At 42.8% G+C, this 144179-nt stretch overlaps 1 protein-coding gene across 6 annotated transcripts; it reads right to left on the reverse strand.

Annotated features, from left to right (window-relative positions):
- Positions 1–909: 909 nt before the first annotated feature.
- On the reverse strand, positions 910–85604 carry CNKSR3 (CNKSR family member 3). 6 transcript variants are annotated; one of them, XM_078447486.2, is made up of 13 exons: positions 84900–85601; positions 32058–32221; positions 25370–25572; positions 24788–24875; positions 19707–19748; positions 16933–17052; positions 14645–14704; positions 9734–9802; positions 9252–9485; positions 8408–8532; positions 5618–5826; positions 5034–5123; positions 910–2255 (listed from the first exon to the last, which is right to left on the reverse strand). In XM_078447486.2, exons 1-13 carry the CDS (start codon positions 84949–84951, stop codon positions 1957–1959), a joined length of 1755 nt encoding a protein of 584 aa, XP_078303612.1. In that variant the 5' UTR covers positions 84952–85601; the 3' UTR covers positions 910–1956. The 6 variants fall into 6 exon arrangements, with proteins under 6 accessions (XP_078303612.1, XP_078303615.1, XP_078303616.1 ...); XM_078447489.2 differs by having other exon boundaries at positions 9339–9485; positions 84900–85594; XM_078447490.2 differs by lacking the exon at positions 84900–85601 and adding an exon at positions 33684–33983.
- Between the last annotated feature and the right edge of the window lie 58575 nt (positions 85605–144179).

Consider the following 144179-nt stretch of genomic DNA (forward strand, 5'->3'; position numbering starts at 1 on the left):
GGCTTGAGGGAACAACAACAACAACAACAACAACAAAAAACCTGTGCAGTCATTGAAGTTGGGCACCGCCTATAGTTAAGACTGACTTCTGAAAAACGCATTTTGAGCATGGTCATTTGATCACAAGTGGCATTTTCTCCAAAGGGGGTCAACCTCCAGCTAAGACCTCCAAAATTTACTTAACTCATTCCCCAGCTGCACTTCAGCACTAAGAACCCTCCTAACTCCAGGGAGGGAGAGGAAGTGTTGCCATCCCCTGCTCTGGGCATAAAGCCAGCCCAAGCTAACGGTAAAATGGGCCAGGGCTGGCGCTTCTCCTTTTCCATAGCTGCTCTGCTAGTCTCCAGAGCCCTGTTACCAGACCTCCTGCACCCCCGAGCTCGGCCCTTACATTGTATTTAAAGCACCCAATGAATCACACATTCCAAGCCTCAGAATCACACATTTCAGCCTCCTTCTGCTGAAACTCCCTCAGAGGCCGACAGGAAAAGAGCCGGACTGAATGCAATCCCCTTAGCCCCACCAGAGGCATTCTAAAAGGAAGATGTTTAGTAACTCCGGGAAATCTCTAATTTGTTGAATTTCAGGCAGTTCAGCAAAGTAAACAATTCGAGGGGTGTGTGTGGGGAGGGGCGTGTTTTTGAGGAAGGGATACCAGCTCTGCCCAGGAACATACCTCGGAGAAGTTCCCAAATGTAATGTTACTGTACCGCGTGTCCTCAACGCCCCCCCAGTTCTAATTCATAAAAATCCCAAAATGCTTGGGAAGGTTTATTTTGTTTTTTAACGACAGCGTCCACACTGGCATCGGCCACAGTGGTCACTTATAAATCTGAAAACACCTTGAACACTCTTTTTCATTAACTTCATGTAAGACGCAAAACAAAGATATTTCAAATTACATGTGACTAAGAGTAAGAAAAATATACAACTATATTTAAAACACTTAAATTAACAAGATAGTACTTTTCTGTTCTAACAAAATATCATACATTCAGTTTAAACAAGAGTTAATATCCAGACACACTTTTCCAAAATACCTGATGCTAGTTGAAAATGAGTGACCGTGAGACTTTCCAAGAGATTTCTATTTAGCAAATATGTACAATTTTGAAGAACTGCCTTTTTTTTTCTGGAAGACAGGCATTAAACAGTCAAAATGCAAACTGATGTATCTCTCATAAACCTAAATATTGTTGCTTCATTTTTCTGCATGATACTTTGGCTGTCAGCAAATCTTATAGCTTCTTTCCCTTAAAGACAATAACGTATAACACCCCCCTCACAAATAACCATGAACTTCCTTGTGTGTAATAAGCCCTATCTAAATGTGTTCACGTGTTTCTGCATTAATTGACTTATCTACGGAGATGGTTATGACAAGGGTATGACCAAGTGTAACAGGCCTACACTTAACCCACTGCTTTGAAACAGCATGAAATACATGCTACATGTTATTTCAAAGTCAAAGCTGCTACACTTACGAATACAGTACATAGCTTGAAAAATCAACACAAAAAGGTTTTCTCCCTTGGCTTTCTTTCAGGTGAAGAAGCTGGACCACAAACCAACACATCTGTGTGACAACGGCCACCAATTTTGGCCCCGCCTCCCAAGCTGACAATGGCCTCATAATGGCCATACCATCCCTGGCCAAGGCCCCAGTTTATATAGCGTCTCTGTGTTCCAACTCTAAGGAAGCAAGAAAAGCCGACTCTACTCATTTCTCTCCTTCTGCCTCCACAAGCCAACACCTAAGATCCTCTGGATTTGTTCCCATCCAATGACTTCGAGATTCCAAGAAGGGCAGTATACAACTTCCAAAAGAAAAAAACAACAACGAAATTGCATAAGGTCACTATGTAATACTGTGGATGAAAACCAGAAGAGGTTGTCAACTGAGGAAGCAAGGCACTTGGGAACAGGAGACAGGGAAGAGTCCAGGGAGGGCAGGGCTCAGTGAGTCAACAGTTTCAGGCGGGTAAACCAGCTGACCAGCAGGGACGGTTCTGTAGAGGAGGACTTGGCCGCCGCGGCCACCGGCTTCTTTCTGGTCCCTTCCTCCTGGAATGGAATCGTGGCACTGCTGTGGAGATCTGAACTGATGTAGCACCTGCTCCCTCGGACATAGTCCGCACCTCGGACCAGCTGCCTCTCTGCTGTGGGCCTTGAGAAACGATATGCGGGCGAGGAGCTTTCTTCGATGATGGGAGGGATCCGCTCATTGCTGAAATACCGGCAGAGGGCGTCCTCACCTGTTTTCAGACAAGGCCCACAAGTCCATTAAAATAACCATCCACTCGAGGCCTGCTCAGACCTCTGATGCCCTCCTCCCAGGGATGGGCTATGGCGCCTCACAGACAGCCAGGCCCACCCCCACTGGATGCTCAGAGAGCAGAAATGGAAGAAGTCCATCATAGGCTTCTTTCACTCCTGAGAGGCAACACAAAGGCAGAGCAGAGGGCCCTCACTTCCTTACCAGTGTTAAGAACTTTCATAACCAGAGTGAAAGGGCTGTATCATTCTATCACCCCTTCTCCATCTGTCCTTGTTCAAGGCCTGCAGCATGTCCAGAACGGTGGTTCTTACTCTGAAGCGTAGAGAACTTAGAAAGGTAGGGGTGCCTTTGACTGTCACCCTCCAGGAAGAGGCCAGCACTCTTCACCTTTAGTAGATAGCATTCAAAGATTCTCATGCTCTGCAATCCTTAAGACATTTCCGAACCAGGAAGAATGGTCCCGGCCTAAATGCCAACAGGCAGCCCCTGGGATGGGGGTAGGGGGTAGTTAAGAAACTGAATAGACACCTAAAATGCAGGGCACCTTGGCAACATGTAGCATTCTTTTGACCCCGAAATTCTGCTCCTAAAAATGTACAAAGATCTGTGTACAAGATGCTTATTGAATTATCATTCACAATTGTGGGATGGGGGGGGGGGGGCACAAAAATAAGCTACATGTCCAACAACAGCAGACCGAATAAATACGTGCTACGGCCACAAGATGGACTGCCAAATGCAGGCATTATAGAAAATACCCATGTTTTAAATAACAGTCACATTTCACAGTATTGTCAAACATCTGTTTCTTCCACTTTGCACCTTTTTTCTAAGTGTATAACATTAGAAAACGGAGTGATTATTTCTAGGTTGGGGAAGCAGATTACAGTTGAGTTTTATGTTCTCGTACCTTCTAGATGTTTTTCAATGTACTTGTTTTGCTTTTGTATTTGAAGCGGAAGTTACTTTCAGGAAGTGCCTGCTGTCGGGGAGCCTGGGTGGCTCTGAGCCTCTGGCTCAAGTCATGATCTTGCAATTTGTGGGTTCAAGCCCCGCATTGGGCTCTGTGCTGACAGTGCTCAGCCTGCTTGGGACTCTCTCTCTCTCTCCCTTTCTCTCTGCCCTTCCCGGACTCGTGCTTTTTCTCTCTCTCAAAATAAATTAACTAACTTGAAAAAAAAAAAAGTGCCCATATTCAAAGAACCACGTATCATAGGAGTCTATTTATCTGAAATGTTGAGAGTAGGAAAATCCGTAGAGACAGAAAGTAGATTAGCAGCTGCCAGGAGCTAAGGAAGGAGGGAATGGGGAACGACAACTTGCAGGTGATAAAATATTCTGGAATTAGTGCTGATGGACACACAGCTCTGTGAATGTATGAAAAACCTCTGAATTGTACACTCAACAGAGCGAGCAGATGTATGGTATGTGACTTCTCTCTCAATAAAGTGGCTTTTTCTTTTAAGTGCCCCTTGTGCAGATAGACACCTTTTCATTCTAAAATGATCATACAACAAAAATACAGAAGGTGAGATGGGAGGTCAAATGCGTCTCCATTTCCGGGCTTAACTCTCCCATCACCTCTATCTCTCAATACTAACAGGAAACAAAGGGCTAAACTGGGGATTAAAAACCTAAGAGAATGGCAACGAATATGTTGAAGTTTCTAAATCTAAACAAAGGACAGGCCTGCCACCTGCTGACTGCTCCACAGATTTTCACATGCCAATTAAGGGTATCTAGGACCTGACACAGACATCTCCCTTTTCCAAGTGATTCAGACACCTAAGTGACAAACTCTACCAGGCCTCAGGGAGGGGCTGACCCTCCCTCCCCCTCCAACCCAGTGAGGGGTTGACCACTTTGGAAGTTGAGCCTCCAGAACTTTTTTCTTCTTCCTTTGACTATCTAAGGTCTACTCCACTTGAACTTGTCACCTATTCTTTGTTTCAGCAACACACGAACAATGCTAGAATGTCTTGCCAGTGCTGATAATCAAATCATTTGGCAAAAAAAATAAGAATTTATTCAAAAACGTTTCCCTCAAGACTAGTGTAATAACCAGTAACGTTGATTACAAGAGGAATTCACACAATTTATTTTCCAATGGTAATTACTCTTTAACACAAGAAGGATTTAGAGAGGGAAAAAAAATCCATGTCTATTCATTAAAAATCAAAGAGATTCCAAAAATAATAGTCATAAAATTCAGAATGAGATTGCTTAGTGAATAATGTAGATTTCTACTTATTAAGAAACTTACAGATGATCAATGTCCACGGCCCTTTAAAACAGCTTTTTTAACTGTTTTATTTATTTTTGAGAGAGAGAGAAATAGAGCATGAGTCAGGGAGGGGCAGAGAGAGAGGGAGACACAGAATCCAAAACAGGCTCCAGGCTCTGAGCTGTCGGCACAGAGCCCGATGCGGAGCTCAAACTCACGAACTGTGAGCTCATGACCTGAGCCCAAGTCAGACGCTTAACCGACTGAGCCACCCAGGTGCCCCTCCACAGCCTTTTAAAGCACACAATGCTAATTAGGAGATTCATAGTCACTAACTAGGAGTATATAATTCTGCCATTCCAGAAACAGGCAGGGCCTTAGAGATTCAGCACCCCGACCTCAGAGATGAGAAGACGGGACTCAGGCCAGGTCCGCTACGCGGTTATTACAGGACAGCGAGGAAGAGGGTTGCAACAAAGGCCCTGGCTCTTTTGACTCCTGTCTGGTGTTTTTTGGTTTGCTTAAACTTACCCTTCCTCCCATGACCTCGAGGTCTGGCAAAAGGGTCCACGATCCCCATCCAGCTCCCGTCTGCAGGCATGGACAAAGGCCGGGGCTTGCCTTTGGAGGAAGGGGAAGGAACGTGGTAAGTTGTCAGACTTTGGGGGACTTCGGAGAATCTTTCCTTTTATTTATAACTTAAGACTCCCCCATATCACACTCACATACCCATAAGCAAGAACATTATTTTAAAATAAGTATTTTAAAGCATCATATTTCCACAGCAAGGGATTAGGACAGAGGCGGGCTGCACTTAAGTGTTGTGTGTCTACAGAGCAAAGCAGCTCCAAGTTAAAACGCAGGCACTGAAAGTTAAAACTGTAACATGATCTCACTCCGCTGGGCTTTGATGCCAGGCAGAGAGTAATGATTCAACAAGGCTTCACTTGAGAGAGATGAATAAAGGTCTCATACTTAGAATTTCATTGAGGTTTATGTTTTCCTCAGATTACCCTTCAAGTCTGCCAAATTCATCCAACAGTTCCAAATAAGGAAGGGGGCGGGGAGGGAAGTGAAAACAAATGGCAGAACAAAACAAACACCCAGAAATGTACCATGAGACGGTGTTTTCTCTCTCATTTTTGTGGGCAGAATATTGGTTTCCACCGAATACCCGGGCAACTGATCAGAATCAGCGATGGTAAATCTCCGTCTTCGGCTCTCCTGGTCCAAGAAGGAATTTGGGGACTCTGAGCCCTTAGGACCAGGCAAGGGCTGTTTACACTTACTGAATCCTCCATAAAGAAAACTCCCGTTCTCATCCCTGGAAGACAGTGGGCAATAATTAAGTTGCTTACAAAGATCCTCTCATACAGATGAATTACAGGAGATACTTCCTCCACTACATACACATAAGACAATTTAAATCTTCCTTTCCACTGGAAGAAAAAAAAAACCATTACTTTTTCAATCTCAGTAACCCCCTCAGTAAACCCCCTTTAACAGATATCCTATTAAATAAGAGTAAATAGCATGATCCTACTAAACAAAGGAAAATGAATTTTTTTTTCATAGATGTTTAAGCAGCAGAAATACACCTTTGAAAAGACAGCTCTGGTTTCCCTGTACTTCTATCCTATAACTGAAATCTCCTATTTCTTACAGAAATCACTAGTTAGGGTATATAGAGCCATTTTTCTGATTCCTAAAGTAGTATCTTTGCCAAGATCCAGCAAAGAAGACACTTGATGTGTAATGGAATTGTTAGATTTGAAAATTATGTCAAAAAACACAAAGGCGCCTTTATAATTCCCAGTGGAGGGTGTCTATTTTCTGAACTCAGCACAGAAACTAGCAAGTGTTGGATTGATTAACCAGTCCAACTTAATTCTTTTTAAATGTCAGCTTTTATAAAACTTGAAATTAATTTTAGTTGAATCCAAGTTACTAGTTAAATTTTTTGCATTTAGAAAATTCTATTAGGTGATCTTGTAAAAACTACTAGACAAAATACAACAGCAACTGAGTCCAAAACCGATCTCAAGATCAGCTTTGCCTGCTTGCTATTTCCAATGAACCTCCCACCTGTGTGTACCCCTTTTCCTCCTATGAGCCCATCTCCTTCTATACTTTCAAACCTGGAATCTAACTTCCCCATCCACAAAGCTTTCAAGACTCAACCACTCACTCTCCATAACCATTTGCAGGGTTCATTCCTCAGAAAGTCTCCTTCATTGATGGTGTGTACGTGTGTGTGTGTACTTGTGCGCTCGTGTGAGTGTGCGTGTGTGTTCCCCCAAGCAGATTAAAAGCTCCAGTTCCCTTTCCCCTTTACTATGTACATGACCTTTTTCCTACCACTGCTTCTGTGACCCTTTGCTGAGACCCAGATGGGAACATTCAGAGTTGGGGGTTTGGGGGGGGACCTCCTAGTTTCTGCTGAAACAACCTATGCCCTGGTCATGAGTGAAACTGTGTTCTCCGTGTGCAAAGGCAAGTACTTGTCACTTTAAATACACTTAACATCCTGCGACCACACGGCTCTGATCTGTGAATGCAGGGAAGAGTTCCGTCTACTAACCAGAATGCCTCTGATCGCCTAAGAGAAGTTCTGTATGCTGTACTAAGTTCCGGGCAACCCAAAACCAGGGAGAGGAAAATGATGTTAATTCTTCTCTGCGCCCACGGGAGAGACACAATAGAATCAAATACTAGCTTAAAACAAAAACAAACCAACAAAAAGCTCCAATATAAAGTAATATATCACTGTTAAGTTCAGCCTGAAGTTTGTCTTATGAAATATTATAGCATAATTATACAGTTCTCAATTTATTCTTGAACAGTTGACTAAGACATTGGCAGTTCTCTGTGGGCAAGAGCCACATCTGTTTTGTGTAAGTTGGTGATTCTGGCCCTACACTCAGTAAATATACGTTGAATAAATGAGCCAAAATCTCTGTAAATACGTCAACTGATATAAATAAACTTATATTTCACACCTAAATGATCCCTTATATAGCAGCTAATTTGACCATGTAACAATTAAGAGGGCACCGACTTTTAGAATTTATAATAGGCACACACAAGTACACATGCATGCACAAATACAGAGCATCATACCTACATTCACATTTTTTAAGTCCCATGAAGAACACCTCTCTCTCAGCAAAACAAAGCTGTAACCGTAACTCATGTCCCAAAAATATTTATTATCTTCCCCCCCAGAGATGATTTACCCAATACTTAATGAAACTTCAGCTTCAGGGATCCCCAAACAGCCCCTTCTCATATCCCAGGAGGAGCCAAAACAACGTATTCCCGGAGCACACGCTTTCATAAAGAGCCCGCTCCCACCTAACCGCACAGCGTCAAGACCCGTGAACCCCGGATCCATGCCTACACTTCCACCTAAAGGATCACACATGTCCCCCGGTTTTATTAAGATATAGTTGACATGTAACATTGTATTAGTTGTAGGTGTACAACATAAGGACTTGATATGCGTGCATAGTACGAAATGATCACCATAAATAGTTCCATTAACATCCATCACCTCACATAGTTACAAATTCTTTTTTTCTTGCTATGAGAACTTTACAGATGTCCTCTCTCAGCAACTTTCAAATACAAAATAGAATACTGTTAACTACAGTCACCATGCTGTACATTACACCCCACAGCTTATTTATCTTATAACTAGAAGTTGGGACCTTTTGACCCCCTTCACTCAGCCCTCCCACGCCCACGCCCAGGATCACACTTGTGAAAACTGCGATCTCAAGCCTCCCTGCTGTCACACGGGAGTTCAGCAACTTCTCCCCTCGAGACCCTCACAGCCTGCACACCACCACTGAGATCTCCAGGCACAGGAGACGCGCACACCGCCAACAGGAACAGTGACCTACCGGGGCGAGTAGGGAACGGCTGGTGGAGGAGGGATATAAAGATCCAAGATGGCGGGCTTCTCCTTCTTCAGCGAGGTATCCATTGTGCTTTCAGGGGACTGGGTTGTCGTGGGTGGAGGTGAGGTCTGAAACGGAAGCCAGTGCAAAGGGTGGAAGTGAACTTAAGTTGGTTAACTTAAGTTAACCTTGGTTAACTCTCCTTCCCCAAAAGCAACACCGGGGACTGAGGTCATTCGTGTGTTCACAGCCATTAGCGACACTCCATTTGCATTCTTTGAGACAGTCAGAATTAACTGGGAGTTTTGAAAGACTGGAAGCACAGTAAAAAGTAGAGGCTTGGGAGCCAGGTCAGAATTCTAGCTCTGAGCAAATCACTTAAATACCATGCCTCAGTTTCCTCCTCAAAAACCAGCCATGCTGGCAGGAGGTCCTGCACAGGGCTGCCGCGCAGATTAAATGTGTTAGTTCATACAAACCGCTAACGATGCTATCACTGACTAGGAGCATGGGCTTGGGACTCGGTCTGGGTACTATTCTGGCTATGGCTCTTATTAGCTGTGTATCTCTGGGCAAACCACTCAACTTCTCTGTGCCTCATCTATAAAGATGGGAATCAATGGGGCCAAGAATAGTACCAACATAGGGTGACTTAAGTGACACAATACGCATAACAGGCTTAGCACACTGCTTGCCACGCAGAAGGACACAACTCTATGCTACTTAGTATTATATATACATATACACATACATATAAGTTAATTTTAAAAACTTTAAATCCTGGCGGCTTAATTTTAATCATGTTATTGGTCTCGAAGGACCTATTTTTTAAAATCTTGGGTGAGACCTTCAATTTTGTCACTTCTGTAGGCCAACAACGATGACGCCGTTCACATGCTGACACCAGGTGAAGTTCACAACCAGTAACGGATACCTGCACCAGCGGTGGTTTCCACCGTAGGTTTTTCAGGGGGGCAGGGGTAAAGTTGAAAGAGCCCGTGGGGCGCTTCTTAAGCAGTAACACGACGCCAGTAGGATTCTCCCTCAACTTCCTCACCAGATTTTTCAGCTGCCATCCCACCTTCAAAGAAGGAAAATGAGGAAAAGGGACTCAGTCAGGAATAATGAAAAATCAAAGTTATGAATTTATTTCAAGGAAATCAGGAGCGAGCAAATAGACACCAAGATGTTCACCTTAGCACTACTTCAAATTACGGAAAATTGGATATAAATTGCAAATTAAAAAAAATTCAAGCAAAATGGCTTTGGATTTAGTTGAAAGTTCTAGAGGGGAATATTAAAAGTCCTCGTCTCGATGAACAAACTCACCACAGTTTGCTGATTAACCTGAATGACTTCATCACCAGCATGAATCTTCTGAGATCTGTCTGCAGGAGACTATTAAGAACAAACACAGAGACCTGTCTTAGTTTTTCAACCCTCTATTTCTTTCTGCTTCTACTTCTTCTTCCTTCTTTCTTCTGCAGACAAAGAGCAAAGGGAACACGATTTTCTCAAGAACTATCACACGGCGCACTTACGAGATGACCCTGAAACTACACGGTCTGTAGAGTCTGGCCCACAGGCGGACACCTGACTTCCCTACTTGATGCGTGGGCAGCTGGTACAGATCACCCGTCAACTGCAACGGCTGGGTTCATCCAGCCCCTCAGGAAGAGCGGGACACACTGTCGACACAACAAACTGATAAGAGCTGCTGGTTCACCTAAAAAATATCGTACAGAGGCGCCTGGGTGGCTCAGTCGGTTAAGCGTCTGACTCTTGATTTCGGCTCAGGTCCTGATCTCACAGTTCGTGAAATCGAGCCCCGCGTAGGGCTCTGTGCTGGCAGCATGGAGCCTGCTTGGGCTTCTCTCTCTCCCTCTCACTCTGCCTCTTTCTCTCTCTCTCAAAAGAAATAAATAAACTTTAAAAAATATCTTACATATATCCCTATCAAAATTAATTTCACAAAAGCTGACCAACTGCTTACCACGTAAAGATCATCACTGTAACTCTGTCATCCCATCTCCTTTTAAGCAATTATTAAAATTAAACCTTGTTTACTCAACCTTATTTTACACATTATCACAATGCTATTAAAATAGAAAGACGATAACAATAGAAAATATATTTCTTCAGAGAAAATGACTTTAAATTTTTTTCATTTTCACGTTGATTTCTTTTTTTTTTTTTTTTAATGTTTATTTATTTTTGAGACAGAGAGAGACAGAGCGTGAATGGGGGAGGGTCAGAGAGAGGGAGACACAGAATCTGAAACAGGCTCCAGGCTCTGAGCTCTCAGCACAGAGCCTGACGCGGGGCTCAAACTCACGGACCGCGAGATCATGACCTGAGCCGAAGTCAGCCACTTAACCGACTGAGCCACCCAGGCGCCCCTCATGTTGATTTCTAAATGAGTGTGTTTTCAGTATTAGAAGTCCAGATTTTTATTCCCCCAAATAATATGTGTGTATATAAATACCTAGATGTAATTTATTTGTCAAATATTTTGCTCATAATATTCTTGTTCAATCAATGAAACTAGCACTCTTCATGTTTAAGATAACTCCTGTGAGCAAAAGCAAAGGATAAACCCTTCATTTCAAATTATAGTCATACCTTATCTAGGCGAGAGTATTTTATTTGGTAACTTATGTAACTGATTGAATCTTCAAACACATTTATAATTATTTTTTTAAAAATAGCACTTTTGGGGCGCCTGGGTGGCTCAGTCGGTTAAGTGTCCGACTTTAGCTCAGGTCATGATCTCACAGTTTGTGAGTTCGAGCCCCACATCAGGCTCTGGGCCTGCTCAGAGCCTGGAGCCTGCTTTGGATTCTGCGTCTCCCTCTCACTGCCCCTCCCCTGCTCACGCTCTGTCTCTCTCTCTCTCTGTCAAAAATAAATAAACATTAAAAAATATTATATAGATAGATAGATAGATAGCACTTTTGAATGAAGTCAGGAGGGCAGCAACTAAACCCAAGACATCCTTGCTGGATCTTCTCACTCAACTGTTCTGATGGGCTCAGCAAGAAATGAGCAAGCAGCATTAAACTATAGAAACAATCTCTTTGATTTATCTAGATCCAACATGTAACTGTGACAGTTATTTTTCAAAACATGTAACCTGCAACCATAACAACCAGCGGTGCCTCACCTGAGAGACCAGCACAGGGGGTACCTCTGGGAGATGGTCTATTTCAAGTCTCTTTCTCTTGAGACACTTAAAGAAAGAAGTGAGTGAGTGTAGGCTCCTTTTTGCTCCTGCGTGTCAGATGCTTAACCCTCAGTTACAGACCAACTTCGCTAAGTCTGATCAGAATCAGTCTAGCCATGGGGCACCTAGGTGGCTGAGTTGGTTAGGCATCCAACTCTTGATTTCGGCTCAGGTCATGATCTCCCGGTTCATGGGAGCGAGCCCGCATCGGACTCTGTGCTGGCAGAGTGGAGCCTGCTTGGGACTCTTCTCCCTCTCTCTCTCTGCCCCTCCCCTGCTTGCGCTGTCTTTCAAAATAAATAAATAAATATTAAAAAAAAAGAAAAAAAAAAAATCAGTCCAGCCCAGATAATCTTCCTGGCCAGGGATTCATTTAAGGTAATCTTCACTTTATAAAAGATGACCCAGAGGTCAGGAAGTTCCTGTTTATAGATATGCAATCTTAAAAAACAAGCCTAAATGACCTGAAGTGACTTTCCTTCCTCGGGATCCTCACGCATTCATTTCTCAAATGTCTTACCAGGTGACTAAGAGATGTGTTTGGCAGAACACTGGTAAAGAGAGAGCTTGATACCAAAATTCTTCCTGGGGCAGTGGCTCTTGCCTATCTTCACCACGAGCCAGACTACTGAAAAATGATGCTTGTTCTGGTTTTCTGCAGAAGGGTGATGACCCGGAGAAGAATGCATCCATTCTTCAGAGGCTAATCTAATTCCCACCTCATCTCAGAGGTGGGGAATAGAAGTATGGATGGGATCCTGTTAAGACTCCTCTCAAGGTGTTGAACAATATCAAAAAAGAAGTCAAAGAGAATCACTAGATACTGTTAGGCTGACCTTGGAATGATCCTGATTTCTCAGGTAACGTCCCCCCCCCCCCCACCCCAAAATGCACCGTAGGCCTAAGATGGTCTGCTGTCATTGCTGCAGCCTGGAGTCCAAGATGGAGAAATAAAGGAAGGCAGTGGGTGATTTCTGTCCACTACCACCCACCATACTAGGCTTCTAAAACATTCTGATTCTGAAGTCACAACAACCTTAAGTGCTAGCTGGAAAGCCGTCCGGGAGCTCTCACTTTCTACTGCCATTTATGTGTAAAATATCCAGCATTTAGGGTGAGATACTCAGAAGCCCTGGAGAAGTGGGCTCTTACCTAACTTCCCACCCTCATCTGCAAGATTTAGCACATTCCAGGTACTCTGTGAACACAAGCTGACTGACTGAAAACAATGAGTGACATTTTCGAATGGACTGCCAGATGGAATAAGTCAAGTTTTCCTTTTTTTCATCTTTAACAAGATGGAAACCACCTGTCTCCAGGATGACTTCCGTTTGATCCTGTATGGGATCGACTACATCCAGGTCAACCCTGAATCTCTCACCCAGTCTTATGAGGCTGGTAGGAATTCTAGGAAATGGATCCTTACATTTGACCTTCCACGTCATTCAAAAGCAGCTTGTTAAGTTGCCAGTCTGTCATTCAACTCTCATCCTTAAAACCAAAGGAAGGGGGGTGGTTTGAAGAGGAGAAATGTGTGCCTTCCGGTAGTAATATGATAGTGAGCTATACGCTGATCCAAGATGAAAACTGCTTTAAGAAGACCGGTAAAGTCTGGAACCACACAGGTCTGGCTGTTAAATAATGCAGTCACTATCAAGTGATAGATGCAAAACTTCAACTCTTTAAAAACTCAAATGACCTTCACCATCCCTCTGAATCCACCCAGCCCCTAAACAATGAAATGAACGGTCCATGAGTATGTTCTTGTTTATGGTTCAGCTGAAATTCGCTAAGTCTCTGACAAGGATGAGGGATGAACTGCGTCACGAGTGATGTGTTTTCTCCTTTGCACCGTCCCTGACCTAAAACTAGAGTTTCCTGTGCTGTTACTGCCGATCGGGTGATGTGCTATAAAAATTCCTACTGCTTGTCAGTGCGTTTTCACCGCCGCTCAACAGAGAATGCTTCAAGATACTACCATCTTCTTACTCACCGTCTGCCAGAACCACACAACTTATTTAAATTTCACTGGCTGCTTTAAGCAATGCCATTTCTTTGCTGCTACAAAAATCAAGCTTGCATCACAAACCCTCATCAAAGACCATGCCATTTTATTTTATCTAAAGATCTAGCAGCTGAAGTTCAAAATGCAACATGTATTTGCACCGGATTAGAAAAGCAGTTACCAAATTTCTTCTATTTTTAGGAATTATTTCCTCTTGTCTTAGTTGATTAAATAGCAGATTAATTTCACAGACACATACTTCTTTCATACAGATCCAGGAAGCTATTCAAACATTTTTAGCTTCATGTCAATGTCACCAAAAACTAGCCATATTGTAAGTTGCAAAAAAGAAAGCATTCAATTAGCTCTACTTTTTACAAATTCAAAATGTTTGAGGGGCTCAAGAAAAACCTTTCATGTAGTAGCATTTCCAAAAGGAAGTTAACAGTGTACAAAGACTCTCACAGTAGAAACAGTCCTGCATTTTCTATTCAAAAGATTAGGGTGCAGGGCAGGGGAACTAAATTTCAATATCATATCAAATACTACAAAACACAACTCTATAAAAAGAATCTACATTGTGCAAACAATCTCGAAATAGTTGCTTTGGTGACGCATATAAATTCCATTAAGCAACAACAAAAAACTGTATTTTACACATATAGCTACCAATTCCAGTTCCTGTAAGAGTGATTTTCAACAACAAAGATATCACTGTTTTTATATTTATGGGTTAACATTTCCAGGGTGCAACAGGAATAATTAACAAGGTTGGGGGGCAAAAACCGGGCAAGGTATGTGAACGACAGCAATAAAAGACAATTTAAATAATAAATTTACAACAGCTGGTGATAAGCAGTGTGCCTAGCAACAGAAATAAACAAAACAGCACCCATACTCTCACTATAGATAATAAAACAGGAGGCACACGTTTAAATGAAAAGTATAGGGACTATGTGTCAAATCTGTTTAAACACACAATGGCTTTTACATTTAACGGATATGCACTTACATTCTCGGTGGTTCCAGTAATCACGTGCAATCCATCATAGGTTGATTTGATGTACATGCCCTAGAGGGAGTCGCAAATATATTCACTCATTACTCCAACATTTAGAAACATGGCCGCCAGGGAGACTTCATCTTATAAAACATTAAAGGCAATCCCTTCAGAACAACACTCATTTTTAAGACTCTGAAACATTGTGAAACAAGATCCACAAGCAGTGAAGGGGAGCTAACAAATGGAAACACTAGTGGAAGAAATCAGAAGCCAGATCTCTTTGGTATGAGAACTTGTGTACTGGGCCCACAGAATTTTGCCATAACTCTGGGGACTCAGAAGGCATCTTCTCAGACGTGCAGGATGAATGAGGCATTTCAAACAGGGACTGTTCTCTCCTGACCACTTCTTTGTCTGGTGACACAATGTATTCGGATAAATTTGCTATCGGCACTCATTGTGGGGTGACTCACTGAAGCCACCAACAACCCAGACCAGGATATATGAACAAAGACTATTAAGAAACACCACATAGGGAGTAAACCAGAAACAGGCACGCCTCCATTTGAAGGGAAGCATAAAGACAGATACACTCCTCCTGACAGGCCTGACAGGCAAACTCAGGGGTGAATGCCATATCATGGAGGAAAGATTTCCGCCGTTGGATAGATCACGTACAAAACATTTTTAGGAAACTTTTGTAAGACGAGGGGAAAGAGCAAAATCTCGCAGTCTGGGCCAAGAGTAGTTGCTCACCCTGGTATCAGATTTGCAATAACGTAGATCTTCCTCAGAAATCATCTTGACCCTGGACTTGCCCGGCTCAGCAACTACACCACACTATAATGGGACTCTCGTCAAATGCTGACACTCAACATGCATAGTTCTACTTGCTAAGAAAGTGAGCTTGTCGGGGCCCCTGGGTGGCTCAGTCGGTTAAGCGGCCGACTTCAGCTCAGGTCATGATCTCGCGGTCCGTGAGTTCGAGCCCTGCGTTGGGCTCTGTGCTGACAGCTCAGAGCCTGGAGCCTGTTTCGGATTCTGTGTCTCCCTCTCTCTGACCCTTCCCCATTCATGCTCTGTCTCTCTCCGTCTCAAAAATAAATAAACGTTAAAAAAAAAAATTAATTAAAAAAAAAAAAAAAAGAAAGTGAGCTTGTCGATATCTGGTTGATTGTTGTTTTCCTGAAGAGAGAGACTGCCTTGATATCTCCCCACAGCTACCTACAGACTACTTCATGCTTCCTCCTCCTCCTCTTCCTCATCCTCATCAGTACCTGCACAGCCACCAACTACTGACAGGAACTGTGCCCCAGAAGCTGGCACCTGACACCCATCATCTCATTGAACACCGTCCACAACTCTGTGAGGCAGTAATTATTACTATTCACTTATGACAGATGAGGAAACTGACCGGTAAAGCCGTTAGGACCCTTGAGGACTTGGATTTAAACCCAGCTCTCTCAGACTCAAAGCCTCTACAAGCTCATCAAGGAGGCTCATGGTTTTTCCACTTAAATTTCAGCAAACTGGGGCACCTGGGTGGCTCAGTTGGCTGGCCATCCGACTTCACCTCAGGTCATGATCTCGCGGTTTCTGAGTTTGAGCCCCACATCGGGCTCTCTGCTGTCAGCACAGAATCAGCTTCGGATCCTCAGTCCTCCCCCCAACTCCTCCCCGGCTCACGCTCACGTGAGCACTCTCTCTCTCTCAAAAATACACAAACATTAAAAAATAAATAAAAATAAATTTTTCGGGAAATTCATCACACGAGATGCATGCTAGGCACTGCAAGATCTGTGATCTAGGAAGCCAGGTATCTACCTATTTGTATGCTGGGGGCCTGTTACTATAATAGGGCTCATACATCATTTATGAAACAGTTCTGAACTTTTTTTAAGAAATCATTTCTTTCAACCACCTCTTCTCACGTTCATCTAAGTGCTAATAGACACTTTCAGAGCAGATGTTGTTTTGTACCCCGAGACCATCTTTCCTTTGTGTAAATGTTTTATACCTCCTCGCACTAAGTCCTAAAAATAAAACTGTTAAAACAATCCCTTCAAGATACGAGAATACAGTTTAAAAACTGTATTTATTTGTATACTTTGAAGACATAAAACCTATCAACAGTTCGAGATGGCAAATTCCTAACTACATAATGGAAGACAATCTAAGTTTAATTCTATTCAGAATTACAGTGAGAGCAATAAAGAATCACTAAAAAAAACCCCAAACTTTAATAAATGACGATGTGTTCTTATTTGGGAAGAAAACAAGTGTTTCTAGAATCTCACCAGGCCTTCCCCAGGCTTAACGTTTGGCAGGTGAACTTCCTCCAGACACGCACACTGGCTCATAACAGGATCTGTAGCAGATCGTATTGTTTTGTCACAGATGCCATTTAAAACCTTGACCTAGAGTTGGAGAGGCACATAGGAAAGGTTCAATCATTAACCAAGTTTATCTCAGGTGCAGTTTAAAGAAATGCACTTCACCTGCAATCTTCAGCTCTGGTCGGTGATCATTTTAATAATGTTACTTAACGAAGGCATGGCATTGGGACTTCGTATCTGCGATCCGTGGAAACGGTGCCACTTCAGCTTTGTTTAAAGAGTGCAGCTCTTATATGAATTAGGAGCACAGACTGTACAGAAACCCCCGTTTGGCAGTTAAGGACAATCATCTATTCCTAGCCTCTGCATGGTTTTTTCCTGATCGCTCACATTCTATACATATCAAATATTCACAAGGTTAATTTTTTTTTTTTTTTTTTTGCCTGTACCTGCTTTTTTTTGAGTAGGTTTTATTTTAAAAGCAGTTTTAGGTTTCCAGAAAAACGGAGCATAAAGTGCAGAGTTTCTATGTGCTTCCTTCCCACCCCAACACAATTTCCAATACAGTTATAACAGGGTTAATAATAAGATATAAAAACATTGGCCTTAGTGTGGTACATTTGTTACAACCGATGAACCAAAATTGGTACCTTATTATTAACAAAAGTCCGTAGTTGACATTAGGGTTCATTCTTTGCGGTATATAGTTCTGTGGGTTTCAACAAATGCACACCGTCATGTCTCCACCTCTACGGTATCACACAGAACACTTTCACTACCTGAAACCCCCATTCTATCTATTCATCTCTCCCGCCCTCCCCCACTATGAACCCTTGGCAATCACTGGTCTTTTTACTGACTTTGTGGTTTTTGCCTCTTCCAGAATATCAAATAATTAGAATCATACAACATGTAGCCTTTTCAGACGGGCTTCTTTCACTTGGTGATATGAATTTAAGGTTCTTCCATATCTTTTCATGGCTTTTAGATCATTTCTTTTTACTGCTCAGTAACAGTCTATTGTCTGGATGTTTATCTGGTCACTCACTGGAGGACATCTTGACTGCTTCCAAGTTGCAGAATTGAGGAATAAAGCTGTTGTAACATTCTGTACAGGTTTTTGCGGATACAAGTTTTTAATTCATTGGGTACAACTGCTAGATCGTGGGGTGAGCATATGCTTGGTTTTGTAAGAAATTGCCACAGTGCCTTCCAAGGTGACCGTACCATGTTGTGTTCCCACCAGCAATGACCAAGGGTGCCAACTGCTCCACATCCTTGCCAGCATTTGGTGTTGTCATGTTTTGGAGTTCAGTTATTCTAACAGGTGTGTATAGTATCTCACTGTTGTTTTAATTGGCAATTCCCCTAATGAAACACGATGCTGAACATCTTTCCTATACTGATTTGTCAGCTGCGTACCTTTTTGGTGAGATGTCTGTTCACATCTTTTGCCCACTTTTTATTTTTTATTTTATTTTTTTTCAATATATGAAATTTATTGTCAAATTGGTTTCCATACAACACCCAGTGCTCATCCCAACAGGTGCCCTCCTCAATACCCATCACCCACCCTCCCCTCCCTCCCACCCCCCCATCAACCCTCAGTTTGTTCTCAGTTTTTAAGAGTTTTTGCCCACTTTTTAACTGGGTTGTTTCCTCACTGTTGAGTTTAACAGTTCTTTGTATATTTTGGATACAAATCCTTTATCCTTTTAAAACTACTTGCTCCCAGTCTGTGGCTTGTCTTTCCATTCTCTTAGCACTGCATTTCATGGAGCAGAGTTTTCCATTTCAATGAGATCTATCCTATCAGTTTTTCTTTCACGGATTGTGCCTTTGGTACTGGATCTAAAAACTCACCAGCAAACACAAGGTCAACCTAGATTTTTCTCCTGTTATCATCCAGGAGATGCATAGATTTGTATTTTACATTTAGGGGTAACCATCTTTTTAGTAATGGTTCACATTCTCTGACCCCAAACACTGACAACGTAAACTTTTTGAGACATGAAGATCCCCATGAAGTGCTGGTTACGTGTTGTTGTTTCCCCCAGGTTCATCTAACCTTTCAAAATCAAACCACCAAGGAAATCAGGAAATTCCAAAGAGTGATTTTTTTTTCCCCCAAGGGGGAGAATCCAAGAAGTGACACTTCTTACCTTCCCTCAATTTGTTTAGCCTCCTATTTATGGAAAATATATTTATAGCAGTTTCACTGCTAAATTCCTCAACATCAGTAGGAGGAAGGCCTTATCAAAAGGGCCCAGGCTGGCTTATGTCAAAGGGAGGAAGCGATGATGAATGGTTACAAAATGCTCTTTAAACAATCACGGCACATCCCCCTGCCATCAGAAGGGTTTTGCCAAGGATTTTTTTTTTTTTTTTTTTTTTTTTAATCATAACGTTCCTAAAGTGAAATTTACAGATCAGGGTAACCCTCATTAACAGGCTGGCTAGTAATTTAAGTATAATTGTACCTAATGAAATGTTCGGAGGAAACAGAGACCCCCATATACCCAAGTGAAGCAGAGGAATTTTCACAGTAATTTTCTTGTTGCTAGATTACTTTTACTCTTCTCTTTCTACCTAAATTAATAGACTCAAATCCCAAAGAGCCAATATTTCAAAGTATATCCTAAAGTCATTAGCCACAGAATATTTACTTGAATTAATGTGAGTCCCATTCGTTTGGGAAAAGGAATTTTACAGTCACTTCTAAAAGGTATACTTACTACGGCTAAAACTTTATCCTCCATTTCTGCTACAAGGCAATCCTAAAGAAGGAAAGAAGAAAAAAGAAAATTGTAAGACAGCTAGAAACTTGGCATGCCCCTCCCCCTGCAGCCCAAACAGCCCTGTATGGGATGAGGAGGGCACGGAGCCGGCACCCAACACCTTCTCAGGCTCTGCTCTCTCCTGACCAAAGAAGCTTATCATCCAAGGAACCCATTTGACCGATTATTTCATCAGAAAACCTATGAAAAACATTGAACTGAAATCCACCCACCATCTATACCGTGCAGAGAGCCAGAAAGCAGAAGTCGAGTCCAAGAAAGAAACCTGACAATGGCTCCCAAATGTGACCCCGTGCTCAGCCAGCACTTGGCCAACAAGTCAGGAATCTTTTAGCTCTGGGCCTGCTTCTATAAGAATAGCTTTCAAATAAAGGCTTGAGTAAATGTAGCCACAGAAGTTTATTTTAAGCAACACTGAGATTAAATCAGATATTTTAGTCCTTAATAAATGAAAAAGGTTCAACAAAACATTCATTAACACACTGCCAAAAAACTGGTCTTGAGGTATGCTATTGATGATGTTAAATAAAGGGCTGGAGTGCAAAGCATTATTTATTCAGCATAAGAACAAAAGACTCGGAACTGTATGAACCCAGCTGGCTGATTATAGGAGTCACCATTGTCCTGTCTAAAAATGGTCACAGTGAAACCACCAGTGTGAAACTCTCACTGCTAACCTTCACAGTTAACTGGCCTACAGCAAAGGTTTCCCTCTACATAGCAGAGGACATGCAGAAAAAAGGGGGACTGGGGAGCCTGGGTGACTCAGTCAGTTAAGCATCTGACTTTAGCTCAGGTCGTGATCTTGCAGCCCATGGGTTCGAGCCCAGCATCGGGCTCTGTGCTGACAGCTCAGAGCCTAGAGCCTGCTTCGGATTCTGTGTCTCCCTCTCTCTCTTCCCCTCCCCCACTCACACTCTGTCTCTTTGTCTCAAAAATAAACAAACATTAAAAACAAAAAAGAAAAAAAAAGAAAAAAGAAAAAAAGGGGACCAACTGGATTCTTCAGAGTTTATTTTGCACCTTTAAGTATAATCCCAAACTGGAACATCCTAATTATTTCATGTACACGAAAGATATTAATCAACTCTGTTGGAATTGTAAAAGATTTTCACTTCAATCAAAAGTCACTTAAGGTCACTTTTCTGCTACCGCTGAGGAGTGGGGCGGGGGGCAGGAGTTAGAAATGTATGATACTCTACCCTATGATTTTGTAATCAGATTTTTGGTATCTTCTTAAATTAAAAATGTGTTAAACATTAATAGTGACTCTACTGCTTGCAAAGTTTACACTTCTCCTCAGGAAAAGAGCATCCAAGTAAGAAAACACTTTAAGAAAGAAACTTAGCGATACATTTTTACATGCGTGAAGCTGATATGAACTCAAACACTACAGGAGCAACAACTTCTGCAAAACAGAATCATTCCAGCTCGAACATGTGCCTTGCACCTTCCATCTTGTCCACAGAGCTAAACCACCAAGTACCATGGATGGGATGTGGATGGCTCATCCCCTGTTAACAGCATCGGAAACACAGAATTTACTAAGTATCCATTTTTAGCGAACAGAACACTTATGCAGTCTTGTGCTAGGAATAAAAGTAATAATGTGTATTTATGGTTTTTCATTACAGATCCCAAAATGATAATCACCCACTGGCAGAGAGCTCCTCTCGGTACTCCACAGCCCACGATTCAAGGTGGATGTGTGACCTCGTGGTTCCTGACACTTGATTCCCTGACAGGTCCAAGAAGCCACCTAGAAAATAGGCTCCCTGTGGCATTGGAACCAATGGGTGAGAGGTGCTCTCCTGCCTCCCCAAAACTGTTCAAGCCAACGTGTGAAAGGGCTCACTTTTTACCTTCCGCAACCGTGAACACGGGTTCCCACAGCCGTTTCTACTGGGAGGAAGCAGCCGCAGGCATGATTTCATGCTTTTTGGCACAAAGGCAATGGAATGGAAAAAAGGCATCCTGAAACCAAATCAACCCTCTGGAGCCAGACGGCGGGGCTGAGCTCCGTCATGTTCCTCGGTCACCTGGCTCGCAGCCTCAGACCAGCCTACCTGGCAGGGACCCAGCCAGGGCAGCTATCGGGTGCTCCTTCCCTCCACTGCTCGTCCTCCTTCTACCTCGTCCCCAGCGGGGTAGCCCTGAGCAACCTGCCCAGCTGCTCCCTGCCTGCACTCCTGTCTCTGCAAGGCGGGCACGATGCAACCTCACTCAGCGGAGAAGCAAACGCGACAACACACGTCGAGCACGCGGCACACACGTGAGACACAACCAGTGCTCTGCAAATGCTCTCATGGCTTTTTCCTCCTCTGCTTCTGTGGCCACCCAGCTTTCTGTCCAGTCCTCCTGGGCTTTCTAGCATACTGCTCCCTTCCCCCCGAGTTTTCCCCCAGCGGGACTCGGCACCTGCCACCGTCATCCCATCTCTCACGGCCGCTGCTGCAGTTTTCATGGCCTCACAGCGCAGAGGACAGACTGATGATGCAGATCCCCACCCCTCCCCCGGAGTCTCCTCGGTCTGACATCGCAGCCCAGAAACTGGAAACTGACGGAAGATCCACCCGTGGACTTGGACAGCACGAGGCGTGCTCACGAGAAGGGCGCAGTCTCCTTCCAGGGGAAAAGGCAGCAACGATTTACGCCTCAACGCAGGAGACCGACACGTTATCCTTCAAGGGAAGGATGCAGACGAAGTGACAAGAAACAGGAGGGGAGATGGCAACCCGTGGAGGAGAGAAAGGAGCGAAAGGACACCCAAAGGTCTCTCCTTGCAGACAGAGACGAAAGGAATAAAGACCCAAGGAGAACACGTTCCTTGTCACCGGAAGAAGGAAGGACACAACTTTCATTCCTGAAACTTCCCAGATAAAAGGAATACACGGAAAAGACAGGTTGCTTCCGGAAAGGTCAACAGACCTCCCGCCGAGAAGTTCTGAAGACGGCACGCCCCCCCCACTCCCCCCACCCGCCCCCCCCCGGCTGGGAGGGAGTGTGAGGGCCCCCCCCTTCAGGATGCAGGCGGCACCCTGCAAAAGGCATGGGGCTCGCTCATCGAGTGCATTGCTTCTCATTTGTGTGCACACAAATACACCCCGTGCCAAAGCACCTGTGTTCGCCAAACGCTAGAGAAAACATATGTTCAAGGAGCTAGCCATCTTTTTCAACCCACGTTCCTAAAACGATATTCCGTGTATAGTGACGCCTTGCCAGTCTTCACCCTTAAGAACTGTTCAAATTTAAATAAGCCACAGAACAAACAAACCAAAAAGGAGCAGCATATTGTGAACTCCCTTTCCTGGAACCATCAAGTCGGTGTCCAGAAAACCAGTACAAGGCATCATTTTTAGATTTCCTACTATATGCTGTCACTTCTTGTGGGCACTGCGCTTTGCATTTAGTCTTCATAGCAAACTTTTGAGGTAGGTGTGATTATTTTTAGATAAAATATTTCACATTATTTGTATTTAATTTTACACAAATGCATAAATGTGGTCACATAATGGTCTTTGTAAATTTTTTAAAAAGTGTTTCTTTTCGTCCTTGGGGTTGGGGGCGGGGGGGGGCTGGCTCCTAGGCTCTGTCCCCACTTCTCTCCCTGCTAAAGTAACACGACTTTTCCTCCGGACTGCCTACTGAACTTACTCCCTTGTACACAGGTTCTTGGATAGCGTGTGTGTTACGAACACGTGTCTTCCTACGTTTTCGTATTTTAGGGGGGGGGGGGGTGGGGGTGGGGGTCACCATTTGTTTTTATATTCCACTTTTTTTCCTTCTTTTCTCGTTCAACAATAACTTGTAGAAATCTTACCAAATCATCTGGTGAAGTAAATATTAGGATTCCCATGTTATAGACAAAAAAAAAAAAAAAAAAATGAGGCTCTTAAGTTTTAAGTGACTTGTCTGAGGCCCCAGGGCTAAGCAGTGGTAGAGGCAGGATTTGAACCTGTGGTGGTCTCTCTGAAGCATATACTCAATGAGCACCAAAGGGAAAACAAAAACAATACCTCAAGTGTCCCTTAAGTTTGGGTTAAATTTCTCCTGATACATGAAAGATTTGCATCGGCTTCTTTGTCAAAAGCATTATCTCATTTGTTTAAAAACGCATTTAAAAAAATTTTAAAAACCACTTATCATGTGCCAGGTGAGCTGAGGCCCACAGAAGCAGGGGCAAGTGTGGTGAGACTGCTCGGTGGACAGGACACCCTGCTCCTGATGTGAACAGATCAGGATCTGTAACTCCCACCAAGAGATGTTTTTTCTATCATCAGTTCCCAACAGTCAACAATGACTACCAAGGGGCTGGGGTGGCTCAGCCGGTTAAGCGTCTGACATGTAGTTTCGGGTCAGGTCGTGATCTCAGGGTTCATGAGTTCGAGCTCGATGCAGGGCTCTGTGCTGACAGTGTGGAGCCTGCATGGGATTCTCTCTCTCCCTCTCTCTCTATGCCTCCCCTGCTCATACTCTCTCTCTCTCAAAATAAATAAGTAAACTTAAAAAAAAAAAAAAAATGACTACCAGGAAAACACCCCAAGATGACATAATAGGCCCATTCCATCAGGACAAGCACAGAGTCATGCTGGTCAGATTCCTCAAATGTCTCCGTTGCAACGGAGGGTCTCTCCAGCCACATATCCATAACTGTATCCACCTCATCCTTCCGGGGCCCTTCCCTCAGCATTTCTTAACTTCACGTGACTTAGCTGCTCTGGAGTTTCTATGAAAAAAATTAAGTGCTCTAACAGTTTAGAGAAAGTATGGGCCTATTAGCTCAACTATTTTAAAACAGAAAAAGGTAATCTTTGACGTAAAAGCCACTGCTCATTGTTCAGAAACCATCGGCACCAATGCATCTAATGGAAAGCCCTTCATCTCTCCCCAGGTCGGATGGGAAAAAATTGCAAGAAACAGAAAGAGCGAAAAAGGCACTTCATGCCTGCATGTGCCTCTGAAGAAGAGGACAAGGGTAAAGGGAGGAAACAATGTTAAAAAAGCAACGACATACTGACCTTCTGGACTGTAGTGGTCAGGTCTAAGCAGAGCTGAATGATCTTGTTCTTCGTTACCGAGAAATCGGTGATCCCTGTAAATGGAGCCCTGGAAAGCAACAAGCATTCTTTTAAAAAGGGGGGTGGGGACACTGGGATCCCACGTTGCAGGCTGACAAGCAGAGCTGGTTTAAAGGACTCGTTATGCAATGGTTTCCTCTCCCGTTAACACACAAAACAGGAATCTGAACAGAAGAGCCGCGGGAGTGCTAGATAAAAACACATTAGAAAATGAGCCAAGAGAATTCACGTCCCTTCAGAAGTCAACTAACGGCCTTCAGACCAACGAAATAATCATGAGCGTTTAACGGCAGCGAAAACACCTTTGGCACGGGGGTTCCACTCTTCCCCAAGTGGACCTTAATTTGGTCCTGCCACTCGTCTGTTCAGTAGCTTCCAAAGGGACCCTAAAATCCCGCCATGATCCAGAAGTCCTGGAGAGGCCCAATGGAAGGGACATGAAGAGGCTCATTTTCCTAAGACAGGCGTGTGTGCAGCTTGGGGCCTCCTCTGATGGGACAGTGGAGTACACGCGTAACCTACCGGTCCAGCCAAGCTAACAAGGCCTTAGCAGCACCGATTAGCTCCACCACAGAGGTCAGGAGTTCGTTGGGGGGCTTGTGGGAAGTGTCCCCATCGTAAGCCGGACTTTTCCGCCGGCTACTTATGTAATTCTGTAAGTTGTGCGAAGATGCTCGCAGTTTCAGAACCAAGTTCTTCATATTATCGGTTTCAAGGCCGTAATTCTGTGGAAAATAAAATCAAAGGGAAGAATTCAAAACAATCGGCAATGTCCAATCTCTATTAGGAACTCAAAAGCCCACTGAGCAACTTGAATAACTCCTACAATAGCCACAAAATCCTCCTTATTTACCCACAGTGCGGACCTCACCCACTCGCAGGCACACTGGCCTCCTCTCTGTTCCTCCTTCAGCTTCCTCCCACCTCAGGGAGTTGACTCTCGCCAGCTTCCCTTGTCAAAATGCTCCTCCCACAAATCTTTGCAAGAATAGCTCTTGCTTATATTTACATACTAGCCCAAATGTTCCCTCCTCTTGGAGGCTTCCTTGACCACGTAGAGCAGTTTCTCAGCCTGAGCCCTACTGACATTTAAAGCCCAGTAGTCTCTGTTCTGGTTGGGGTGAGAGGGCGAGGGAGGATTCTGGTACATGGCAAGAGGCTCGGTGGCACCGCTGGCCTCTCTCGACTCATTAGCCGTCAGCAGCACACTCCCCCTGGCTGTGACGACCGAACACGTCTCCAGACCTTGCCAAACGCCCCCTCAGGTCACTCTCTAGCACATCACCTATCTGCCACCTCCCTGAACCACCATGGTTGGCAGGAACCATCTTCCTCCATGGGGCACAAACTGTGAGACAGGGCGAGTTCTGCATATGGTTCACCCGTATCTGCAGCACAGCAGACAATTTCCATCAGGTGAGATGCACTTGCCCAGAAACAGAGCAGCACTGACTAAATGTCAGTTCACCGGAAATGTAATTTCTGTCCCTTGAGTTCCTAACCTGTGTTCTTTCTGGACGATGTTCATCTTACTCAGGTGCTTTGAAAAAAATGAATTTCACGTGACAGGTAAAGAACAAATCCCAGAGGATGACACATAAATCTGAGATGACTCTGGGGAGGGGACAGATGAACTTCTGTATTGAACTGCACGTCCATGTCCCAAGTTGGTGTTTCGTTATTTTCACAAAAAAAATAAAGATATTTCTGGGGCGTACTACACAGTTTCAATAGCATCCCAAAACAAGACCGTGGTACCATTTAAAAGCCGGGAATGATACGACCAACGTTACTGAACACTTACTCTACACCAGGGATTGAACTAAGGGCTCAACAAGTATTATCTCCGGTAAATAACACGTGAAGGTGGAAATGATAGTATCTCTATTTTACAGGTGAGGGAATAGAAGCACGGAGTCATCGAATGTATTAATCTGTGGAGAGGTGGGATTCCAATCAAGGTAGTCAACAGGGAGGGCACAAGGTTTGGATCGCCAGGGGGCATGTTTCCATTTCACCCTCCCTGCCCAAGGCAGGGCAGAAGGAGAAGACAGAAAATAGGCTGGGTAAAGACGAGCAAAAGAAAAGCAGCCAGCAGCCCTGGATTCTACACAAACTAACAACATGCTTACCTCCCCCCAAATTCTATCCTGACCTGCTCCACCCCTGATGTTCAAAGAAATGTTTGCATGGTAATGAAAGTCCCAAGTAATTTCTGGTGACAATGACTCTAAGACACCGTAGTGGGGTTTTCACTGCAGTTAATTGTTCATGAAGCTTAAATTTACGTTGCTTCCTCTAGTACAATAAAAAGTGCTTTTTAAAAAAATTTAGATAGGAATTTTGAAAAGAGTGGAATACAACAAAAAAGTAGGCTAAGAAAATAAAAATCCTTCCCAGATCCACGAACTGGAAGCTGTCTTTTGTAAACCTTAAAATTTTCATAATAAATTCATAATTTTATGAAATAAAATTTCAAAATAAAAGTGTTTTGTATTAAACGGCAATGTTCTATTTAACTCTTACATTCTTCATTTTTTTCTGTCATTTTCTACAGGCTAAAATATGACATTATCCTTCAACACAGAAGACAAAACTACAAAGATGGATTTTCATCATGCTTTTTCAATTCAGAGAATCAAAGACTCACAAGTGAATGGATAAAGAGCCACATGACAAGCTTGTTTTGAAGCACTTGTGACTGATTAAAGGGAACTATCCCCTCATTCAGTCAATTACTCAGCCTGCCAACTTCTATCAAGAGTTCTGAACTAAAGCAAGAGAGTCAGCTTTCTATAATCGACGTCACCAAAAATTAGTGGAACTCTTATTACCGTACACAACATTTACTTCTTGAATTCAAAGCGGACTAAACGCATTTTAGTGTTGCAAGAAGTTTTAAACCTCAATCTCCTACAAACCTACCCCTTTTAATATTAAAACAAAGGGGAAGTGTCGCTTCTTGTTAACTGGTTCTTTTCATTTCCACTCAAGGTGCTCTGATTCTGTTTTCCCACCCAAAACAAATCATAGGACTAGAAGGATAGATAGATAGATAGATAGATGCAGCTATAATGGAGTACAATTTTAACAAGATAGAGGGAAGAAGCAAAGAAGAAGGAAAATACCTTCCCTTTCCACTCCATTCCACAATAAGAAGAGAACAAGAAACTGATTACATGAACTCAAGAGAGCCTCTAATGTAGAAAAATAATCAGGGAAGTATTATTGACTTAAGTGACCCACAACAAAAGACAGAAAATGAATACTTTCTCAGCCCAGATTTGATTATCTCCACTAATCTTTTCCCTAACACTTATCTCCTTCAGAAACTGCATTAAAAGTATCAACAAGACACACACCGAGTATGAAAGGAGTCTCTGAAATTCTATATACCTAGAGAAACCCTTCCACTGAGATCTCACTTCATTAGAGGTTAGCCATCAGGGATTACTTCCTGGTCTGGTTGGAGAAATCACACAGCAGACAGGAGAACAGGAAACAGGCAGATTCTTACTCTTCTGGTGCCTGAATTATACACACTCTAGCTAAAGATGAATCTTCTACTTCTCTTCTACCTCCTCTTCCCATTCCTCCGGACCCTGTTCATGATCTAACATATGTGTTTGAGGAGGGCCAGAGAACACAGTCTAAACCATCTCACTGACTTGGGTCAATTATTAGGTCACAACTTAAGACATATATTCCGCAGTCTCCCTAAAGGCATTTTAATATAACCTCACGAGCAGGATCAAGTTAAATACAAACTGACAGCAAAGATCACTCTTCCTGCATGATTTCTCCCCAAAAAGAAAGATAACATTTTTTAATGACTTGCCATAGATGGGTAAATTATGGACAATGAATAATCTCAGGGGTATACAAGTACGCAGAAGCACCCTGGACAAGTAAACACATTACAAGTATTTCATTTAATCACACACTTGGGTGGCATCAGTTAATGTGTGTGCTGATCCCAACTTTGTTCACTTTCTTAACCTACACCAACCTTAAAAATCTATCTGCGCCTGCCTTGGTCTTGACAGGTTGATTTGCCCAAGAAAATAGGTTACAATTATAGTTTATAGTTTATTACTCTCAGTCACACTCTCCGGACCAGTGCTAGTCAAACAGAACTTGCTGCGGTGATGAAAATGTTCTTCATCTGCACTGTCTAAATATGGCAGCTGCTAGCCACCACTAGCTATGAGCTCTTGAAATGTAGCTTAGGGCGACCGAGGAGGTAATTTTTTTTTTTCATTTTAATTTATTTTAATGTAAATAGTTGCATGTAGCCAATAGCTATCCTACTAGAAAGAGCAGCTCCAGAGTCTGCCCCTGACAGGTAGAGAAAAATCGGGCTCGGACTCTGAATTCAATCCCGAGAGTGATCTTGGTTCTACCTCACGATACCAGTCACTTGTAAAAGACAGTGGCGTTCCCTCCCTTGCTCTCTATCCATGACCACCTATCTGTGGGCCATCTGCTCACCAGTTCTGGAATCTTTACCAACAGCTGTTCGCTAGTTTTAGGTTTTGATCCATTCTATCTGCCCTGTTCCTTCCAGAATTTTCCAGTGGTTTTGTTTTTTCCTCCCCCTTTCTTCTAAATTCTATTCATTTCCTGTCTATCACAAAACCAACATCCACTAAACTCAGTTTACATGACAACCTCTTTTATACAACCTCAGGGCCAACTGCAAATATACATTAACTGCCCAAGGGAGGAGTTGTTCAAGGCAAAAAATTATGACCAATTTATATATACAAAGATCTATACAGGGGCGCCTGGGTGGCGCAGTCGGTTAAGCGTCCGACTTCAGCCAGGTCACGATCTCGCGGTCTGTGAGTTCGAGCCCCGCGTCAGGCTCTGGGCTGATGGCTCGGAGCCTGGAGCCTGCTTCCGATTCTGTGTCTCCCTCTCTCTCTGCCCCTCCCCCGTTCATGCTCTGTCTCTCTCTGTCCCAAAAAATAAATAAAAAACGTTGAAAAAAAAAAATTAAAAAAAAAAAAAAAGAAAAAAAGAAAAAAAAATCTATACAGTATAAATGGATTAAATAGATAGTATAATTAATATATGCATTACAATAAGAACATTTAAAGGGGAAATTACAGCAAGATGAAAAGCTATTTTAATAAAGCTCTCTAAAACCCTCCCCAAACCGGAAAAGGCACCCTCATTTGAGAACTCTCCTATCACCCTCCTGTCAAATGCATTCACCAGCACTCTGCTGCAGAAGGCATGTCCAGAATGAGTCTGAGGTCAAACTTTGTCTACAAAGGAAATTAGAAGGAAATTGTAGGAGATAAAATGCAGCTTTAGGTTCTGGCATTTGTCCAGCTTTGTTCATTTTATCCAATATTTTAAGAGGTAGGGAAGGGGCAAAAGCAAAGAGAGGCAGCTGTTAGGTTTATTATCCGGCTTGCTGTGCACCGTGTGCCTCTAACAGACCCTTCCTCCTTACCTCTCCTATTGTGGACTGCAAAGTAATTTGCCTGTCCTCAAACCCCTTCCTTCAAGTTGAAAGAGACAAATCCATTTAGCAGAAAAGATGGAAAAGTGATCTTCCCAGAAAGCGTAACAAAAGTAAACTCAAACAAGCTGCCCTGTATTAAAAAAAAAAAAAAAAAAAAAAAAAAATGCAGCTTTAAGAACAAACAAGACTCTAAGACATCTTCTGGGCCGTCCAAAACACACGTTAGTGTGCAGCCACATCTAGGGAGTGTTACTGTACAGATGGGGAAAACAGACACCACCGTTTCCCTGGAGGTCGCAGAGCGAGGAGTGTGTCGCAGGGGCAGGATCAGAATGCAAAACGCCTGCCTTCCAGGCCAACACTCACACCACTTGGCCACAGCGTCTCCCCGGTGGCAGCTCATTTATCAACCACAAATAATTTCCCCGTTAGTTTTGTAAACAAGAGCAGCGCATCTCAGAGCGGGAGACAAAGCTCTGTCCATTTTAAGAAGAAGAACATGCACAGCGCAGTAAGAGTTACATAATCAACGGAACGCAGACCAGCAATGGCAGAATAATCGGGAACATTCTTCCCCACCATTCTCAGTGATGTCATTGTATATACCCCTGGCTCAGGTTCACAGCATTACTTAACCCAGACTGAATGCTGCGGCCTGGGTCCAAATCCTGACGGTTCGGGGCGCTGCATCCTTCACACGGCATCCTAACGGACACACGTGGATCCCCACCGTGTGGCAACCAGTGTGGACACACAATGTCCTCACAGGTGTTGTCATCCCACACCTAAAACAGCTGCTCGGGCGGCCACGGGTGTAGTGCAAGAGTCAGAACCTGGCAGGGTTTAACTCACTCAACGTGCAAATCAAAGCTCAATCATCTGCAAAGGGTACCAAAGTTCACATTTTTTCCCTTCTAGTTACCACTCCGCAGGCTGACTACGACGAGCAAACACATCAGTTATTTAAAGATCACAAATACCTGTGAAACATAAAAAAGCTGTTGATAGTACCAAAAACACACATGAAATCAGAACCTGTCTCTCACTTCAGCTTAGAATATGACATTTTCATTCGGGATTATCTCCAGTGTTTTATTCTCCACAGAAGATAAGAAAACTAACAGATTTTTTTCTGTAAAAGGCAAACTCAGTTTCTGTGACAGGCGGATTTCTTCTTAAAGGGCAAGACAAGAAATATATTGGACTTGCGGGGGCCACACGGCCCCCTGAAAGCATGAAAGCAGCCACAGACCACAAATAAATGAACGGTCATGGCTGTGTGCCAATAAAACTTTATTTACAAACACGGTGGGCTAGATTTAACGTGTAGGCCACAGTTTGCCACCTCTTTATCCAGAAAATTATTTCTTTTCTTCCTTTTTAGGTTATCTTCAGCTCACGTTTCATTTCAATGGATCATTAAGAAAATGGAGGCGCCTGGGTGGCTCAGGAGGTTAAGCATCTGACTCTTGGTTCCGGCTCAGGGCACAATCTCGTGGTTTGTGCGTTTGAGCCCAGCATCAGGATCTGTGCTCGAAGTGCAAAGCCTGCTCAGGATTCTCTCTCTCTCTCTCTCCCTCCTTCTTTCTGCCCCTCCCCCTCTCAAGTGCACTCGTGCTCTCTCTCACTGTCTAAACAAATAAATAAGAAAATGATTCTAAGTCACAAACATTGAAGACTTAAGACAATAAGGTTCTGAAGAACGTCATCATGGCACAGATCTCTTGAACCAACCAGTGCACAGAGAAGGTCGACAGCCTCCAACACGAGTTCCTGGTGTCCAATTCGCGTGACCCCCAGCTCTTCAAGATCCTGATGGGAAATCTGCAGCAGCTGCTCTCCGTTTATCTTCTCCCGTTCGAACTTGTGAACATACTGCTGCAGGCAATCATCTAGCCCTACCAAAAGAAGGCAGAAGTCCATTATTGCCATTTTGTTTCCTTTACTCAAAAAACGGCCCACGTTTAAATGAACTTCAGGAATCGCCAGTTATGCCCCAACTATCTGACTGTCTACACAATGTATACCCCACCCGAGGGACACTTTTCAGGTGTGTCCTCATCTTCTCATCTCAAACAGATTTGCAACGTGCAGCTGAAATTTTCAAATGGATTCGGCACAATTTTACGACGGTTACCTTCCCCTTCCCTCTCAACTAAAAGAATAAACACTAAACCCTTGCTGACTTGGAAATGCGAGTTATGTGGACTAGATATTTGTTAAGCAGTCTTCCTTTGGAGACTGTCCATCTGTCTCCCAGCCCATGTGATCCCACGGACATGCCAGTCAAGATGCTTTGCCACAGCGGTTGGCCACAACATTCTACCCACCAGCCAGTTACAGGTTCAAGGATGACCAAGCAAAACCAATCAAAATCTTCCTTGATACTTGATATATGGACACAGGAAGAGAGAAGTTCTTCCTTTCCAGCTGGAAGTCATAAGGATATAACTTTGGGGATGCTGGCTTTTTTCTGATCAGTTTCCTGAAAATACATCCATTTGAGAAGAAGAAAATGCTCCAATAATATGCTATATGCCCCTGGATGTAACCCTGCTTAAAGGTAATTCTACCCCTACAATTTTTCACTTAAACTGAACTAAATCCCCTTTCTAGCTTAAGCTTGTTTGTGTTGGGTTTCTGCGCCTTGTGACTGAAAAAGTTCTCATGAATACAGAATCCAAAGGAGAAAATACCAGCAGTGGCACCAGAGAAAGGCAATGTTAACTAAAAGGGGTAGCTTACGGGAATTTTTCCAGGTCAAATAGTACTGTCAACAGAATTGTATTTTAATGTTTTGTTTGTTTGTTTGTTTTGTTTTGTTTTGTTTTTTGAGAGAGAGATAGAGACAGATAGGGTGTGTGCTTGGGATGGGGAGAGAGAATCCCAAGCAGGCTCCATGCCGAGCACAGAGCTCAACTCGATCTCACAAGTGTGGGATAAACACCTGAGCTGAAATCAAGAAACCGAATGCTCAAATGACTGAGCCACCCAGGCGCCCCAATGCTCTTACATAATGACTAAAATAGGTAAGCCTCACAAAACTTGGGTTTCTTTATTCTTGTATAGAGAACTTTCTGGTCAACTTGTTTCAGGAGTTTTACTGGAATAAAATCTTATACTGAATCAATTGTTCTATTCAAGCCTAATAATAAAAGCCACCCTTAGTGTTTCCAACAATGAGGCTTATATAAATCAATCCCAACACAAAGGGTGAAAATTCAAGTTAACTAGAATAAAATATGTGGAAGGCACACCGCTGTGCTCGGTCACCCTCAAATACACACACACACACACACACACACACACAGACACGTGCACGCGCGCACACACACACTCTTTGTTTCATTGACCCCTCACCAAAGTTCTGCCACGTGGGTACTCTGGACTAGGAAAAGTAGACACAAGGCGCAGCACTTGCTTTTGGCAACACTAACGTCATCTATGGATCTTAAAAGCCAACGTGCTAGGCTAAATGACCCCTCTGCCCCGTAAACTTTCACCATTTGCCTCCTGGTAAGCTATGAAATGAAGACCGATGTCCTTAGAACCATTTGGGACTATCAAATACAGGAAGAGGAGGTAAGAAAAAAGTATTTTCTGGTAACCAGCTGGAACCCACCCATCTTCCCTCAAGTGCCACCTATCTAGCCAAGGGGCTCCATCCCACAGCAAGCGAGGTTAGGGCCAGTGACATAACAAACCCAGCTCCACTTCGACGGCCTTGAGCCACAAGTGGCCATTGTGACACGTGAGTCAGACAGGCAGTGGAGGCCATGCAAGTCAGCAGGTATGGAGACCGATGTGCCCCCCTGCCCCTGGGCTGCATCCCAGCACCCTGCCACCCAGGGCCACCTGCACATGGGCAGTATCTATCTGCAGTAAACGACAGCGACAAGGGCCAAGAGCTAAGGAGAGCCTCCTAACACCTCTATTCCCGATTTATAGATGACTAACTTTAGGGCACAAGGGAGCTACAAAACCCGTCCACAGCCACACGGCTGGTAAGATGCCAAGAGAAGGATTTCTGTAGTCATTTTCTTCAGCTTTGCTATAGAAGGAAAGGCCTGGAATTCAAATCAAGGCCCATTTGACACAAGCTCTGCTCTTCAACATTCCACCCAGGAAACACGGAGTTATAAAAATTCCTCTCCAAGCATCTTCCTAAATAAGCAGTAGGGTCTACAGTAACACGCTGGATTGCGAGTAACATGTTTTGCAAGTGTTCCGCAAGATGAGCAAACATTTTCTTTTAATTTTTTTTACATTTATTTATTTTTGAGAGACAGAGAAACAGAGCACGTGTGGGGAGGGGCAGAGAGAGAAGGAGACAGAATCCAAAGTAGGCTCCAGGCTCTGAGCTGTCAGCACAGAGCCCGATGCGGGGCTCGAACTCACAAACCATGAGATCGTGACCTGAGCCGAAGTCAGACGCCTAACCAACTGAGCCACCCCAGCGCCCCAATGAGCAAACATTTCTAATAAATTTTAATTTGAAAAGCCAGCGATGTCTTGCAATACAAGTTGTACGTGATTCCAAACATCACATGATCACAACTGAACCAATGGTTCTTGAAATTCGCTTTGATATACAAGTGCTTTGGATTACAATCATGTTTGTGGAACAAATTATGCTCGCCAACCAAAGTTTTACTGTAATTGCAAACAGTTATTAAGAGAGAATCACAACATCTTAGAGGTACTTAGAAGGTACTGTCATTGAATCCAAACAGTTGGAAAGTACGAACAAAAGTCTTAACTACTATGAATTTCACCCTAAATCACTTAGCCAGTTCTAAGCCAGATCACAACCAATATCCTACAATCTCCTCTCCTTCAGGATGTCCTCTCCTTTCGCCTATTTTTAAAATTTAAAGGCAATTTTTGTTTTAATGATCATCAAAGTTTAGGACAACCATGTTATACATTTAAACTTCGTTATGGCTGAATTGTGTTGCACCAAAATTATACGTTGAGGTCCTAACCCTGAGCACTCAGAAAGAGAGTGTATTTGGAGAAAAGCTTTAAAGATGTGATTATGTCAAAATGAGATCATCAGGATGGGCCTTTATCCAGTATGACTGGTGTCCTTATAGAGAAGACACACATGGAGGGAAGGCCTAGTGAAGACACAGGGGGAAGAAGAAAGTCAAGGAGCATGGCTGCAAAAGAAGTCAACCCTGCCAACGCCGTTATCCCAGACTTCAGGCTCTAGAGCTGCGAGTGAATACATTTCTGTCGTTTCATTACCCGGTCTCTGGTACTTTTCTACAGCAGCCCCAACAAAACCCACACAAATTTAACAGCGTTTTATTTCATATTCATCCACAGGTCATAAACTCTTTCTTCACTTAATTTTAGCCAAAAGGCCGAGAAGCGATCATAAACTCTTTCTTAAGCAAAACAAATGACCAAGGACCAGCAGAACTGAAATTCATGTTTACTGTGCCAAGCAAGTCCACTGCTTAAAATATAAGCATAAAACAGAGACTCGTGTCAGTTTCCATGCACAGAATAAATGCATCCATTAAAATTAAAGTGAAGAAGCCATGTATCATAGATGGTTAAACTTTATCCCTGAATAATAAAGTTGATATAAAGGTGAGGCCAGATTTCTCTTTTAATTAACTGAAAAGTTTCACTGAAGAAACAGGATTTCAGAAGTAGCTTTAGAGCCTGAGGAAATATTTTGGACACAGAGAAAGCGGAGATGGAAGGGCCCATGTGGGCTCCTTGTAGGACAAACGCTGCATGTATGATCAGAGACTGAGAACTTGAAGGATGCAGAATACAGAACATTTCCCTGAAAAGGGAGCCAGAGTGTCCTTGAGGATTCTGAGGGAATATACGGGACCTGACCTCAAATAATCCAAAGATCCCCGACATGTAGAAGAATTATCAAGAAGGAATAGCATGTTGCCACCTACCTAAAAACAGTTTCTATAGTGGCATAAAGACTTCTTTTCAAGGAACACATATGTTGAATAGGCTAGATTAAAAAAAAAAAAATTAATGTTAATTTGTTTTTGAGAGAGAGACAGAGTATGAGCAGGGGAGGAGCAGAGAGAGAAAGAGACACAGAATCCGAAACAGGATCCAGGCTCCCAGTTGTCAGCACAGAGCCCGACGCGGGGCTCGACTTCACAAACCACAAGATCATGACCTGAGACAAAGCTGGACACTTAACCGACTGAGCCACCCAGGTGCCCCTGAATATGCTAGATTTTAAATAATATTGTCCCCGGCTTTATTATTCCAACATGTTATGGCCTATTCTTCAGTTATCCCACTGATCAGAATACAAACATTCGCAAACAGCTAAATGAAATATGACACAGCCCCACAGAGGAGGGGAAAATCCCCAACTCAAGTAAACTGGTCTAATCGTTTTACAATTTGCAAGATCCACTTTAATCTATTTGTCGCACGTACCTGTTTGCCAGTTCCTTGCTTCGAGGAACTTACAGAATGTCTAGCAGCACCGAAACAAACACGTAATTAAATAAAATTAGATCAGACACATTCCAGTTACACAAATTAAGCACATAACTCGATGTGGAAGAACCAAGAAGGAGAAGGAAGGAGAGGCCCAGCGTCCCTCTGCTGTCACCAGGTCTGGCAGTAAACACTCAAACGTTCAAAGAAATCCCACACGTGAAAAGGAAAAAAAGAAACCTCTCGCCCTAGATGTAGACCGAGACGGGGCCATGGTTAAGAGCCTGAGCACCAATACGAGTCCCACTTCTTGCCACAGGAGCAAGTTACTCAGTCCCCTGTAAGACAGGGATAAAAGCACTGCCTACTGCACGGATCTGTAACGAAAATGAAACGTTAATATTTATAAATGGGCTTAGAACACCATGAAGCACACAATAAATACTCTATAAATATTGTTAAATACAAAGATGTGATTTATTCAGGTCCTCACTTTCCTAAGTGTTCAGAATAAAAGTTGCCAGAGAGACAGAGAAACCCCAAAGGCGTAAGTAGCACCCCCTCGGGAACACTGTAAATTGGAGATGAGATCTCAACAGCCCACATTATCATCTCCCCTGGAAGGTATTCCCAAAGACGGGAGCCTGCCATAATCATCGATTCCACCTAAAAGTGTTTTCTGATGGACATCAGAACATAAGCCCCATGAAAGCAGAGGTTTCCTTTTGTTCATTGTTTGGCCCCCAGCATCTAGAACATTGCTGGCACTTGACAGTATGTGTGAAATAAGTAAGTGAATGCGTGAAGAAAGACAAAGAACTTCACAAAAATATTAATGTCACACCAACGTACAAGCCGCCTGATTTTATTTTCCCGTGGAGGTGAGTAACTAAAGATAAGGAAACTACGGACTGTGGTATCTACAGGGATTTGCTTCAAGTCTCAATGTTTCAGGATTAAAGAAGGTCATTTCTACCTTAAGGATAAAGAATCATTGTCCCATACTAAGAATTATTTTTTCTTAATTAATCTCTCTAAAAGGTGGCAAGGCCTGTGTATAGGAAGATTAAGAAGGTAGAGGAAATGCTCCATCACAAAAAATGTAGAGCTATTCTCTTCCTATTTTCTGTAGGAGACTAAAATCAGATCATGGGCTACATCACCCTCTTTCTGTACACGCGGCCCACTGGAAGGACTGTTCAGTGGCTATGCTTTTGGCCTATGCTCAAGTCAGCAAAAACTGTAATTCCACAAATACAGAGTGATCTTACAGCATTTTACATGCAGTACTTTTGATCACTGAAGCATGTTTTAGCCAGAGGGTTTTGTTTTGTTTGATTCAGAAATTGGTTCAACTAAAGTTATAAGCTCGTGTCTCAGTCAGGACTTTTAAGGGCCACAAGTGACAGATGATCCAAACAGAATCGGGTACACTAGGTTCCTCAACCAGGAGAATCAATTACAGATCACACAAATTCAATTTCATTCATTGAATTAACATGCAAGGCCTTCCACTATGAAGATGAGGGCTTAGGAAGAGGTCAGTTCTCCACGATCTGAACCAGAGGAAAGGAAACCAGACTTGGGTGATACGTTTATACGTAATTAAAATATTCTTAGAATTCTCAACACTTTTAAAAACATTAAACAGTAAAGACCTGACATCAAAGCTCCTCTGCCTTCCCAACTTGCTGACCCTCCTGATCCAATATGTCATAATGTCTCCCAAACATGGCCCTTTGCTAAGGATTTAAAAAAACTCAATACGGTTGGCTTCTCGATGGGCATAATACAATTAATGAAGCAAACCTAATCAGAGCATGCCAAAATTCAGAAGCATGGTATACTGGTGGGACTTCCAAGTGCCCTTTTAGGAAGTGAGCCATCCAAGTATATCCCTTTGGAATGACTTTCTTTTGTCACCCTTGTTTTGTTGAAGTCTGCAGGCCTTAATTTTAAAAGTAGCTGATAAAACTGGTTTAAATATAGCAATCTGAGTTTAGACAGTAACACCACGTTTGAAACACAGGGGTGTGCTGACTTTCAGCTCTATAATTTTAAAGGATTGAGGAATTCTTTTTGCCTGGTTGGACAGGCCCTTGACTGACTGGCCTTCCCTAAAGAATCAAAACTACAACCAGTGTTGGGGCACCTGGGTGGCTCAGATGGTTAAGCATCCTTCCACTCAGGTCGTGATCTCGTGGTCCATGGGTTCAAGCCCTGCATCAGGCTCTGCGCTGACAGCTCAGAGCCTGGAACCTGCTTCAGATTCTGAGTCTTCCTCTCTCTCTGCCCCTCTCCTGATCGCACTCTGTCTCTTTCTCTCTCCCAAAAATAAACAAACATTAAAAAATAAATAAGCAGGGGTGCCTGGGTGACTCAGTCAGTTGAGTGTCCAACTTTGGGTCAGGTCATGTTCTCATGGTTCATGGATTCGAGCCCCGCATCAGGCTCTGTGCTGACTGCTCAGAGCCTGGAGCCTGCTTCTGTGTCTCCCTCTTGCTCTGCCCCTCTCCTGCTTATTTCCTCCCCACACCCGTCTCTCTCTCTCTCTCAAAAATAAGTAAACTCAATTTTTTTTTTTCAACGTTTTTTTTTTTTTTATTTTTATTTTTGGGACAGAGAGAGACAGAGCATGAACGGGGGAGGGGCAGAGAGAGAGGGAGACACAGAATCGGAAACAGGCTCCAGGCTCCGAGCCATCAGCCCAGAGCCTGACGCGGGGCTCAAACTCACGGACCGCGAGATCATGACCTGGCTGAAGTCGGATGCTTAACCGACCGCGCCACCCAGGCGCCCCAACTCAATTTTTTTTTTACATGAAAATAATTAATTAAATAAAAAAACGGTAGACTTGACGTCTCTAAGCAATGATGATCAGATCTAATGAGAATCACTTGAAACGGTATCACATTCCCTGTTAACGAAGAATCACAATTTGCCTTCCGATTTTTTTTCAATGTTTTAATCTTTAACTTTTCCTTTGGAAATGTCTATTTCTTATGTTAAGTTTTATAATATCCCTTCAAAAGGTCCCCTCCATCCCATGTCACTGTCGCAGCTAAACTCTCCCGCCTAGGTTTCTATGGTAATCTAGAAACGGGCTGCCACACTCAGTCCTCTCTTCCCCCACAATTCTTCCTCCTAACTCACCCTCCAAAATTCCGTGTAAGCAAAACCACCCTACCCTTCACAGATCCAAGTCCGGGAGCGTCTCATGGCTAAGCCCTGGAGGGTCTGTCCTCTTCCAAACTTCCCTAGACTCCCACTTTCCTAGGACATTTGTCCTTCTGGTGAGAATGTAGAAAAATGCCCCTTTTGTGGAGTTTCTCCAAAAGGAACAAAAGCGTCAACTCACAGGTTAGCCAACACAGCTCACGGGCCAGATTCAGCCCACTGCCGGGTTTTGTAAGTCAAGTTTTATAGGAACACAGCCAGTCTTTCACTTACATGCTGCCTCCGGCTGCTTTCACGCTACAGTGACAGAACTAAGTGGTGTGACTGAGACCGAACGGCCCACAAGGCCTAAAATATTTACTACCTGGACCTCTACCAACCCTTGGTATAACTAACAGCAGTGACGAGTACAAAGTGATGATAAATCTGCCAAGTGGAGAAATAGACTCGACCAGGATTTAAGTGAATCTGGTTTTTTCTTTTCTTTTTATATTTTTCAAAGAGTCATTTTATAGAATTACACTGAATTAACAACAGAGAAGGTATCACCTCCCCTCCCCTATAAAAAATCCTAAACATGCATTAGGAGACCACTTACTAAAATTCACCAATTTTTAGGGTACAACCTGGTGAGTTCCCTCCCCACAACCTCTGACAGCCAAGGGCTTATTCTGGCTTTACTCCATGGCCTTACTGCATTATACTGGCTAGAAACCACTTCTCCCAGTTCTTGGGCTCCTCACACATGGATGAGCTGGCTTTGATCAGAACAGACACCCAGGGGTGCCTGGGGGGGCTCAGTTACTCAAGTGTCCCACTCTTGATCTCAGCTCAGGTCATGATCTCACAGTTTGTGAGTTTGAGCCCCGCTTCCAGCTCTGTGCTGACAGCGTGGAGCCCGCTTGGGATTCTCTGTCTCCCTCTCTATCCCTCCCCCACTCATACTCGCTCTCATGCACTAAGTAAATAAATAACACTTCTGAAAGAAAGAAAGAAAGAAAGAAAGAAAGAAAGAAGAGAGAGAGAGAGAGAGAGAGAGAGAGAGAAAGAAAGAAAGAAAGAAAGAAAGAAAGAAAGAAAGAAAGAAACTAACTGACACCCACCCTACCACTCACAGCTCTGATTTTCTCAGTCATCTTGCCAGGTTTCTGGTTCAATGCAATGGGAAGAAAGGGTACCACAACACAACGTCTGAGAACTGGATCAGAAGATCTCTCAGTTCCTTCCAGGCCTACGAGTATCTGAACTAGTATGAGTTACCTTCATTTACCATAGCAGAGTATGAAGAAGGAAATAAACTGCCCAGAAACTTCAATCTCAAACATCCTCAGAGCTAAAATAATTATCAAGTGAATGAACTTGGTCTTGGGGAAAGATGCTGTGAGGTTTTCTGCCCTGATTAGAGTCTGAGCCTATGAAGCCATTGCTGAGGCCTCTACTGCCTTCAAAGCAGAAGCTGCAGGAAATCCAAACACATGGAAAGAGCCAGCAATGAGAGCCCTGGAAGGCCAGTTAAGAACCAACCAAGCTCTTCCACTGTATTTATGGAATGGAGCAAGTGATCTTGAGGGGGAGGGATATGCTCCTGGGCATTTTCTAGAGTAGCGAGCTTAAAGCACAATAGTGCTGAAGACAAAATAAAAATTTGTGCTCTTAACCATGTGGGAAAAGCTGGTCCACACATCACTAAAGAGGCACCAAATACATAGCAACAAACCCAAGCCTCAATTTCTTACAAGAAGCAACAACACGGAGAGCAGAGGGCAGTCAGTATTTTGTTTCTAAAGCAAACCCAGCTTTCTTGCCGGGAACTAATGCCTTCTAGGACTTGTGTCACCCCAAAGACATCAGAAAATGGAACCAAGAAACAACCACTCTTCGGGTTTCACTACATACGCAGACGATCCGTTACCGAAAAAGAACTTGGAAATAGCAAATATATCCATGCCAGGATAATTTAAGGAAGTAAAAATAGAAAGACTACCTTAGTTCAAGGATTCAAGTTACCCAGAAAACAGTCAAGTAAATGGCCTGCCCTCATTTGAGGTTTCTACACTGGTAAGTAATGCCTTCCAGCTGGCAATTTGCACCAGGAAACTCTGCGTCAAAGTTGTAGGCCCTGCAATCTGACCCTGTCTCACCGCAACCCCCCCTTCCCCCCCCCGCCCCCCACCCCCCCCACCCCCCCGCCCACAGCTCCAGCACAACCTCAACACTGTGTAAAGGACCCATCCTGCCATCCCTTCAGCATACTGAGCCCAGGCGCAAAGGGAGGTACCCAGAGTGGGGACAGGGGAAATGAAATAAGTTAGCATTGTCTGAAATCATCTTTTTCAGGAAATACTTAGGCTGACCTAAATCACTGAACTGACAAATGCAAATTCTGATGCAAATCAGAATCAACCAAAGAACCAACGGTCTAAAGAGATAGATGATCAGCTTTGAGTCCTCCTCCCTTGCCTGCCCCCCTCAAAAAAGTATCATGAACATGAAAGGTAACACTGAGGGCAGGGAAGAAATCTGACGCTGCCTTACATGTCTGAGGATGTCGACATATGTCTGTGTGTATACATATGTATACAAATACATCATAGTAGATGTTCAGCAAAAAAATGCAAAGTAAGTTTTCAGATTCTAAAAACAAAACCAAGTTGTAGAGATGAACACAGAGGATTCCACAACGCTCTGGGGTGGGGAGTGGGGGGGGGGGGGGGGGAAATGTACTTTCCAAGGTTGGTTGGTGTAATTCAGTAACCAAACAGTTGTATCTAATTCTGGAATGCTTGCGGAGTGGGGGGGGGGGGGGGGGGGGGGGGGGAGGAGTAACATGTGTTAAGAGGAGAAAACAATGTACTTTTCTCAATATAAGTTGTAATTCTTCCCCTCCTCCAACACAACTTATTTTGCCAATACTATACATCAGATTTACTCTAAAACCAAACATTGGCTACAACTATTGTGACTGGCGTGCTTACACCGAATGGAAGGAAGAACTGAGTAGTTCCCCGCACACCACACACAGCAAGTTTAAGTTGACAGCTCTGGGGGGAATCAATTTAGCACAGGGACCAGGTGGTGGCCCAGAAGCTGGGCTTCAGCTCTGCCCATTGCTTGAGTGTCAATACTGCCCAGGGGAAAAGCTCCCCCATGCAGAGGTGAACACACAATACATTTGCCACTTCCTTTTCACCTGGGCCATCAGGATTTCCAGGGAAAAACTGCCATTTGTCTAACCGTCTACTAACACAGCCATCAGCACTTCAAAAGTGCACAGTCCAAACAGCTGGCCGGCATGTTAAATTAAGCCCCTGGGTTAACAGGAGGCTGTGCGTTTTACAGAGCACCTGCATGTACAAAACACTTCATTGATCCTTGCAATGACCCTAGGGAGGATGCTGGCCAGGTTATAATTATCGCCACTCCATTGATGAGGAACCCAAAATGAAAGAGTGGGCTCCCTAGGACATTGTTCCAGTAAAAAAGAAACAAAACAAAACAAAACAAAACAAAAAACAAAACGGGCAGGGCTAAGGCAGAACCCAGACCTCAACTGGGCACCCATATCCTCGTGGGGTCTAAGGTAGTTGATGAAGAAATGGAAGAATGGAAAAGTGACTTAATTAGGTACATTAATTCACAGACTATGTTTCAGGGACCATGCTGTGCACTGCAGAAATGCTCTAAGATACAAGTGATGTTCAAGTAATTGAAGACTAAAAAATTGTAAACAAAGCAAGGAAAGGGCTATTCTTAAGCTTATTTTACAGGCCAGGATCAGCAGCATGGCAGAGTAATTAAGGAATAGGGCCTCTGAGGCCAAACTGCCTGGATTCAGTTCTGCTACTCCCCAGCTGTGTGACCTTGGAGAAGTTACTTAAACTCTCTGTGCTTCAGGTTTTTTTAACCTACAAAACGGAGAGGATAACAGTACCTACCCTCAAGGGGTCATCTGGTTATCTGGATGATTAAACATGTTAAATATTCTTAAAGCACTTACAACATAATGACAGGCACACAGTAAGTGCTGTTTAAGTGTTTGTGAAAAAAAAAAATTTAAGCTCTTTAAAAAAAAAAAAAAAAAAAGACAAGAAACTGAGGCTCAGGGAGCTTTTAAATAACTGACCTAAAGTCACACAGCCAATAAGAGGCAGTGTTGGGGATTTAAACCATTGCCTGTCTAGCACTGTTAAGGGGAACACAGAAGCCCGTCTGGGATGGATGGAACTGGAGGTCTGACGGCAAGAAGCTGACATCATCACCAGCTGATGGCTTTTTTGTACAGTAGCAGGAGACGGGGGCCAAGGGGATGCTCTATTCAAGGAGGGTGGAGGAAAGCCAAAAGCAGCTGTTGAACTGGGGACAGCTGCTTAGGGCAATGGAGCCTGTTGTGAGGCACCGTCAGTCTTTTCTGATTTTTGAAATGACAGCTTTATTGAGATATAATGCCCAGACCACACAATTCACCCAATGAATTCACACAATTCATTGAGTTTGGGTAGATTCAGAGTCATGCAACCGTAACCATAACCCATCTTAGTACCTTTTCAACCCACCCTGCAACAAAAACCCATACCCGTTAGCACTCACTCCGTTTCACCCACCCCCGCCCTGACCACTGGTCAACCACTAATCTGTTTTCTAAGTCTATGGATTTGCCTGGCTATTTCCCATAAGAGATTCTGGACATTTCCCATAAATAGAATCATACAATATATGGTTTTTGGTGACCGGCCTCTTTCATGTAGTAGATTTTCAAGGTTCAGTAAACCTTCTCAACACAGTTAAATGCCATTCCCTTGCTCCAAGCCCTACTGGCTTCCCACTGCCCTTAGGAAAAACCCAAGCCAGCAAAGGCCAGTCTGGTCTGTTGGCCTCCTACCAGCCTCTGCAGCTTCATCTGGCCAAATTCTCCGCCAACTACATGCTGGACACCAGTTTTATTTAGTTCCTCCAGCCCTCAAGCTTCTTTCTACTCCCGGGCATGCCTGAATGCTGTTCCTCTGCCCTAGAATGATCTTCTTCGCAGGGAGGCCCCAGCTGATCCTGGACCTAAAGTAGCCCAATGACCCCTGTTCTTCCCTGTGGATCCTGGTGGCTTCCTTCGTAAGACTTAGCAAATTTCTGAGTTTTTACTTGTTCATTAGTCCTCATTTGCCTCTGTCCCTCTCTACAACACAGAGCTGGGACCACACCTGTCTGAATTATTCCCCATTGCAGCGTGCAGGGGCCAGGGCCCAGGGCCACTGCCTGGCCCAAACAGGCACTCAAATAGTGGCTAGACGAAGAGACAAAATGAGGAAAATTCTGGTTGAGGATGAAGACCAGAGTTTAGCAGTGTAAACGGATGAGGCTGCACAATCCCCCCAACCTGCCACACTCTCCTTAGCGAACCTGTCGAATCCCCCCCGCTCCCATTTTTCCTTAACCCCCTGTGACAAGAGCTACGGAAATTCCCCACTGGAAAACAGAACCAGAAGGTCCCGGCCCTTGCAGCTTACAGTGTGGTAAGGGAAGAATCTTCTAGGTTCTTCCACACAAAAATTCCCAAAACGGTGCCATACTTACGGCTTGACAGAATGTCAGCTCTAGTTCCCGGAGCGATTAAAGCTTTCTCCTCATTCTCCAGAAAACCCAGTTTTTACTACACTCTAGGGGCCTCCACGTCGTATGTTACTTGAGTGATGTTCATATCGCAGGCTCTCTTGTCTTATAAAGTCACCTTGGTCTTGTGCAGGGGCTGGAAAGATACGTAGGCCTGGGCTCTGTTCTCACCAGCTATGTGACCTCGTGCAGATCACTTCACGCCCGTTCACCAATGTAGACAGGCAAGGGCAGACAGGTTGACCCCGTGGTCCCACCAGCACTGTATTTCTACGATTCTGTGATCTCAGGACACTACGTCCTTCTTCCCATCTTCAGAATCAGTAAGACACCCGCATCATCCAACCCCCTGCTGACAGAAAAGTCAAGGGCTCAGATATCAAAGCCAGCTCCCCGTCAAGAGGGCATGTAATTGGCACCACTTGTATATAGTAACTGACATGAAAAAGTAGTACTTTTGAAGATACTATATTATAAGTTCGTATAAGCCCAGAATTATGGCAGAATTTTAAAGATATATTACGCTTAACAAAAAAAAAAAAAAAAAAAAAAAAAAAAAAACAGGTCCTGTGTTGGCTCCTCTAGGACTGACTGCAGATGTGGCGCCCCGGGCCTCCCCGGAGCCCTTCCCCATCATGAAGCGGGCACTGCCCGCTCCACTCTTCCCCCTCCCTCCCCGGGAAGGCGAGAGAGCTGACCTGAAGAGCAGTCTGAGCTTTTCCAAAGAAAAGAAAATTCTCCACCAGGAAACGTTCATATGCACATACAGTACCAAGCGTAGATTTTAAAAGCCCGCCAAGGAAAGTCAAAGCCCTGGATGAGCCACGAAGCCTATGCTACATGAGAAACGTCCTGGTCTGGGAGCAAATGCAGGTAAAACCTCAGAGACGTCTGTGTTTGCTCTTAAGACCTGCAAACCTGATGGCTTCGAATTCTCAAGGCTTTAATGTGAATTACAACACGACCCATGTCTTACCAAATACTATCGATGAGAAGAAATCAAGTTTTCTGTGATACAAACTTATGAAAAATAAACTTAGAACCGGGAAGAATAAAGATACACAATTACACATATGAAAATGGCAAACAGTTAAATGTCACTTATTACATGGACGTTCCCTTTTCAAGACATATATATAAAACCTTTAGGGGCACCCGGGAGGCTCAGTCGGATAAGCATCCAACTCCCGGTTTCGACTCAGGTCATGATCTCACGGTTCGTGGGTTCGAGCCCTGTGTCAGGCTCTGTGCTGACAGTGTGGAGCCTGCTTGGGATTCTCTCTCTCCCCCCCTCTCTCTCTCTGCCCTTCTCCTGCTTGTGAGCGCTCTCTTTTTCTCTCAAAGTAAATAAACTTCAAAAAAACCTTAAAACTTTTAATCCTCCTCCTATCCCCATGAGTGTGTACTATAACCTCCCACTTCAAAGATGATGAGCGGGCGGGGGGCGGGGGGGTGGGGGGGGGGCGGAGGGTGGGCAGTGAGGGCGAGTGACCTACCCGTGGCCACACAGAGCCAGAGCCCGGGGGCTGGCACCAGGGTCTGCACTCTTCATGCCCATATCCTGCCTCTCCAAGCTCCAATGCAGAACCTTCACCCACGTTGTAACTGATGCTGTAACTGATCTAAGGAAAATACACTTTTGTATAACAGGAAAGAACACGAGTCATTTCAGCTGACTTACTTTACTGTCTGCAATCACATTTGCAAATTGTGATGGCAATGTAGGGACAAATGACCTCCCGCCTGGATAGGTCAGATGAGAAAACTAAGAGCTCCTGCAGACTGGTCGTTGCTAATACCCTGACATTATCAACTCGTGTCCCACGTTTCCCGTAACAACACTCTAAAACACGGTGAGATGGACTCCATCTTTTTTCCTAGGAAATCGAGATAGAATTCTTTTGTAGCTCTTTCAATTTCGAATGGAGCTCTAGAAACGGGCCCTTTAGGCCAGTTATGACCATAAGAGGCTAGTGATGCACCAGAAATCTGACCACCTTTAAAGGATTAAATATCTGCGGAGGTCACGGGACTCTCTCCCTGTGTTTCTCAAAGTTACTTTTCAAAAAACTTTAACAGGAAAGAGGCAAGCTTTCTCTTTCTGGGACCAGATAAAAACACGCAACATTAGGCAGTGCGCTTCGAGTCTTCTGTAGGTCATCAGCATCCCAGAAAAACCAAAGGCAGAGAGAGACCACACTACAAAGAAGAGAAAATGTCGCTGTCGGTACAGGTCAACGTCTACCCCGTATATCCTGAAGGCTACAGAACAACAAAGAAAAAAGAGAGAAACAACTGTCTGCGGTGTGCTTGCTGGAGTGGAGAACAGGCCAGTTACTGGGCTCGTGCAGGGACTTGCGTCTCAACACACAAACGAAAACAGCAGCACCTGCCCTACAGAAGCACACACGAGAGTGGCAATGCTGCGAAAATTGGGAAACACCACGAAACCGGAGGCTTCACGGCCCGGCGGTCTGGGGCCCAGGCTTGGCCCTCAGGGAAAGATCCGAGAACTTCTGGGGGGTGGGGGGAAGGAGCAAGGAAAAACGGGGAAGCTGTTCTCCCCTACTTGTTATTGTTTCCTGGTGGGGAAGAAAACGTGGGGGATGCTGTTCTATGACAGAGTCAACCAGGGAGAGCCAACGGGACAGGAACACAGGAGGCAGTATGGAAACGAGGAGGGAGGCGAAGTTCTGCCGAAGAGGAAACACAGATTAGCCGGGTACTCTGCTTCCACTGAGAGCCACATGAACCTTGACAGTTGTTACCAAGCTGCGTCCTCAAGGGAAACATCAGCTACTGAAACATCTTCCAAGGAACCTCCTATCCCACCCTCCCGAAACACCCCTACCCTGCCCCAAAACTCACAGCTACCTGCCTGTTTCGAGTTTGGGAGAGACGGGGCACTATCAACAGAAGTCTTCTGTTTCAGAGTTCTGAAAGAATGACATTTTCCCTAGAATAAAGAGTCCATTCCATCGGAGCCAATTTAGATATATTTATTTAGCATCACATCACCTAGGAGCTGCTTGACAGCAGTCCGGGGGGGGGGCGGGCGGGGAGGTTCAGGAGTTCGGAAGCTCATAGGACAGTCTCCTACGAGCAAGAACCTGTTCTCCGAGCTGGAGAGAAAGCAGGTAATAAGAAAAATGAGAACTCCAACTCTGCGGTTTACAGGGAGAAGACAGACAGGAAGCCTAATAAACAAGGTGATAAATGGTGATGTCTGAAGAAAAAAATAAAGCAGCAACAGACACAACAGTGACACACAGATGGACTTTGTAGATTGGATGGTCAGGGAGTGTGTCTGAAGTGTCACTGAGAGGTGACATTTGAGTTGAGAACTGAGGACCTGAGAAAGGCAGCAAGCAAAGGTCTGGTAGAAGACTTTCCAGGAAGGGGCGCGTGGTGACTGAGTTATGTAAGCGTCTGACTTCGGCTCAGATCATGACCTTGTGGTTTGCAAGTTCGAGCCCTGCGTCGGGCTGTGTGCTGACAGCACAGAGCCTAGAGCCTGCTTCGGATCCTGTGTCTCCCTCCCTCTCTGCCCCTCCCCTGCTCATGCTCTGTTTCTCTCTCTCCCTCTCTCAAAAATAAATAAACATTTTAAAAATTTTTGTAAAAAAAGACAAATACCATTTTCAACATGTGATTTTCCTGGGAGGCATGAGGCTCATGCAAAACCACTTCAAGAGGTTACCTCTTAAGAACACGACCAATGGTTTTTGGATAGTAAAACCATGACCTATGGTTTTGCAACAGTAAGTTAACTGTTGACTGAACAGAGAATGAATGGACCCACACACTCCAAAGCGACAGGACAGCATGCTGAAAGCATGAAAATACAGTGGTCACGAGGTCAGGCAACCTGGGCTTAAGACACAGCTTGACTTTTTAACTTCCTATGTGTCTCGGGACAGTTATGTAACCTTCAGAACTCTGTTCTCTTAGCTGTAAACTAAAATATCATGAAGTACTGTTTGCAAGTACTTTGTCAATGATAAAGTGCCTTATTATTATCCTTAAAGACATTTTGAGTCGGTGTTTACAGTGGCATCAATGGAAAGGTTCATTGGAATAAATTCTAAAACAGGAGTGCTAATCTGGCATGAGTGAACTTTCTCATCCTCAAGCCCATTTGGCAGCTCTGGCCTTTGGCCAGCTCTCTCTCAAGTGCGTGACAACTTGTTTACACGTTGTAGTAGAAAGCACAGTGTGGAGACCTGGGTTCCAGTCCCTAGTCTACCATTCAACTTCCTCAAGTCCCATCCCACCCTTTATATATAAAAAATATAAGTGAACAACGCCCAGATCTCAGAGCACTATTGTTAATATAAAAATGCAACATCATGCTTTGCACAAGTTACAGTTGACCCATGTCAGTCTATGTTAGGATTCTCTCTCTCTGCCTGTCCCCCACACACACGCACATTTTTTTCCTCTCTCTCTCTCTAAATACACTTTAAAAGACAAAATCAAAACTAATTCATTTTTAAAAGAGCCTTTAAATCCCTTTTATTTATAAATTAGTACCACTTGCCATACATAGAAAGTATCAGAAACATAAATGTAATGAAAACAAAGTTAGCTGGATATAACTGTCTCCCAGGGCCTGTTTCTTCATGGAAAGATGGAAAATGCGAGTGACGGGTGTCGGAAGACATGCTGTCTACAAGCACAGTCTTCTCTTGACCTTAGACAGACAGTCATCTCCACTATTATCAGGGACTTTGCACTTTGCTTCCAAAGTTACACTCTGCTGTAACATTTCATGAAATACCTTTCCCGAAAGAGGTGGTCAGAAAAGGAGTTCCATTGTGATGATTATCCTGGGGCGGGGAGTTAAAAAAAAGAGTGCCCTAAACAGAGTCACATTTTGGTAGCCGGTTACACTTGGCTGAAGGGTGTCTCTTCTGCGCGTTAACAACCTTTGTTCAGCAAATTTCCAATAAGTTGGTCCATACTCTAGCTGCAAGCATCTGGCTCTTCAAGTTTCAACAAAAACAGCTTTCAGAGCAAATATAGGTAATACAAATTAAAATTCAGAGCACCTGCCTTTGGGTAGGCAAGCCCAGACAATGCGACCCGTAACTGTGACAAAGTGCCTGATGGACTTGACTGACAGCACTGGCCCCGAGTGTAATAAAAAACACAATGACTGTTTGTGCTCAAATACATTCAGCCTTCCTCACCCAGCCTGACACACATACTATTTATACATAAGTTAGATAAAAAACAGTCAGTGACAGCATATTTGGGCACCTCCAGATTTGAAGACTAATTATCATCTGTCATCATCCAAGCTTCATAAAACACTAAATAGCACATTACGTTAACAGAAAAACAGTGAGTATGAAATTTGAAGGTATACCATTGCCTCTTTACTCGGGCACCCCTACTCAGCCCTCAGATCTCAGCTCAAACATTCATTCCAATGGGAATATTTCCCTTCCTCTCAACACAAAACCCCAATTATGTATCTCATGGCACCTTTCTTTACAATTTAATATCTGAATAATTGGTGTCTGTCTCCCAAACACAAGCTCCATGAAGACAAGGAACAGGTTGCTTTTGTCCTTCATCATACCCCCAACAGCTAAGACAGTCCTTGGCAATCCAGAATTATTTGTGGAATGAATGAGTTCAAAGGACGTCAAAATTTTATTACACATTTATAAGCCTTGGCCGTGTTTAGAATGACCACTAAGAGTACATTTCAAAAAGGCGAAAGGACACAAGGCAGGGATCTTCAACTGCCTACAGCTTCCTGCTAGTGGATCTCAATCCAGTCCATCCCCTACAACAGAAGCCTCTCTTTTTCCTCCATGTAACTTCCAAACAACTTAGTCAGGTACTTGAGTTTATCAATGAGCCTTTATGGAAAGGCCTGCTTAGTGGAAGAGGGTTGGTGACAAGGGAGGGAAAAAAGCAAGAAAACTAAAGTTTACTGAGTGGTTACAATGTGTAGCATATTCCTAATTTAACCTACAAAAACAACCAACCAAACAAACAAACAAAAACAACCCTTTGTTGTCACCATCACACAACTGAGACTTGTAGCTCTTCGTAACTTGCTGAAAGTCACACAGCTAACAAATGGCCAAACAGGAATAACTATCCGGCTCTTTGTGAGAAGTCACACAAATGTTACAGAGAACACACCAGGTGAAACAGGCCTAAAAGAAACAGACAAAAGTCAGGTGAAAGGGGAAGGCATCGTAACACGACTTACAAGAGCTAATGTGTATTGACCGTTCTCCACGTGCTACACACAGGACTAAAGCATCTAACATTATTTCATTTATTCTTAAGGTAAACTCCATGAAGTGAACATGATTACTGTCCCCATTTTGTAGAGTAAAACTGTGGCTTGAGAGAACCAACTCAACCAAGGTGAGGCAGCTGGTAGGCGTCTGTGATCTGAACCCCAAACTCTCTGAGCACCTATCAGAGTACTTATAGGTGAAGCACCTCTTCTGCCTCCTGCCATGATCTAGGGCTCTTAAGAGAAATAAGGAAGTTAGCAGTCCGTGCATTTAGGAAGTGTCCACCGTATGTCAAGACAAGGCACACAGGGTGATGGGTTGAGATGAAATGACATAGCCCCAGCTCTCTAGAAGCTTATGTATCGATGGAAGCCAAGGAAGACAGAGCTGGTCTTAAGGATGTAGGGTCTGGAGCCATGCTGCCTAATTTCAAACGCTGATTAGCCGTGCAGTTTTGGGCAATAACTTAATTTCCCTGTGTCTCAGCTTAGTCCACTACAAAATGGTGCTACTTCATGGTGCTATTATTTTTTTTAAATGGGCTAATATAGGGGCGCCTGGGTGGCGCAGTCGGTTAAGCGTCCGACTTCAGCCAGGTCACGATCTCGCGGTCCGTGAGTTCGAGCCCCGCGTCAGGCTCTGGGCTGATGGCTCGGAGCCTGGAGCCTGTTTCCGATTCTGTGTCTCCCTCTCTCTCTGCCCCTCCCCCGTTCATGCTCTGTCTCTCTCTGTCCCAAAAATAAATAAAAAAAAGTTGAAAAAAAAAAAATTTTTAAAAATAAATAAATAAATAAATAAATATATGGGCTAATATAAATAAAGTCACTGGGACAAAATAAGCATGAATAAATATTAGCTATTACTATGTTTGGAACAAATGAAAATCAAGATTAGGTGGGAAATGTACGACCAAATGAAAGAACTATGGAAAGAGAGGAGTTCGATAGTATCTGAAGAACGTGCAAGGTGGATGGGAGCTAAATAAAGTCAGAGAATCCCTCAAAAGAAAGCTTTGAGCAATTTATTCATGCAGTGATGTAAGCACAGCAAAGATGGGGACTGTGGCATCACAAGAGAAAGAAAATGGACAGGATCAGATGATGGGCCAGAAATGTCACATGAAAAACAAGAACTATTTAAAGACAACACCAAGGAGTGAATTAGGCTAACTGTAAGGATTCAAACTCTAGGGTGCCTGAGTGGCTCAGCTGGTTAAGCGTCCAACTCTTGGTTTTGGCTCAGGTCACAATCTCATGGTTCATGAGTTCGAGTCCCACATCGAGCTCTGCGCTGACAGCACGAAGCCTGCTTACAATTCTCTCCTTCCCTCTCTCTCTCTGACCCTCTCCTACTCATGAACTCTTTCTCTCTCTCTGTCTCTCAAAAATAAATAAGTAAACATTAAAAAAAAAAAAAAAAGAATTCGAACTCTACCCAGCGAACAACAAGATGAAAGGGCAAACATATGAAAAGAGAGAGAAGTATAGGAAGAAGATGAGGTAATGCATTTCCTCCTGCACCTGCTGAGTTGACTGTCCCCATAAGTGAGTCAGTCAGTGGGCACAGCCTGTGGGCACCAGGAGGCTCCAGACCAGGCCCTGCAGAACATCTGGCCCAACAGGTTTACATAATGCATGGCCCAATGGAGTCATAATTATTCTGAAGAATCCACAAGATCAATCTTATCACCTCCTTCCCTTTTATGAAGAAGTTCATGTTAAAGGAGCTAAGAAAAATTGAAGACAACACAACTAGAAAGTGACAGAACTAGCCTTGAGACTCAAGTTCATCCAACTCCACAAGCTACAGTCTCTCCAGTGGGAGGCTCAGACAGTGAGGCTTGGAGGATGAGCCAGCTCTCCAAAGAGAAGATCAGACTTACGACACACACTTGGCCCTTCCTGCCCTGCAGCCTGGGCATCATTCTCCATTGGGCCAGCCCTCCCTTGCCTTCTCTGAATCAGCAGTTGTGCTCATTAGTCAAGAGCCAACAGTAATCCTCTCAGCTCCCAGTAGTCATAAGCCACCCTCCTCCCCAAGTGGAAGTGATCACCTCCCCCAACCTCCCAGAGGCCTTGCTGTCCACCCTACCTGCCTGGCATATACAGACAAGCTTCAACTTAGGTACGCAGATTTAGCTGCCATAGGCCTGCCCCCCCCACCCCCACTGATGATCAAAGCTGATTCCCCGGGGCCTCTTCCTTCCCCTCGGTTCCACTGGACTTATCTTGGAAGCTGCCACCTCAGTCAAAGGTTAACTTTCTGGAGACAGGAGGACTCCTGTTTGGCCATGGGCCAAAGGCACCCTGCTGTACCTTTTGACAAATTCGAAGCACTACAGTTTTCTCCTCCACTACGTCCTCTTCCCACTGTGAATTTATGATTATTTTTTTTAATGTTTATTTATTTTTGAGAGAGAGACAGATAGCGTGAGTGGGGAAGGGGCAGAGAGAAAGGGAGACACAGAACGTGAAGCAGGCTCCAGGCTCTGAGCTGTCAGCACGGAGACCGACGCGAGGCTCAAACTCGTGAACGGTGAGATCATGACCTGAGCCGAAGTCAGCCGCTCAACCGACTGAGCCACCCAGACGCCCCAACGACTGAATTTAAGTTCCTCTGAAGAAGTCATTCCAGTGTTGTTCACAATATCTTACATATGGTAGATATCCAATAAATAGTCATTGTCAAAGATCATGAAAAACAACCTTTCTACAGTAACCTCCAGCAACCTCACCCCACACTTCAGAGCCCAAAGGTAAGTCCAGAGGCTTCTAGACAAACAGTATATGAGGCCTGGGGATTACTTTCTTTTACTCTGCAAAACCAGCAGAATTGCCAGTAGAAGCAATGATATTATAATTTTTTTTTTCCGTATATGAATGGTTTCATGTTAGGAAGGCCTGGAAAACATAACGTGAGTCCTTTCTCTGAAAAGTTAAAGATAAGATAAAGCCTCTTCAATAAAGTACATTCAGTTGACTCACTGAATGTACTTCTGCCAACCCAAAGCCTACCTATTCTCATTTCAGGAGCAAGTAAGTTATTTTGTTTCCCAGCCTCCAAACACATAAGCTGAGTACATTTAAGAAAGGTGCTATGGATTGGGGCACCTGGGTGGCTCGGTCGGTTAAGCGTCCAACTTCGGCTCAGGTCATGATCTCATGCTCCGTGAGTTCAAGCCCTGCGTCGGGCTCTGTGCTGACAGCTCAGAGCCTGGAGCCTGTTTCAGATTCTGTGTCTCCCTCTCTCTCTGCCCTCCCCTGTTCATGCTCTGTCTCTCTGTCTCAAAAATAAATAAGCGTTAAAAAAAAAAAATTAAAAAAAAAAGAAAGGTGCTATGGAAATGGGTATGAGGCTAGAACCATCTGCTACCTAAAAGCCCAGGGCAGTAACTTTGAAAACATGGCATTCCAGGGGCCATTTGGTAAGACAGTCACAGTGTCAAAACATTATCATTACGGTAATCACTCACTTCAATCATTATGCAAAATTCATTCCTTCCTAAGGAAGGAATATTGAATGCACTCTGGTTTATCAGCAGAAAGTAAATAATTTGTTTTAGAAAGATTTCCATCCAAAATCAAAGGGAAAAATAATAAATATCCAGGTGTTAAAATGAGGAGGTTCAGTTATCAGGAAAATTTACATATGTGGAACAGCTCATTCCCTCATCAAGCCCGGTAAACACGATATATTGTATCAATTCTCTCCAAAGAATTACAGAATGTCCACTTTCTTATCTTTTCTAATTCCACAGACAATCTAACTGTAAGACACAAATGGCTGATGAGGTCAGCTGTTTGGCACCCAGTAAAACCTGTTTTTACATAAAAAATCCATTTATGTCAAAGCGTTCAGTGCATTTCAAAGATAATTCATTAAGATTTCTTGAATCTATCACTGAATTGCCAGTGAATGAAGAAAATGATTATAATATTATGACATCGTGACTTCTATTGGAATCCCCGGGCAGCTATTGGCTTTGTAGAGTAGGGGGGAAAGTTCTTGGAGCTTCTCTGTAATTTTTAGTACAGTTTCAAAATATCTCTAACAGAATGAGAGGGATACTAGCTACTGATAATTAACCAGGTCAGCAAAGCTTGGGCGCATCCAAGGTAGCCCGAGGGGCAGGGTCACCTCACACGCTCATTCCCTTGCCTTCCAGTGAGCTCCCTTCCGAAACACCTGCCATCAGCCCTATGTGTCATTCACACTGCTCCTCCTAACACCCAAATATACTCACGTGAACCCCACCCCCTCGTTTAGCCCCTTCAGTGGTTCCCCAACACTCACAGGATGAAACCCAACTCCCTAACATCACTCACACCAGACACTGTCCCGAGGCATTGGCAAGACAGCCATACCTGGAAGACAGTCCCTGCTCTCATGGGCTTTCATCCTAATAGGACACAGGCAACAAACACCCTGGCCTGGAACAGGTCAGGGGGTCAGTGCCAGGAAGCAGGCTAAGTGTAGGGAAAGGAAATAAAGAATGACAGCAGTCAAAGAAGGGAATGAGAAAAGTCCTGAAGAAAAAGTCCTGAACGCATGCAAAGGCCTCCCCCAGTTGGCCCCTGGCTTCCTGGACAAGCTCCTCCCCTACATTCGGGAGGCAATTCCAGCCTCTGAGTTAGGATTCCTTCTCCGAACACACTTACTGCCTCACATTTTCCTGCCTTTGCATTTGCGCCTCTGCCTGCAATGCTTCCACACTCCTCTCCGATGTCGCAGACTCCTCCTGACCCTCCAAGATTCAACTGAAGCTTCTACTCTTTGATGAGGCCTTCCCTGCACACCAGCCCCACACCAACCCCCCAGCCCAGCAAGGTCAGGGCCCCCCCTCCCTTCTGCCACCTGGCCCAGGCCTTTTTATTCCTGTCTCTGATTTCTCAGTAAAATGGAGCTAGCTCCTTAAAGTCCCGAGTATGAGACTCACCCCAGCACCTCGTCCCTCAAGACAGCTGTACCTTTAGAAACTCAGCTCACGAATGAAATGCGTGCCCTTCTTTTTATAACGCCACCTTTGAAAAGATCTGCCCATGAAGAAAGCGTAAACCCATGGATGCCCTTTTTTAAAAACCTCTTTTTGTGAAACTGACTTTTTTTTGTTCCTGAAAGCTGCAAGGCTTAAAAGTCTTTTTGGGTTTTTCCCCCTATAAAATTATCTGGACGCCTAGCCATGTGTCGTGGTACAGGAAGCAGCAATGACTCTACAGTTAGAAAAACTTTATGCTCGAAAGAAGAAACCCTATCTGCCAGGACACCGAAACATTGCTGAAGATACAATGAAAATGTAACGGATGCAATGAAAGCAGCATATACTCTTCTGTAGCCTGGGATGATTTTCATGAAACTTTCTTTCTCAGAGGATAAACTGTTTAAAGGCGGGGAGGAATGCATACCCCCCTTTTGGCTCTTTTTCTACAGCTGCACTCGGGACCCTTAACACTCAGCCTACCCGCCGACACCCTCGCGGTGCCCAAACATACGGCTCTTGCTCAAGGGGATGGACTCAGGGTAAGAAATTCCGCCGTCAGGGCAGACCCCTCTGCCATTATTTTATGGTTTCCATTTCGTTTTCAACGTTGGGCAAATCAAAGTTCTAGAAGGGAAAGCCTCCCGTTTCAGTGTGAGGATGCCGGATTCAGAGTCGGGTTTTCGAGGCACAAACGTTAGCCAGATCCCACGAGGACCGGCCTGGACCACGCAGCCGGCTGTCCCCCCCTCAAGCCCAAACTACAGTCCCAGAACTGAAGACCCTTTAAATACAGCCAAAGAAAACCTCAGCTGCTCCACCCCCAATTCAAGCACCAAAGGAAAAAAGGGGGAAAAATCGTTTCCATATTTCACATAAACACAGATCTTACTGCGGCAGCGAGGAATGTGTGAGTCAAACGAGGGCTGACAGTGATTAGCGCACAAATGGAGCCCCTGCTAAAAATTCATACAAGAATGTGCAGCAAAGAACGACAACAACAGACGCCCCTACTGTGAAATGCTGCTGTTTGTGTTTCAAAACGGCTTTTTAAAAAACGAACTGTCCTTTTCCATGGGATCCTAACTTTTTTGTTGTTCAAGAGGAAGCACCTGGAAGAGACGGAAAACTTGTGCCAAAGTAATTTGAGATTCTGTACTTACAACTTAACTGTAACTGTATATTGTTCCCCCAGCCCCCAGACTCCTTCACACGGTGGTTGAGATTAGCTGTGCCCTTGAACGATCTTTGGTTTATGGCACTAGCAGTGGTCACGGTGGGGGAGGAATAGAAGCAAATAAATCACAGAACGGCTGCAACTCCAGAAGGGTAATTTTGGGAGCAGTAAACTTTCTCTGCGTTGAGAACCAAGAACCAGAATATCTGGTGCTGGGGCCATCTCATTTCATGATAAAAGAACACAGAAGGAAAATAAATAGACCACAAGTACCATTTCCTGAGCCCTTCCGTATTCCGTAACACGAGTTGGGCATTCCACTCCTAGTGTCTCGTTAATCCTCATAAGAGCCCTAAGATGTATTAGCGGCCCCATTTGCAGATGGGGAAGCAAGATCTAAAGGGCTAAGTGCTCAAGGTTATACTGCCTGTAAGCACTGGAATGAGAATTCCAGGTAGGGCTTTTGCTCTGCCCCAGGTTGGCTCAGCCCCTCCCCGCCCCCATCGGAAGATGACAGCAGGTGAAGCTCCCATCCTACAGTGACCTCCCCAGACAAGTCTCATGAACAGGATGGATGTAGGGAAACCGAGCTTTTTCCCTGATTGTTCTCTACACGATCAAACTGGCTGATGCTTAATAAATGAACGAATGCAGAATGTAAAATCTAGTGTCTGAGGAACCCACAGTAACTGTCACGTGAGCATGTCCATGTTGTCCACTGTCAAAGAGGTGACACTACTGAGCTGCAACTAGCAATTCCATATCCAACAGAAGATAAATCATGTTCGTAACCTCATTATGTCCCACAAAACCCCAGTTTCCTGGAAAGCCAGAATAAAATAGTCAACTGGGTATGTGCCATCGTGTCTAGAGATTATGATCTCTTTATAAAGCCATGACATGACCTCACCTCTTCCTTCTACTGCTTATTTGATAACGGTTCCTATAAAAGATCTAAGTGACCAAGAAAGTCCATCTCTCCTTAAGAATTTCCCTCCTTAAGTCAGCAAACGACAGTAAAATATAAAAGACCTGGTGCCTTCAAGAACAGAGAAGATTAGGAAAATAGGCACATATTGCCATGTGCCCTTTATGATTGCATCATCTTTTTAGAGTTTATGAATTTATGCATGCGTACGTTTTGGGTTTTTGTTTTTGTTTTTTTGTTTTTAAAAAAAATTTTTTTTTTTAACGTTTATTTATTTTTGAGACAGAGAGAGACAGAGCATGAACGGGGGAGGGTCAGAGAGAGGGAGACACAGAATCTGAAACAGGCTCCAGGCTCTGAGCTGTCAGCACAGAGCCCAAGGCGGGGCTCGAACTCACGGACCGCGAGATCATGACCTGAGCTGAAGTCAGCCGCTTAACCGACTGAGCCACCCAGGCGCCCCTGTCTTTTTGTTTTTTTTTAAGAGACCGGACTACCAGGTTCTGGTCATTTTCAGAGCACTAAAGAAAAAGAATGACAGCAGGTGGCTGGCAAATTGTCAAGCCAATAAGGCATCTTCCGCCTTTGTCTAAACAACATGTACTGAGGTCATAAAGACAGCATTCCAGCGGCGACTGCTGCTCCCGGGACAGTTGCTATTGCACTTCGGGGAGTGGCCACAAAGGCCCATGGTCTGTTGGGGTTCAGCAAGCTCAAATGTACAACACAATTTTAGTGAGTTTATCATCAATTGCTTCCCATGGTGTGAGCAACTCATGAAAGCATGAAAACAATGACCTACCTCTATCTCCCTTCCAAAGGGTTCCCTTCATCAATTCTGAGTCCTACTTCTCAGCATTGAAATTCAAAGAAGTGACCTTGCCCTTTGGGTCAAAAAATCAACCAATCCCTCTTAATCAGGCTTTGCCAAATTACGAAGCAAGCTGTGGAGGAAGGTACAAGTTCCACATTCTCCCTGTGCCTTGGAGATTTCAAAGACTGTATATCAGGCCATCTTCCACTCTAATACGATCTTGACATTTAAAAAAAAAAAAAAAATGACCAAATGTTTGTTTGAAGCAGAACAGGTGACACGGTAATAAAGTCTCATAGTGAGAGATCAACTCTCTCTCATCAGGCTGACCCAAGATATTTTGCCAGGTGCTGGCCAGCCTGCCATAAAACATCCTGAATCTGCTCTTCGCACCAGCCTGCGTGGGCCATGATACCCTCCTGTTCCTAAGAGGTACCCAGATTTTCATAGAGCCATTCCTAAATGACTGATGATTTGAATTAAGTTTAACTGTATAAAAATTACTTCTAAAATGTTTGAGGTTCATTTAAATAAAATGACGTGGAAAGATCTGTAAAAGAGTATTAAATGTAAAAGCAAAGATAGGAATCAGATTCAAACTACCCATGAATCCATTTACATAAAAGAAAATAAATTACCTACGACTATGTATAAAAATTTATGTAAATATCTAGGAAGGGCTCTGGAGGTGCTCACACTCAACTCTGGAAAAGGAGAGGGTTTGGTAGAGAGAGCAACGGTCTTTTCTAATTACCTAGGGTTACATTGTTTACATTTTTCTTACAAGAAAGTATTTCTATAGTATTACTGGACAAACAAAAATCAAATCTGTAGGCAACAGAAGGACAATGGGGGGCGGGGGAAATGTATGAAAACAAATCACATTCCTTGGCTCCCAAACATCTTATCGGAAAGGACTCTGCATTAATATTCTCGTGCTTACCAAGCTGCTCCACAAGGCTGCATCTCGGCCTGCGTTGTGAGCGGCAGCTGTTTCCTATCACTCCTTATCTGCTTCCTTCAAGGCCGTGAAAACTGCAAGGCAGCTCTGTCTGGTTCCAGAAGCTGAACTTATAAAACCGCGTCCACACCTTCACCCCAATGGCATCTTGGGAGGAAGGGCAGGAAGGCCCCAGATAGCAACTTGCTGCCTTTATATTTCTGGGTCTAAGGCAGAGTATTATTCCCGAACCTTCTTCCCTGATACACCTAAGCCATTGTCAAGGAGCCTCTAGGCACCTGACAGTCCACACTAGTCTCGGCCTCTACCTAGTCACGACAGCCATCATACCCAAAGACATTTAATGTTCCTTGGCCTAAAAGAAAACAGAGGGTTACTGATAAACCTTCAAGCACTTCTGAAACAGGCTGGAAAAAGAGACAATGTGAGTACAACTTATTGATTTCCACAACTGGCCATGACCCCACTACCAACTTCAACCTCCAGCACTGCCAACGGACAGTTTTTAGTTTCCTAAGTCTCTTCACCTAGAAGGCCCCACCCCCCCCTCCCCAACAGGCTGGAAAACTCCCCTTTATCCCATAAAACCATCCTCAAGCAACTGTCCCTTAAACTGTGTGCGTGTGTGCGCGCACACCCACCCCCCCCCCCACACGCTGCATTCTGTGCTCCTAGACCTGTACCCATATCCATTACTGAATGTCCCAGACCATATTTTGTAGTCATTAGTGCTGACATCTCTCCTGCTGGACTGGACGCTCTTGGGCACTGGATCTCCACAGCTGACCCTGAGTCTAGCACATCACAGGTGATGAATACGGGCTTACTGATCTGGACTTCAGTGTAGACAGGACAAGGACTATGAAGCCCCACACTGCACCAGGCGGGGGGGTGGGGCTACAAGGCTATAAATGAACAGGACTGGGAGCCGGGATGTGAATAGGGTGACTCTGGGAGAAGAGTATGATCACAAACGTTCTGGGCTGGGAGGATGGAGAATTCGGTTCTGGACTAGGTCCTGCCACTGCAGCTTGGCTGTGTTAACTCTCTGGGCCACCATTGCTTTAACTGTGAAATGAAACCATTTATTGGCTCAAATGAACCTGTATGTGGACTGCATAATCTAAGGTTATCACCGTCGCTCAAAATTACAGCTAGTGATGGAGAAACACGTGGAAATCAGAATGCCAGCGCCACAGACTGAAGAAAAAGGCCCTCCTTTGTTATATTCCCAGAAGTCAAAAAATAGCCCAATTTTCCTAATAAACAGGCCATATTCCAGTTCACAAACCTAAATAGGATTAGAGCTCAGCACCACTCAACACCTCCCTCTTCTTCACTCCAAGGAATCCTTCTGGTCTCCCTGATCTCAAACCTGTCAGGATCTGCCCCCATACCTTCTCCCAAATAAAATGAATAAAAATTTCAAAATAAAAATAAAATGCTATGATTTTGAGGCAAAGGCATCTGTTGCCAATTTAAGCAGCAAAGGAATACTGACAGCAATCCTGGGTCTTTAAGGCTTGTAAACAGACAGTCAATTAGCCACACAGGCCTGCTGGCTCGCCTGGCCGGATTGCTTCAGGCCTTTGGTGGGGATTTTTAGCTTGGCTCACCACCCCTGCTTTCTTAGCAAAATTGCCAGTTCCACCAGTGACAGTGCTACCAATCAGCATGGATGTTACCTCTCTTTTTATCGGATCTTCCATGGATTTTTTAAATCTTTTAAATTCGGTGTACAAGTTTGAAAATTGACAGCATCTAAAATACACCGTGCATTAAAGCATAAGCAGCAGCTTGCATCTCCCTACACAGAATTCTAAAGCTGTAACGGGGAAGGGGGGCACCTGGGTGGCTCAGTCGGATAAGCGTCTGACTTCAGCTCAGGTCATGATCTCATAGTTCGTGGGTTCAAGCCCCACGTCGGGCTCTGTGCTGACAGCTCAGAGCCTGGAGCCTGCCTCGGATTCTGTGTCTCCCTCTCTCTCAGCCCCTCCCCTGCTCATGCTCTGTATCTCTCTCTCTCTCTCTCTCAAAAATATCAACGTTAAAAAAAAAAATAAGTTGTAATGAGAGGGTGGGGAGTGGTATGGATAGATATGTCACAAATATATTTTTTGAATACATAAACGTAAAATAATTAAACAAATGCAAGAAGTTGAAAACTGACCTAGAAGAAATTATGTGCCAGTTTCTCAAAAGAGAAAGGGATGTCTTTGGCTAATACAGATTTATTCAGTTTTAAGACAACTTTTCTACATTTGTCACTGCTGAAATCCTGTGCCAGAGCAGGTACACATGGATTAAACTACAAACACACCTCTTCCCTTGCCTCTCACAAACGCCTTACCAAAGTCTACTTGCTCTGTAAACAAGCAAATCAGGCAAACCCTTCCGCTTTTTATTTCACACCCCATGCCTCCCAAAAGTTGACACCAGGTATGAGTCTTGCTCATAAACCCAATGACACAGTGTTTCATGTCACTCCAGGACCCTCTCTGCGACCTGTGGGGACCATCCTCTCCCCTTGCACAGGGAACCTAAAAGTCCTTTGAGAAGTTTGTGACTTTCTAGGATTCTGAAGTTGAGGGAAGCAACTCTGGTTACTAAAGAACATAAGTAAATCACCATCCCGATAGCTATTCCCACAGTGCTTACAGGAGCACATCTTACGAAATAACTTCTTGGCTCCTAAGAAGAAACCGGGCTGGTTTTCTTAACTGGGCTTGGTGAGACGGAGCGCCTTCCACTGGGGCTGTTGAGCCAGATGATGACAGAGGACTATTACTCAGTGGAATACATACTACACCGAGGAGGACACACCCAAGGATTGCTGTCACCCCACCGGTTATCAAAAGCCCCACTAAAGCAGGCAATGTAGTAAGTCGAGGACATTAATTGTGACACCACACCGGCTTAAGAGGCCAGCCTTTGGCAACAGCCTGCCCTCTGACTTTTAATGCTTGTACTCTACAGATCACTGCTAGCAGCTGTCAGCTCTCAGAACAATCAGTTAGGGGAATAACCAGGGGGAGAGATTTAAGAAATCATCCACACCTGGGGTGCCTGGGTGGCTTGGTTGAGCCTCTCATTCTTTTTTTAATTTTTTTTTTTGATGTTTATTTATTTTTGAGAGAGACAGAGCATGGGCAGGGGAAGGGCAGAGAGGAAGGGAGACACAGAATCTGAAGCAGGCTCCAGACTCTGAGCTGTCAGCACAGAGCCTGACATGGGGCTCGAACTCATGAACCATGAGATCATGACCCGAGCCAAAGTCAGATGCTTAACTGACTGAACCATCCATCATGTACCCTGAGTGTCTGACTCTCGATTTCAGCTTGGGGTCATGATCCCAAGGTTGTGGGATGGAGCCCCTCACTGGGCTCTGTGCTGAGCTTAGAGCCTGCTTGGGATCCTCTCTCTCCCCCCCTCTGCCCCTCTCCCCCACTCATGTGCTCTAAATTAGAAGAAAGAAAGAAAGAAAGAAAGAAAGAAAGAAAGAAAGAAAGAAAGAAAGAAAGAAAGAAAGAAAGAGGAAGGAAGGAAGAAAGAGGAAGGAAGGAAGGAAGAAAGAAAGAGGGAAAGAAAGGAAGAAAGGAAAAGAAAGGAAGAAAGAAAGAGGAAGGAAGGATGGAAGGAATAAAAAAGAAAACAGAAAAAAGAAAGAAAGAGAGAGAGAGAAAGGAGGAAAGAAACCATCCACATCTTAAAGTTTAGGAGGTGGAACCAGCATCCCCTCTATTCTATGCCATTTTATATCAATACATCCCCCAAAATATCCAATTTTCTTTTTGCCCTTCCTCACACTGAGCTGTAACTTACCATTTGTAAAAGGCAGCGTGTCTGTGTTTAATTCGAAACGGTTCTGTTGGAAATGCGAATTTTTACCCAGGATATCCCTGTAGTCTATGCACCCAAACAACGGCTAGAGTATCAAGCACTTGCTATGTGCCATATAGTGCTGTACTGTGGTACCTGCCTCACCTGCATTATCTCACTTACCCCTCAATATAAACCCTGAAAATTTAGTAACAGCATGACCCAAATTTAAAAATAAGCAGGTTGACTACAACAATGGATATGACTTAACCTACGTCACACATCTAGCGGTAATGGGTCCAGACGTCAGCAGTCAGCCCTGGTCTTAACCACTATGCATTATAGCAGCCACAAATGTTTCTGAATGAGGAATGAACCACACACAAACACACAAATGTACACAACCATGGGGGGGGGGGGGGGTTGTCGGAGAAAGGAAGAGAACTATGAGTGAATGCATGAATACATCTTCCCTTCAGGCAGAATCTTTAAGAGTTAAACAATTGTTCCTCTATCGCAGGGCAATTAACTTCAGGCATGTGCTCCAACCTTCACCCAAAGCAGACAGGTTCCACTGAGTGCCAGGATTTTTCAGTCAATTCCAACTTTGTTAGAGAGACTTGAGGGTTTTACCTTCCTCCCTATCAAGTGTTTACCAAAGACCTTTATTGTCTGGCCCCAATTTGAGAAGATAAAACAGACACCGTCTCAGACCATCTCAAGTGCAAACGTTAATCCCATCATTTAGCTTTAAGATGAAAATGATCTTCTTAAAAGAGAAAAAGAATGTTAACTGCATGCATCAAACCAAAGCAAACCAACCAAAGCGACTCTATTCCTAACATCTCACAGCAACAATATGTCACGTTCATTATAATTTTGGATCTGTAAAAAGCAAACAAACGAACAATTACAATAATAAGGTCTATAGTACACAGGCTGCTTTTATAAGATAGGATAGTCTTATAATGTCTTTATAATAATATACTTACACAGTTATTACCAAGATGATAATTATCTGCCTTACTGCACAAAATTGTTTTCAGATCTTCTGATGACAATTAAGTCATTATAAAAGACAGATTTCACCTCACTGATCACTTCCAGGAAATCTCCCACAATTGCATTTCATAAAATAGATTATCTTAGATCCTTAGATTTCACCCTGAATTCCTAAGGTTGCTTATAAGCATTTATACTTTTTCTTTTGTTAATAGTCAGTCTTAGGAAATGCTCCTTTTCTCCTTGATTAAAACGTGATTTTAGGAGACGGAATTTCTATGGCAGAGCTGGAACATTACATTATCTCGAGTTAAAGTTAATTTTTAAACTGGAAATACGATAAAGGGACCAACAACCATGTTACCTTAATTAAATATTTTTGCAATATCCATTCTAGGGCTTAAAAAAAAAAAAAAAATGAAGGAGAAACCCAAAACACGCCTTGGGATAGGAGACACAGCCACTGATGCAAAAAGAAGTTATAAAACAGAATTCCAGGTTGCTAACGCACACAAGAGAAGGATGTTAAATTGGTTAAAGTAATAGATAATAGATGTGCTACAAACCATCACATACTCAGAAATTATTGCGGGGGAGGTAGGGGGTGGGGGTGGGAAGAGAAGCAAAAAAAAACTGGTTTTTTAAATGGTAACTATTAAAACACTAAAATTTTACCTTGTCAAATTATTTTTAAACCACGTTCCACTGAATTAGAATTGTGGACTGCTAAGGATAGAAGCTTTCCCAGAACTGAGTATATGTTTAACCCTGGGACGATGTGGCAATGTCAACCACCCACAACAATCTGGGAAACAATGCGAAGCAAGAGAAGGGGCGGCCACACCCTTCAGAGGTGGGTTCTTACTTAGGTTTCTCATCCAACCATAATCAAGCCCTATTAGTTTTAAGTATAATCTCAATGTCCTTCCAGAGTTCAGGACCTCGGAGATGAACGCCCAGGTGGCGGCGCCTGGATCTGGTACAGCAAGTGTGATTCATCTGGGCCTGGGTCCGAAATGTTCTGAGTCTGTATTTTCAAGATGTAGGTATAAATTGCATCGTGCTAAAAGTCAGAAAGGGAGGAAGAGAACAGTATATCTTAAAGGTGGAACATCCTTCTGGGGTTGGGAAGGAAGTGATTTCCTAACCTTTGAGTGAGATTTCTGACCACTTCTGGATAATAAATTCCTACAAATGCTAAGCTATGCTTTTTGGCTCACCCCACCGGAGTGAAGACTGAATATATAAAGACTACATTATAGGCCGAGCTAGAAACAATCATCAATCATTAATCAGCCATGGGCAGCAGACTGGAAGTGATAACACACAGAACACCCACAGCTCAAGGTATAACTCCACACCACACTCCCCCCCAAAGCACTCACTTCCTGTGAGCTCAGCCTGCCCCACCCAACTCCCAGGCTCTGTTCCTCTCCATTCCTCACAGCCTTCCCTTTTCTCTCCCACCACCACCAGACTTTGTTTCATCAAGTCCGTGTTTTAGCAGTGCCTCTGTGTGTTGACGAAGAGTTTTCATGTCTCCTCGTGCTAAAAACCTGACCGGTTTCACAATTCAGAGATCAAGGAAAATAAACACCCAGGAAGTCAAGTAAATTTTCACAGAGAGCATTTAACTGAGACTTCTTGAAATTCAGGGACTCCCCTACAGTGGAGGGACAAGTTCACTCTGGGTCATAAACCCAGTATCATGCTCTGTTCCAGAAGAGTCAAGTAAGTGCCTCTGCAACAGGATCCTGAATCAAATAACATACAGGATCCTTAAAAAATATAAACACATATATGGATAGTTATACGTATATGTGTGAGTACATATATATATGTATGTACGCATATATATGCGCACACACACACACACACATACACACATACACACACACACACACAGATATTATGTATGTATATACAGGCACATGCACTTCCTCCAGAATAGAAGGCTACTCAAAGATCTTAATTTCTTCATTTGTTTCCACCTGCTCGGAGGCATAAACAGGGCCCTGGTGATCTATTCCTCTCCCCAAATACAAACCTCTCCAACCTCATCTCCTTCCACTCAACCTCCTGATAGGTACAGCACAATCAAGTTCTTTCAGTAGCCAGTACTTAAATGCCTGGCTCTCTCTTGCCTTTCAGTTTTCTGCCAAATATTTTCTTTCCCCTCCCTAATCCAGGCCGGGTTACCTCTTGCCCATACTACAGGTCTTGATTTGAAAGTGGCTTTCTCCAAGAAACCATTCACGCATCACCCATTCAAACCCGAGTTAAATACTCCTCCTCTGCACGCCTAGGACACCCTGTAGCTTAAATGCCGATGGACTGGTCTGTGTGTTCCCCTTGACAGAAAATGTCAAAGACACCAGGGATCCTTTCTTGTTCACTACACCTATAAGAGATATTATAAATGACAGGTTTTCAATAAATATTTGCTGACCTATATGTAAAGTTATTTGGTTTATCTATTGGCACCAGTTTTCCTGCTAACAAATGGCTTCCACCTATGGGCTGTAACAGACATTGTTTATATATTATTTTATGGCATTCTGAGTATTTCAGACAAATCTTACAATATATGAAGGTAAATGATCAGCAACAGGGAATTCTCCCAAGGTTTAGGATCCATCCATAACAACTCTTTCCTACCTAAATGGGTTAACTAGGGAATATCACAGAACTCAGGTAGCTATTTACTCTCATTTCCAAATTTTCATTTCCAAAAAATGTGGGGAAAAAATGGGGAAGGAAGAATTTCTGCTGAATAACTCTTCTCTATGGAAGCCACAGTAGACAGTCATTCACTAAGTGAATGGCTTTGTTAGTATTAAAATAAGAGATTGCATCATCTACACTGTACTGTTATCCAGTTGGCATAACACGTCCCAATAGATAAAATAGCTAGTCACCAAACAGTTAACTATTTCAGAATTTGGGTATCGGTTTTAAAGAATTAAATTAAAATGCATTCAGTACCTCAGTCATACTGAGAACAAACCAGAGCTGTGTTCTTTCAGGAAGCAGATGGTCTCTCAGACATCAATTCCTCTTTTCCATTTGTTCTTGGACATACTCAGACTTCTGCTGCCATCAACGCACTGAAACTACCCCGGCCGGTCCACCCATGTCCTCTACGTGGCTCACTCAAAATGCTGGTCAGTTCTCTGTCCTCCCCTCACCAGCCTGGCCCAGCTGACTATACTCCTTCCTTCTGGGAACACTTTCTGCACTGGCCACCAGGGCCACCCTCTCCTTGCTTTCCTTCTACTTACTGGCAGCAACTTCACAGCAATCTTCCTGGTCCTGGTCGCTCATCTTCCAGACTTTCAAAGTTTGAAATACCCCAGGTTTTCTTTTCTCTTCATTTGTCTTCTTTTGCTCATTCATTTGGTGACCCATCTGGTCTTGAACCAGTCCCCACCACCCCATTAATCCAAACACATATCCAACTGCCTACTTCACTTCACGAACACACACTGCAAATTTCAAATCTGAGTATTCCCTTAACCATCTCCTCCTTCCAACTCCCCAGGCCAAGTACTCGATGGGTATCTTCTTACACCAATATCCACTCTCCCGATTGGCCTTTCAGAACACCTGGAACATGGCCACCTCTCACGGTGGCCACAGCCACCATGGGGTGCCAGCGTCATCTTTCACATGATTGGTGTCATAGCATCCTGTTCCTGATTCTACCCGTGTTCACTCCAGTCTTCTCAACACAGCAGCCGCTGTAACCTTACGATGTAAATCTGATAGCGCTCCTTGGCTCAAAATCTACTGGCTCGCCAAACACCAAATTAAAGCCGAACATACAATATATATAGTGATCTCTAAGGCTCTGCACCAGCTGGTGTCTGATCTCTGATCTCACCTCCTGCAGCTCCTCCCTTTGCTCACTCTGCTCCAGAGGCTCACTCTAGCCACCTTGCCTCACCAACGCGGCAAGCACTCTCCTGCCTCGGGGCATTCGCACCTACTGTTCCGTCGGCCCAAACATTCCTCCACCCGTCAGCCTCACTGCTCACTGAAATCCTTCCCTGGTCACCACAGTGAACACTGCATCCCCATTCCCTTCCTGCATCCACCGATGCAGCCCGTCGCCCCTCCACGTCCAGGTGCTACAAATTTTACTTACATCCTGTCTACCCCCACTAGCAGAGCAGCTCCGGGAATATAGGAACTACTGTCTACTTTGCTCACGGTTGTATCCGCAGTTCTTAGAACAGTGCCTGGCACAAGGCAGGCATTCAATAAATATTTGTTGAATGAATGCATGGTGACTATGAAACCCTCGCTACACTTGGTGGGAATATCCGTTAACGGGACACTCTAGTGAACAGACTAAGAGTTAGTTCTATTTCTCCTCATGTGGCCTAGGAATACAGTACTTCATCAAAAACCTCATTTCTAGAACTAAATAATGTGAAATACAAGTGATTTCATTTCCAAATACCAGGTAAATGGAGTTAGCACTGATATAAAAGTCATAGATGGGAAATTAGCAAGTTTTAATAGAAATATCAGCCACATAGAACACTGGGATAGATGGTATTAAAAAAAAAAAACAACTACCATTTTATAGCTGGCCCTATTACACAAAGAACTTATTAACTTTACCTGAGGGAAATCGCAGAAAAAAATCACACCTACTTCTTAAAGTTGGTTGGGTCAACGATGAATAAGAAAATGGGCCATATCGTATCTGCCCCCACCTTCCCTTTAGTGCCGGGCCCTTAAGAGCCCTACACACCCTTGGCTCTCTCCAGGTTGGTCTTTCGAATCACCCACTTGCTTTGGCAACGCAAAGAAGGCACTGATCTCACGGAATCGAGCTCACGGACCCACACAGCAATTGCAACCAAGCATGTCAGCCAGGACTGCTGATACTCGCTAAGCATTGGACGAAACTTGAGGAACTACTCCAAGATGAATTTTGCATTTATCAGCACTGATTTTGTATCTCCATTTACATGCTATCCTTGTAGGACTCTAATCTTCTCTTTTATTTTGCATTCCATACCTTCTAATGAGTGGTACAGAAATAATTCTGGGTGTCATATTCATGTATATTGCATCATTTCACACTCAAGTATGAGAACCTAAATTTCAGCTAACACTATCCAATTTTAACACGTTTCATGTGCCAAGCTGCATGATATTTACACCTCATTAAAACATGAGACAATCAGAGTGCTGTAATAAGAGAGGGCACTGTGTTTTCTTAAGGGTTTGAATCATGCAAGACGTTGGTACATCATGCAAGATGCATCTTCTACAAACTGGATGAGTTTTTGAAGCTGGTATCTACAAGGTGTGCTCACCCTTGAACCTGCAAAACAGCTCCTCCCAGAATTCAACACATTTTACTGGTGCTTCCCTGTGGAGTCACTGAGTCACAAAACCTGGACATTGAAGTCCCTTCTACCACTCACACATCAGACCCTGCTGGGGCTTCCAGATCACTCTTGGGCGGTGCCTCTCTCACCATTCTTTTCCCTCCTTTTGTTCCCAAGCCCTCATTTCTAGCTCAGGCCTCCCCAGCGCTCCACCCAGGACCCCGAATGCCCTGTAGAGCAGGTCTCTTAACCCCTAATCACTCCTCCTCCTCCTTGGAGCCTTCCCTACTTCCTACAGTTCTAGCAGCAACACGCCTCCATTCAAACCCTTCTGTAATTTCCCCAGTGAATGAAGAACAAAGTTCCTAAACGTCAGTGGCTCTCAAACGGTGGTTCACAAACCACCTGCAAAAGACACCGGGGGCTGTCCACTACAAATGGGACTCTAGGCCCCCACCATGAACCTACAACATTAGCAAACTCTCTGGCAATTAGGGCCACGAACCATCTGGTCCTTACCAGAGGCTCTTATGCCCACTAAAATCTGAGTGCTCTTGAGTCTTGCAGTCATACAACACGGCTGGACACACCTGGCTGTGCCAGACAAACCAGCCCACACAAGACTGAAAAACAAAAACTAAAAAAACACAGGCTAGCTATTTGAAGGTAACAGAGAGCTGCCACGGCAGCCAGGACTTGAGAGGTCAAGATCCCGGAAAGACAGGAAAATGAGTCCAACATTCTCTCCCACGTTGCTCTTTGCGGCTTTTCTGATTCCCAAGCATCCTGAAGACAAGAGTCCACGCAGAAAGTAGCCATGGCTTAGAATACGAGAGAAAAACCATTTGATTATCTTTGTATGTACAAACAAGAGAATAAAAGCCACCTCTAATTCTGTCATCCTGAGACAACCAATGCTGGCATTGTAAATGTATTTCCTTCCAGTCTCTTCTTTTAATGTATATTCTCATAATCTCAGAATTTTAACTTATGAGAAAACTAGAACCTAAAACCATGAAGTGATTATCCAAAGGCTACATCATCCCTATTAAATATACTTGAAAACTATCTTTCCCCATTTACAACAGCCCAATCACATATGTTTAAAAAGAAAAGAAATAGGATGTTCTCCAGAACTTTTTTTTTATTGGTTGGTAAATTATAGGTTAAATTTAAGAAGGTCAATTCAAATCTTACTGTTCATAACAAATGTTTTCCCCTTGCCCTCGTGACTTATTACCAGCCAACTTATGTTGGCATCCACCAAAGAGCAGCTAGGTTGAGAGGTCAGGTTCTGGAAATCAAATATGTCTTGATTCAATCCCCATTTACTCATTACACAACCTCAGAGAGGTCAGGGCCTGGTGTTCTTAACTCCAAAATGAAGACCATAAAAGTGCCCCTGTGAAATAAGCATTCTGAGGGCTAAACGAGATAATCCACAAAAACTCCCCGGCAAAGACCTAGCGCGTAGAAATCTCAATAAACACCACCTGGTAATGGCTGCCTCCTTACCAAACCATGACCTTCTTGACAACAGGCTTCATTTATATCTAGCTCATCTTTTTGTCCCTAGCATAAGGCAGAGTAACTGGTACGAAAAAGGAAATAGATAGATAGATAGTTAGAGACAGATTTTTTAATCTGTTAAGAGGAAACTAAGGGTTGAAATAAAAACTTAATGAACATTTAACATAAGGTTATAACGAATATATTATGTGTCTGTATACACATGTGTATAGTCTGTATACTTATGTTATGTGTTAATACACACATATACGGACTATTTACTTACAAAGCAAACCAAAAGATTCAAATATTCCATAATTATCCCCGAAAAATTTGTAGATTGCATTTTGGAGTGAGTTCTACCCCGGTGTAAGTACTAACACTAGTGCTTTTCTTGGTTTTTTTGTTTTCTTTTGTTTCCCAATTCAGAGCACCACGAAATAGAAAGACCTTAAGTCAACTGACAACTTACTAAATCAAACAGGATCCCACAAACTAGCACAAAAATTTGGAACATATACCCTACTTTGAAATCCTTCTGTACAAAGGAATGAATTTATGTATGAATGAACTCTTTCTGTACAAACAGAAACAGTTCCTGTCAGGAGCCAATACCGCACAGCCAACAGCAAAATAAACTCAATCAAGAGAAGCCACATTCCTTTTTCACACTGAAGAGGAACTACCTAATGGTCTGCTACGCCCAATAAGGCATTGGTATTTTTGACCTAACAACACCTCAATGGAATCACACGTTGCAATGTTGGGAATAACGGAACTAGTTAAATGGCAAAATGAAATTACGGGTAACCAACGGATTTACTAAACAGCTGAAGAATTACTGTGGAGCTAACCGTATTCACATCTTACAGGTATGTTTCTCACCTGGGCAACTAACACCTGACCGGAGTGGACCACAGAGGGAATGACAAACTGACCCACAGATATATTTTGTTTGTCCTCTGCCAAAAAAAGCCTGTGAGCGGTTTTCTAAAAACTGGACAATGTCACATACAAAGCCAGATCTCCAGCTTCATTGTGAAACAACAAGAAAAAGCAACGAAAATCAGAAGATCTGGAAACCGTAGGTCTGGTCAGCCAAAACTGGGCAACCGGCTTGTCTTTGGGTGGGAGGCAGTCTCTACAACTTTCTGCCTTCTTCTCACATGTACTCCTCCATTTCCATTCCCGACACTGCCTGCCTGCCCCCTGCCGTCAGCTGTAGTTTGTAACTCTTGTTCCAAGTCCCAGTGCCCACCCTGGTCTTGAGTGTTCATTTCTGTAGTGTCTCTTCTAGTTTGGACTCTCTTGGCCTTCCACAACCGCAGGGGCTCCCGAACCCCACCTGCACGGGTTCAGTGTCCACGTACTAAATGAAAGAGCTCTTCACCTTGATCTTCAATTTATTTGCTGCTCTGAGTATTTCTCTCGTCTGCTTTCCTTCCCTCACTTCTCTTTGCATCTGCCTGCGCTGTTCAAAGCCAAAACTGGAGTGCTAAGTGAGAGAGAACAACTATCCAGCCTCTCTCTTAAGATGGAACGGGGGAAGGGGTTACATTCTGCGCCTCTATTAGAGCGAGGTCTGGAAATTCCACACAAAACCTAAACAGGTCCCTTCAGACCCCGAAACATTCCTCTCCTGTGTTTTCCTAAGGCTGAGCACTCAAAGAGGTCCACAACAAAAGGCTCCCAGGGCCTGGGGTGGAGCAGCTGGCTAGGAGCCTGCAGGGATAGCAACTTCGACTCTCCCCCGCCCACTCTGGAAAGGACACTCACAGACGGAGGTACCGTAACTCATCCACTGAAATACGCAACAGCCGTCCCTACTGGAAAAGCTCTCCTTCCTTACTCATCACTCTGTACGAGTCAAAAACCAACTGTAGACAGGAATTATGGGGGACAGTCTGGTTTGTTTGTTTTTGTTTTTGTATGCGCCGCATGAGCGGTACAGACCAATGGTCCTCAAATTTTAGCCGGTACCAGAATCTCCTGAGGGACCTGTTACCATGCAGCTTCCCGGGTCCCACCCCCAGGGTGTCTGATTCTGTGCGTCTGGGATGGGGCCCGAGAATTTACATGTGTGAGTTCCCAGGTGATGCAGATGCTGAAAACGTAAGTTCAAAAACAGTGATGATGCGATGCTGGGGGACCCATGCGTATCGGGCTGGGAAAGGGTCTCGTGAAAAATCTCAGCTTAGAAATGTCGGGTGTCAGGTCCAGTATTCCTATACTTATAGGTGCTCATCACGTGTGCTGATTAGACGGTACCCGACAAGAATGGAGAATTCCAAAACGGAGGTGGTCTTCACAGATCAGCATTATAGAAGTTCTCCAACCTGGCCCAGGGGTACTCACAACCAAAGCGCTTCATAATATAGGTCTCCAGACATCTTCCTCACAAGGAGGATGACTGTTGTTTCCACAGACGCTACTCACAGCCACCTCATCCGTGCACAGTGTGGGGCTCCAGCTGGAATCCTTGTTAAAGAGGTGCTCACAACATCAACAGCTATTACATGAAGGCGGTCCACTCTACGTGGGAAGCTAGTTTTCTTGTCTGAAGGATCACATTCAAGGCAGTGTGACTTGACTCTCTTTATAACACTGTGATGTAGGGGCGCCTGGGTGGCTCAGTTGGTTAAGCATCTGACTTCAGCTCAGGTCATGACCTCACGGCTTGTGAGTTCAAGCCCCACGTCGGGCACTGTGCTGACAGCTCAGAGCCTGGAGCCTGCTTCGGATTTCTGTGTCTCCCTCTGTCTCTCTCTGCCCCTTCTGTGCTTACTCTGTCTCTCAAAAATAAATAAAGACATTAAAAATACTTTTAAAAAAACACCGTAATGTAAAATTACTCTGGGAACATAAAAGGCTATTCAATTAACACAGGTTAAAGTGGGAAACGCGCGCGCGCGCGCGCGCACACACACACACACACACACACACACACACACACACACTGCTAAATCCAAAAGCACTGAAATTTCCCCTCTGCTGCAAATCTCTGAAAATAGGAAATAGAATGTTTCCTTTCACTAAAAGGTTTTCCTCAGGAAAGCATGATTCAGATTATCATAATCACCGCCTTTTCTGATAGATAACACGTAGGGGTTCTCCTCTAAAAGGGCTGACAGATTTTCTTCTTGGGGGAAAAGGGGAGGGAAGGGAGCATAGGTATGTGTAGCAACCTTCCAGGCTATTCTCATATAAGCCTACCTACCCTCATTTCTCTGACACTCTACCCTACTGATAAGTAATGCATTAAATGTTTAAAAATGAATTCAATTCTTACCTGTTGAAAATCACTCAATACATCATCTATTCTACCAAAAATATGATGGCTTTCTTTTCTAAAGAAAATTAGGACAGTCTTTCAATGGAGCAAAAATATTTTAAATCAGATCTATCTACAAGTTCCTTTGACTCAAACATTTTTTAAGTTTTCCTACAGAGAGCTTTCTAGTTTTTACAACCTACTGATCTGCATTCTAAGGAACTGTTTTGCTCTAATAAACACAACTGCATTTGCCCTTCTGATCCCAGGTTAAAAACTGTTCAATCAGCCATTTGATGTCAAAGAAAACAAACTAGGCTAAGTCCACTTTCACAAAACCCCTATTCATAGATGAATAAACAGCTTCAGAAACTGTAGCTCCCAGCAAAATGTGCCAGGAAAGAACAATACTGGGAACAAAGCACGTGAACGCAAAAAGACAGATTTCCTCCTCTATTTAAATGACAAGAGAGTAATCAGGATGAGGGGAGAGTAGGAGCTCTCCTAACCCCAGGAGGAAAAAAATGAAAAAAAAACAAAACAAAACACTAATATACCTCACAATTTCAAATATAATTTCAAAATGATCTACCAGTGAACCAATTCCATCTAGAACTTGCCCTCTCCAATGCTGAAGCCACCAAAGCCTTAGTCCAAAACACCATCATCTCTAGAATGCTTTCCAGCTGGCCTCCCTAAATTTACTTCTGCCGCAAATCCAAATCAGATTTGTTACTCTCCTGCTTTCCACAACAACTAGGAAAAACTGCAAACAGCTGACCAAGATTGAGGAGCCCCTCCATGATCTGGCCTCTGTGTTATCTCTTACCCCCTCTCTGCCCACCACCCCACCATCCTTGTTCTTCATGAGGCCACCACACTTCCTTTCCTCAAACACTCCAAATTCATTTGCACCTCGGGGCCTCTGCAACAGCTGTTCTCTCTCCCCCCTCTAATTTTCCAATTGTTGGTTCCGTCTCATCATTCATGCCTAAACGTCATCTTCTCAGACAGGCTTCCCTGATGACACCATCGAAAGAAGTCCCCCACCCAATCACTTCCCTTCATAGCTTTACTTTCTTCTTTGCACTTATCAGTAGTATTTTCTCGTTCGTCTATTTTGTTGTGGTGGTCATTATCAGCCCCATAGTTAAAGCAGGGGTCTAACTCATCCCTGAACCTGGAACACAGCTGGATTTCCAGCACCTAGAATATGTGGAACTTGGTAGGTCCTAAGTAATTATTTGTTGAATGAATGAAGAAATACTTTTTACAACAGCATGGAACTGTCATCAAAATAAGTATTCCTTCTGCAATGTTGCAATGTTGCTCCTAAGCTCTTCCCAAGAAAGCGACTACAAGCGACTTTCCCAAGAAAGCGAAAACCATTCTATGATACTCTCTAAGACCTACAGGGTCCTCAAAAGAGGTGAAGGAGATTGTCCAAGGAAACATGAGGAGAAGACAGAAAATGTAGTTAATTTAACAGACCACCTGTGTACCAACAAAAGGGACCACCTATGTACTATGGAATTGTTGTGAGTTATTAGTAAGCATGTGAAAAGTGACTATCAGCCACAACAGTATTATATATTCAAACGAAAATAATCCAATTATACTATATATTAGCTTGGAGTTATTATGGATTAATCATTAATAATAAGCATATGAACATATATATGCCGTGCATTCGCTATACTGCCTCTTTTATTTATAACTAAAATCCTATGTGTTGGTTATTATCAGTCCCATTTTACAGATGAGAAAACTAAGGCAGCCTTGAAGAAGAAAAGTTACGTATCCAAGCTTTCAAACCAGTTAGTGTTAAACACAGAACATGAATCCAGTTTTATTTTACTCCAAAGCCTATATATTATTCACCATAGCTGCTTGACATTCTCTCTCAAAGCAATTAAAAGGAAGACACTATGAATAATCAAAGGCAGCAGGAAATGTGTGTGTGTGTGTGTGTGTGTATGTATGTCCCTGTGTATGATTCTACCAAATAGAAATGTTAATTATACCACATAGACAAAAAAATGCAATAGGACACTCAAAATAAAAATTAGATTAGAAGTGTCAAAAGAAGAAATGATGTATTCTATTACTGAGTTGCATTCTGAAACAATACAACACAATCAACAAACTACAATAAAATAAATAAATAGCCATAAATGTCTCAAATACTAAAAGGTCAGGTTCAAAATATGCAGTGTCCTGCTTAAGCTGTGTAATTTCTTAAAAAAATTTTTTTTCACGTTTTATTTATTTTTGAGACAGAGAGAGACAGAGCATGAACAGGGGAGGGTCAGCGAGAGGGAGACACAGAATCTGAAACAGGCTCCAGGCTCTGAGCGGTCAGCACAGAGCCCGACGCGGGGCTCGAACTCACGGACCGCGAGATCATGACCTGAGCCGAAGTCGGACGCTTAACCGACTGAGCCACCCAGGCGCCCCAAGCTGTGTAATTTCAAAAAGAAAGAAAAGGCCTGTGTCCTAGGAGTATAAATCCTAAGGGGAGAATCAGGAAACACAAAAGTTAGAGGCTCTCTGGAGCTGCCCCTTCCCACACTTGTCGAGGAGAAAACAGTACCCACCTTGGCCAGAGGAGAAGACAGGTATAGAGGGAACAACAGAATAGAAGCCTGTGGAGTCTGGTCCCAATTCCTGGCCTTTGACCTTGGACAAGTGATTTAACACCTAAAAGCCAAGATGTCCTCATCTGCTACAGAGATATGCCTTCACGGAACATCTCTCGGGCTTGTGAAAAGACAAAAAAGAACAAACGTGGAGGAGCTGTGCAGAGCTTACATAAACAAAACCTGCCTTATTTATTAAAGGCCAAAATGATGGCTAAGCCTGGGGTAAAAACTCTAGAAATATCACGAAATGAGAGTAGAGAGGGAAATCAAGGTGAGAACACGAATGTCCCAGAGCCGGAACCCAAGAGGCTAGGAATGGTCAGTCAACACTGGAGGCAGCAACACAGAAGTGTGAGGCAGAGAAGACAGGCCCCCACAGCTCTCTGCGATGATGTGGACGCAGAAAGGCTCACCTGTGAGCCTCGGGCACGAAGAGGTCACTCCCAATCTCAATGGAGACAGACGGAGACACCTGGCCTTGGCACAAGACACACTTTTAAATTATGAAAACTTCTCTGGTTATTCCCGAAATAACATTCTGTGTCATTTTCTACCAATTATGCAATCTCCCCTGGGATCTGCTAATCCTGACAAACCCCTGTGTGGTCAGAGACTATAGGACCGGCCACAAGCCCACCCATCTTCCAATGCCCCCTGGCGATACTGACAAACTTGAGCCACAGCGCCCACCGACCACCTCACAACGCCCTTCTTTTGAAAAACACAAAAACAAAAACAAAAAAATGTTGTTACGAGGACCCTTCGAGGCCCAAAACGTAGGTAAGAAATCCCAGGGGAAGTGTCTCACTTAGTTTGCAGACAAGGACCCGATGCTGTTGCCAGATGGTGCTTATGAACAGAAGCACACCCCTGACGTCACCTTTTTGCTTTCAGTAAGTGGCCAAGTGAAGCATCCTCAAACGAAGCACCGTCCTTCAAGGACTTAAACAAAACCCACGGAGCCCCTGTCGGGTGGGAGAGCAGAACCCAGCAGCAGAGTATAAAAATGTGCTCGCGGCCACGTGCCCGAGCAGTGCTCCTTGAACCATAATGAGCACGCGAGTCACCAGGAGATCCTGTTAAAATGCAGATTCCGATTCAGCAGGCCTGAGCTTCTGCATCTCTAACAAGCTCTCGGGCGAGGTGGCCTGTTGGTCATGGACCAGGTGCCAGACAGCAGTCAACACCCGACACCACGCGAGCCTTAACGCCGTGCTCGCTGGAAGTCCAGCTACTGTTTTTACAAAGTTGAGAAAACACAGTTTGGATTTCTTTACCCAGAGAAGGTTCATGATACTGGCAAGAGACATCTATCGCTCGGCCAACCAAGAATCTTCCCGATCTGCTGGCAAGTCCTGCCCTGGTTCCTTGGAGCGGTCGACAAATGGCAGGGAAATCTCTTCAGTACTGACTGGTGCCCCTGAATGGTAGGAGTCAACCCTCTGACAGACCTGACCGCTCAGAGAGAATAATTTATGACCTGCAGCTATAGAATAACAGAGAGGAAGCAATAAAAACGAGTGGTAATTTACAGAGAGCTTACGTAAGACCATACAATCAGGGGTAGGACTGGGACACAGCCCCCAAGTTTGATTCCAGAGCCCACACTCACCACTGAACTCCACTGCCCTGGTGCAGGCCATGGACACGATGAAGTCGTGGAGGAAACAAGAGGGCTGTTGAGCCCCGTCACTTATAAATAGGGGACCCTGAGCAAGTTCTCTGTCTCCCTCTCTCTGCTTTAGTTTCTTCATCTTTACCATGGGTTAATAATGGTTTGTATACCTCATTGGGTTTCCTGAGAATTATGAGTCCAAACAAAGCACTTAGCATAGCGTCTGACACATAATAAGTGCTTCAAGAAGTGTTTTTCTATTATTATGAGTAAGAGAACTCTATGGCTGGAGCCCAGGAAATAGACCAGGACCAGGAAGTGTACGCAATAAAGTGAAGGGTTTCTGACCTCTGAGGGAGACATACAGCTCTCGAAAGGACCTCCCTTTTTCACTGACCACAGAGGCTAAAGGGAAAAGAATAACCTAATTGAAATCAGGATTATGGGAGGAACTGACCTCTAGTATGACGGCAGCAGCAGGGACCTAACGGCTTAACACTGGAGTTGACCTACAATGTACCCGATCTCTACAGATAACGCTGAAATTCTAGCCCCTCCAGGACCAAACACGGACAGACACCACAGGGAAGAACAGTGTACGTGGCCAGATTACAGAGAATGAGCCAATGTCCTGAATCCCAAAGGCTCAGACCTTAAGCAAGAAACCCCCTTTACTCTTGGCTGGTGATGGGGAAACGGTGCCTATGCAGAGCCAGAAGCTGGCCAAAGAGACTTCTGCTCTGCAACTAAAGCTGGGTCGTGCTCCCTCAACACACTTATTGAGAACCGGCCCATTCCATGCCAAGCCATGACCAATGGCACTTATGGGAGAAACCAGTGGTCCTTCCTCCTTGTTAAAGACATTCCCCAATGGCCTGAAAACAGAAACACCACTTGGGTAGCTGCATTTTACCATGCAACTCCTAACATTTAAATCAAGCTTAGAGACAAAAGACTTCATATAACTTACAGTTTTGACCAGAGAAAGTTTACCAGGAATGAAAATAGAACACTGTCTCTAAAACAGGACTGACCCACGAGCTTGACAGAAGTAGGAAATTATGACATGTATCCTCCTTTGAGAACTAAGCTATAAAGATCAGTACATATAAATTACTGTGTGTTAGACACCACTGGCTTAAGTTTACCAGCATCTATTCTCCCCTCCTTCCTTACTGAACAAACTCCAATTTTTTTCAGGGCCACAATGTACCCAACCGAAAAGAACTACAGTGACTGGCCTCCCTTGCAGCACAAGGGGGGCTGCATGATAGTTCTGGCAAGTGAGACATAAGCCAGAAGACCTGGCTCCTAGCGGTCTTTTGCCTCCTCTGGGTCTCCTTTCTCCTGCCTGGAACAAAGGGGGCATGGTCCTGGAGGTGGAACAGCCACCTCGCCACCTCACACTAAGGCATTAAGCATGAGGATGAACTCCACTTGTGGCACCACGTGCTAAGAACAGCTGAACAGGACGGCAGAAGGAGCCCGGGCCTCTGACCGCACAGCAGAGCCCCCGCGCGCTCCTGAATTCTCCATCTCCAGGCTTCATTTGCACGAGAAAATCAACGCTCCCATCTGGTTAAACCCCTGTAAGTTGGGTTTTCAGTGGTGCACACCTGACCCTACTCTCACCTGATACACGTTGTAAAAGATCATTTGCTTTGCAAAAGCCTTGACTGAATTATTTGAAAGACGAGGTGCCATGAATTGTGAATTAATTTGATTTACAAATAACCCTCCTGACATACACCAAATGGGTAGGATAAGACACACATATCCCAGACAACTCTCCTCCGTTAACATGATTTTAAGAACTCACACCGTGAGAATCCTGGAGGTCTGGTCATCAATGTGGTGAAGACTCTGAAAGTCCTCTGGGAGTGACCCTGGGAAGAACCCCCTGAGAAGATGAAGTAAAGCCAAAGCACGCGGAGTCAAATGCTGCCGTCAGTTCTTTAGGTACCTAACCTTTCTGTGCCTCAGTTTCCTCAACTACAAAATGGAAATAACAGTTCCTACCTCAAGGGGTGGTTATGCAGTATTCAATGAGTTAATACTCATACAATGTGGAGACCGGAGCCTGACCTACCGCTGGGATTTACTGAGGATCTACTAATATCATGATAAAATTGGTGACAGTATAGCTAAAGACTAATACAAATAAAAATTATAATAATAAAAGCCAAATGAATTAATACATTCTATACGCATAAACCTTTCTTCTAATGCATGCACCTGCTGAATAGCGTCAACATGAAATCAAGCTGTGAATTGTGGTCGGGTTTAGACAGGGTTAAATCCAAGGTTTTCTACAGGGCTCACAACCACCATACCATACTCATGCAATACCAAGAGTGGCAAAGTCTACATGAAGAACTGCTTATCAGTAAGTAGGATGTATTTATAAAGTGGGGGGTGGGGGGTGGGTAGAGATGTTAGCAAAGACAGCTAAAAATAGGCGCATAAGCAAACAAGTCTGCGGAAGCCAACAGTTGATTGAAAAGTCAATACTTTGACAGCATTACTATGAGAAATATTCAAGTAATGCATCACGCAATTTGGGAGAATGTAGCCTCTTGTGTAAGCGTAAGCCACACTTGCACTTTTTATCTTTCCTAGATTCTAACACGGAAAGTACCCAGGTCATTCTATGAGGCTGTACTTAAGTGTCCAAAAGGGCACAAGCATTCTGTATAAAGTTGCCACATGCTAACCACAGGTATGTAACTTAATCAGTAGCCAGAGCTCCTGATACCAAGGTATTGAACTGCTGATAATTGCTCTTTCAGGTCAGTAGGAAACTTTCTCTAGATGAAAGCAATCTCAAGTCATAACGTCAAGGCAACTGGAGACCAAAAACCTTTTAATCTGCTCTTCCTTTTTAGATGCTAAACAAACATAACAGGATGTGAATTTACACTTCTCCCAATCCCAAGAGACCCCCCCCCCAAAAAAAAAGACACCAATCTTGAGGGTGTGAAGATCTCACTCCATAATCTTCCTGTGTGCCTGTTACCATTTTTCTAGTTGTACATTATCAAGTACGCTGGCAGAAGCTGAAGAAAGCCAAAGAGCGATAAACTGTAACCCTTTCTGTACCCCACGAGCAGTACTGTCCAACAGAAGTATACTGCAGGTCACAAACGTGAGTCACAGGTGTAATTTTCCATTTTTTAGGAGCCACAATTAAGAAGATAAAAATAAACGGGTGAAGTTAATGTTAATCATACATTTAATGCAATGTATCCAAAATACTCACTTCGGCATGTGGTAAGTATAAAAAACTGAGATAATTTAAATTATTTTTTTACACCTCGGCTTCACACGCATGTAATTTTACACTTACGACACATTGCGATTCTGACCAGCCCACTTTAAGGGCTTAAGAGCCACATATGACCCTACAGGACAGAACGGCTCTGGAGGTCAGAAGCCGCTGAAATCATCCTTTTCTTATGCTGCTTCTATAAGGGACACCAAGGGAAAAGAGACCAACCAACTGCATCCTGGCAGGTCACCAGGTGGGGAATCTGGTGGTGTCCTGGAACAGGGAAATACGCCCTACTTCAAAACAGGGTCTGGGAATTTACAGCTTTGAAGTTGCGTTTTGTGCCAAGCCCTGGCAATGCTCTTTACTCCTCCCCCAGGCAAAGCCAGTCACCAATGCACAAGTATGTGTTGTTTGCATCCTCGTTTTAAATGAGAGCCCTGGAAATTCTGGTCCCTGGACAAACCTCTTCCCTGGAGACACTGTATCCCTCTCCTGCTCCACTGGGATCAGGATACCCCACTGATGCACGCCATGTGTCCCATACAGGGAGGGACACCCATTCCCACGTGGTCTGTGTGTACTTGGCAGGCATGGGAAATGAGATGTAAGAGATGACCAGCTTCCTTCATGCCCCAGCCATGAGACGGTCTGAAAGGCGACCTGATCTTACCAGTATTACCTACCTCACAGGCTTACTGTGATCACCAAAGGCAATAACAGAGAGAGAGTTCTTAGCAAACTGTAAAGCGCTATACAATTCTAGTTAGTATTATTGAGAAAGGGCACCATTCCTCACCTGGAAGAGCAGATAGAAGAAAGAAAAAAGAAACAGTAACTTGAAACAAAGAGATGTTAAGCCAGGGGTGGGGGGGGGGGGTGAGGAACCCATAAACACAGTGGTTGTTCTTGCGGGCTTTGTTTCTTTGGAAGAGTAGAAGAGGCTTGAGAAACCTCCATCACTCTTCCCTGGAAATCTTGGGAGGCACTAAAAAGTAAGCCAGACCGCTGGGTAAGAGCTTCTACCCCCGCTCAGTCACCTATGACCGCCCCACCCCGCTGCTTTTCCTCGTCCCAAATACCGTACAGCTCAGGACAGTGATTCTGAACAGATCGCCTCTTCCCAGGGTCTAAATGTGGCCTAGAAATGCAGCGCCACAGGGGGTCCTGGCACCTTGGAGCAAAAGTCACCGAGTCCCGGGGAGTCTGGCTCAAGGCTTCTCGCCGGCGGGAACGCCTCCGCGTTGGCTCCGGTGCTGCCCTGTCGCCTTCTCCAACGAAAACACAGAGGCTCGGCGAGCCGCCCTCGTCTCCCTTTACCTGTCCAACCGCCCCGTCACGCCTGCGAACTACTCCGAGCGGGCAGGCGGCATTTACGAGGTCCGAGGGGAGTCACCCACACAAAGGCGCCTTGTGCCTCTCCGCTCCAGGACGGGCAGCCTGGGAGCGGGGCACCGCACCCCGGCAGGGAAGGCGCCCCCAGCCCGGCAAGTCCCGAGATACACCTCCCCCCCCCCCCCCATAGAAAGGCCATCTCCACTCCCCGGCTTAATGACGGGGCTCCCCTCGGCTTGCCACAGCTCGCACCCCAAAGGCAGGCACAAGAGCTAGGGGGTGCACAGGCCACTCCGAAGAAGTTTGCATTGCCACCGCACTGCGCTCTGCACGCGTCTCGCCCGCTGCAGCGGCTGAGCACCCCCAGACCCCGGCTCCCCGCCCACCCCATCACTGGGCCGGAGACGCGCCCCACCCCCCCGGACACGCTCACCTCTAGTCCAGTCCACCACTTGTTTGGGGCTCCACTTGGTCACGGGTTCCATGGTAAAGGGCTCTGCTCCCAGCTGGGCTAGAGTCGGCGGTTAAAGTCTGGCTACCAGGGCCGGCTGCCCCTTCCCGGGAGGGCGCGCCCCGCGGCTGGTCCCCGCGCGCCGGAGCGCCCCGTCAAGGCTCCATGGCCGCGGTCAGCGGGTCATCCCAGCGCGGCTCAGCCTGGACAGCGCGGTCCCCTCCCCGGCACCCGGACGCCGCGCGGCTCCTCCTCCAGCTGCCACCGTCCAGCTGCAGCTCCTCCTCCTCCCCCCCCGCCGCCGCCGCCGCCGGGAGCCCGGGCACAGCTGCCGCTCCTGGACGACGGCAGCTGCGGGGACGCGGGGCCGTGACCCCAGGCTCCCCTGGCCTCGGCTCGGCGCGGGACCCTTCGGGCCCAGCTGCTCCCGGCCGCTCGACCGCGCCGATCGCCGGGACCGCTTCCTCGGGTTCTCCGGCCGCGCGCTCCGCTCCCCCCTCCAGCTCCTCCTCTTCTGCGGCGTGCTCTCCCGGGGTCTCAGCTCCGCGTGCGCTGGCGTCCCCGAGCCTTCCCGGCCTCAGGTCCCACCTCCTGCGCCTCCCTCCGGGGCTGGACTTGCGCTGGGAGGAGCGCGGGGCCGGCGCGCTCGGGTTACAAAGTTTCGGCTCCGGTCGCTGCTCTCGGAATAAAAGAGGGGCGGGGCCGAGGACCCTGTGAAACTCGTGGGAGGGGGTGGTTCCGCCCGAAACGGGCGAATCCGGTTACTTTCCTTCTCGGAGCCTTTCGCTCACACTGCGAGAGTGTCCCGGGCCCTACTTTCCTTTTCAAGGGGCGGGTTGTAGATCTTGCGTGCATCCCGGAGAGCCCGTTGGCTTGGGTGAGGCCCGGGTCCTATTGGTAGCAGAACAATCTGTCTTGGCCTGAGCAACAATACACTACAAAAAAAAAAAAAAAGTAGGATCTGCATGTTCTGTTGATTTTCAATGCTTTGCATCAGAATGGCTCTGCGATTAAGCCTTTCTCACTTTAAATTTCTCAAGGCAAAATTATTTTACTTCATACTTTGGGTGACATTGTGACAATTAAATTCATTTTTTTAATGCCCTAAACGCCAGCCCGATGTTATTTTGTTCTGGAAAGACTTTGGCCCTCCGTGTATATGCGTTTTCATCCTTTTACTCATTCTGAAACCAAGTCTTCCCTGTGGAACATTCAAGGCCAGTGTCTAAGAGCAATTATCTCTCATTTCAACTCTGGACATGGGCCAAGTTCTCAAGTCCCATGAATCTTGCCTGTAAGATGGTCCTTGGGGACAAAAGGGCCAAGGCATTTGAAGGTGCCCAGCACAGAATGTTTGCATGGAGGCAAAGCCAGAAGAGGCCGGAAGGAAATGGCCTGGCTTCTGGGGCCTGGGGAGATGGAGGTAGTCACTTCATTTTCAGCTTTATCCCACCCTTATCTGAAATGAAAAACCCTCTGTGTATCCACTCCCATCCCCTTCTGGTTTTCTACTTAGGTCTTGGGTCGCAGTCAGGGGCCACGGGGCTGTCACTCACAGCAAGCACCCAGGGATTGAAGGCCAGCCCCCTCTCCAGCCCTGGGCTAATGGAAAGCAATCACTTTCTGATATGCCACAGGAAAGACTGCCCTCCTGTTACTCTAAGGTGCTTGGCAAGCTGGGGTTGGTGTGGTAATCACTGCCTTGCAAGACTCAACGCACTTCTTTCTGTAATGCTGCGGCAATATTTCAGCTTCGCAGCTAAAATGAATCATAATAAATTGGTAGCTTTTAGCATTATTTATTGTTGTATTATCATATTCATGCTTGCAAAGTGAGCTAATGCTCATTTGGATTAGTCATCAATCTTGAAGGAAAGGTTGCTAGCCAGCCAAAAAAAACACAAAACACAAAAACCAAAAAAGCGAGCGCACGACTGCAGAGACTGACATCAGGAGGGCCCTTCCACATTTCATGGGACTCAATCTGGGGCCAGAATGAACCCTACATGGAGGGAAAATCCTCAATGTGAATATTTACCTCTCCTCCTTCAAGCCTCCCCCTCAACACCCTCCCCAGCCTGAGTGAGCTCACAGACATTCTTTTGACACTTAATGATTCTTACCTTCAATTATGATTATTTATTCACACCTTCCCCTTGGAGACTTAACCCCTCGAGGGCAGAACCTACCCGATATTATGTAGAGCATTCTCTCCTCTCCCCTCCTACCACCTAGCTGGTACCACCTCACACAGAGTCCAAGGTGTGGTTAGTATTTATTCGTTCAATAAATATCTGCGAATGCCTCCTATGTGCCAGCCACTGCTTTCACTAAATATTTGTTGAATTAGTGTGATACGTACTATTTATACAGGTCTGTTGGGATGCCCATGTTGGAAAGGTGGCGGCAGCGGGCCTACGCCTCTGTTGTACACTGCGATGAGCTGGAATAAGAGGGAAAAAAACACCTAAAAAAGTGAAGCAACATCAGACCCACCTTCCACGCAACTTATCTATAGAACTGAGGAAACACAACCACACAGATAATGCAGTTATCAGATACAATGATTTTTTTTTTTTTTTTGAGCAAGAGTTATTGGCAGACTACGAAACTTGTCAAAGGAAATGACAAGCTTCCTGGTAGAGTAAATGACCTTCAAAAAAGATGACCTTTTTAAACTTAATAATATCACTTGTGAACCATCTTTACGGCAGAAAGTAGGGAGAAGGATTTTGACATTTGTCATTAGAGTCACTAGAAGATATAACCAGTCATCTCCACACCTTTTGTTACTGTGATCGCCGTATGGTGCCGTCTTTAATTATGATTAGGAAGACCATATAATTTATCTACAAGCCAGGATATTCCTGAATCCTGAAGGGGAGCTTTCAGGGACAGCTGGGTGGCTCAGTCAGTTGAGCGTCCTACTTCCCTGATCCCACACAGTTCTTGAGTTTGAGCCCCACATCGGGCTCTGTGCTGACGGCTCGGAGCCTGGAGCCTGCTTCGGATTCTGTGTCTCCCTCTCTCTCTGCCCTTCCCCCACTCATTCTCTCTCTCCTCTCTCTCTCTCAAAAATAAATAATAAACATTTTTAAAAGTTTAAAAAAATAGCTCTAAAGGGGAGCTATAAAATTGGGTCATGGGGTCCCTGTAATTATGAAGAAAAGTCAAGTGTTAATGATTTTGTCATAGAATTTAACTTGATGTTTTTCACAATGTTTTCAAATTCATTTGCCTTAGTCACTACTGGGAAGTTAAAAGGTAAAATTCTGAAAGTCAAGCAAGATTTTGCAAAATTTCATCCCACTGAGTCAACCCACTGACTGTACTCAGTACATAAATACATCATGGCTAAAGAGGAAGGCCATGCTAAGATCTCTAACCCAGAAGAGCAATTAACTATCTAAATGAATTAGCGTTCTGTTTACATTTCAAGTCCTGAAGGCTAATTACTATTTAAATAAGGCCTTCTACTTTAATTACAGCTGTTAGCATGTGAAAGTTTTTGGGAGACTGCCTTCCTATCTGAAATGCAAACTTGAAGACAATCAAAGTCACTAATGGCGCATAACAAAGGCAGAATTTTAGGTAAATAGCCTTGGAAACTGAAGTGTGTACAAAAAGATCATTTATAAATTTGCCAAGTTTTCTTCTCTGCCAGCTGTAATCCGTAGCTATGCTATCCCACTGTAAACGCATGCACGGTACCAAAATGCATAGCATTGCTATAGCATTGCACAGCATAGCTATGCTGTCCTCTTCAGAAGCAGAATTACTCATTTGGGCCTTGATGTCTATGGTCAGTTCATCACACATAACAAGTACCTGAGTAAATCCTTTTCTAAACTGAATTGAATTTGTAGAACTGATAACTAAAACCCAAGTCTCGATTTCTCTTCCAGCTCCTTCGTTTTTCTGACTTTGGGTCTGCTTGCACATGGAGGTCATTTATTCGACCAATGAAACATTTATTCAGTACTTGGAGGGCACTAAACTAGGCACAAGGAAGAATCAGAAACAGATGCCAGTAATATTTACAGATCAAAGTCACCACACAGGGCGACTGGGTGGCTCAGTCAGTTAAGCGTCTGACTCTTGGTTTCAGCTCAGGTCGTGATCTCAGGGTTTCTGGGTTCAAGCCCCACATGGGGCTCTGTGCTGACAGTGCAGAGCCTGCTTGGGACTTTCTGTCTCCCTCTCTCTCTGCCCCTCCCCTGCTCACGCTGTCTCTGTCTCTCTCAAAATAAATAAATAAACTTAAAAAAAAAAAAAAAAGGCATCATGTGATTTTCTAAGGGGGGGGTAGATTTGTCCAGTAGTTTTATCAAAGGAAAGTATGCTGCTAGACCCAGACAAGAAAGTTTTAAGGGCCGATATGATATTAACATTTTGAGCTAGTCCATATTTTATTAATTTCTTTTTTTAATGTTTGTTTGTTTGTTTGTTTGTTTTGAGAGAAAGAGAAAGACTGGGGGAAAGGTAAAGAGAGAATCCCAAGCAGGCTCCATGCTGTTCGCACAGAGACTAACATGGGCCTCAATCCCACAAACCTGGGATCGTGACCTGAGCCAAAATCAAGAGCCAGTTGCTCAGCCGACTCAGCCACTGAGGCACCCCCATATTTTATTAATTTCTTAATTTGAGAACTAAGGCTGGAACTCTTTGGATTAGTGGTTATCACTACAATTTAGTTGATACACAAGGAAGCAGCAAAAATAAGGAAGCTCTTAAACAGTTTATTAATCTGGCAAGACCCAGTCTCCTTCCCCAGTCCAAAACACTGTTTCTAAAGAATGAAAGAAAAAAATAAATAAATAACACAAGCTACTCCAAAAATGCAGCTTTATCTTACCATCAGAGGTCCTCTTAATTATTGTTTTCTTCCCATCCCCTTGCCTTTACTATTTGCAGAACATTCCAAATTATTCAGTGTTTCCTTCGCAAATAATTGTCTCATGAATGTCTCTTGGGTTATCTTTTATTTGAGCGATCCCATATAATTCTGCAAAATGCCGCCTGGGAAATATCCTGCATTTAGGGCTAAGCATTCTTATCTATGACATTACCTCACTGCAAAGTCATCAGTTAACTAAATTATCCAGGCTGTTGATGATCTTGTCTTTCGTTCAACTCCATTTGGTCTGAATTCTTCGCACCATGGTAATGTAGTTATTTTCCTAAATACCCAGGCTCCCCATCAGATAATTCAGGTAGTAAAGTCCTCAAACTTTTGTTGTTTTTTTTTTTTTTTTAAGTCTCACGAGTGCTGCCCTACTTATTCGAATTCTTTTGATCATTCAGTTAGGTTAATTAAGTCATCCTACAGTAGGAAAGCTGATATTTGGCTTTCTTTTACTGAACCCTATCTGTTAACTCGGAGATCAATGTCAATTGGATAAATGTTCAAAAACCTCACCTATCTTAAATCAGACTTGGAGGTGTTGACTACACTTTTCTAACACAAAAGAGAAACAGTGACACCGTTAAATCCTATTTTCCAGGATTTATGGCTGTTATTTTTGAAGAGCTGTTATATGAAGCAATATCTACAAAAGAGTTGAGCTTCCTTACCCACAAGGGCTAAAGCCGCAGCTAACAAAGCAGTTATGCTATAGACAAAGAAGGAACCATCCATTCTGCATTTCCCCCACGGATTTATGCTCCTTTTCATTCCCACTGTCAGATTGCAGAGTGTCCAAAAAGAACAGAATGCCATTGGCGACGTGTTCTTATGGTTTCATTTTAACTTTGTGGGACTCATAATCTCTGAACAAGTACACAGAATACCAAGAGTTTCGGACTCTGATTTTTGTTTCAAATATAAACTCCATGTTGATAATGATAGACCAAAGTTTGGGGTAAAAAAAAAAAAAAGATTAACATAAGTCATTTTGAACCTAAAAATAAAACTCTAATTGAATTAGGCCAAGTCAACTTTTAACGTGAGAAAGAAAACACAGGTTTGAATATCATAAACACACTAACCCAAAATTTTACAACATTTTTAAGGTGCTAACAAAAACATTAAAAAAACTGTCCATTTAGTATTTTGTATTTTTCTAATTTTAGTTTGGCCTAACAAAAGTATTTATAATGACATTTTAAATCAAATAGAAATACATATCCAAATGCTCCAAACTATAATTAAACAATTTTAATTAAGTTGGAGTTCAGTCTAGAAGATGTTTGTTCTTTCATTAGGTAGCTACAATTGCATGCAGAGGACGGCAATTTCTTTTTCTTCAAGTTTTAACCTACCAAGGGCATTTAAATTCCACATTCGCTACTAATCAACATAACCAGATTTTCACTAACAGCACATTCATTCCTCCTATTTGGATCCTATTTGGACCCTTCATCCTTTGAGCTTATAACAGGACCCTATTCTTGAATTTTCTACAACTGGCCCCTTGTATTTGGAAATACTATAATCATTTGGGATGGGGGAAAGGTGGAAAGAAAAAGAACACAGCAGAAAAGGAGGAAGTGCTTCAGTCTATTTCAACATCAAAAGGCAAAGGATGAAAATTAATACCAATCAGTGTTTTCCTGTAGGAGTCAAATGATTCGACAGGATTTTAAGAACACTCCCAAAGACCTAATTGAACAGGAAAACTCACACTTGCTGCCAAAAAGTCAGCAAAATGGTCGTTCAAACCCACAACCAGCTCCCAAGTGATAATAACAGGAATTGTTTTATAGTATGCACTGCACTCCCAGATCAAACCTCTTTTTTCCATTTGAGCTCCATGTAAGTTTTTCTTTCAGTTACAGAGGAATGAGGTTAAATTCGTTCCCATTCGGGGCGCCTGGGTGGCTCAGTCGGTTAAGCATCCGACTTCAGCTCAGGTCATGATCTCACAGTTGGTGGGTTCAAGTCTCGAGTCAGACTCTGTGCTGACATCAGAGCCTGGTGCCTGCTTCAGGTTCTGTGTCTCCCTCACTCTCTGCCCCTCTGCCTCTCTCTGTGTCTGTCTCTCTCTCAAAAAAAAAGACTGTAAAAAAATTTAAAATTCATTCCTTGTCTACTTTTTCTTCTTTCACCTGAGCTTTGTCCCAGAGAAACAGCTGTGGGGTCAGGGGAGAACAGATTCCAAGAGCTGGAGCATCCTCTGTTTAGAGGCCAACAGAGAGAGAGCCCTTTGGTGGTTAAACTTGCGATACGGGCTCTAGAGTCCCAGGAAATCCCTGCTGCTGGGCAGAACCAAACAAAGGAGGTAACTTGAACAACCCCAGAGGGAACCGGCAGGCTCCACTTTCGTCCCACTCCATGTAACGTCCCCTGTGGATGCCACACAGTGGTCAGTCACAGGAGGTCAGACACGGGAAGCTGGGAATCAGAATGACTCCGATGCTGGCCTCACCAGCCAGGACGCAGGCAACACAAAGAGGCCAGGTTCACCTTCTGTATTGCCTCCTCTTCCAAGGGCCAACCCCTCTCCCTCTGTGCCCATGTTTCATGGTTCAATAATTTCATCCCTCCAAGATGTTGACCTAAGAAGAACGTCCTTTTCTCAGAGACTTCACCTTTTTTTTTTTTTTTTAATTTTTTTCAACATTTTTTATTTATTTTTGGGACAGAGAGAGACAGAGCATGAACGGGGGAGGGGCAGAGAGAGAGGGAGACACAGAATCGGAAACAGGCTCCAGGCTCTGAGCCATCAGCCCAGAGCCCGACGCGGGACTCGAACCCACAGACCGCGAGATCGTGACCTGGCTGAAGTCGGACGCTTAACCGACTGCGCCACCCAGGCGCCCCGAGACTTCACCTTTTGAAGGGAAACTCTGTGAGGTCCCAACTAACTTTATTATCTCAATCTCTTAACAAGTCTAAAGCCAGCCGTGTAACCTTGAGCAAGGCAGCTTCTTTAGGTCTATATATGGAAGATTTAGGTCTAAAGGAACTTTAAGAATCCTTCTAGCTTTGGGGTGCCTGGGTGGCTCAGGCAGTTAAATGTCTGACTCTTTTTTTTTAAGTTTACTTATTTATTGGGGGGGGGGAGGGGTGCAGAGAGAGAGGAAGAGAGAATCCAAAGCAAGACTCTGCACTATCAGCACAGAACCCAATGTGGGCTTGAACCCACGAACTGTGAGATCATGACCTGAGCCAAAACCAAGAGTCCAACGCCCAACCAACTAAGCCACCCAGGTGCCCCCAGTTAAGCTTCTGACTCTTTTTTTTTTTTTTTTTTTTTTTTTTAATTTTTTTTCAACGTTTTTTATTTATTTTTGGGACAGAGAGAGACAGAGCATGAACGGGGGAGGGGCAGAGAGAGAGGGAGACACAGAATCGGAAACAGGCTCCAGGCTCCGAGCCATCAGCCCAGAGCCTGACGCGGGGCTCGAACTCACAGACCGCGAGATCGTGACCTGGCTGAAGTCAGACGCTTAACCGACTGCGCCACCCAGGCGCCCCAGGCTTCTGACTCTTGATTTTGGCTCAGGTCATGATCCTACCTTCCCTGAGATCAAGCCCCACATCGAGCTCTGTGCACTAGACAGCACAGAGCCTGCTTGGGATTCTCTCCCCCCCCACCCTCTGCCCCTCCTCTGCTTGTGCTCACTCTCTCTCTCTCAAAATAAATAAATAAATAAATAAATTTTTAAAAAGAATCCTTTTAGCTTCAAATTTCTCTGTTTTTTAATAGTGAGGTATCGGTTGTTGGAGCCAGATGAGGGGAAGGCAGTTTTCCACCAGGGACCTGACTGACTTCTTCTAAGTCTGGAGGGCTGGCCACGGCTGTATAAATTCACCTGGTGACACTGGCTCCAAAAATAGGAAACAGAATAGTGCTGAGAGGAGATGAAGGAGGAGACTCAGGATTCTGCATATTATTTACAGATTTTACCACAGAATGAACATAAGCAATTTGTCGGAAGCTCTCAATAATGTAATGATAGCCGATCATACTTTGGTTGCCAAACTGAGGGTTTCACTTCTGCCAGTATTAAAATAAAGTAAGTAAAAACATTAAATGCACAGAGAACGGGGTGCCTGGGTGGCTCAGTCGGTTGAGTGTCAGACTTTGGCTCAAGTCATGATCTCACAGTTTGTGAGCTCAAGCCCCATGTCGGGCTCTGTGCTGACATCTCATCTCCAGCCCTCTTCACGTTGGTTTCCTCCCGTTTGGGAGGTCTTACAGGCAAACACTGTTCACATTTTCATTTCACTCGATTTTTTTTTTTAACAATTTATATTTTATTTAGTTCTGTGGCTTTTTCCATTTTTTTTTCTTCAGGTGAAAACATATCCACAAGATGACTTCTAATTGTTACTATTTTTATAAAGAGTGAAACCCTAAAGTTCAAGAAGGAAAAAAAAAATTTGTACAGGAATGTTTTAATACTAGCTCATACCCCTTCACCAAATTATGATTCACCAAATCATTTCATCTCTCTGGATTCAGAGACCAGAAAGAAGCAAGCCATCTATGAAGGCTCGCACAGCTCTATGTTGTCATAAATTTAACCACTGCGGCACTGCCTAACATTGTTTAAAAATCAACATAAATACATCTGAGGTTTGCCTCCTACCCAGAAGAATTCCCAGATACAAGCATGGCTTTAATCATGATTTTTTTTTTTTCATTCCACACTTGCTGTGTAAAATATTATGTCTTTCTAAGACAATGAGCTTCCATCCTCTTCAGTCGGTGTCTCTGTACAACTATAAAGTCTGAGATATTTAAGGCACTAAACTCCTCCACCAGTGCAATGAGAGAAAAAGTGTCTCTCCTACTCCCCCTTTTCTCTTTAACATCTGACTCCATGACCAGCTTCTTCTATTTAGGGTAGGATCTAGGAGTAGAAATAAAATCTCCATATAATGGACAAGGTCTGAAATCTGATCATCTTTTATATGATTTTTTTTTCTTATTTCTTCTTCTGATAGCACTTGTCTCTCTGTAGTTATTTGTTGTAAAACTGGGAACAATTCAAAGAATGGCATTATCTTCAGTTACTAATTAATCCACTAAGAAACTTAAAAGCATTCCCTTCTGGGAAAAGGGGGTCCTAAATAGTCGACAAGAGTCCTTTATCTTCAAAAGTACAGAGGCTAAATCATTGTCAATCTCCAGTAGAGCTGCCATACTTTTTAAGGACTCCATAAAGGCTTCCCATGGAAGGCTGCCCAAAGGGGAAGTCCAGTCACAGAGAAAAGTTGAGCTTGATGAATTCCAAATTGGCCATTTCAGTCTTTAAGAGGAACTGTCATCAAATACGGGCCACAAAGGGGAGCCTCTCATGTGTTGCAGTCAATTATGCAAATATTATAGACAAGTAGCCAAAGAATTATTCTTTTCTTTTGCCTTCATTTCTCTGCATGTTATTTATATCCTCTGAACAAGGACACACAATTTCTCACCAGGTTTTGGAACTAAAGTCTAGCTGACCACAGTTTTAAATGTTTATCCCATTGTACAGCATTTACGAACAGACAAGCCTAAGGGTGCCACACAGGAACTTTGTTTCTATAGGCAAAGGATGTCCCATCAAAAGTAACTTCTTTGAGAACCAGAGGGGATTTTATTTTAACCCTGGGTCATGAAAGTCCAGGCTTCGGTCATTCAGATAAATCGTGTTCAATACAAATATGAAGTAATAATAAGTGACCTTAAATCCATCAGCTAATCCCATAACTGAAAAAAGAAACCTCCAATGTTTTCACTAGTGGAACCCTAAACAGGATTGACACATAGTAACAGAACCAAAATAGTAAGAAAAAAATTAAGCTCAAGAAACCTACTTTTCAATGATTCTTTGTCCAAAAATAATAACAATTAAAAAATGGCTATAAGGCATAATACACTAGCATAATATACTTACACTGTATATAAAACAAGGCAAAATTAATTTTGAAATATCTCTGAAGCATACCATTTAGTCTGTTCTTAAATGTATCAGAGTAAAAAAAAATTATAAGACTAATTACGGAAGGTTTTTTTTAAATTTTATTTATTTATTTTAAGAGAGAGAGAGAGAGAGACAGCACAAGTGGGGGCGGGGCAGAGAGAGAGACACAGAGAATCCCAAGCAGGTTCCACATTGCCTCAATTTCTTCAACGTATGGATCATTTGAGGAATCTGTCATAATCTCTATCCGATAAAGAATGGAGGGTAAAAAAAACACAAAAGACCTTTTTGAAGTATGTCATCACTAGGAAACTCCAGTGAAGTGGCTAGATGGTAATAACATTTATAGTAAAGGTGGGATAACTTTTCTAATGTTAAGGTAATTTTATGACATAGTGTATCTGTGAAATCTATTTGTTGACAAAAGGAAAAGACTAGAGATAAAATTCTATAATCTCTCCATGCAGTGCCTACCAAAGAACAAGTATGCGAAGAGTTCTACAGAAAAACAAGCCAAAAAAAAAAAAAAAAAAAAAAAAGGGAAGAAAGAAAGAGAGAGAGAGAGAGAGAAAGAAAAGCAAGGAAAAATCAAAACAATAACCAAACACACACACACACACACACCCTCCCCAGAATCTAGTTTGGGAGAATGGATATGATTAACTCTATTGATAACTTGAAAATGCTGAGAGACTGTAACATGAGCACAATGTGGTCAGCCTTCTAAGGGCCAAAATAAATAACATAGTGCTCATTTTCAACACTTGCGGAGCTGTTGCTTTCCTGTGTGTACTACAGAGCCAGACAGGTCCGTTGGTTTTCCTTCAGCAGCTTTCCTATTGGCATCTAAAGACCTGTCTAATTAACATTATTTTCTCCCTGTGCCCAACTAAATCCTTCTCCACTAAACTGGCTCTGCATTCAAGTTATACGTTTCTTCTGTGCCCTTCCGTGGCAGTCACTGTGTCATTTCACTTTCTTTGTGATCACTGGACATAAGAGGAATGCTTAGGGACTAACTATGGTGCGTTTTAACCGTTCAGGTCCAAGATAGCTTTAAAAAAAATCTATGATTATGTTGTTACCAATTCAACAAGGAGTTGAGTACCTACCACCAGCCTCCACTGTTCTAGGTCACATAAAGAAAATGACGTTTTTAAAAATTAGATAATGTTTTCTGGGGCACCTGGATGGGTCAGTCAGTTAAGCATCCAACTCTTGATTTCGATTCAGGTCACGATCTCATGGTTCATGAGATAGAGCCCTGTGTTGGGCTCTGCGCTGATATCATGGAGCCTGCTGGGGACTCTCTCTCTGCCCCTCCCCTGCTGGCATGTGCTCTCTCTCTCTCTCTCTCTCTCAAATAAAGAAACTTTAAAAATATTAAATAAATAAAATAAAAAGTAGATGTTTTCTAAAAGATATATAACCCATCCCCCAAAATGTCACAGCAGTAGACAAGATCACCACATTAGCCTTGTGTTAGGCACTTGGGGGAACAGTATAATAATTCAACCTCCGGGCTGAGTTGTGTCACAGAGATGGAAATCAGATTTCAGTGAAATCAGAAATAGGCAGACATGTCAGCAGGAGAAAAGTTTAATGCCAGTTCTTGTATGGGTTGTGTGAGCTACAGCCAAATTGGCTTACATCTGTCCTGAAAGAAAAAAAACCCTAGAAAATAAAAAGGGAAAAAGAATGAACAGAAAAAAAGTGATAATGAATAAATAAATCAGAGACATAAAGCTTGACTTAATAGCGGAATTCCACTCTTCATAGAAAAATGATACTTGACGCTTTATGAGTTATTAGTTCCTTGGGAAAGAATTAGGATTATTGAAATATCTTCAATGCAATCTTACAAAAGAACAAAGCTAGAGGCATCAGGCTCCCTGATCTCAAACTATACCCCTATAGTCATCAAAACAGTATGGTATTGGCATTAAAACAAATACATCGACAGGGCACCTGGGTGGTTCAGTCGGTTAAGTGTAGGATTTTGGCTAAGGTCATGATCTCACAGTTTGTGGGTTCGAGCATCGCAAGGGGCTCTGAGCTGTCAGCACAGAGCCTGGAGCCTACTTCAGATTCTATGTCTCCCTCTTTTTCTGTCCACCCTCCCCACTCACACTCTGTCTCTCTCTCTCTCAAAAATAAACATTAATAAAAAAAATTTTAATAAAAAAATAAAATAAAAACAAATGCATCGATCGGTGAAACAGAATAAAGAGCCCAGAAAATAAACCCATGCAATAGGTCAATTATGACAAAGGAGTCAAGAATACACAGTGAGGAAGACATCAATAAATGATGTTGGGAAAACTGGACAGCCGCATGCAAAAGAATGAAGCTAGACCACTATCTTACACCACATACAAAAATTAATTCCAAATGGATTAAATACTTGAATGCAAGACCTGAAATCACAAAACTCCTAGAAAAAAACATTGGCAGTAAGCTCGTTGGTACTGGGCTTGACAATGGTTTTTTTGGATCTGACGTCAAAAGCAAAGGCAACAAAAGCAATATAAGTAAGTGGGACTACATCAAACTAAAAATCTTCTGCACAGCAAAGGAAACCATCAGCAAAATGAAAAGGCAACCTACTGAATGGGAGAAAATCTTTGCACATCATGTATCTGATAAAGGGCTAATACCCAAAATACATAAAGAACTCATACGACTTAATAGCAAAAAGGAAACAATCCAATTTAAAAATGAGCAGAAGAGCTAAATAGGCATATTTCCAAAGAAAGCATGCAGATGGCCAATAGGTACAGGAAAAGATGCTCACATCACTAACCATCAGGGAAATGCAAATCAAAACCACAATGAAATACCTCCTCACACCTGTTAGAAAGGCTATTATCAAAAAGACAAGAAATAATAAGTACTAGCAAGGATGTAGAGAATAGGGAATCTTTGTGCACTGTTGGTAGGAATGTAAACTGGTGCAGCCACTATGGAAAACTCTATGGAGGTTCCTCAAAAAATTAAAAATAAGGGCTCCTGGGTGGCTCGGTCAGTTAGTCGTCCAACTTCGACTCAGGTCATGATCTCACAGTCCATGAGTTTGAGCCCCGCATCAGGCTCTATGCTGACAGCCCAGAGCCTGAAGCCTGCTTCGGATTCTGTGGCTCCCTCTGTTTCTGCCCTTACCTACTCACACTCTGTGTCTCTCTCAAAAATAAATAAACATTGAAAAAAAATTTTTGAACTAAAAATAGAACTACCATATCATCCAGCAATTCTACTTCTGGGCATTTGTCTAAAAAACATGCAAACACTAATTTAAAAGGATACATGCACCCTCATTTTCATTGCAGCATCACTTATAATAGACAAGATATACAACCTAAGTGTCCACCAACGGATGAATGAAGAAAATGTCACACACACACACACACACACAGGAATATTATTCAGCCATTAAAAAGAATGAAATCTTGCCATGTGCAGGAATATAAATAGACCTTGAGGGCATTATGCTAAGTGAAATAAACATAAGTTAAAGAGGAGCACTTGGGTGGCTCAGTTGGTTAAGCGGCTGACTCAATTGTGGCCCTGGTCATGATCTCACAGTTTGTGAGTTCGAGCCCCACATCGGGCTCTGCACTGACAGTGCAGAGCCTGCTTGGGATTCTGTCTGTCTGTCTGTCTGTCTGTCTGTCTGTCTCTCTCTCTCTCTCTGCCCCTTCCCTGCTTGCACTCTATCTCTCTCAAATTAAATAAATAAACTTAAAAAAAATAAGTCAAAGAGAGAAAGACAAATACTATGTGATCTCACTTACATGTGGAATTAAAAAAAACAAGTTCATAGATACAAAGAACAGACTGGTGATTGCCAGAGGTAGGGGTGAGGGGTGGATGAAAGAGGAGAGGGAGGTCAAAAGATACACAAAAGGTACAAATTTCCAGTTATAAAATAAATAAGTTCTGGGAATATAATGTGCAGCATGGTGACCATAGTTAATAATACCATATTGTATATTTGAAAGTTGCTAAGAGAGTAAATTAGAAGTTCTCATCACAAAAAACGTTTTGTAATTATATATGATGACAGATGTTCACTAGACATCATGATGATCATTTTGCAATATATACAAATACTGAATCATTATTTTGTATACCTGAAGCTAATATAATGTCAATTATACCTCCATTTAAAAAAAAGAGGGGCATCTGGGGGTGGCTCGGTTGGTTAAGCATCTGACTCTTGATCTCAGCTCAAGTCTTGATCTCATACTTGTGAGTTCAAGCCCCATATTGGGCTCTGTGCTGGGCATGAAGCCTACTCAAAAGGAAAAGAAAAGAAAAAAGAAAAGAAAAGAGAAGAAAAGAAAAAAGGAAAAGAAACATTGAATGATCTTATGTTAGAAGTATCAGGGAGGAGATTGAGAGACATATTTGTGACCAGAGTGATTACTTGGATGGACCCAGTCAGGCAACAATCATATTTCTCCCTTGATCAATTATTTTGGAAATTTAAATAAGCCTAGTACAAATAGTTCTCAAATAATCATAGTATTTGTGACAGGGCATGAAAATCATGGTCAAAATAAAGCAAGATGATAAAATGCAGCATCACCTGTAATCAGAACTTTTTGCCTCCTAATCTCCCTTCCTTACCCCATGAGTGCTGCCATTTTCTCTTCTGAGGGTCCACATCCCCCACAGCATTGTGCCAGGCCCTGTGTTGGCCTGGGCATACAGCAGCCAACTAAACAGATTAAAAAAAAAAAAAACAAAAAAAACCCATCTTCTTGGAGTTTGCTCTTTAATGTGTAGGACACAAAAAATAAATGAAATACACAAGGGAAAAATACATATGTATGACAATTCAATATTAGTATCTTTTAATGGGATTTTTTAATGATGGGGAAAGCCTTTGATATTGACCTACGTATTTACCCTTTCCTCAGAATTCTCCTTCCTAACAAGCCAGGGAACTGGATGTCCCAACTCTTTTCAGTCATGGATTAAGGGCTGCTCCCAGGGGAGTGTTATTTCTCGGCACAGAGCAGGCTCCTTGAGCCAGAGAAAACCTTCAGGCAAAGGGATGTAGATACCTTTGCAGTAGGTCATGGGTCCAGCTTGCTCTGAAATGGTAAGGCTGAGAGAAAAGGGTGGAGCAGAGTTTGCTATAGTTTATAATTATATGTGCTACATTATAGGATACATTACTAACAGGAACACTATCAGCTGGACCCCTAGGGCTCTCCTCTGGCTGTGGGCCTCCCTATAGAGGAAGGTGTCCATGGAGCTAAGAGGACATGGCCATCTGGAGCCCATGGAACCCCCTCTAGACCATGCTCCATGGAATCCCAGAATTCCTGTCTGGTAAGGGTAGAATTGTGTCCCCTAACTAAAAATGCACTGGAGTCCTAACCTCCAGTACCTCAGAATGTGACCTTAGAGACGAAGTCTTTATATAGATAAACAAATTGAAATGATATCATTAGAGTGGGCCCTACTCCAATATGACCAGTATCCTTATAAAAAGGAAAATCTGGACAGAGGCAGACACAGGTAGAAGGAAGATGATGTGAAGAGATATAAGGAGGAGATGAACATCCATAAGCCAAAAGGAGAGGCCTCATAGTCCTCAGAAGGAACGACCCCATAGAGATCTTGATTTGGACCTCTAGCCGCCAGAACTATGAGGCAGTAAATTTGTGCTGTTTAAGCCACACTGTTGTGGTACTTTGTTATGGCAGCCCTTAGTATAGGAAACAAATACACCGACCACACAGCCCCAAGTCTATGGTCAGTGCCTGTGCAGGGCTCTCAAGTCCATCCACCCACATGTGAACAGGCCACTAGCATGCCCTCCCTAGTTCTAAGGGGTAGCAATTTGAAGGGTAGGTGTAGACGAAGCTTGGGTACTCACATGCTTGCATGAAAGGCCTTCAAGTATGAGATGGGGCTAGGAGTGAGAGAGAAGTGGGTTAAGTCAGGGGCCATGGCAAACTCTCCAAGACCACACTGTGCCACAATGGAATTCTGAGGAGTCAAGGACTTCTATATTCAAATCTGGTCTCCAAATGATATTTTGGTGTTGGAGAGGTATTTAACCTTTAAAATAAAACAGCTACCGGAAACCACTCTAAACAAATGTGAAGGATAGTGAATTTCTGTAAGAAAAAAACTATGAAACCACCCAAGAAATAGAATTTTGCCAGCTCCCCCAGATGCCCCTTCTTTGTGCCATACCCTAATCATAGCTACCCGCCTTCCAAAAGTAAGCACTATCTTGACTTGTAGAATAATCATTTCCTTCATTGGCTTTATCACCCAAGCATTCATCCCTAGATACTATAGTTTGGTCTTGTCCATTTTTTTTTAACCTGGTAAATCTTTTAATCTACAAACTACTTTTCTCTGCTTTCTATTTCTTTTCCTTACAATGTGTCTGTTCAACATTTCAGCTCATCTGACATGGAGTTTCCCACAGTCTCAATGGTGGTGATTGCATTTTCACGGTACAGTTTAACACATTCCTCTGTCCTCTGCATTTTCTACAAATCAGATCCAGAAACTTTATTAAACTCAGATTTAGATGTGATATTTTTGGAAATTCTAGTAAGTGTTGTGTTTTTTCATTAGAAGGACTATCTGGTTTTCATTCTTTACGTCAGCAGCTACTGATGCTCTATGCCTAGATCTATTCAATAATTGGAATTATAAAATAGGGATGCTTCAGTGTTGCCATTTTTATTTATTAAATGAATTAATTATATAAGATGATTCTTCCTCTCTCCTACTATTCAGTTACTTAGTGGTATAGTTTATATGGGTAAGGCAGATAAAAGCTTGATTTTTTTCTCCCTTAAGCCGTTTTCAAAATAGTAAATTGCTGTTTTGTTTTGGCCAATTTTAAGAGGAGACTGATTTATTTATTTTTATTATACCCATTTTCAAAATCATAGATTTAAATATATTTGATAGTTTTGAATACTTTGCAATTCTTATCTTCGTTGATGCTCAAATTTTTCCATCTCTGGTCAGTGAGAACTTCAAATCAGCTCAGTGAGTCATTTTGACATCATGTCCATGTCTTTAAATCCTCAAAGCAATTCTATGTTGTAGATAGTATTTATTACCCCTATTTTACAAGTGTATTTAGTGTAGTTAAATAATCTGCCCAAGGCCACTTGGTAAATGATGGAGTTGGAATGCAAATCCAGGTAATCTATTTACAAAGCTTGACCTCTTAATCACCATGATAACTCGCCATTAAGAAAAATATGGCTAACTCTAACTTTACCATTTTTAACCACGTCAGGTAATATTCTATCATATACTTTTCTATAATTAATTTTGAGGTGAAATTGTTGCAGACTACAATGCAGCCAGGCAATGAGCATAGAATTGCCATTGGCCATTGTCACTGTTAGATGACGTTTTACTGATGGTCACGGTTCGGTATTGACGAAACACAGAGGCAAAGCAGTGTGGTTGGTGGGCTCAGCATTATCATGTAGGTTACAGTTAAACAACAGCAATTCCCCAGATATTCCTGTAGCACTGTTAGATTTCAGCCATTTCTTTCAAAGGGGCCTAAATTCTAAACTGGACTCAAATTATAATTCTGTTCTCCATCTTGATTGTGATCTATAACTTTAGGGCAATAGACAAAAGCAGAAACCATAATAGCAACATACAGATTAAATGGAATCCGCTATGGGTTGAATTGTATCCCCCCAAAAGATATGCTGAAGTCCTAACACCCACCTCCGCCCTGCTACTTGTGAATGTGATCTTATCTGGGAATAGGGTCTCTACAGATGAAATCAAGTTAAGAGGAGGTCATTAGGTTGGGTCCTAATCCAGTATGACTGGTGTCCTCATGAGACAAGAAGAGACACAGAAGCTGAAACGCATACGGGGAAGAAGACCTTGTGACAACAGAGGCAGACACTGGAGTACTGGATGCATCTAGAAGCTAAGGAACTACAAGGACTGCAGGCAAACATCAGTATTTAAGAGGCAGGGAAGGATTCTCCCCTACGGGTTTCAGAGACAGCATGGCCCTGCAGACACTTTGATTTCAGACTTCCAGGCTAAGATCAAAGTAAGTCAATAAATTTCTGTTTTAAGCTACCTAGTACTTGGTACTTTTTTTTATGGCAGCCCTACGAAACTAATATCCGATCTTTCGTGGGTCATCATTTTCCCTATGAGGAAATCGAAAGCCAGTAAAATAAAAAGATCTGTCAAAGATACCACAGCGCAACCAAGACTAGAAAGCAGATCTTTGGACTCTTTTTCTAGTCTTCCACAAATATACTGGCTCTCAATTCAAGAATAAGAATTCATTCATTCACTTATATCCCCAAATACTTATTAAGTTATCTACCAAATGACAGTCATTAACACAGACAAGAACATATATTTGGTCCGGAAAAAGTTTTGTTCCTCATGGTGCTTAGAATCTGGTGGGGAAGACATATATTGACTAATAATAATGATGATAAAACAATTTCACAAGAATATGTACTAAAAATAATAATTTAATATTCCGGTAAAGGGAACTATACAGTAAAGAATGAAAACAAAAAGTTACAATAATAAAATATTTTCACAAAAATAAAAAAAATAAATTAAGTCCGAAATTCTTCCACTCGTTTTGCTAAGAAATCAAAAGTTAGACACACTGTAATAAATTTATAAAGACTAGACCAACAGAGAGTGCTTTTCCCCCACCCCCAAGAGGACACTGGGTAAAGTCTGGAGACATTTGTGACTGCCATGACAAAGCAGGTGCTGCTGGCACCTAGCAGGCCGGGCCAGGCATGCCGCTAAACATCCATCAGTGCACAGGACAGCCCCAACAAGAGAATCATGCACTCGAACTGTCAAGAGTGTCCATGCTGAGAAACTGACCTAGTCTAAAAGAGAGGCTATTTTCTTAGCTATGCTCAAGTTTATCACCAATTCCTGATTAAAAAGGACATGAAGATGAGTATCTGAATCCACTGTAAATCCATCACGCTTTATTTATGATAAGCTTATAGAAAAATGCACGTATTTCTCATTTCATACCCAATAAATCCTTCTGTCTTCCTAATAATGTCGTAGCTATTACTTTATACAGATATCTGGTCTTGGTGAATTCATGGGAATTTCTGTCAAGACTCTGGCAAAATCTGGGGCACCTGGGTGACTCAGTCAGTTAAGTGTCCAACTTCGGCTCCGGTCATGATCTCACAGTTCGTGGGTTCAAGCCCCATATTGGGCTCTGTGCTGACAGCTGGGAGCCTGGAGCCTGCTTCAGATTCTGTGTCTTCTGTGTCTCCCTCTCTCTCTGCCACTCCCCCACTCATGCCCTCTCTCTCTCTCTCTCTCAAAAATAAATAAACATTAAAGAAAAATTTTTAAAGATTCTGGCAAAATCTAATAAACAGCACCCTTTATAGGATGCTCTCTCAATCAGAGTCACCTCTGATAGAGTACACTATGTATTTCATAGGCATCAGAGAATATTTCTATGTTCTCCATTGTTCACCAAGCTAAGTAATTTGCTTCTTATATAAACCTATACATTATAGATATAGGAGACTTTAGATTCATTAGGCACCAAGAATCAGCAGTTGAAGCTCAGACAGACACTTGTGAAGTGACCATCAAGGATCAAACCCCAATGACAGGATGAAAAGCCTGCAGGAAATAATCATATGGATATTAAGTTAAGTAGGAAATGAGTAATGCATTCAGTACAGAAACACACATAGAGTCAAAACCAGAGGAATTGGAACTTACAAATTTATCCTAGCTGAGCAGAATAATCAAGAAATTAAAAGGTTACTAAAAATAGATGATTCCAAATCCAATATAGGAATGACAGGGCAGAATGAGGCACATTCCAAAATAAAATGGACAAGAGGCCAATTCAGACTGGCTGGTCTAGAGCTAGGGATTGTAGCTTAGGGTCAACGAACCATGGACCTATCATGTGCCAGGCCCAAGTTAAGGTTGCCAAAGACAGGTGTGATGCGTAGAAGTGTGATTGTGAAAGTCTAGTACAAACGATTTTAAGCAGAAAGATACGATGCAGCCAAAACTCCTAGAATAATCTAGACTTTTCAAGGACCCCTCAATGAGCAGATCATGATTGTAATTGCATTACCATTTTCATCTAATGAAGTTTCAGAATCAGGTAAAAGGAAAATTAAGGAAAGATTGACTTTCAAAATAAGCCTTTGATTTATAAAGTGATGATAAGTATGATTAGCAATAATAATAAGTAAAACATATGCTTCTATGGGAACAAGAGATTTTCTCATTTAGCACTCACGCTAATCTTATGAGGTAGGAACTATCGATAACTCCAATTTACAGGTTAAAAAAATAGGTATTAAACAGGTCAAGTAATCAGGCTAAGGTTATGTAGGTAATAAGTAGCAGACTAAGGCTCTAACCTAAATCTTTCTGAATCTAAAGATTTTGTGGGTTTTTTATTTTTGTCATTAACTACATATTTTGAGAAACCAATACATACACCTGTAAAAAAACAACTCATGAGCTACGTAAGTGGTGGTAGCTGTCCTTTTCCCCAGTCCTCACTTCAGAGAGAACCACTATTTTTAGTTCTTTATATATGCTTCTAGAAAGGTCAAAAAGCAACTCTTGCTCACTCTTTTTATCTCTAACACAAATGGTAGCACTAAGCACACAATATTCTGCACCTCGTAAAGCTATTTTTTTAACCACGAGATTATATTGCTTCTTTCCAAATGTTGAGCTCTTCTAATGATAGGTAAAGGAATGAACTTACTACCCTCTCCCCCCAAAAATCACACATATATAACATTGGCAAGAAATGACAATCTACAAGTACACCTTCAGATAACCAACATTTTGGAGTGGTTTAAGTATGACCATGATTGTTAGCAATGATCTCTTTGGTTCCTTAAACCTTATCATGATGATTTAGTGTAGTGATTATCCAAGTGTGGCTTGGGGACCCATTATGGTCCCTAAGACCTTCTCAGGGACTCTACAAGGTCAAAATTATGTTTGTAATAAAACTGAGATGTTATTTGTCTTTGTTTTTCAGTGGAATTTTCCAGAGGCTGCATGATGTGTAATATTGCAACAGACTGAATGCAGCACTAGATACAAGAACTAAGCTGTCTTCTATTAAGCCAGATATTGAAGGCATTTGCAAAAACGTAAAACAATGCCATTCTTCTCATAAATTCTTTTTTGTTTAAGGTAGTTCTTTTTTATTAAAAAATGTTATGCCACTTAACATTATTGCTGTTATTTTTAATGAATCATAAATAAATATTTCACAAGTTTCTTGGCTTTAATTTCTATTTTGGTAAATATTGGTAGATATACCTCACATAAACCCACATAAGAATTTTCTGGGTTTTCTGATAATTTTTAAGAGTAAAAGAGATCCTAAGACCAAAAAGTTCCAGGAACCACTGACTTGGTAATTTAGAGACCTGCTTGCTTACTACATTGTAAGTAACATATAAACCCAACTCTACTTATAGAAAAATGATCTGAACATGGAAGTCACAAGGCAAGAGTAGGAAGAGAAAACTACCATAAGAAAAACAACTGTTCCCTAACTGCTAAGAGTGGCCCAAGAATATTGTGCCACCCCAAAATAGATTTTTTAATGCCACTTAAAAACTAAATGAACTTTTTTTCTTCTTATTTTAAAATGAGAAAGGAACAGGATTAGCAGGGAAGCAGCTCAATACTTAATGATCTATGGTAAAATATTTTATAGGTGACACAGAGATAATTTTATAGGTGACACAGAGATAATTTTATAGGTGACACAGAGATAAAACAATATAACCCAGCTATTCCAAGGAAACAAAGCCTCCTAATATTTCTCATAGAAGCAACATTTCAATGCCAGATGTCAGCACAGCGGAAGGATTTTTACAGTCACTTCAAATTCATTATAAACAGAGTCTGATAATATGATTAGAATGAAAACTGTAGGAGACAATTTCCAAAACTAGGATGGATTCTTTTTACAGGTTTTCAAAACTGCAGCTATTAATTCTTGCTGAGATGAAGGAGTACGCCCTCAAAAGGCCCGACTGCTGAACCACTGTGCGTACAGGTCCTGACTGACTGCACGCAGAGATAAACGAAGCCAGCACCACAAAATGGGAGGGACACAAGTTTGTCCCTCTAGGGCTTCCTTCTCTGCTCCTTCACCTTCACAGTCTTCCTCCCCATTTTCCTTCCCTTTCTACCCAGAGTTCACTTCCCCATCTCCCAGGGCTCTTGGCTTTCTTGACCCGAGTCTGGCTTCTGCCTGGACCACCAGGTAGCTGTGGGACATCGCCTTCCTGAGCCCAAATTTACTCATTTAAAATTGAGTATAATTAAAATGTGCTGGGAGCACCTGGGTGGCTCAGTCAGTTGAGCCTCCGACTTCAGCTCAGGTCATGATCTTGCAGTTCCTGGTTCGAGCCCCACACTGGGCTCTGTGCTGACAGCTCAGAGCCTGGAGCCTGCTTTAGATTCTGTTTCCCTCTCTCTCTGCCTCTCCCCCACTCATGCTCTGTCTCTCAAAAACAAAAGTGATAAAAAAAATTTTTTTTTAAATAAAATGTGCTGGGAGGGTGGAACTTCAGTGTTCTCACCAGGGGGGTAAAGGACATATATATGAAGGGAGGGAGGTGTTAATTCACTAATGAAGGAATCCTTGCACCATGTACACATATATCAAATTACCATGATGGGCAGTTTGAATACCTTACAACTTTATATGTCGATTATACCTCAGTAAAGCTGAAAATTTTTAAAAAGTATTTATCTAAAACTGGGGATGTTGATGGGGCACCTGGTGGCTCAGTCAGTTGAGCGTCAGACTCTTGCTTTTGGCTCAGATTGTGATCTCATGGTTCGTAGGATTGAGCCCCACATGCAGCTCTGTGTTGACAGCTCAGAGACTGCTTGGGATTCTCTCTCTCTCTGCCCCTCCCCCACCTGTGTGCACGCTCTCTCTCTCTCTCAAAATAAATAAACATTTTTAAAAAATGGGGATGATGAATAATGCTTAACACACAGGGTTATTAGGATTAAATGAGAATGCTCTTCATAAATTGTACAGCTCCAAACAAAATTGGTATATTATTATTATTAACCCCCTAAGATCCCCATCATCGTAGAATATTCATACTAGGCATACTCCCGACTAGGTAGGGTGTTAGAGATGGCCCTGATTCCCTGTGTGGCATGAATGTGGGCCACAGAAAAGTTAACTGTGGGGGGCGCCTGGGTGGCACAGTCAGTTAAGCAACTGACTCTTGGTTTTGGCTCAGGTCATGATCTCACAGTTGATGAGATCAAGCCCCACCAGGCTCTGTTCTGACAGCAAGGAGCCTGCTTGGGATTGTCCCTCTCCTCCTCTCTGCCCCTCTCCCATTCATGTGTGCGTGTGTGTGTGTGTGTGTGTACGTGTGCGTGTGCAAGTGCACGCTCTCTCTCAAATAATTAAACATTAAAAAAAGAAAAGAAAAGAAGTTAGCTTTGGGTCAGCAGGTAGAAGTGGTGAGCCAGAGGATTAATATGTTGCTTGTGACAGACCTGTTCTCCTCTCCTTTCTTCCTAATGCCTCTCCTTCAACACACCTGATCACAACTCAAGATTAAGGGGAACCGACTTTAAAAACTTTTTTTAATGTTTATTTATTTTTGAGACAGACAGAGACAGAATGGGTTAGGGGTAGAGAGAGAGGGAGACACAGAATCCGAAGCAGGATCCAGGCTCTGAGCCGTCAGCACAGAGCCCAACGTGGGGCTCGAACCCACGAGCTGCGAGATCATGACCTAAGCCTAAGTCGGACGCTCAACCGACCGAGCCACCCAGGCACCCCAAGGGGAACCAACTTTTAATTTCAATGAATCCTCTTATTCATATATGACTGTTCCTCAACTTTGGCCTCCCGTCCCTTTTACATTGCATTGATTCTCACCCACCCTCCTTTGGGATCCACAGCCCTCTAACTCATGCCTCTTCCCTTGGTTCTGAGGGCCAGAGCACCGTAGGGGAGGATGGAGGAAGCAGGGTGTGGGTCCAAGCACATAAGCAGGACTTGGGCTTGGGGACATCGGGGAATGCCATAGAAGGCAAAGGAATCCCAAATACTCTGTGAGTAAATGCAGTTAGATTTGGTAATGATGATGACAGAAAGGAATGATAGGCTTTACAGGGAACATTCTGGACTGATTACAAATACACTGAAGCAAGAAATTAAAAGCCTATCTTTTTGTAAAAATATAATAATAATGATTAAAGCAATTTATGTAAAATGCTAAACATTTATGCTTAATTGCCTTGCACCTCTGTGACAGTTGTTTATGTTACTAGATGTGTGAGCTCACTTTTGTTGTTTTCTTTGACAATATAGCACCAGCTGCATCTGTGTGTCCATGACTTACCATGAGGTACGGTCATCAGTTCGCTGTCCTCAGCAAGACCCACAAAGGCCATAAAACACCAGCTGAGCCTGCAGAGGGCAGCCGCAGAGGCAGCCCCGTGTGTGTGCGTGCGTGTGTGTGTGTGTGTGTGTGTCCACCTTCTCTGTGTCTTCTCTCTTTTGACCAGCTTCAGTTTAAAGAAGAGCGAAGTTTGGCGAGTCTTGAATACCTGCCCACGATAACTGCATCTGGAGTCATGATCTGAGAGTTAAATGACAGCAGCAAATTAAAACATTCAAACAAAAAGATCTTGTGTGAGTTTTAGCTATAAAGGAATCTAGAGAGACTGTCCTGATTCAACCTCTCTTATTTTTGCCCAGAAAGCTACTGAAATGAATGACTAATTGGCACAAATGAAGCTTTATTTCTTTTTGGAGGGTATGTGATGACAATGACCTTATTATCATCTTCCGGGGGGTTGGGGGGAAGCAATGATGAGAAAGATTTTTCCCCCTAATAATTTATGTGACACGTTAAGAGCCAGGGGGAAATTCAAAAATAAATAAAATCCAGCCCTGATTTCAAAGGCATTACAATGCAGTACAAGGGTCAGGCAGCTGTGGGTACTGTTAACATGACAGAAGGAGATATATGGTCTTTGCCCATGTGACAACACAGAGAAACTGCAAGACAAAAAGTTTTCCACTTTCATTTAGGTTTTAGGTTAAAAAACAGAAGAGGAAGGCAAAACCTGCTTATATCACAGTAAATCAAAATTTACTGAACAGATTTAGCAATCATCGATGATCATTTTTAAGTGGCAAATCCTATAGTAAGAAGCTAATCCATGAAACGAGAGTTTCTGTTTCATTGTGTGCATTCGTTAATTTGCTTTTAGCTTTCACATACTAAATTCTTTTCTCAGCCCTAAGTTTTCCGATGCCATTTTCAGGTACAGCGGATTTACTTTCATCCGCCATTTAGGTGACGGCAAAAAATCAGCGCAGTACACGACATTCTTTTGGAAGCAGTTAGAAGAGTAGATACTGTGAGTGAGGACTAGAAAAAAGAAATAGGTAGATGAGGAGCTAAGTTTTTGTAAGAAAGCTTTGTACAGAGCATGAAAGTAACATGACAGCATTTGGGAATGCAGACTCACACTCACAACTGCTAGCATGTTGGGAAGGCCAGGGAGACGCACACACTGGCAAGCAGTTCTCACAGGCAGAGCTGAGAGTATGCAACACCATGTCCTGGCTGCAGTGGGGGCGACGTTTGGGAAACTGAGATGTGTTTGATTCTATCAAACGTCTGACATAGGTTCCTCTGAACTTTCCCATCGTGAGCTTTGAGGCCCGCTCCTGGTGGGGCCGAGCTGAAGCCTAAGAGACCAGAGTCAACAGCTCTGGGTGATGAAGCCGGAGAGGCACTGAACATTTTTTTTTCAATATATGAAGTTTATTGTCAAATTGGTTTCCATACAACACCCAGGGCTCATCCCAAAAGGTGCCCTCCTCAATACCCATCACCCACCCTCCCCTCCCTCCCACCCCCCATCAACCCTCAGTTTGTTCTCAGTTTTTAAGAGTCTCTTATGCTTTGGCTCTCTCCCACTCTAACCTCTTTTTTCTTTTTTTTCCTTCCCCTCCCCCATGGGTTTCTGTTAAGTTTCTCAGGATCCACATAAGAGTGAAACCATATGGTATCTGTCTTTCTCTGTATGGCTTATTTCACTTAGCATCACACTCTCCAGTTCCATCCACGTGGCTACAAAGGGCCATGTTTCATTCTTTCTCATTGCCACATAGTACTCCATTGTGTATATAAACCACAATTTGTTGATCCATTCATCAGTTGATGGACATTTAGGCTCTTTCCATAATTTGGCTATTGTTGAGAGTGCTGCTATAAACATTGGGGTACAACTGCCCCTATGCATCAGTACTCCTGTATCCCTTGGGTAAATTCCTAGCAGAGGCACTGAACATTTGAAGGAAGGAACAGAAAGGGAAAAAAGACACTCTTGGGATCTATTTTGTTACAGAGTAAAATGAATTTATTTAAGTTAGAGAAGGAGGGGGAGATAGTTTCTAGCTACAGTATTTGACAAGGAATGGTTTATTACTCATTATAATTAGTTTCACTTGTGTAGAATGCCACCAAAAACATTTTTATGTGGTGAACTCTTTTATTGACTGTAAAATATGCATAAAGGACTTTGTAAAGGCTAAGTAAATTTTTATCACACAAACATTGTTACTTAATTGGACCTGCTCTGTACAGAATTATTCTTGCTTTATCCAGAAAAGCTGTGTTGGGCCTCTCCTATAAAGACGGCAAGCCCAGACTTTCCAGGGTTAATAGACAGTGGTGACAGGGTCTCCACTATTTAAGTTTAAAACAGAATGTTGATCCTTGGCTTCTTAGCCAATATTAGGATTATAAAAAGATACACACACACACACACACACTATATATATATATATATATATATATATATATATGTATGAGATAATTTTTAGGTATGATAGTAACAACAGTAAACCATTATCTAGACATTCTACAGTTATAGTGATTTTCTTAACAACAACAACTTTTGCTTTAGCTTTTTCCTACAACACATTAAAAAAAAAATGTATGTCCAGAGGTACTTGGGTGGCTCAGTTGGTTGAGCATCTGTCTTTGGCTCAGGTTATCATCTCATGGTTCGTGAGTTCGAGCCCCATATCTGGCTCTCTGCTGTCAGTGTTGAGCCCCCTTGGGATCCTCTGTCTCCCTCTCTTTCTGCCCCTCCCCAACTTGTCCTCTCTCTCTCTCTCTCTCTCTCTGTCACACACACACACACACACACACACACACACACTCTCCCTCTCTCTCAAAAAAATAAACATTAAAAAAAAAAGAAGTTCCTAATATCAATCCTGTAAGAAATGGAATATACCACCTCCCATGCTGCTACTCTCCCTTCCCAGGGGAATCTTCTCTTTTTTAAGGATGTTGGTGATACACTTATGTGGTTTGACAGCCAGGTTGGGAACACCCACACCAGCAGATCCTGCAATGATTCCATTTGCCACCACATCTGGAATCATCTGTATAGCATCATAATCTTCTGAGAAGCTTTGCAAACTATCCTAACTATAGTTATCCAACTACAGTGACCTTTCAACTCTTGCAGAAGTTTGTGCTGTTTTGTGCTGATTAATCCTTCAGATTTGACCATCACTAGCTACAGTTTATGAATGGAGGATTCTAAGGACAGAATATATCAACTCATGGTCCCCATTGTCTATTTTGTTTTCCTATAAGGCACTGAGTTTCATAACTGTGAATTCTTTACTATAGTATTTGCTGGAACTTAGGTCTAGGAGGAACTTAAGTCAACAGAGGCACAACAACATACTACTGTGATCAACACCTAACAGAACTACAGTGATCTAAAAGTAAGCCTCCTAGTCACGGGACCTGCCTAAGCTAAGATCCAGGGGCAGGGGTAAAATACTCCCACTGAATACATTAAAAAAATTTTTTTTAATGTTTGTATTTATTTTTGAGACAGACAGAGACAGAGCATGAGCAGGGGAGGGGCAGAGAGAGAGGGACACACAGAATCCAAAGCAGGCTCCAGGCTCTGAGCTGTCAGCACAGAGCCTGACGCGGGTCTTAAACTCAGGGACTGTGAGATCATGACCTGAGCTGAAGTCGGACGCTTAACTGACTGAGCCACCCAGGCACCCCGCCACTGAATACATTTTAAAAGAAGAGTGGGAGACAAAAATAAAGTGGTATTTTTAATATCTCCTGTGTTCACCACACTAATTTTCATTGTTTTTAAAGCAGCCAGACATGGAACATAATTTTCTCTTGATGACTAGTCTACTTAAATATGTAAAAATTAATATTTCCACAAACAACACAATATTTTAGAGAAATCAAGTCATTTAAAAGTTACTGTCTCCTTAATATGAAAAACTGGGAGTAAAGTTTGGCTAATCCGTGATTCCTACTGTGTTTGGCTAATGTGGTACATTCACCTTGCTGTGTTCTCCACAGACAGATCTCTTTCCTAATAAGGGAAAAGTTCCTTATGATCTGGAGGCCAGGGGCCACATTTTCAGCATCTACAGAAATGATGCCCATATTCCATGGTGCAAAGTGTTACAGTCAATCCTTATAAACCCCTTGCTAAATGAATTTTCTTTATTTTTAGTAAGTGTTTTTGAGCGCTTCTCATTCAAAAATCTTATGTGTGATCCCTATCCTATTTCAGAGATAAGGAAACTGAGGCTCAAAGAGGCTGAGTCACTAATGTGAGGTCCCTTGGTAAGATCTGAGTCAGATTCACACAGAGGCGGGTAACTCCAGAGCCTGTGCTCTTAAGGACTTCACTGTATGCCCGTGTCTTACTGGTTTGTTCAAGAGATATGCTGAGCACCTTCTGTGTGCCAAACTCTATTCCAGGTGTTGGAGAGACACAGCAGCAACCACACACAGCAGACCTGGACTCTCACAGGGGTTATTCTAGTGCAGGGAGTCTGAGAGCACACGTGGAGAAGGGGGAAGGAGAGTGGGAGAAAGAGAAAGAGGAGTGGAACCGCCCACTCCCGCAGTAACTCCAGGCGTCACCGTTTCAGGGAGTGCCACTGTTTTCCGAAGCAGCCGCACCATTTTGCATTCCGCCAACAAAGTATGTGGGTCCCAACATCTCTGCATCCTTGGCTACGATTGGTACTATCTGACTTTCGTTTTTAATTACAGCCATGATGAGGCTCATTTTCAATTTCTAATGTAATTAACTTCTTTTTTCAATTTTTAATGTTTTTTTTTTTTTTGAGGGGGGGGAGGGGCAGAGAGAGAGAGGAAGACACAGAATCGGAACCAGGCTCCAGGCTCCAAGCTGTCAGCCCAGAGCCCGATGTGGGGCTTGAACTGAAGAACGTTGAGATCGGACCCAAGCTGAGTCCGGACGCTTAAGCAACTGAGCCACCCAGGAACCCCAGACATAATTAACTTCTAAAACACTATTGGATGATGTCACAAATCAACCAGATTAAGAAAAAATGAGCTCCAATTAATCTTGATGTCAGCAGGAGAACTCCTCTGTGGCTCCGTGGGGACAGTGGCTGTCCAGGCCCTCAGTGTCCAGGATACCCTCCAGCTATTCGGAGGAAGTTTCCCAGATGGTCTTTCAATGATCAGTCGGGCTACTTTTCATTGCAAGACACACATCTTCCTCCCTGCTGGGCCCATGGTGGGGAAAAAAAAAACAAAAAAAAACAGGGAAAACACTAACTGTTAAGAGACAGCCAACTGAGAGGTATGTGTTTATTTTCTTTATTTTCTACAAATTTACATTTGACAAGGGTGACCCCTCATTAAGGCAAAAGTAGATCACCAGTGCACTAGAGCTTTACCAGAAAAAAAAAAAAGTTACTTCTTCTTAAGTGACTTAAATCAGATTTGGAGTCACTTTTAAATTAATGTAAAATAATAAATTTTTTTTATATTGGCCCTACATTTTTCCATCTTAAATGCAATTTTTACTTTTTAAAGCACATTTTCCAACTCGTATGCGCATTTGACAACAGGGCCTAAAATAAATAAACAGTGTGTAACACTTAAGCGGTGCATCCATTTTGCAACTGGGTTACAGAACGTAAGTGTAAGAGCTAACACCCCAGCACAGCCACCTCAGCTAATGCACATTCCTGAAGACTGCTCTGGCCACCACTGTGGATCTACAACAGGAACGAGGAATTGACTATACATTTGGACTCGCCCATTTTTGGTATGACTAAAGAACTGCCTTTAACTCAGTAACACAACCGAGCGTATTTGTGTTAAAGATTAAGAAAGGAATGAAGTGGGGGCGCCTGGGTGGCTCAGTCGGTGTGATCTCACGGTTCTTTAGTTCAAGTTCTGCGTAGGGCTCTGTGCTGACAGTGTGGAGCCTGCTTGGGATCTCTCTCTCTCTCTCTCTCTCTCTCTCTCTCTCTGCCTCTCCACCACTCTCTCGCTCTCTCAAAATAAACTTTTTTTTTTTTAAAAAAAGAAAGGAGTAAAGTGAGATTAAAATCTTGGCCTCGTGCCACTTTAAACTATGAAAGAACATTAATAAGATGTAACTGAAAAGTTCTTACCTGAAGAATTCTTTAGGCAGTAGTTTTATAAAACTCTTGTTTCACGGTTTTTCACTTAGTGCTTTGATCTCGTAACTATTTTTCTCATTAGGAACTCCCACTGACTCCAATTTAAATAAATATGGTTTGTTTTGAGACCGGCTTCCATGGAAAGGGACTGCTGAGAGGCCTGTAACGCACTTGGTATCGCAAAGTCCTTCCACATTTTCTTTTTGTCAGAATATCTCACGTTCTTGTTCCAACAACAGTTGCGACTTTCAACATGATACCATCTTAAAATCGTTCTGAAAAATAACTTGTGCTTTCATTTGAAGAGCTCACAGCACTTGGTTTTATTAATACAACACCTCCTTGTTCCATCCCTTCCAAAAGCCATTAAAGTACAAAGTGTTAACTTTCAGTTTGCTAAGGTTAAGAAAGTTAAGAATCTTTTGTGTGGTAAAAAAACCTGTAAGGTGATCTCTAGACCTGAGTTCTCAAAACGTGGTCCTCTGTCAAACCGCAGATTTACTGGAAAGGCAAATTCGCAAGCCCCACGTGAATCTATTGAACCAGAAACTTGGGGGTTGAGCCCAAACAATTAGTTTTAACGAGCCCTCCAGGCGATTCTCTTCCTAACCACTGATTCAGGCCAAGCCATTTATTTCACAATTGAGGCATCTGAGCCTAAAACTGTTAGTGTCAAAATGAGAATTGGATTCCAAATCTCTTGCAGACTTCGAAGGTGTGAAACACATCCAGACAAATCTCAACTCCTTTTCCCCTTGACACTACTTGGGTTAGCTACATCTAGTTGAGTTATAGGTTCCAAACAAAGCTGGTTCAGGAAAGGGAACTCGGTGACCGTTGTTTTCAAAATCCTGCCCCAATTCCCTCTATTCTCTACCCTTCAACTTTCATATTTTGTTATACAGTAAAAAGAGCATTGAATTTGGACGCTAGGGAATTCAGCTCTAGTTGCCTCTAGCAGCTACGTACAGATAAATCACCTACCTTCTCTCTTATGCTTGCATTTCTATAAAAATAAGATAGTTGTTTACATAAAATTGTATTAGAATTTAAGATTCTCTCTAGCTCAGAAATTTCATGATTCTCTGACCATGACTTAAAAAAAATATTTTTAAGTAATCTCTACATCCAATATGGGGCTCAAATTCACAACCCAGGATCGAGAGTTCCATACTCCACTGACTGAGCCAGCCAGGTGCCCCTCTGACCGTGACTTCTAAATAATTTTTCTCATTGTCACCATGCCAGATGAAAAAAATACATTCCCTGGTGACTGATGAGAAAACCCAAATTCCCATGGCTTTGACTTCACTTTTCCTCCATCCTAGGTCTGTATTCTTTAAAATAGCTAATGTGCTACTGTTGTTCAAATGCCAACTATGATTTGGTTGTGGTCATCAAAGCAGAATTTAAAGAAGGAATCATAAAAGTAATCAAAAGAAAAGGACTGACCAACAACACTCGATATTTTAACTTTCCCAAGAATGGGGATTTAGCATGCATAGAAGTTCAGTCTGAATTAATATTCACATAGTTTACTTTCTGGATTTGACCATAGTTCAAAAATAGCGAGAACATTTTTTTAAATGCTTGAAGTAAATAGTGTTAGAATATAGGTTAAGACTCTGGCAATTGGCAAGATAGTTACTTTTCAGTTTGCCCATGTGGTATCGTATGTTCACAGACATGGCATTCAATACACAGGTGCCATTATAGACCTATGCAAAACAGCTTGCAACTTCATTTAAACTGAAATGGAACAGTCCAGAAAGTGAACCCACCTGGACTGCCAAGAGTCCCAGCACCAGGGAGAGGGTTATCTGGTCCGAGACCATAATTACATCGACCTCTGATCGTATTTTAAACCAGGAGGCTGTACAGAACATCGACGTCTGGAGTGTTGATGTATTTCTTAGACTTCATATCAAGAAGAAAGCATCATTAAGAAATCCTTTACAGTGTCTTTTCCTCTCTTAATGATTCTCCAAATAATCTCTATTTAACAGAAAAAGTTCACTTTCTAAGAAAAGGCCAAAGAGAGCTGCATTACGATCTTTCCACCCATCAGCAAGACATTGTCTCCTAACTTTGACATGAGTCTAAAGTCATAAAATTCATTCTGAGTTTTTAATTTCTGTGTAAGGATGCTTTTTGAAGGATATGAACCTTAACAATTAGACACAGAAATACAGATGTTTTGAGCTCCTAAATTAAATTTGAAAGTATGTGAGAAAAAGGAAGAGGGGGAAATAACAGAACTTCAGGGAATTTCCCAAGTTGTTTCATTACAACAAGCTCCAGCAATTTATAGAGAAGAAAAACTGTGAAATCAATATCACTAAGGATTAAATTAACTTTTGTTAATAGTCACATGAAACTACCTCTACACTTTATTTTCTTATAGAAAAAAAAAAGGAAGTACAAAAGAAGTTTAATTCACTTAGTGACTTCATCCAAAGATGGTGGGCATTAAGAAAAAAAAGCACAATATTTTAATGGTGACATTACATAGAGATTAGTTAAGCAAAGAAAACTAGCTATAAAGAAAATAGAAAACAAGTAATTTTTAAATGTAGGAATATTATATACTTTCAAAATATGGTTTTTCAATTTGTTTTTATTTATTTTGAGACAGAGAGAGGCAGAGAGAGAGAGAGCGAGCGAGCTCACGTGCACACAAGCGGGGGATGGGGGGGCAGAGAAAGAATCCGAAGCAAGCTCCATGCCCAGCGCAGAGCCCAATGTGGGGCTTGATCCTACAACCAAAAGATCATGACCTGAGCCTAAATCAAGAGTCAGACACTTAGCCGACTAAGCCAACCAGGCATCCCTTGAAATATGTTTTTTAAATAGGAAAAAAAAAAAAAAAAAAAAAGAGAATGAACTGAGTATTTAAATCCATTGAAATATTCCCTAATTGGACCTTGTGCATATAAATTGTGTATCAAAATATTGTGTATCATGCCTATCCCTCACTCCTCTTACTGGATGCAACCAAATCCCATGCCCCACATGTAGATTGGACCTGGAAATAGACTGGCATAGGCACCATTGCCCCCACCCCCACCTCCCTAATGGCATCCCTTTCCAAGGTAAGGTCAATTCAGAATGTTCAGGTTGGACCAGACTCAGGTCAGTCTGGGGGATTTCAGGGAAGGACAACCCACTAAAGAAAGCCTCCTCCCCATCCCGGGGAAAGTTCCCTTGGGTACTGTTTTCCTGTCAAGTCTTATATTTGCACTGACTTCTGTTGTTCTTGGGCTCTGTACAAAGAGACTTCAGTTTTGGATGAAACCGTTGGCTTAAAAAAATACTTCAGGGGGAAAAAATATCATTGAACCACAGAGTTAAGGAGGACCTTAGAAGTCATAGTTCCCGACCCCCCTCAGCCTCCTCAGCAGCAGCTTTCAAAATGTTATCTCTCTCCTTCCGCCCTTGTGCCAGCAGCCACCCCCAGGACCTTGCTCTCCGAGAATTTTCTCTCCTACTTCACCAAGACAGTAACGACCACTGGGAAGGTATCCCTGCAGCTGCCTTCATCCTTTAGCAGCATGAGCCCATCTAATCCCAAGGGTGATTCTCTGTTTCACAAAAATGTCTCAGGGAGGTTATGTAATTTGCCAGCATCACAGATCATCTTTTCATTTATACATTCCCCTTCTACGTCTAAAAAGAAGCATCCCAGAGTTAATAACACTGTGCTGTATAATCAAAGTTTGCTAAGAGAATGGAATTTAAACGTTCTCACCATAAAAAAAGTAAATATGCGAGGTGACGGATGTGCTCTGTTAAGTGACTCAACGTGGGGGTCACAATGTGTATACATCAATTCATCGTTTGTACGCTTCAAATATGTTACAATTTTATCTGCCATTTATCAATTTTATCCCAGTAAAAGCTAAAAAAAAAATGAAATGAAATGAAATGAAATGAAATGCAGCACCCCTGTCCTTCCTCCCAGCTCATGCTCCACCCAAATACCTGGCAGCTCTTGTCTTTTCATGTTTACACCCCCAGAGCCTACCCCCTGTACTGGGCTATGTAATGTGTTATGTAATATTTGCTATATGCATTTGTTATATAAGCACTTAATATTTGTTGAATGAATCAATAATTAAGTCATCTGACCCAGATTATCACAGTGTCTTTCTTGAAACTCTTTCTTCTTTTGCCTTTCAAAACAATGTCTTGCTTTTCCCAGTTGGCCATTTTACTAACAAGTGTTCTTTCTCAGTCTCCTGCACTGGTCTTTTCCTCCACCAGCAATATATGTTCTTTCTGCTGCGTTCCAGAGAGATCTCATCCATTCCAATAGCTTCTCTTATCACTCACAAATCGAAGACTTCCCAGTCCATACCCACCATCCCAATCCCTTGCTTAAGCAGAGGTCTGCAATTTCCAAAATATACCTTGACATTGATAATGCATAATTACACCAAGTCCAGTTCGCAATCCTGCCCTCCTAACTCCAAATCTACTGCAGTCTCATGTGTGTTACCAGCAGCCTCAATCGGCTGCCCAAATTAGAACCTCAAAACATTGCCTTCTATTCTCCGCTGACTTTGTAAACCATTAGAAACAGGAGAAAATGGGGGGCATGGGAAAGAGGGACTGAGAATTTTGTGTTCCACCTTATACCACCACTCCTCTTTGAACTTTGCACATATAGCAAGTGTGCAAAACGTTTCACACACTCCAATTGACAGATGAGGAAAAATGTAGTCTTTAGTTTGTCTTTTTCCTAAGCCTGGTAAATAGAAAAGCAAATTAAAAGCATAATCTGATCCAATAATCTAAAGACTATTTAGGGAAGGCCACGTCTTTCTTGGGGAAAAGGGTCTAGTCTCTCAAGAAGCCTCCCCCTCTTCTGCTTCTTTCTTGACAAGCTGTCCAGGTATATAGGAACCAAGGTGTGAGACAGATGTGTCTTTGAGGTTTGGGGGGAGATACTGGGGTTCAGAGCATGATTCCAGAGTTGTCATCCTAGGTGTTGGTGGAATAAGTGATGGGGTCCTCTTGGCTTGGTCTGGACCAGAAGGCCTCTGTGGCTAATTCCACCTCACCTGGGCTCCCACCGGCTACCTTCCCTGAGCTGAGTGCTCTGGGCTACATCTAGCCCTGGCCAGGTTACCTTGCCATACATCAGCATTAGCTTCATTTCTGCCCAGGAACTGAGGCTGAACCTCAGAAAGTATCCACACCGCCATGTTTTTCTGAAGCCACAAACTAGCAAGACTGGGGCTAGGTTATACTCTTGGTATAACCCACCGATTTAATGAACTCTTACCCTCTCAGAGCCTTGGCCTGACGTTTGGCTCTCCACACCCCCCTACCCTTTCACACACTCTGTCTCCCTTTTCTTCCCACCATCCCTAGGGCCAGAAAATGGGTGGCCTTTTCTTTCCCTTCCCCCATCCTATCCTCTTCCTTTCTGACTCCATCTATAACTGGGGGCAGGAGTTTCTCCTGGATACTGTGAGAGAATCTCTCAGCTCACTTCTCCAAGCTAACTTGTTGGTATGCTAAAAAAGGAATTAAAAGAATTTGGATAATACTTTCTCAACACAACCTGGCAACCTGATATAAATTAAAGCTGACGAAGTGAACTTTATCTGGCAGGCTAAGGGGTTTTGATCGATTCTAAGGGCAATATGAAGAGTCACTGACTGTTAGAAACATAATTACATGTTTTCCTTCAAAGATCAATTTGGCTGCCATGTAGACAGTGAATTAGACACCAGTGTCTCCCAGATTTTTCATCCATGACATCTATAGAAAATGGTAACACTATAAAGAACAACAGTGGAACAGAAAGAAATGGCCCCAGATCCTGCCCAGCTGCCATGAGGGCTGAGGGGATAAACACACCTGGAGTCCATGTAGCCACTGATGAAGTACAAATCTGGAAGGCAGGAAGCCAGTTAAAAGGCAACTAACTGCAATAATTCATACAAGAGATGATAACTGTCTAAATGGTTCATGGCGGTGGATAAAGGGAGAAGGAAATGGATTTGAGGGATGGCAATCAAACAGAAGAAGGACATTATATTTGCCTGGACAGCGTGGTAAAATGTGGTGCAATTCATGGCGAATGGAAAGAGTTTCCAAAGTAGTGGGGAAAAGGTTGATGTTCTTGCGAAGTCTGAAGTAAGAAAGACATTACTAGGGGGCAGAGGAGTTGCTGATAAGATTACTTAGAAGTTTTCTAAGTTATACAAGACCCCGGAGATTCATGTTAGCCAACCTGCTCATTTTACAGATAATAATAATTCTTACTATTTACTGAGTACCTCCTCCCACGTTTTAGGCAATGATCTAGTTGCACTACAAATACCGTGCCATAAATTCACAACTGACTCTGTGAGATAGCTGTAATTATTAAGAGTGAGGCAATGAAATCCCTAGGAGATAAGAAACTTGCCTGGACAATTCAGAAATTCAATCACAGAGCCAAGATTCAGATCCTGAACTCTGTTGCCAACACCACTTATTTTCCTACATCTTATATCTCCCTAAAGAGAATACAATTTATTTTTAAAACTTGCAAATTTGTGTATGTTTTACAACTTCCAAAATGCTTCCATTTTATGTCTAAAGTCATAGAACCGCTTAATAGCGAGCCAGGATTACATCTGGGGTTCTGCCTCATCTTCAAGTTTCTTTCCATAACCCATGCCTTTCCCTTCCTAAGCAAAATGCATGATCAGAAAAAAACGAGACTGCATTTCATTTGTGACCCATGGAGGCTCAACATTTTAACTTTGACAGCCACATATATATGCCTGACCTCCTCCACTAACACTGTGTCACCATGCTATCTCAGAGACTTCGCGTTTCTGGGTTTCAGCATCCCTCTGTGTCGTGGAATCCCCATATTTTGTACTATCAAGAGTATCATGTGGAGGTAAAGGATGGGGAAATGTAGACGACCTCCAATCTGCCCCAAACGAGTTCAGATACAGACCATTACTTCTTCGAGTTCAATTCTAGTAGCCACAGTTGTAAGACTTTGACAATGCATTTAATTCAATTTAAACCTGATGTCTTTTCCTTCTTATGGTGAGAGACATAGAATAACTCTCTCCATTATGAAGGACTGCACATGTGATCAAATGCCCAAACACACTCAGGATGATGTCATTTCTGTGTTCAACTTAACCATGCCCTAGCCCAAGGGGAATGACTCTCTTACTCATTATAAAAAGTTACAACTTTCTACCTGGGTTAAGATACGCTTGGTGATATGATTTCATTTTTACCCTGACATTTCTAAGACATTAGGCTTTCGCTAAGTTAAGCTTCTTAATGATGTATGTTGTTGGTATAAACAAACGCCAACCTTACCACCAGCACCGTCAAATTCCTCAGATGCCTCAGCACAATTAAGAGAACTAAGCTGTTGCAAGGCAATTGAGTCGTATGGATTAATGTGTAATCCCGAAGAGCTAGAATATCCATCCCAAGGTGAACTTTGTTTTGCTACTGTGGGGGAGAAAAGTCAGATGGTTCAGGGAGAAATTCCAAAGCATAGGCTTTTGTCTACAGGCTTAGTGTTTTGGTAACTGAGTATCTAACACTCCTGAATTCTTCAGCTACAGCCAGAACACTCTGGGAAACCCATTCTATCCCTAGGCCTGGCACTACACCAAAAGTGCTCTTCTGAGAGGAGAGAGATGGGTATCCTTATGCAATTTCTTCTAGAGTTTAAATTGGCAACTGTTTCTACGATTATCACTATTTATTTTCTGGGAAGGAGAAAGTTTTTCTGTTTCTCTTTGTTTCACGTCAGCAAAAAATGCTCTACAGTATTCTAACCATGTATAAGGTTAGCAGATCAAAGTAAAAAAAAAAAGCTATAATTACGGCTCTGATTAAAATGCTTTCTGTATCTTACTACTATGTAACAATTCTATAAAGGACTGAAAAATAAAATGTATTCCCCACATTTAAAGGCAGGGTTAATGCAAAGAAGTCATCTTCATAGGGTGACTATAATGTTAGTTCTGTAAGTCAACGTGACTGAGTCATGGCATGCAGAGATATCTGGTCAAATGTTATTCTGTATGTTTCTGTCAGGGTGTTTTTTCAGATGCTATTGACATTTAAATGGTAGACTAAGTAAAGCATATTATTCCCCCTAATGTGGGTGGGCCTCAACCAATCAGTTGAAGACCTGCACAGAACAAAATTGCTGGTTCTTTCCTGAAGAAGAGGGGATTTCTCCTGCCTAACTGCTTTTTTTTTTTAACTAAAAACAAATTTTTTAAATGCTTTTATTCATTTTTGAAGGAGAGAGAGAGAGAGAGAGAGAGAGAGCATGAGCAGGGGAGGAGCAGAGAGAGAGGGAAACCCAGAATCCGAAGCAGGCTCCAAGCTCTGAGCTGTCAGCACAGAGCCCGACGCAGGGCTCGAACTCACGAGCCGCGAGATCATGACCTGAGCCGAAGTCGGATGCTCAACCGACTGAGCCACCCAGGCGCCCTTCCTGCCTAGTTGTTTCTGAGCAAGGACAGTGGTTTTTTTCCTGCCATCAGACTCAAATTGAAACATCACCTCCTCCTTTAAAGTTTTTCAACCAATTCCCCCCAAATTAGAGTCTACTCTGCAGCCCACCCATTCAATACCTCTGCTTTCAGGCTCTTCGGGTGACTCCAACTTGAGAGCCTTTTAAGGTTCTGCAATACGAGTTAGCTCGTTGCCGACTGACTCCCACCCACAGCAGACACCTAGCTTTCAACGTTCCCTAATCGAAGTCAGTTACAACTCACCTGTTCACTGTTCAGTTCCCACAGTCATTTAGAATCATCTGCGGGTATCTCCCCTCTTCTTGTGTTTGTCTTTGAGTTTCATGGGTTTTTTTTCCCCCAGACATAAACACATGTATTAATCTACTGAATTTAGGCAGAATTTCCAGGGCTATAATCATCATATACAAAAAACTGCCTGCGGGCTACGAATGGGTGTGTGGTTTCTTCGGGGGGTGATGAAATGTTCTAAAACTGATGATGTTTATTTTTGCACAGTTCTGTGAACTTACTAAACGCCACTGAATTTTACACTTGAAATAGGTGAACTGCATGAACCTTAAGCTATATGTCAGTAAAGCTATTATATTTTTCAAAGAACTGTCCATGGAGCTGAAATTCTTAACCTATATATACACCAAGGAGTGAAACTATATATACCAAGTTGAAACACAGATGAGTGGTCACCTTAATGAATCAGCAAAAAAGAATTATAATTCAACATCTCTTCTATAATTCATCAAAACTCCCAAGAAAAGCATGACTAACCATTTCTGTACACTTTTGTGACTGTAATACCAGATAAATATTTCAGTTTGAAAATGTGAACTCACAATGAATGAAATCAGGAGAGGCAAATTCGTACCATCTATCAATGTAACAATATAAAACGTAGGGTGCTGGAGTAGGTTTGTTTTAGGTGTCAAAATCTTCAACAGCTGTCAAAATAGCATTTTGTGGCGAACACTTTCGAACAAACTTTACTGAACGATATTTTCAGATCTTGCTGTATATGCCAGCTGTTAGCTATCGGGGGAAAGCATCTTGTAACTTAAGGACATGTCAAAACCAGAAGGCATATTCAGTTCTTATTTCTCCGTCAATTAAATTGCTGCCAGGAAGTAGAAGAGCGTCCAGGAAAATTTCAATCAGGTACCAGAAATCTACAGGGATAGCTTTGTGTTTCAGTAACCGCTTTGTGGATACAATGAGGGGAAATGACCCACTAGAAGAATAACATCTGGAGTTGTCCCAATGCATTACTCCAGACCTGGCCAGTTAAATGTCATGAGAATGATGATACCATCAGTTAAAAATATGTTTCCATTTAGGTGCCAAATGAGGTTGGACACAGTATTATATTGTGCAGCATGGAACATTTGCTCTCCTATCATCGTGGAAAGTGGTATTTATTTTTTAGTTTCTGTTTTTATGACTGGCTGATACTACGTTCTTACTTTGTGGGTCAAAACCTCAGCACCCCAGAAACAAAACAATAACCCCCAAGCCCAGCACTAAACAGACCACTTGGCCCCGAGTCAAGTGGAAAGCAAGCTAAGATGGACGCCCATGACTGGCTTCCAGCTGGTGGCACATTCAGTACATCATGTGAACTTGATGTGGTCACAAGATCTCTGACCTTTAGTTTCCTCACTTATTAAATGGGTATAGTTGTGCCAGCCTGACTCACAGAACGAGGTCGAGGAACAATAAGATAATGCATGTGAATGTGGTCTGTCAACGCCAAAGTACTGGAAGTCTGAATTATCATTTTAAGTGGACAGACGTATGTAGGAGAAAAAAAAAAAAAGAAGAACTAAGAAGTGGAACATGGCCAACGAAGGAAATTCTCTCCTCCAGTTCTAACAATTTTAAGATAAGAGAGATACTTGCATAGTGTCCGCGAGGGAAACTCTCTCGATGGCTGGTTTCTACATTCAATACCCATCAACAGTGACTCACTCAGTTTCAGATGCGCTGAAGTGGTTCCCTGAATGCAGGTTGCCTCAGAGTCCACAAAAAAGCACTTGCAAATCTTTGGACATAATTTGACCATGGCCACAACAAGCAAGTCAGCTTACAGCCAACACCACAGAAAGTAATGTTTCTTACCCGGTTCTGAACAGCCTGACACTACCCATGCAGCACCTTCAGGGGCGTGTTGAGGAGATGAGGTGCTTCTCACCTGTGGAGAGTTTGGGTACCTCAGTCATGTGAGAAAAGGCTTCTTGAGTCAACAACCGGCATGCTGGGCAGGGTACCAGGGGAAGGCTTACCCCGGCCTAGGAGACATGACTACACAGTTTAAAACCAGGCACTAGAGAACTGAACTTAAATTTTGCAGAAACACAGAACAGATTTGCTTCATCAAATACAATCATAGTCAAGTAGCTATTACATTTAACCTTCATCTGGCTTTTGATGACTAAACCGTGATGCCTTCAACAATGGTGGACTTATTTAATTGCGCCAACTCGTCCCTTGAGAACATTCTTTAGGAAATGGAAGAAATAATGGCATTGTTATATTCTGTATCTGCTGCTGGAGTCCTGTGTGAGGCAGTCCTACTCCAGATGGTCAGAGCCTCAGGGGGAGCCCCGGTGGCCCCTTGAGTTAAAGGACCACGCTCTCCTGGGAGAGCCCAGCAGCCGATGCCATAGCTTAACTTGGGATGGAGGAGGGAGATCAGAAGAAGGTGACAAGATCAATGTAGTGAAATATTAATAACAAGTAGAACTGTCTGCACACAAACCTTAGCTCTCCCTCTCTAACAACTCAGCTTCCCATCACTTGTACCCTGCTGGCCCTCCACCACTATTGGTACCTTTGATTCAAAGGAGCAATCTTCGCCAGGATAAAAATGTCAGAAGTGGACAAGGGATCTCCCACACAGTGCTTTTGAGCAGAGAGAGTTCCTCTTACCCTCTTAGGAAGACTTCTTGCAGTAAAGAAATAAGTGCATGAATTTGAGTCCCATCTACTTCATTTCCACTTATTACCCAGATGCCCGTGAGCAGGTCACTTACCGTCTCCAAGCTTCACTTTCCTCACCCATAAACAGGAGTCTGCAGGTAATAATATCCATCTTAGAGGGCTCTGTGTGTGTGTGTGTGTGTGTGTGTGTGTGTGTGTATGTGTGTTGTGTGTATACATGAAATAAATAACATCATAGAAGGCAAGTACTCAGTGTGTCTTAAGAGTTATTGTTCTTGTATTTATTAATGGGTTTTGTATTGGGATTATTTTTCAGGAAAAAAATCAAACAGAGTGTTAGAGAAGAGTTATGGTTTCAAACGTGAAGAAAAGTGATTTATTAAAAGTGGGAGGGAATCAACATTAGCTTTGTCAAGAGAGCTCTGTATCTCAAACAATCAGCTTCTTGTTCATTGTCAAATTCAGTGGAAGTACACAAAGTCCTAGAGACCTGATAATAATTAAGAATATTCATAGGCTTCTTCCTAAGGCTCCTTTTAATCACTGATTCAATATTTGGGTGGTCTTTCAATTGGCCACTTTTGTTGTTTTATATAAGCTCTCATTCTCAACCTGGAATAAGTGGGGGCAACTTCTAAATTAGAACATTAACTGCAACAGTTGTCTTTTTATGTTCTGATTTTAATAATGAGATGTGATTATTTGAGAGAAACCTTTCAAAAACTGAATACTGTTTCAAAATCTGCTTATTTACATTACTCGTGGAACTTTCTGTGGCACGCTGTGTTCAGTAGGAAACATCTGTCTTTGGAGCTTTCGTCACTGAGAGGTGGTTTACTACTGGGCTTGGCATGCCTGGGTGCACAAAGATAATTCCCCATGCACATGGGTCCTGTGACAGCCACAGCCATATCCTCAAGGGAACACTTGTGCTCACGAGCACAGAACATACAGAGGTGTGGTCCAAGTGGAAATGCCCCCTGAGTTCCCAAGGAAAGTATCTGTGAGCAGTAAGAGGCGAGCCTGTTGCTAGGACAGACGTTTCGGTATTTCGGTGATACCGTAACACTGGGGGCTCTTGTTGAAGTGAACTCAGGTCCTTTGAGGGATGAGCACATTGGGAAATTCTAATTAATCAGAGTGTTAACTTCCCATTGACATCTCTTTTCCATGGAACTCCTATGTGAGGAGTACAATGAGAGCCTCTTCTGTTTTGCTTGAGTAGATCTGGCCTTCCTCTATCAGACTACCAAGTGAAATCCTCTATTTGTAATCTATAGTATCTCACAGAGACCCAGGATTTTAGGGGGAAAAAAATCCATAAAACTACAAAGCTCAAAACCAGAAGGCAAACCTCCCCAAATATAGACCAACACGCAGTAGATGGGTTTTTTTTTCCATCTCTGTATGTTGCTAGCTTTTAATTGAATGGGTTGATTGAAATTTCCCAGTGTTACTGCCCACCCAACTCCCCGGAGCAGCACTTGATGAGAAAATACAATGCCTCTCTCTACTTGGAGAAGGGTGCCGCTTGCTGTAGAGAGCTGTGGCTGGCCCCAACCTGCTCCAGAGTCATGGCTGTGCCTCTCTCTCCAGCTCCACATTCAGTGCCCGCACACTGGGAGCCTGAAATCCACTACGGTGAGAGTATTTACACCATAGAAATAGGCATATGCTACAAATTTGGGCTTGATTTTCCTCTAGACAGCTGGACGCTGAGCACTGACAGACAGCCTGGTTCTAAGCCTCCTTTGTGAAACTGATGCCATGCAAAGTGTGCTGGCCACAATGAGGCTGTCTAGACAGCTGCAACCAAGTGATGTGTAAAGAACCAAGCAAGGGCCACTTAGCATTCAGGAACTGCCACCTAGAATTGGAATATCAAAGCTGCTTACTGAAGAAAAAGCACCACAGTGAGGGATGGGTTATTTCTTTCCCTTCTATATATGTGTATATGTGGGATTTCTTTTCAAACTAAGGCTTGTCTTTTATAGTTGTTCCTATTTGATTTTATGTCTTGAATTTAAATCATTTTTCAAGATACTTTCAATATTTTATTTGGAACATGATTCTACTAGGCAACCTGTTATTCAACCTGGGTGAAAGCATTTGCAACTATAAAACCCAATATGAACATAAAATATTATTAGTATTTTCATGTGAATCTGACAAATAATTCCATTGATACTCACATCTGGATCATTGATACAGTGTTGAAAAGGGCAGTCGGGTTTCCCGGGTGCAAGGACTTGAAGGCGGATGGCGTAAGAGAAGCCAGAGAGCAAAGGAGCAGGCAGAGTGAGGGGAGGGAGAGGAGCATCATGAAAAGGGTTTACAAGCTACTTATCAGTGGGGACACAGGCCTGCTGAAGACGAACTCTGTGAAAGGTACAGAATCATCCCTCTGAAGGAGGCCACCCAGAGCATTCATGCAGACTGCCTTCCTCCAGTGGTTGGAGCTTGCTCCTGGGGATTATAACTCCCCGGCATTTCCAGGCTGTGGGGCAACTTTCCAAACAACTTCTGAGAAAGCCTGTTGCAGCACAGCAGGAGACTGTCCTCACATGAAGCGAACCAGCAGTGACACACACAGAAATTGTGCACAGCTTCAGACCGAGGTGGACCGAGGGAATGTGACACAGGGCACTACGGGCACCCGCTACAGACAGGGATTGAGGGGCACGCTCTGAGAATTGTTCATTAATTCCATAACTCTTTACTGAATTATTTAGCAACTGATTAGATAACCACATATTTACTCAGCACCTACTATTTTCCAGGCACTGTTTTAAGGCCTGGGGATGCAACAGTAAATGAAACAAAGTCCTTGCCCTCAATAAACTTATAATACAGGAGAGGAAGACAGACTATTTTTATAAGTAGTAGTATAATGCCAGTGATTTGTGCTAGGAAAAAAAAATTTTAAGTTTATTTATTTCTTATTTATTTTTGAGAAAGATAGTGAGCGCAGGAGAGGGGCAAAGAGAAAGGGAGAATCTCAAGCAGGCTCCACGCTGTCAGTGCAGAGAGCCTGACGGGGGGCCTGAACTCATAAAACTGTGAGATCATGACCTGAGCTGAAATCAAGAGTCAGACGCTCAACTGACTGAGCCACCCAGGTGCCCCCTCAAAATTTTTTATTTAAATAAAAAAAAGCAAAGGACTGGGAGGTGATGGACCCAGGGTAGGAGCAGGGAGTGTTATTTAGAAAGGGTGGTAAGGGAGGGCTCTCGGATGAGGGACCGTTTGACCGAATCTTGCATGAAGTGACACAGGGGCATGCAGGCATTCTGGGGAATGGCTTTTCAGGCAGAGGGAACAGTCGGCACAAAGGTCTGGAATCAGGAACAACCCTGATGTTTAAAGGACCGCCGACGGGTGCTGCGTTAAGCAAGGCATCCAGGGCAAAATGAGAGAGATGCTCCCTGCTGTGTCAAGCTAAGTGTCGACTGGGAGAGACTACCATTAACTTAAAAAACAATCACACAGATGAACACAAACGTATACATCCACATAATTGGATTTGTGCTTTCAAATGATTGCCCCGGCTACTGTAAGAAAGACTGGCAGGGTCCCTCTCCCATGTGACACTGTCTATTGTGCTATGCTTTACTTCTCACCATTAATAATCTCAACATAGCTCTGGATGCTTAGGGTGCTTCATGACAATCTGCTTCACAACATGCTTCTTAGAAACATTTCAATTTGTAAAAATTGGAACCACCTGTACCCTATCCTCCACCTCTGCATGGAAAAGCTAACGAGAACCTAACTAACCCAAAGCTCACAGATAGTACTGACTTCCAACATCATGCCAACGACTAACCCAAGATTCAAGACCCAGGGTGGTTTGGTGGAAAGAACACAGACATGGATTTAAATTCACCCACGTTCCAATTCCAGCTCTAATGCTTACTAACTGTGTGGCTTTAAACAAGCTATTATTTCCTCACATATGAAAGGAGAATAATAATGCCTACTCTGGAGCAATCTGGGGATTAAATCAGATCACATACACAAAGCACTTGATTCATAACAGAGTCTGGAAAATGGATTACTATTATTATATTGATCATATGCTGGAAACCCTGTGATTTGTATGTTTTTGTCTAAGCTACAAAAAGTATTAAAACAGTACATGTGGAATTGAAGCTCAGTAAACAAACTGAAAGGAACCTGTCAATAGATCTGATAAACCAGTTTAGGCCAATTAGTACAAAGACCAGTATTTAGTATTTGTAAGTAACTGTTGGGGTAATGAGAAGGAGATTCAGTAGAAAGTAAAAGTCAACAGCATGTGGATGATTTCCTGGAAAAGTGTCTTTCCAGATCTCCTTTAAAGAGAGGTCAGACTGACAATGAAACAGATGCAGAAGCCTGAAGCCTAGGAATAAAGGTTCTACAAGGTCCGATCCCCAAATGGGAAATGCATTTTGATGATCCAGCAAGAAATTCTCGTTAGTGCAGGAACACATGCCTGCCATCTGTCAGGGAGGCTGTAATCGCATCACTGACTCCCACACAGCAAGCAGAACCATAATCATGCTTTACTAGGCTGCAGAGTACACAGGAGCAAGCATGCCCTCTTAGCCCCAGGACAGGCACCACCCTGCAAGGTAAGTAACTCACAGCTGCGCCTGGGTCTACTTGAGGATGGGCAGTTTGAGACAGCTACACAGGGACCTCCCCGAACCCGCAGGAAGTCAGCCCCAGGCAGAGGCTCCCATACTAATGAAGGGAAGCTGGGTACTGTGTGCAACTACATCACTGTATCTTGGGCACCAAACTTAATCACATTAGACTCACGCACCATAACAGCAATGCACATGCGTACATAGTACTGTGTGGCTTTCAAATCATTCTGATATACACATTTTCATTACAATCCTTATATCAACCCCCAGGAAGGTTATTATTGCCCTTGTTTTAGAGTTGGGGTCACTGATCCACAGAAAAACATTAACTGGTTCAACCCAGGACCCACATGAAATAGATCCCAAGTCAGGGATTTTATCCTGGAGCACCTGACACCAAGGTTTATCTTTGTGGCTGCACATTCCATAGTTTTAGATCTCTCACTTCTCAGCGTGATCCCACACTGGTATTACAGCTGACTGGGGGCAGTGGAAAACGTGTTTTACCCATGACTCTGGCTGAGGCCCCATCAGAGAGCGAGTAGCCCAGAGAATCAGTCCAAACAAGCCAAGTGGTCATCGATCCAGAACTCAAGTTGCCAGATCTAAGGAAGTGTGTTCTGTAAGTGAGATCTCAGCCAACCCAGTAATTTCTCGAAAGCTAAGGTGATCCTGGCAAATGACTTCAGTGAGAGAGAAGGCCTCTTCCTCTCTCTCAGTAAAGCATAAGGTGTGGGTTGAGCAGTATAATTTGGAGATCTCTTTGAACCTATTAATAGAATTGAAGCAAATCATCCAAACTTTGCCTGAGGGTCTGGTCTTCAACTTTCATGTACGAAGTCTTAACCAAAACTTTCGTTGGAGGCTTTGGCTCCCATTTTGTAAACTCCACTATTCTTGTAACTTGTACTAGTTAACGGAAATGTGTGATGCAGAAACGGTCGTTACAATTTGAGAGAAATATGAAGCATTTCCTTTGGTAGCCACCGTCTTTCCGTCATGAACCTTAATAAACATGTAAGCTCCTGGAGGGAAGGCATTCTCATCGGTTTGGATCGCTAATACAGTCCCAATGCCTGGCACGTATTGGAAGCTCAATAACTATTTGTTGAATGAATTAATGAATGAATGGCAATGATGTGGGGGGGGGGGGCATTTTGCACTGCATTTTAGAGAAAGAGTCATTTCTTTGGAAGGAGAACTAAAAACAGATTCTCTCATTGTAAAGTACCATGATAATCTTGGTAAAACAACATTAAGTATCTTCCCCTCTCCCTGATAACAGGAGCTACAGCTAAGATATAACTTATTAATTGCTTTTCTAATAGCATGTAGGTTTCAAAATTACTACAAGGTTATGCATACAACAGATAAAATATGTGAAGTGTGAAAAGTACTAATTATGTACGCAATGGTTTCCAATAAGGGTCAAGATGCCACACCACAGGTCAACACAAGGGATTGTGATCTCATATCCTATGTGACTTTTTTGTAAAGGGAAAACCTGTTTATATTATCTGAGCCCAGAACCCAGACAACACTGTGTACAGAACAGTAATGCAAAAGACAGGAGGAAGAAAATGGAGACACTCCATCATAAGGTACTTACATTCTATGTGCAATAGAATGCATTTTACAGGTAAACACAAATGTTACCTGCATTTTACAGGTAAACACAAAGTATTTTTCTCCATTTTAATATATATGGGATTCTCTAGGAATACAAGTATCATGTAACTTGAGGGAAGACTGAGGCTTGTGTTTGGAAATATACCAAAAGTAAATGACCACTGAAGAAAATCACCATCAAAAAATGCTTCTAGCATTGGAGGCATCAGTAAGAGACCACCTATATCAGTTTGCTTTTGTAACTGCTGTATTCGCAGTGATGCTAAATTAACACGCAAATGTACTTATTTAGACTTTCACTTCCATTCATGAAGAATTACTGGCTACAGTAATTATCCTCCTACTATGCACAAAGTGAAAACCGAACAAACTATATGAAACAACTGTTTTCAGACTTGGACAACTGGCAGTACCAGTCAGACTGTGATCCCTGAAAGGAGAGATCAAATAAGGTTAGGGCTCTAGATGCCGAGCTTACTGCCTGGAGGGTGTTTCCAAGCCACAGCCTGGAGCCAAGGTGTCTTAATGGGATAAGATCAGGGTTAAGGAGGCCAGGGTAGCTAGAGTTTGTGAGGCAGAGGACGGGCAAGGAGGAAGCAGCACAGAAAGAGAGAGAGATTCCAAGATCTGTGAAAGAGTTCTCTTGAAACTCTTGACTAAATACTGATGATAAATAAGATTACTTACATGGAAAAAAGACATTAGATGGGATTGACAGCAGACAGACAATGCAGAAACAAAGATATGTAAACTTGAAGCAACAGTATCTTTCTAAAATGAAGCACAAAAAAAAGAAAAACTGGAAAAAATACAGAGTATCAGTGACCTATGGAACAACATCAAGTGGTCTAAAGATAATAACGATAGTACCAGATAGAATGAGTGGGAGAAATAGAGAAAATCTGTAAAGAAATAGTGGCTGGAATTGTCAAAATTTGGTGAAATCTATAAACTCTCAAATTTAGGATTCTCCAGGATTTCAAAGTAGAATAAACATAAAGAAACCAAACTAGGAGACATCATAAAATCAGTGATAAACAGAAAATATTAAAAACTCTGGAGGACAAATGGTAGGACACTTTACATACAGAGGAACAAAGACAAAAATTATAGCAGACTTCTTATCAGAAACTTTGCAGGTCAGAATGGAGTAACACCTTAAGTACTGAAGATAAAACTTTCTATCAAGAATTTTATACCCAGAGAAAATAGCCATCAAAAACGAGAGCAAAGTAAGTCTTATTCGGGCATACCGAAGCTGAAAGGATTCATCACCAGAAGAATGTACTACAAGCAACATGAAAGGAAGTCTTTAAGACATAAGGAAAATAATATCAAATGAAAATCTGGGTCTACACAAAGGAATGAAGAGTATGGAAACCTCTTTTCAATGCCTGGTAACATATTAAAAAAAGTTTCCTTTTCCTCATTTCAAATCTCCTTAAAATATAAATGACTAGGGAGCCTGAGTGGCTCAGTAGGTTAAGCATCTGACTCTTGATTTTGGCTCAGGTCACGATCTCACAGTTTGTGAGTTCAAGCCCTGCATTAGGGTCTGTGCTGATGGCACAGAGCTTACTTGGGATTCTTTATCTCTCCTCTCTCTGCCCCTACCCCGCTGTGCTCTCTCTCTCAAAATAAAAAAAGATAAACTTTAAATAAATAAATAAATAAATAAATAAATAAATAAATAAATAAATAAGACTGACTATTTTAAACCACAATAACAATATGTATCATGGGGCATATATAACAAAAATAGCACAGTGTATGACAACACTGTGTACAGAACAGTAATGCAAAACACAGGAGGAAGAAAATGGAGACACTCCATCATAAGGTACTTACATTCTATGTGCAATAGTATAATGTTATTTGAAGGTAGACTGTAAACCTTGGTGCAACCACTAAAAAAATAAAACGTATCAAAAAATTAAGAAATAAGATACAACGTATCACTGATCAGCCAACAGTGAGGAAAAAATAAAATCATAAAAAACAATAACTGATTAAACCATAAGAGACTCTTAAAAACTGAGAATAAACTGAAGGTTGATGGTGGGTGGGAGGGAGGGGAAAGTGGGTGATGGGCATTGAGAGGACACCTGTTGGGATGAGCACTGGGTGTTGTATGGAAACCAATTTGACAATAAATTTCATATTAAAAAAAAAACCAAAAAATAATATGGACTCAGAAAAAAATCCAAAAGAAAGCAGGAAGCAAGAAAAAAGGGGAACAAAAATCAAACAGGACAAATAGAAAATAAATAACAAGGTGGTAGATTTAATCCCAACCATATCAATATTTACATTAAATGCAAATAGCCTAAACATTCCAATTAAAAGACAGAGATTGTCAGGTTAAAAAAAAAAAAAAAAAACACAAGACTGAACTACAGAGCTGTTTATGACAAAAGCACTTTAAATATAAGGAAACAAAAAAATAGAAAGGGAAGGAAAACTTCCAGACTCATTCTATGAAGCCAGTATTACTTTGATTCCTAAACCAGAGACCCAGTAAAAAAAGAGAACTACAGGCCAATATCCCTGAGGAATATGGATGCAAAAATTCTCAATAAGATACTAGCAAATCGAATTCAACAGCTTATAAAAAGAATTATTCACCATGATCAAGTGGGATTCATTCCTGGGATGCAGGGCTGGTTCAACATTCGCAAATCAATCAACGTGATACATCACATTAATAAAAGAAAAGATAAGAACCATATGATCCTGTCAATCGATGCAGAAAAAGCATTTGACAAAATTCAGCATCCTTTCTTAATAAAAACCCTCGAGAAAGTCGGGATACAAGGAACATACTTAAACATCATAAAAGCCATTTATGAAAAGCCCACAGCTAATATCATCCTCAATGGGGAAACACTGAGAGCTTTCCCCTGAGATCAGGAACACGACAAGGATGTCCACTCTCACCGCTGTTGTTTAACATAGTGTTGGAAGTTCTAGCATCAATCAGACAACAAAAGGAAATCAAAGGCATCCAAATCGGCAAAGATGAAGTCAAGCTTTCACTTTTTGCAGATGACATGATATTATACATGGAAAATCCGATAAACTCCACCAAAAGTCTGCTAGAACTGATACATGAATTCAGCAAAGTTGCAGGATACAAAATCAATGTACAGAAATCAGTTGCATTCTTATACACTAACAATGAAGCAACAGAAAGACAAATAAAGAAACTGATCCCATTCACAATTGCATCAAGAAGCATAAAATACCTAGGAATAAATCTAACCAAAGATGTACAAGATCTGTATGCTGAAAACTATGGAAGTTATGAAGGAAATTGAAAAAGATATAAAGAAATGGAAAAACATTCCATGCTCATGGGTTGGAAGAATAAATATCGTTAAAATGTCAATACTACCCAAAGCTATCTACACATTCAATGCAATCCCAATCAAAATTGCACCAGCATTCTTCTCGAAGCTAGAGCAAGCAATCCTAAAATTCATATGGAACCACAAAAGGCCCCGAATAGCCAAAGTAATTTTGTATAATATATATATATACGTATATATATATATATATACGTGTATATATATATATATATTTTTTTTTTTTTTTTTGGGGTCAGAGAGAGACAGAGCATGAACGGGGGAGGGGCAGAGAGAGAGGGAGACACAGAATCGGAAACAGGCTCCAGGCTCCGAGCCATCAGCCCAGAGCCTGATGCGGGGCTCGAACTCACGGACCGCGAGATCGTGACCTGGCTGAAGTCGGACGCTTAACCGACTGCGCCACCCAGGCGCCCCAAGCCAAAGTAATTTTGAAGAAGAAGACCAAAGCAGGAGGCATCACAATCCCAGACTTTAGCCTCTACTACAAAGCTGTCATCATCAAGACAGCATGGTATTGGCACAAAAACAGACACATAGACCAATGCAATAGAATAGAAGCCCCAGAACTAGACCCACAAAAGTATGGCCAACTCATCTTTGACAAAGCAGGAAAGAATATCCAATGGAAAAAAGACAGTCTCTTTAACAAATGGTGCTGGGAGAACTGGACAGCAACATGCAGAAGAATGAAACTAGACCACTTTCTCACACCATTCACAAAAATAAACTCAAAATGGATAAAGGACCTGAATGTGAGACAGGAAACCATCAAAACCCTAGAGGAGAAAGCAGGATAAGACCTCTCTGACCTCAGCCACAGCAATTTCTTACTTGCCACATCCCCAAAGGCAAGGGAATTAAAAGCAAAAATGAACTACTGGGACCTCATGAAGATAAAAAGCTTCTGCACAGCAAAGGAAACAATCAACAAAACTAAAAGGCAACCAACAGAATGGGAAAAGATATTTGCAAATGACATATCGGACAAAGGGCTAGTATCCAAAATCTATAAAGAGCTCACCAAACTCCACACCCGAAAAACAAATAATCCAGTGAAGAAATGGGCAGAAAACATGAATAGATATCTCTCTAAAGAAGACATCCAGATGGCCAACAGGCACATAAAAAGATGCTCGATGCCGCTCATCAGGGAAATACAAATCAAAACCACACTCAGATATCACCTCATGCCTGTCAGAGTGGCCAAAATGAACAAATCAGGAGACTATAGATGCTGGAGAGGATGTGGAGAAACCGGAACCCTCTTGCACTGTTGGTGGGAATGCAAACTGGTGCAGCCGCTCTGGAAAACAGTGTGGAGGTTCCTCAAAAAATTAAAAATAGACCTACCCTATGACCCAGCAATAGCACTGCTAGGAATTTACCCAAGGGATACAGGAGTACTGATGCATAGGGGCACTTGTGCCCCAATGTTTATAGCAGCACTCTCAACAATAGCCAAATTATGGAAAGAGCCTAAATGTCCATCAACTGATGAATGGATAAAGAAATTGTGGTTTATATACACAATGGAATACTATGTGGCAGTGAGAAAGAATGAAATATGGCCCTTTGTAGCAACGTGGATGGAACTGGAGAGTGTGATGCTAAGTGAAATAAGCCATACAGAGAAAGACAGATACCATATGGTTTCACTCTTATGTGGATCCTGAGAAACTTAACAGAAACCCATGGGGGAGGGGAAGGAAAAAAAAGAAAAAAGAGGTTAGAGTGGGAGGGAGCCAAACCATAAGAGACTGTTAAAAACTGAGAACAAACTGAGGGTTGATGGGGGGTGGGAGGGAGGGGAGGGTAGGTGATGGGCACTGAAGAGGGCACCTTTTGGGATGAGCACTGGGTGTTGTATGGAAACCAATTTGACAATAAATTTCATATATTAAAAAAAATAAAAATAAAAATAAAAAATAAATATAAGGAAACATATGAATTAAAAGGATGGAAAAAGATACACCATGAAAACATTAACCAAAAAAAGTTGAAGGGGATATATTAATATCAGCAAAGTAAACTTCAGAACAAAATATATTCCCAGGAATACAAAGGACACGTTTCTGAGTGACAAAGATGCCAATTCATCAAGATGACATGGAATCTTAAATGCTGATGCTCCTAGTAACAAAACAGCATAATACATTAAAACTGATAGAACTAAAAGAAGTAAAATAATTTGAGATTTCAACACTACTTTCTCAGTAATTGATAGGACAAATAAACAGGAAGTCAGTAAGAAAACAGAAGATTTGAACAACACTATAAACAGAGTTGACTACCGTTTATAGAACACTCCACACCAGCATAGAACATTCAAAGATAAATGATATTCTGGACCATAAAACAAATACATTTATTTAGCCCTTACTTCAAAATATCAAATATAAAGACAAAGTATGGGAAATATTCAGTTGAATGTTGTTTTTATTTATAAATCTGAATGTATTCATTATAACAAGAAGCAAACATCTAACTACTTGTGTCTTCTTTTATAGCAATTGAGTCCCTATATTGAATTGCTCTTTACTTTTCTTATAGATTATTTATAAGGTATCAAACAGAATTGTGTGAAGTTATCTGTGTAAACTACTAAGAAATTTCACCTCATGACAGAGACGTATTACAAAGTGGTTACAAAAAGTGGCACAGGGCATACTAGAGTAGAGTCACTGCTCTGGAGCAAAAACGAGAACGTGCTGATGCCCCTCTGGTCTTCACCAACAGTCTGGTAGAAAAGCAGCAGTGAAATGGACTGTCTCATAGGTACAGGCTACAATTTCTTCCACTTGCCCAAATGATATTCTAAGGTACATTTCTATTAATTTGTATTTTGTGGGTAGAAGAGTCACAGTTAAAAAGGAATGAGTAATACCACCAATGGGATCTAAACAAAATAGAGTACAGTGGTGTCATTACCCTCCTAGATATAGAAGCCATATTCTTGTTAATGTAGCCAGCAGTTGTAGCTAATTATTTTAGAAGCCTCTTCATATGGCTCCTATCACATTTATAGTTCGTAAGTCTCCCATACGTAAAATGAGTGAAAAACTTGGGAGTTTTTTTAGTGCAGACGAAAACTTTGCATTTACTTATTCCTGTTAGATTGCATCTCGTTAACTTGTGAATCCTAGTTCTAGTCGACTGAGAAACTTTTGAATATTAATTCTGATGAGCTTCTTAAAGTTGCCTCCTATCCCCCATTTTTGTGGGGGGGGGGGCGGGGGGGCATCTGATTAGCATGTCTTTAGGCAGAAGGTAAACTGTCTCTGACATATTCACATTCATGCTTTTTAATCAAGCAGTACTGTTTTGCTCAAAAGCTCCAATATATTTAGCACTATGGATTCCAACACTGAGAGTTCCTAGAAGTCTCAGTGAGTGTTGTTTCTCTGCTCTGTGCCCAGCTCCCTGTACCACTGGGGCTGGAGGTCTGCAGCCCACAACCTGCAAACTCTTGTCAGCATTTTTGTTGATTGTATGTTTATTTGTTTTACAGAGAGTGAGAGTGGGGATAGGTGGTGGCGCAGAGAGAGAGGATCCCAAGCAGACTCCACGCCCAGTGCAGAGCCCGATGTGGGGCTCAATCCCACAACCCTGGGATCATGACCTGAGCCAAAATCAAAAGCTGGACACCCAACCAGCTGAGCCACCCAGGTGCCCCTCTCACCAGCTCTCTCATTAGGTCTGTCAGAAACAAGCACTAATCTGAAGCAGAGAGAGAAGCCTTTTGTTTTAGTGGCAGCTACTGGCAGTTTTAGGCAGTTGCTGAAGTACCGGGAAGATGGAAGCTACTTGGGCAGCACAGGAAGTGACCGCTCCTCTAATGGTGGCAGCCTGGTAGAGAAGACCTCTCCAGTACATCCAGAAGCAACGGTGAAACAGCAGGTGTTGTCTCCAGATCATGGGCTTAGATCACCCCAGGGATATTTCCAATTTCTGATCTGTGACCATCACCTCTTATTCCTTGTTGTTCTTCCAACACTTCCTCTTCATTCTTCCGCCCTTCCAATACATGTGAAACCAACTTCCTGTACTAAATGTGTTCCATTTGAAACACCCAGAGTGGTCTCTGCTTTTCAGTTGGGACTCTGATTGATATAGCGACCTTTGAACAATATTCTCAAAATCAATCACTTTTCAGGGAAAAAAATCATTCACTGGGCAATTATGACATGCCAGGCAGTTTGTTAAGCACTGAAAACACAAACTCAAGTTAAGATATGATCCCTAGGGGCGCCTGAGTGGCTCCGCCCGTTAAGCGTCCGACTTCGGCTCAGGTCACGATCTCACAGTCTGTGAGTTCGAGCCCCACATCAGGCTCTGCGCTGACAGCTGGAAGCCTGGAGCCTGCTTCCGATTCTGTGTCTCCCTCTCTCTCTGTCCCTCCCCCACTCACGCTCCGTCTCTCTCCCTCTCTCAAAAATAAATAAACATTAAAAAAAAAAAGATATGATCCCTACCCTAAAGGAGATTTTCCTATGGCCAGTGAGAAAGAAAAGTAAATAGATGGTTACAGCTACTAGATGCATGTTAAATTAGAAATACGTGTAGGATTTGGGACATGGAAAAGGAGTATCTCAATAAAAATGGACTTGGGAAGTGAACCAGGAGTAGGCAATGCTCGTGAAGGTTAAGTAAGACAGACATCAGTGAAGAAAGTGGGAAGGGCATTGTAGGTAGGCGCAATAGGTGTCGCTATGAACTACCATGAAACTTGGGGTGGGTTAGGTTCTGAATGTCCTGTTCTGAATAACTGGATTCCACAGACGTACACAGAGTAAACAAGGGAACGATCACCCACTGAGGAGCCCCTGCCTTCCATGAACTGCAACACTGTTCAAGCCCTGGTTTTCTACTCTTGTTCTGACACCAACTCATTCGAGAGCTTTCCCAAAGGCCTTTAGAAAACATACTATGATATATTCATTTATACTCCTGCGAACATACAAACACCACTGGAAGAGCTTTCCGTCTGTAAGGAAAGATTTTCATTAATCCCACAAAAAATTTCCCATGTTTGTAGAGTAAAGTCAGTATTTCTAGCCTACCTCTGTTACAGGTGCTACACAAATTAATAAGGAAATTACTAACAATCCTGTGGCCTGCAATTTATTATCTGTTTTCAACTAAATGGGATGATTTTAATGTGGGCACCTTTGAAGATGGAGAATAGACCTCTTTTGCTGCTTATAAAATTCAAAGATTAAGAAACAATGGCAATGGGATAAAAGAAGCATTGTTTTAACTACAGTATTTTGTAAGATGAAGATTTTTCATTTGGTTATAAATCCCTTCAGGCCCCGAACTCTGTTCATTAATTCAACAGGTATTTAACTGACAGCCATTTCATGCCAGGCCCACTCAGGTGCTTGTAGTAGAATACTTTAATTCTTGAACAAAACAGTAACCTTAATTTTTATCCAGTTTAGGGGTTTGCAAATCTTTTTTAAAAAATATTTATCGTTACTTTTTGGCCTTACAGCTCTTTCATCAAACGAAAGTGCACACACAAGCCCAGGAAATCTAGTAGACACAAAGAATACTCTCCACTGGGGCAGGTGGTGTGGGAGCCCAGACCCCCAGCAGCATGTGCCCACTGCCCCTACCCTACCCAGTGGTCCCCAAGAGTAGCCACAGTCACACCAAGACTTCATAGAGAACAATCTGAAAACCACTAATGTATGTATGCAACCCCTCAATTTATAGATAAGGAACTGAGCACCAGACTGACACAGATTGCTGTCTGAGGCACACAAGTAGTGAGTGGTGAACCCACCCAGAACAGAGTCTGTGACGACTGAGGTCCATGGGATCCCAGATTTAGCAGGGCCAAGTCTAAAGGGATTCGAACTTCAAGCCTGACCAAAAGGAACACAGGTTATATATAAGAAAGTAAGAATTTTTAAAATTAAAAATATAAGATATTTTGTGGGGTGCCTGGGTGGCTCAGTCAGTTGAGTCTCGGATTCTTGATTTCAGCTCAAGTCATAATCCCAGGGTTGTGGGATCGACCCCCGCGTCGGGCTCCCTGCCGAATATGGAGCCTGCTTAGGATTCCTTCTCCCCCTCTTTCCTCTCCCCCGCTCTCTGAAATTAAAACAATATATATAAGACAGAAAAAATATATAAGATATTTTGTATGTTGTAACTTGTATCTGGATCCTGAGACTCATTTATATGTTTTCATCATATATGTAAGAAGACTTTAAAAAAATGTAGTGAGCACATAGGTTTTTAGGAATTAAGTTAGAAAAACGAATCCACAGCTAATATCATCCTAAATGGGGAAAGTCTGAAAGCTTTTTCTCTGTAGTCAGGAACAAGACAGGGATGTCCACTCACCACTTTTATTCTACATAGTACTGGAAATCTCATCATAGCAACCAGACAACAAAAAGAAATAAAAGGCATCCAAATCAGCAAGGAAGAAGTAAAACTTGTACTATTTGCAAATGACATGATATTTCATATAGAAAGCCTGAAAGACTCCACCAAAAAAACCCAAAAAACCAAAAAAAAAAAAAAAAAACCTGTTAGAACTGACATATGAATTCAGGAAAGTCACAGGATACAAAATCAATGTACAGAAATTTGTTGCATTTCTATACACCAATTATAAAGCAGCTGAAAGAGAAACTAAGGAATCAGGATGCCTGACTGACTCAGTTGGGTAAGCATCCGACTCTTGATTTCAGCTCGGGTCATGATCTCATGGTTTGTGAGATCAAGCCCTGTGTCAGGGTACAGAGCCT

The sequence above is a fragment of the Panthera onca genome, chromosome B2, assembly GCF_046562875.1.
Source record: "Panthera onca isolate mPanOnc1 chromosome B2, mPanOnc1 haplotype 2, whole genome shotgun sequence".
Taxonomy (NCBI): Eukaryota; Metazoa; Chordata; class Mammalia; order Carnivora; family Felidae; genus Panthera; species Panthera onca.

Excerpts from the sequence above, each read along its gene's own strand:
- CNKSR3 (XM_078447486.2), bottom strand. The coding sequence starts at position 84,951 with ATGGAACCCGTGACCAAGTGGAGCCCCAAACAAGTGGTGGACTGGACT. Across the intron at positions 19,749-24,787 it reads TGACCACTACAGTCCAGAAG|GATTGCCTTGTAGCAGAAAT; the intron begins GTCAGTATGTCG and ends TTCCTTCTTTAG. Across the intron at positions 8,533-9,251 it reads CAGAAGTGACAAAATTGAAG|ACCTCACCTCCACCCACGAC; the intron begins GTCTCACCCAAG and ends CTTCCGTTTCAG.